Raw genomic sequence first — 111925 nt, forward strand, 5'->3', positions numbered from 1 at the left:
AAAACAAAAACCTAAATTGTTTTCTTACTTAGAAAAGATAATGCAAGGGAGTAATAAAGCTAATGAGGTAGCTTTTGATGGAAGTTTGTTAGCTCAAAGGAGACCTGAAATTTGGAAATTCCAAACAATCCTGACCACTCATGCATTTAAAAACTGGTATGTCATCATCAGCGACCTAAATAAAATTTGGCGGGGGTGCCTGGCTGGGTTGGTTGGAAGAACATGTGACTCTTGATCTGCGGGGGTTGTGAGTTCAAGCCCTACATTAGGGGTAGAGATCACTTAAAAATAAAATCTTTTTAAAAAATAACCAAAAAGAAGCCTTTTCAAAATGCACAATTGTGTCATAACATGGTAATTAAATATTTAAGAAAATCCAACCAAAGTTTTTTAAATTTAGTTTTAAGATTTTTTTATTTTTAAATAATCTCTATACCCAATGTGGGGCTTGAACTCACAACCCAAGATCAAGAGTTGTATGCTCTACCAACTGAGCCAGCCAGGCACCCTTCTTAATGATTATTTGTATTTTGATTTTTTAACTTCATGTTTCTTAAACAATTTCATTAACAGAAATTTCCGAAAAGATTCAACAGTAAATTTTTTAAAGATTTTATTTATTTATTTGACACAGAGAGAGAGAGCACAAGCAAGGGGAGCTGCAGACAGAGGGAGAGGGAGAAGCAGGCTCCCCGTTGAACAGGGACGCTGATGTGGGGCTCGATCCCAGGGCCCTGAAATCATGACCTGAGCCGAAGGAAGACACTAAATTGACTGAGCCACTCAGGTGCCCCAAGATTCAATAATATTAAGAAGACTTTTATGTTATCAGCCCCTGATCTTTAGTTGTTTTTAGGGGAAAAGATAATTTCCTTTTTTTTCATGTTGTTATTCAGTATTTCTCAAAGAATGACCATGGGTATGAGAATTACCTGAAACTGAAAATTGTAGATCTCTAAGTCAAATTCTCATATCAAATGCTGATTTCATCTCCGAGGTTTGGGTTCAAGAGTTTGCATTTTTAACAAATACCAAAGATGATTTTTCTCAGTAAAATTTGGGAACCAGTGGTGTAAGTGGTTTTTAGCTTCTCCAACAGACATGAAATTTTGAAGACTAAATGAAATGATGGCTAATTTGTGAATATTTTCTAATTGAATCCCAGCTACTTTAAACAAGTGAAAAATCTATTGTGAAAAATACAAAAACACTGCAAAATAAATTTCAAGTGACCTATTAGCATCATTAACAGTATAATTGCTTTTAAGAAAAACTTTAAAAACTGAAATTTAAAAAATCTATTTTCAAAATTACCAAAATAGCTTTTATAAAGTAATACTACATGCTATGGAATGAATTGTGTCACCCCCAAATTCATGTTAAAGTGTGATGGTGTTTGAGGAGGGAGCCTTTGGAAGGTATTAGGTTTAGAAGAAGTCTTGAGAGTAGGGCCCTCATGATGGTATTAGAGTCCTTATAATAGACACTGGGAGCTTACTCACTCTTTTTGTCTCTGTCTTGTGAGGACAAGGAAAGAAAGTCTGTAAGCCAAGAATAGAGCTCTCACTAGGACTTGACCATGCTGGCACCCTGAACTTGGACTTCGGGCCTCTAGAACTGTGAGAAAAACTATGGTATTTCTGTTATGACAGCCTTACCCAACTAAGGCACAACATAAATGTAAGCTTTTTTAAAATAATAATAATTTATCAATTCCTGTCCAAGCATGTATAGAATGTCTTCATATTAAAAATAGTTTTTATTAATCAATAAAATTTTATTAATAAAATTCATCAATAAAATTTTATTAATAAAATTAATTTGCAAAACTTGTCACTGATTTTGCTAATGACAAATCACACAGGAAAAACCACTTTCAGATCAATTGTTTGACTTTTTTAGCTGAATATTTCATGTTTTATTTCAGATTTTTAATTTCAAGTTTTGCTTATAGAGTTCTTTAATTCAATTGAAGACTATTTGGTTATTAGAAAGTTCTATGAATAGGAAACAAATGTATTATAACGGCTTAGTTTTACTTGTGAATGCTGATGTCTTAACATTTCATTCAGTCACCTATTTTTGCTAGTTTTGTTGTTACTTTAAGTAAAACCTTGCATGAAGCTTTCTTAATTTTGTCATATAGAATTCCCACATTTACTATATTCCAAGTGTCGTGAAAACAATTCATTTAAAATTTAGACCTGATTCTCAGAAGTTTGTAATCAAGACAAAAGACTTTTTTTTTTTTTTTTTTTTAACTCAGATCTGTGTGCCATCTCATTTATCAAAAATGGCTTGGGGTATCACTGAAGTACAAAAACCTACGAGTGCCTAATAGTCTAAATAACACAGAATAATCTGTCTTCAATAAGGCATTAAGGACACCTCTAAATGCAGGCGATCTGGGGGTCTAGCTGAGTCTAGCAGTTCACAACCTCTCCCGTGACACTTCAGTTCCTCTACCTAGAAAGTTAAGGCCTTGGGAATAATTGCTGATTAGGACAAAACCATCCCAAACCTGAAAAGATGATCTATGGAATAAATCCCTGCACTTAGTCCCAGTCACTGAAATGTTTGCAAAAGATTCTAGAGCTCGAAAAGAGCGCTCAGCAGGTAACACCCGAAGACGGTAAGCGACCCAAATCTGATCTCCTGCGGCTCTACAAACGGAGCTCAGAAACCGATGGCCACTGCGCATAGTGTTTTTCTCCCGCTGCAGCTGCAGGAGGTCATCCTTCCTCGTGGCAGCTCACGAGCAGCAGGGAGGCGAGTGTGAAACACACTCACTGACGCTTCCCCTCCTCCCTGCTCGCTCCTCCTTCCCAAGGAAAAATGCGTTTCCAGGCAACGGCGGGCCGCGGCGTCACTTCCTGCCATTTAAACTCGGGTCCCCACCCCTCGCGGCCCCTTCTCTCAGCTTCCACTCCCCCTCCCCTCGGCCGTGGGCTTCATTCACGCTCCCCAGGGCTTGGGGAGGGGGCGGAGGCCGGCGCGCCCAGCCTCCTCGAGACCAGTGGGCGCCGCGCGCGCACCTGTTGTTGCAGGAGCCCGCGCCCCTTGGCTCTGCTCTTGGCCGCCGGCGGCTGGAGCGGCCGCAGAAGAGCCGGCCCGGCAGGTGGCCGCGGGCGGGGGCGGACGAGCCGCTGGGCGCGGGGGCCGCACCGCCGCGGCGTGGGGACGCGATGGCGGCGGCGGAGCCCGCGAGCTCGGGCCAGCAGGCGCCGCAGGGGCAGGGCCAGGGCCAGCGGCCGCCGTCGCAGCCTTCCCAGGCGCAGCCTCCGCAGCAGCCACCGCTGCCTCAGCTCGGGGGCGGCGGGGGCGGTAGCAGCAGGCACGAGAAGAGCCTGGGGCTGCTCACCACCAAGTTCGTGTCGCTGCTGCAGGAGGCCAAGGACGGCGTCCTGGATCTCAAAGCGGTGAGCCCGGGAGGCGGGGATGGGGGCGGACTTCGTTGCCCGAGGCCCCCGAAGAACCCCACCCCCTTGAAGCGTGGGTCGGGCGGCGTGGCGTGGACGCGCCTCGCGGGGACCGGGCGACCCCAGAGCTAGGGCCATGTGGCCGGTGCCCAGGCCCAGGACTTCGGGATGGGGGAGGGACGAGGGACCAGGATGGCCCCGATCGGCCGCACAACCAATAGGGCCCGGCGCCGCGCCGGGCTCTCGACAAAGAGCCTAGGACTTGGAGCGCGCCCGCGTGGCTTCTGGCGCAGGAACCCGAGGGCGACCGAGGGTCCTTGCTGCTTCGCGTCCACCTGTGGCAGTGGCGCAGGAGGTCCCGGGGCACCTTGCCTGGAGACACCTGGGGATCGATTTTGCTGTTAGGAATGATGGTTTTAATAGGCTATTCTAGTTGAGAGCGTGTTCCCCTTGTTCGAAACAAAACAAAAAAACCCCGATGTTGCCACCGCTTCCGGATGAAACGGAAAAAAAGTGAACTTTACACACTCATTCCCCGATGAAATAATAATAGTAATAAAAACCCGCTCCCCTGCACAATTCTTTTCATCATCATGATGGGTGGGAGGGTGATATATGATTTTTTATTTAATATGGTATCTGATAGAGATTTCTAAAAGAGAGATTTGCCATCACACAGAAAGGGTGTTTCAGAACTTTGACTCAAGAAGCGCTTAGTAAACTGTTTTATGAGAAAGTATGCTTCGTCTTTTACTACAGTTTTCAAACAACAACATGCATCAAAACTGTTCAGTTAAACAAAATGACTTATCCGTTCCAGGCAGGATTTGGAAGGATTCCCCACAACAGGAGAATGTGATTACTTGAATTAAAATTCAATCAGTGCACCAAGTTTAAGTAAGAACCAAAGCTTTAAAAACAAAAAATTTTTAAAAGATTTTATCTACTTATTTGACAGAGACAGCAAGAGAGGGAACACAAGCAGGGGGAGTGACAGAGGGAGAAGCAGGCTTGCCGCCTAGCAGGAAGCCCATTGAGGGGCTTGATCTTGGGACCTTGAAATCACAACCTGAGTGGAAGGCAAATGCTTAACTGACTGAGCCACCCAGGCACCCACAAATAAAAATTACTGAGGAGTCGTTAATTGCCGCAGACCCCTCTGAGGCATTTCCCGGAAATCAGATTTTACACTGTTGATTGGTCCCAGCACCCACTGGAGTGCCAGAGGGACCCCCTTACTCATCTTTCAGAGTGTGGCCAAGATTAAGGTTGTGCCTAGAGTAAGGGAAACAGCATCTGAGCTGGAGAGCATTCTGTAGTACTCCCTGAAAGTAGAGAGGAAGCCCCTCCCCACTTGAAGGTATTCTACTATAGGCCCTCCTCTGAGTGTAGCCCACGGACTGCTGTTTGACTTTGAGTGCCCTTTCCTTACCCTAAGCACAGTAGGTGTTCATTAAGTGATTACGGAGTTGAATTCAAATGAGGCACGATGTGTGCATTTTGCATGTTGGCAAGTAGTTTCCACTGTCTTCTTTTTTATTTCTGGAATCCCCCCCCCCCTCAACTCTAGAAATTCCTTTTTCTTTCTACAGCCTTTTCCTCCCTCGCTTCCTTCCTTTCTTCCTCCCGTAAGTGCTTTATAGAATATATAAAGTATTTAGATTGTCAAGAACTAAAATGGATTCAGTTTAAAGAATTTCATAGGAAGTCGTGAAGTCATCAACGAAAGCCAGAGAGGTTACAAAACAGGGCTTGCAAACTGCTGTTCAAAATCTAGATATTGAGTTGTATCCTGAACTTAGCATGGAAATGTACTGTGGTTTCAGTGAAGGGAATCAGGGAAGTTTTGGGTTTTCCAGATACAGTTGAACTTGGGCTTTAACTTTGAGGGCTTCTTTCTCAGCTCACCAGGGAATATGATGGAACTTCGCCTTACTTGCCTTTAAATTCTTTGTCTTTCTCCTGTTTCATCTACAGCCATGTAAGTGTTCTCCAGAAGTCACAGAGAAAGTGAGTAGGAAGTGGAGTTTAATTTATCGTAATAGCACTGTTTCATTCATCCTGGAACTTTCCTAAAAGTTTCAGAGATTTCTGCAGTAACATTATGTCTCTTTATATTGATAATTTTTTTTATTCCTAAAGAGCACTGTGTCATTCTGTTTCACATATATATGAAAAAAATACATATTTATTTACATATACTTTTCATTTATTTACATAGATGTATAAAATCTTATTTATATAAAAATCTTACAGTGAGATCTTTCCATGGTGTTTCTTATTGTGAACCATGACATCTACTACTGAAAAATAAGAACATTAACACTGTGTCTTAGTGATGCATTTCTTCTTCATACTATACCTGAGAAAATTGCTTAATAAATCAAATAAATTCTAATAAAGCTGTTCGAGTATACTTTAACAATTAGGAGGGATTAGAAACACCTTGAAAGTGGTTTTTGAAACATATAATCTCTCCCTCCAATTCCCACACTATAGGGTTTTATTTATAAAAATGGGGTGCAGTAGTCACATTTTTTTATTCCATTGAGATGACACATTATCCCTTACTCCTCTCAATTTATGCTGCTAATAACTAGCATTTATTGAGAGTTTGTTTCAGACTTTTCACATATGTTAACTAATTTTATCATCTTAACAACTTGGAAATTTGGCCCTAACATCCGTTTCACAGATCAGAAAATTGATACATTGAGTAACTTGCCCAGTGTCACACAGTAGAAAGTGATTTGAAAGTAGACCATTTTTCTATTGTATATGCTTTACTGCCTTTTAGTATTCCTTAGAAAAACCAAAACTTCTCATTTAAGTTTTTCATCTGTATAAGAACATGGAATGTTTCTTCTAAAGAAAAAAAAAAAATGATTATTTTTATTCCTCTACCCATGGCAGAAGAGAGAGGTATTAAGCTCTTTTTTTTTTTTTTTTTTTAAGATTTTATTTATTTGAGAGAGAGAGAAAGAGAGAGCACACACATGCACACAGCAGAGGAAGGGGCAGAGGGAGAGGGAGAGAGAGAATCCCAAGCAGACTTCATGCTAAGCATAGAACCCAATTTGGGACTCAGTCTCACGACCCTGAGATCATGACCTGAGCTGAAATCAAGAGTCAGAATTCCAACCTACTGAGCCACCGAGGTGCTCTGAACTCCTCCTTTAAAAATGAGGGTATTGATGGCAAATTCCACATTATTTCAAAAATTAAACTAGGGTTCTACTTTTCCAGAAGTAAGAATTTAAGGAACTGTTAAGATAGTCATGACTATCTATATATTGTTTTGGAAATTCCTATTAAATATAATTTCTAACTGAGTTTCTATATTTTATTTGTCATTTTGATGCCACTCTGAATTTTAAAGCATGATTAAGATTGCATTATAATTGTTTATCTTACAACTTGCCTGCATGCCTAGGTTAAAATGATAAAGTATTTATGATGTTCCTTATCTCACAGGTCCCTGACTTGTACCCATTTATGATTAGCTAGTTAATACATGCCTTGGAAGAGATAATTAATCTAAGGCCTTTGTGACATAAAGCAAAGATTTGGTGTCACAGGATAAAGGCTGGATTAGCCTAAGAAAAAATACATGAGTAGGACAGGCAGAACTTTAGGGCATAAAAATTCTCAGGACAATTTAGGGCTTAAAAATTCTCAGGACAATTTCACTTTTGAGTGTATACCCCAAAGATTTAGAAACAAGGTCTTAAACAGATAATTGTATATCCCATATTCATAGCATTATTCATAAGAGCCAAAAGATAGAAGCAATACAAGTGTCTATCAACAGATGAGTAAGTTAACAAAATGTGATCTGTACCTACAAGGGAAGACTATGCAGCCTTAAAAAGGAAGGAAATTCTCATACATGCTACAACATAGATGAACCTTGAAGACGCGGTAGTTACAAAAAGATAAATAGTATGCTATTCCACTTACATGAAGTAACTAGAGTAGTCACATTCATAGAGACAAGATAGAAGAGTGATTGCCTGGGGCTAGGGAGAAGGGGAGAATGGGAAGTTGTTGTTTCATAGTTCAACATGTTAGGGCTGCACTGTGTCCTCTCAAAATCCATATGTTGAAGCCCTAAACCTCCATACTTCAGAACATGACTATATTTGGAGATAGGGCCTTTAAAGAGATGCTGTAGTTAAAATGAAGTCATTGGGATAGGCACTAATCCAATCGGACTGGTGTCCCTAGAAGGGAAATTTAGACACACAGATGCGAGGATACATCCCCCCAGAGAAAAACCCATGTGAGGACACAACGAAAGGGTGACCATCTGCCAGCCAAGGGGAGAGGCTTCTCAAGAAACCACACTTGCCAACACCTTGATCTTGGACTTCTAGCCTCCAAAACTGTAAGAAAATAAATTTCTGTTGTTTAAGCCACCCAGTCTGTGGTCTTTTGTTACGGCAGTCCCAGAAAACTAATAGAATGGGTATAGAATTTGCCAGATGAGGAGGGTTGCATGTCCGTGTGAATGTACTGAGTCATACGCTTAAAAATGGTTAAGATGATTAATTTTATGTCATGTGTATTTTACTAAAATTAAAGAAACATATAAAACAGCCACACGAGATACTATGACATAACTTAGAATGGCGAAGTAACCCAGAACACTAGTGATACTGAATGCTGGCGAGAATGTGGAACAACAGGAACTCTCATTCATTCCTGGTGGGAATGTACAATGGTATAGCCACATTGGAAGAGTGGCAGTTTTTAGAAAACTGAACATATTCTTACCGTATGATTCAGCAGTCACACTGCTTGGTATTTACCCAAATGAGCTGGGAACTTAGGTCTACCCTCACCTGAATGTGTGTAGCAGCTTTATTTGTAATTGCCAAAACTTGGAACACCCAAGACGTCCTTTGGTAGGTAAATGGATAAATAAACTGGCCCATTCAGAGAATGGAGTACTATTCAGTGCTTAAAAAAAAAAAAAAAAAAAAGCAACAAGCCCTGAAAGACATGGAAGAACTTTAAATGTTTATTACTGAGTGCAAGAAGCCGATATGAAAAGGCTACCTACTGTATCATTCTGAGTATATGGCATCCTGGAAAAGGCAAGACTGTGCAGACACTAAAAGCTCAGTGGTGGCCAGAAGTGAGAGGGCAGAGCACAGAGAATTCTTAGTGAATGTACTGTGTATGGCACTGTAATAGTGGACACATGTCATTACACATTTGTCAACACCCATAGAACATACAACACCAAGAATGCACCCTCATATAAACTATGGACCAACAGTGATAACGACATGTCAGTGTCGGCTCATCCATTTAAACCAATGTTCCACTCTGGGGAGGGATGCTGAGAGAGGGGGCAGCTCTGCATGTGTGGGAGCAGGGGTGTAGGGGAACTCTGGACTTCCTGCTCAGTTTTGCTATGAATCTAAAACTGCTCTAAAAGAATAAAATGATTCATATGCACATAGAAAGCTGATCTGGACGCATCCATTCCGGCATCTCATTATTCAACATGAATACAAGATGCTTGGCTAAGTGGAAAAAAATTCTCAGGAGACTAAAGCTCTACAACACTAATAAAACTTATTATTATTAGCTAGTACCAAATGACTGGCACTATGCCTGATGTTTACTTGTATGAACTCATTTAATGCTTAGAACAAACGTATAAAAGATTCTGTCATTTTGCTAATAGAAAAGTCAAGTGAAAGGAGGTGTCGTGATAGTCAATATCCCAGCCCCATGTTGGGCATAAAGCTTCCTTTAAAAAAAACAAAACAAAACAATTTTGGGTCATCTGGTTCACTCTGTCGGTGGAGCATGTGACTTGATCTCAGGGTTGTGAGTTCCAGACCCACATGGTGTAGAGCTTATTTTTTTTTTTTTTTTAAAGATTTTATTTATTTATTTGTCATAGAGAGAGAAGCGAGAGCAAGCACAGGCAGACAGAGTGGCAGGCAGAGGCAGAGGGAGAAGCAGGCTCCCCGCCAAGCAAGGAGCCCGATGTGGGACTCGATCCCAGGACGCTGGGATCATGACCTGAGCCGAAGGCAGCCGCTTAACCAACTGAGCCACCCAGGCGTCCCTAGAGCTTATTTTTTAAAAAAATATCCACAGTGAGTGACCTACAAGTCCAGGTAGCTTGATACCAGCAGTGATGCCTTGAACCACTATGCCGACATATAACTATGTTGTTTAAAGTTTAAAGGTAACTATTAGCAGGCCAGAAACACTCTGAACTGCTATCTCATTTTAAGGGGGGAAATAGCACAGCTTAAGTCCATGAAAAAGAACAAATGGTAACATGAAAGCATGACACACAAAATACATCAAATGAGTGATAATTGGAAACTGGGTTTTTCTGTATTACATACAGAGTATATGTAATACATGTGAATGTATTCAATTTCTTTTTCTTTTTAATAAAGTTTATTTTTATTATTACTTTTTTTTTCTTTTTTTTGAGAGAATGTGACAGTGGGTGGAGGGAAAGGGCAGAGGGAGAGGGAGAGAGAGAATCCCAAGCAGGCTCCATGTCCAGCATGGGGCCCGATGTGGGGCTTGATCTTAAGATCCTGAGACCGTGATTTGAGCAGAAATCAGGGTCAGATACTTAACTGACTGAAGCCACCCAGGTGCCCCTTTAATAAAGTCGTTTAGATGAAAAAGAATTCAGGCATCTGTTGCTAACAAGAAACTTGCCAATAAAGGTGTCAAGAAGTTTATGGTCTACCAGGCAAAAAAGAAAGAGAAAAGAACTTTGGAATGAAAGTATCAGTTTTCAGATAAAGTCTACTTTAGTATCAGGAGTAGTAAATGGTAGGGACACCTGGGTGGCTCCGTGGGTTAAAGCCTCTGCCTTTGGCACAGGTCGTGAATCCCGGGGTCCTGGGATCAAGCCCCGCATCGGGCTCTCTGCTCAGCGGGGAGCCTGCTTCCTCCTCTCTCTCTGCCTGCTTCTCTGCCTACTTGTGATCTGTCAAATAAATAAATAAAATCTTTAAAATAAAAAGTAGTAAATGGTATAAATTGGTGTTTTGGAGAATAATATCACAATTCAAGGATGTATTATAAAATTCAAGCTGACCGAAGGAATGAAAAGTTTGAATAGGATTGTCTGTTAATATGGATTAGGCATATATTTGGGTGTGTGAGTTGTATTGTGCTGTTTATTTAATATAGTAAATATATTTTCTAAAGATTTTATTTATTTGTTTGTCAGAGAGAGAGAGAGAGAGAGAGGGTAAGTAGGGAGAGCAGTAGGCAGAACAGACTCCTTCCCACTGAAGGAGCTTTATACGGGGCTCAATCCCAGGACCCTGAGATTATGACCTGAGCTGAAGGCAGACGCTTAAACGACTGAGCCATCTGGGTGTCCCTAAGACAGTAAATATTTTTTTTCTTTTTTAAAATCTTATTTATTTATTTGACAGAGAGTGACACAAGGAGAGAAGGAACACAAACATGGGGAGTGGGAGAGGGAGAAGCAGGCTTCTCACTGAGCGGGGAGCCAGATGTGGGGCTCAATCCTAGGACCCTGGTATCATGACCTGAGCTAAAGGCCCTCGCTTAATGACTGAGCCGCCCAAGTGCCCCAATAGTAAATATTTTTTATAAATACATTGTTTTTTAAGATTTTGCCAGTTAAAACTGGATTTTCCCAATTATTCTTTCTTTATACATTAAACTTAGTATGTTTGTGGAAGGGAGGATTTTTTTCTGATTGACTTTTTTAAAGTTAAAGTATAATTCTCGAGGTAACATACAAATGGTAGAAAGCTCGGAAATAAATTAATATATTCTAGAATAAAAACTACCCAGTATGCCGTCTCCCAAGAGAGCCACTATCTTCCATTTTCAATATGTCTTCAATTTGTTCCACCATTTTATAGCTGAGATCAAAAAATTTTTTTTAAAGATTTTATTTATTTATTTGACAAATCACAAGTAGATGGAGAGGCAGGCAGAGAGAGAGAGGGAAGCAGGCTCCCTGCTGAGCAGAGAGCCCGATGCAGGACTCGATCCCAAGACCCTGAGATCCTGACCTGAGCCGAAGGCAGCGGCTTAACCCACTGAGCCACGCAGGCGCCCCAAGATCAAATTTTATCTTTCCCAATTGTAAACATAATTTGTGATGGCCTTACAAGTTACATCCATCCCATTCGTCAGAATTAACCTTTCTCATAGACAGGTATATAAGTCATTTCTAGGTTTTTCCCCGTCTTGTCCAACAAAGATGAGTTAACCATTGTGTGCCTCAGCCCCTTGCTTTAGTAGACTGCAGCTTACGGCTGTAGAGGAAAGTCAGGGACATGGGCAGTGGCACACTTCTTACACTGTAAGTTGGGTTCGGAACCACCTACTGATCTGTGGGATTGGTCATGGCAGAGCCACGGAAGCAGGGAATAGTGGGAGCTGAATGGGGCACGAATGGACTCAGCAAGGCAGATGACATTGATGTATGGAAGAATTGTAGAATTTAAGGTCATGTTGCTCCTCTACTTAGAACAATATCCAAACACCTACAAGACCTTACCTCCTCTGGCCCTCCTTCCTCTGACGAGGTCCAGGCCCACTCTCCTGGCATGCTCACATGCCCTCTCTTCTCTGTCTTCAGGCGATGAGACACAAAGGCTTTTCCCCTCTGCTGGAGCACATTTCTACACAAATACACAGTCATTTGGCCATTTCTCTAAACCGTCTGGTCTCAGTTTAACTATTTTCTCATCTGAGATGCTGTAGTAGTGGAATAACCACCCCTGCCCCACCAATTAATGTCTCGAATTGCAGAAGATTCCAGACTTTGGTATCCGTTGGATTTAGCAACAGGTCCAGAAAACATTTTTGGCATTTGGACATTTTGAATTATTTCTGCTTAGGATAATCTGCACTGAAGAATTGCTAGATCAAGGGATAATAAACGTTTTTAAGGCCTTTGATGAACATTACCAAATTGCTTTACAAAAAGATAGTAATTTATACTCCCACTAGCAGCATGCAGTCATGACCGGCCACCTTACCACATCAAAAGCAGCATAGTGTAGTGGTTAAAAACATGCAGCCTGGGGTTATGTCCCAACTTTATGTTCAGTGGACTTGAGCAACTTACCAAGGCTCAGTTTCCTTTTGCAAAAGTGCAAACAACAATACCTACCTTATATAATTATTATAGAAATTGCTAAAGTGAGTTTAAAGCATTTAAACAGGGCCACCTGAGTTGCTCAGTCAATTGAGCGGCTGCCTTTGGCTCAGGTCATGATCCTAGGGTCCTGGGATCAAGCCCTGCATGGGGTCCTCTGCTCAGCGGGGCATCTGCTTCTCTGCTTCCCTCTGCCTTTAACTCCTGCTTGTGCGCTCTCTCTCTCCCTCTCTCAAGTAAATGAATAAAACCTTAAAATAAAATAAAATAACGCGTTTAAACAGTGCTTGGTACATAGTAAGTGCTATACCGGTGTTTGTTAGACAAATGATAGAGAGATAGGTGCTTATTAGATAAATAATAGATTAGATAAAGAAGAATAGTGCATATTTAGATGTTTTCATATTTTGTGAGTTTGGTAATGAATAACTATTTTTTTACCATATATATGTATATATACATATATATATACTAAAATGCTCACATTCTAAGGGTACAGTTCAATGGTTTTGACAAATGCTTCTACCTGTAACCACCACAGCCAGATGAAAATTTTCGCCCCAGTTTTAGTTCTCTGTGCCTCCCCCCAGGCAGTCAGAAGCTTCACCCCCGGCCCCACTAACCATTAGTCTGCTCTCTTGAATTAAAATGGTCTTTATAGGTCTTTTCATGTCAGTGAACTCACAGCATGTGCTCTGTTTAGTTTCTCTCACTCAGCATGATGTTTTGAGATTCACCTCTGTTGTTGCGTATAACGGTAGTTCATTCCTTTCTCTCCCAACATGGTATCTCATTTTATGGACGTACTGCACTTTGCTTATCCATTTCACCTGCCACTTCCAATTTTGGGCTGTCATGACTAGGTCCAAGTCTTTGTGTGGATATACTTTTTCATTGTTTTTGTTTGCATTCATTTGATTATTCCTTCCATAACTCATTAAAAGTTTGGAAAAATTTTTCAAGACTGTTAACGATTTTTTGGTGTAATTTCATTTTTTTGTCCATATTTTAATTTGTGTTCTTCATGTTTATATCAGTTTTAGTTATTGGGATAGTCAACTAATTTTTCATTTATTCCATTGAGTCAACATTTAGAAGTACCCTGTGAAGGAAATTTATGACATTTTGTTGTATATACATGTGTGTGTGTGTGTGTGTGTGTGTGTGTGTGTGTGTATGTGTATGTGTTTGAGAATGAGAGGCCTTGGTAAGTTTGAAGGATTTTAATCAGTTTTCTGAATAGGCTGTTGGTCACAGTTATGAAGGAAGCTAACATGAAAGTTGTATGTAACTCAGTCAGATTTGATATTCACTATAATCCCTTGAGATTTTTTTTAGATTTATTTAGAAGTCCACATCTGTCTCAAATATTCTTGAATATGACAAATTCTAGTGTCCTGAAAACCATTGTTGATTCCTTATGTAATGAGATTTTGTCCATAGCTGAGTTTTCTGATTAACTGAGAATTTATATCAATTAATAACATTCTTTTTTAAAAAAAATTTGTTGTTACAAGTCATTACATTTTTTTAAAGATTTAAATTTTTTTTTTTTAGATTTATGTATTTATTTGAGAGAAAGCGAGAGTGCATAAGTACACAGAAGGAGAGGGAGAGGCAGAAGTAGATTCGCTGCTGAGCCAGGAGCCCATTGCAGGGCTTGATCCCAGAATGGTGAGATCATGACCTGAGCTGAAGGCAGATGCTTAAATGACTGAGCCACCCAGACGCCCCTAAGATTTTAAATTTTTAAGTAATCTCTACACCCAGCGTGGGGCTTAAACTCAGCCCGGGATCAGGAGTCACATGCTCCGCTGCCTGAGCCAGACAGGCACCCCAATAACGTTTCTTATTAAAAAAAAAATTCATGACTTTTGTTTGAAAAAATTTCAGAATGCATTGCACAAGTCTATGTCTTCTTATACTGAAAACACTGTGAGGACTTTACTTTTTTGGTCACTGAAGATAGTCATGATGAATATTATTTTTTGTATTTTTTGGAGATGATAACCTCAAGCTATCTTTTAAAAAAATATTTTATTTATTTATTTGAGAGAGTGCATATGCATAATTAAGAGTGGGGGTGGGTGGGAGCAGAGGGAGAGGGAGAAGCAGGCTCCCTGCTGAGTGGGGAGCCCTACCTGGGGCTCCTTCCCAGGACCCAGGGATCAAGACCCTAGTCAAGAGCAGATCCTTAACTGACTGAACCACGCAGGCGCCCTGCCTCAAGGCTTTTCTCTGTTGGACTGCTGTCCTGTCCAGTGGTCTCAGCTTTGTCTGCTTGTGCGTTTTTTGTCCTTTATGTAGTTTCTTGTCTTTTGATTGCTCTGAGGTGCCTCTCTACTGTCCCAGATGGCACTTCAGTTCTCCCACAGACATTGAAATTAAATAGCCCACCTGTTAGGAATCCTATAAAAGAAGAAGTAAGTAGGATCCAAATGGAGTGAATGTTTTGAGTAAAGACACCTTTTTAAAAAAATCTATTTTTGCTCTTCAGAAGCCTTTTTTCCTACTTCATTGAGCTTGACTGTATTCCAAAGTGTTAAAGTTAATGACTTAGTGAGATAGGTAGAGGTGTTCTATTTTGTTCCATGATACACCTTCCAAGAACAAAATTTTCTTACTACTTTAGGGGAGAAATTGGATCAATAATGGTGATAATAGCTACCACAACTGTGATGTCTACCATGTGCCAGGCACTCTTCTAAGTGTTTCAGATCTACTCATTTAATCCTCACGATAACAGTATCTTAACAGTAATACAGATCAAGAAATTGAGGCACAGAGAGGCTAAATAACTTGCCCTGGGTCACAAAGTAAGTCAGGCCCATCCCAGAGACTATGCCTCTCACTTCTGTGCCGGTCACCCACCTGATGGCATAAAATATGCAGAGGCAAACCCAAGTGGTAGAAGAGCAGATAGATGCACATGATTTTGCTCTTGTTTTAAAAAGTTAGTACTTGTGAGAAGAGAATTTCCAAAGCAGTTGAAGACTTGAACAAGCAATCTAGAGGTTGTAATTTATAGATTTCAGTGTTTCAGTGGGCTTTTCCTACTTAAACAGATACTTTATCAAATATCTTCTTTTTTCTTTTGAATAATCTTTGTAAAACAATGAAACAAGTTTCTTTATAAAAGTTTATGGGTAGGGGGCTCTGGGGAGGGGGCCCCTGGGTGGCTCAGTCGTTAAGTGTCTGACTTTGGCTCAGGTCATGCTCCCAGGGTCCTGGGATTGAGTCCCGCATCGGGCTCCCTGCTTGGTGGGAAGCCTGCTTCTGCCTCCCCTTCTGCCCCCCTACCTGCTCATGCTCTCTCTCTTACTCTCAAATAAATAACTAAAATCTTTTTAAAAATAAATAAAAAATAAAACCTTATTCAGGATTTAAAAGGCTCAAGCCTCTAGTTATAAAATAAGATGTGGGAATACAGAGTATAACTGGGGAATATAGTTAATATGTAACAACTTTGTGTGGTGACAGTAGCTAGGCTTAACATGGTAATCACAACATATATAAATGTTAAATCGCTAAGTTGTACACCAGAAACTAGTAAGTTATTGTATGTCAACTATCCTGCAATAAAAACAAGTTAAAAATTAGAACAAATTTAAAACTTATGCATTTCAAAAATGTTGGTACATATATATCAATATCATATTTACAAATGGCAATTTGGGGTAGCAAAAGTACTGGAGATTTTTTTAAGAGGAATTTCTTTGGGGCTGTATACTGACTAGGAATTAAAACACTGTGTGCTTAGTGCTGCTTCTTGAGGGAGGCCTTGGTATCCATAAGGTTACTCCTTTATTTTTGGTATTTAATTTCCTTATTGATTTAATGTCCCCTGCAGCCCCATTGAAAGCACATAGCAGCTTCCTGCAGGAAATTTCTTTTTTGCCTCCACCTTAAGTAATCTCTCTTTTTTTCAACCTCTTATAACAATTTATCTCTACAGTATGGGACTGTTCCCATTTTTATACCGCACTCTCTAACACACAAGGTGTTACCCACAGCGTTAGACATGGGTACGTGTCTTTTGTTATGATTCTTTTGTTTTGTTATTCTTTTGTTATAAGTTCTAGTGGTGCTTAAATTGCTTATTAAGTGCAATTTTGTTAGCTTGGGAATTTTGACGGCACACCACACTTATTTAAAATCTTGAAATTCTAGAGCCCATTTGAAAATGTTTTGCCACAGACTTATTTCACGAATATATCATTACTGTCCAATTCCATTTGATTATCCATTAGCTTTATGAGTCTGTGTTCTATAAAATGAGGAGAATTATACCTACTTAACAAAATGGTGTGAGCATTAAATTAGATGATACTCTTTGGAAGATCCTATTACATAGTTATCCTGTTACTGGCTTATAAATGATTCTTCTGAGCTGTGATTTGAAATCAGACTTTCTGTAAGTTAATTACTTTTTTTTTTTTAAAGATTTTATTTATTTATTTGACAGAGAGAGATCACAAGTAGACAGAGAGGCAGGCAGAGAGAGAAGGAAGCAAGCTCCCTGCTGAGCAGAGAGCCCGATCCCAGGACCCTGAGATCATGACCTGAGCCGAAGGCAGCGGCTTAAACCACTAAGCCACCCAGGAGCCCCAAGTTAATTACCTTTAACTATATTTGAAATTAGCTAATAATCAGTCCAAACCTTATCATAAGGGAGATCAACAGAAAACACCACATGACACAGTTGAAAATGAATTCACTCAGTTTTAAAAAGTTTTTAAGATATTTTCTGGGCACCCTGGGGGCATCACTTGGGTTTTCACCTTATTATTGTCAGCATCCTATGATCTGCATGTGTGTGTACGTGTGTATACAACTAACCGACTTGATACAGTGTTTCCCTGGCACCTTTTCTACTTTTGGATTCTGGCCCCACTGACTGTAGTGTTGGTTTCTGAAGCACAGTAGCTGAAACACTGAGTACACATGTGTTAACAGTCAGGGTCCTGGAACAGAGTCAAGTACCTGGTTTGCAGATGGAGAACCTGAAAGACGGGATGTTTCCCATAGTCATTGTCGGTCTGTGAGCGCAATTGAATGCAACATCATGTTCCATCAGAAGAACACTGTTGAACAAATGGGCTGCAACTAATCTTAACTCAAACAAACCTACCGCATAATCTCCCTCCCTCCCCCAGAGTTGACACTGGGTCTTAGAGGACTCATTTGTTCAAGTGAAGGGGTGGGTCCACGAAATTCTTAGAGCCTTTATTAGCACTTTCATGCAATCTCTCTCAGTTCTCCGGAGTTATCTTGCCCACCTCTAAAAAAGCATCCCACGCTTTACTTTTGTTTGCAATTGGTGACATATTTTTAGAAAAGGGTTTACTGTTTGGAGGGGAGATGCATTTCTTACAGATGGTTGTTTATTTTCTCCCCAGTTGAGTTGGTTTCGTACGTATAGATGTTTCCTTTGTGTTTTATAGGTCAGATCTATAATAGCAAATGGAACCTTTTAAAGTAAATTTGATACATGCACAGGTGTGTTTATTCAGTAGCCATGTGGCAGCATGGGGTGACGATGTACCCATTTTACTCTCTGGCCTGCCCCTCATCAGTACCCAGGCTGTTCTCCAGGGCTGGAGAAAAGTGCACACTGATGCTCATGGGTCTCAGTTTAGATTCACGACGACTAACTGCAAGAGGACTAATATTGGGTCAGCATTCCTTCTACAGTATTTACTCTTACTCTCCTGGATGTATATTTCATCTTTCTTCTTTCTTCTAAATCATTAAACATACTCTCCCCTCTTCACTACCCACCGCCACCAACCTCCACTTTTGAGAACATAGAAAGCAGCCAGAAGGAAATGTCTAAACTCTCCCCCTCCTTTGTCTATTATCATACCTACATCCACCCAACACTCGGCTGGAATGCAGTTATTAATATGCCTTGTTGTTCTTATCTAAGGCTAATCATCAGTTCATCTGATTCACATTCTCTCTTGCCTATCTACCGTGGTCCCTTCTCTTTCCCACATGGTTAATTATCCCTCTTCTGTTACTGGACAGTTACTGGACGGTTTTTACCAGCATAACTTACGTGTTGAATTAGCTCCCATCTTTAAAAGAAAAGAGAAAGGAAGAGGAATAAAAACTTCCTGGAGGGACCCCATAACCCCCTACAGCCACTACCACATTCTTCTGTTCCTCTTTGCACTAGAACTCTTCAAAAGAGTTGTCTGCTGTAGCTTTCCTTCTACTCTTTGTTGGAATCTCTCCCTTAAAGCTTTGACTCCATTACTTGCCAAAGTCAAATCCATGATCAGGTCTCACTGCACATCTGACTCACCCTAATAGCAGTACCTGACCTGGTCATTCTTTCTTACACTCTTCCCTTGGTTTCCAAGACTTTGCACTTTCTAGTTCTCTTACTTCAGTGGCAAGTTGCCCCTTAATTCTCAGATCTTTAATACTGGTGTACCCTGGGGTCTGCCCTTAGACGTCTTCTCTTTCTATTCTTACCTCCTTAGGTGAATCCAGTGGGTTCCGTCCTGTGACCTAAAATGTCTATTTACTGGTGACTACTGAAATTGTATCTCTAGCTTGGACTTCTCTGCTAACCCACACACTCTCATGTCCGGTGGTCTTCTGAACTTCTCCCCTTGGAGATCAAATTATCCAAAGCCAAGTTCCTGATTTCTCGTGCCTCAAACCTGTTCTTCCACGGTCTTCCTCACCTACAGTTGCTCAACAACTGTGGAGTTGACTCTGCTGTCTAGATCTACTCCTTGCTATACCTTTGGAATATAACCTGAATCACACCATTTCTCAAACCTCCAAAGACACCCCTTCATTCCAAGGCACTACCGTCTCTTGAATGGATTATTGCCATTGCTTTCTCCCTAGCCTCTTTTTTTCTACCCAGAATAGCCAGAGAGAACATTGTAAAGCAGGGCATCAAATCAGCATGTGCTTAAAGCCCTCTGGTGGCTTTCCATTTCACAGGGAGTAAGAGCTGAAGTCTTTACAATGGCCTGCAACATCCCAGTGACCTGGCCCCTTGCTATCCATTGTTACCATCTTTAGCTGTCTGTCTCTCACTCCCCCTTCTTCCCTCCTGTCTTGTCTCCCTCCTTCCCACCCCCACCCCCCTCTTTTTCTCACTGTTCTCCCTCCCACTCACTGTTCTGACCATCCTGGTAAGCATATTCCCACTTCAGAGCCTTTGCACTCCTTCCCCCTCTTTGAGGGCAGGGACTTTGTTCTGTTACTACTCTATCCATAAGACACAGACAAGCCTGGCACATCATAGATGCTAAACAAATGAAGGATGATGGTGGTGAGGCAGTATATGAGTCTGTTGAGTATGAGGTCTTGAATTACTTCATGAAACTTTAAGAATTCACACAACTTTTTGAAGCACTACCTAAAATGTGATCGGTCTGTACATACACAAACTCTCATCCATGATCCGGGGTTTCAACCTGTGTTTGATGATGAGGCTGTTACTTTCCAGCATCGATGTGTTCATTATGTAGCAGACAGTTGTGCTAAGATTATCTAGTTTAATCCCCACAGTTCAGATGTGTTACTATTGCATTTTACAAAAAAGGAAATGGGGCTTCACGAGTCTGAGACCAGCTGAAGATAGGAAGTGGCGGTGCTGGGATTGGATCCCTGTGTGGCAAGCTCCAGAACCTAACATCCAAAATTGACAGGGCTGCTGAAATAAAACACCTGGGGAGGCTTTTTAAGTGAAAATGTTCTGCACATGGTGGTCATTTACGTGTTTATATACTTAAATAGAAAAGTATTTAAGAAATAACATTTAGTTTTGGAAATATAGGACTAAAATTTATAATGTTAAACAGTAATGAATTATAAATGAGATGATAAACCTTAAAAAATTTTTGATCTAAAAAGTGAGCCCTGATGGCTCTTTGGCTGAAGACCTTGGAGAGCTCTTGCAGTCTGGTTCACACAAAAAGTCCTAATACCCTAACTGGCGAGCTGTTGCTATGGTTCTGAAGGCTTCTGTGTGTGAGTACATAGATACGGATAACGTAGAGCTGGCTTGAAGTTCTCTGGGTCATTTCTCAAGAAGGCCTTTTCAGAGGGAAGTGAGAGATAAATCCTCAGCTTTAGATTTCTACAGTTAACTTGGCAGGAGATTATTGCTCTTTAGAAAAACAGCCTCAAACTCAAGCAAGTTTATGAAGGTCAGTAAAACAGGAAGGAAATTGCTAAGGACAAGGGAAGAGGAGATCAATGAAACCATGCCTAGTCCTACTTTTAATGTTCTGGTTTGTAGAAGAGATGGAACTGAACTAGTCAGAAATGGGGACTCAGAGCCTCGGTTTCTGGTTCTTCATTCTTTCTGCCACATCTTACTTATTTTCCTGGTCCACTGATTGAGGCATGAATCTCCTTCCTGAAGGCCTGAATGATTAATCGGACAGTGGTAACTTGGTATTTTGGAAGGACAATACATGAATTGATAGAATCAACATAAACAAACAAACAAACAAACAAATAAAAGGCCAAGTGACTGACAAGTCTTGGAGAGTCTACCCCGCTAGGCACTTAGGCACTACAAGTACAACATCATGTACAGTAACTATCATCTGTTCACCCGTTCTAACATGACTTTAGCCCTCAGATGTCCCACTTTTTTATGCTGGAAGAAATGCTAAGACAGAATCAGTCCTCATGCTAAACAGTATCTTTATAAGCTATAATGATTCTTGGTTATTTAAAGCAGAGTTTGCCTTCCTCCTTCTTTTCTGATTTATTGGAAACTAATCACTTAGGCTGTGAATTGTATCAGACAGAACCTATATGCATGAATAACTTATTTCAGCAGTATCAAAATCAATAGTCATTGGATTTGCTACAAAGCAGAACCTCTGTATTCCAATTTACAATATATTTTGCCACACCTCAAATAAATTCTGTATAAAAAAAGAATCAACATTAAATGCCTGTGAAGTTGGTTACACTTGCTCCTGTATAAAGAAGGTCCAGATTGTAAATAATATGCTGTCCCAGTCTGTGTGTGTGTGTGTGTGTGTGTGTGTGTGGCCTGTGTTTTTAAAGAATCAAGAAAGTAGTGATGCCTTGGGAGAGCTGGTAACCAATTACATGAAACTAAATTCTGTTCATTAATTTGGATAATGTGCAGAATTTTGTTAAGGACATAAATGTGTTTTTTCTTTACTACCATGACTCTTACCACACGACTCCATGTTCAAGATAGGTAATTGTCTAATTCACCCTGAAAAAGAGCTGTAGGTTAGACTCTTTTTTTTTTTTTTAAAGATTTTATTTATTTATTTGACAGAGAGAAATTACAAGTACACTGAGAGGCAGGCAGAGAGAGAGAGAGAAGGAAGCAGGCTCCCTGCTGAGCAGAGAGCCCGATGCGGGACTCGATCCCAGGACCCTGAGATCATGACCTGAGCCGAAGGCAGCGGCTTAACCCACTGAGCCACCCAGGCGCCCTGGATAGACTCTTTTTTAAGGTTCTGTCTATGCCATTGGAGAAAAGCTCAGAAATATGAGTGGTAACCAACTAGAGAAACAGTATAGCATTCCTGCACTTATTCATAACATGGTAGCATGGAATATTTTTGTTGACCTTACTTTTGAGTCAGACTACAAAGCTTTTGTATTATATTTGCTGGCACCACAACTTTGTGCTATAGATTTTTGATTTATTGTTGATTTTATACTTTGTGTCACTCTTCCATTTTCATTGTGAGATTAAAAAATGTAGATAATATATTTCGGTACTACAAGTGTATGTATAATTTAGAATCCCTCCCCTCACCCTGCCACATCTCTAGACTTAATTATTAACAGGTTGCTGAGATATAATTTTTCAAAGTTTCAAAAAACAATTAAGGCTGTTTTTAGACAAGACTGTCTATGAACAGAGAAATGAAATAGGAAGTGACATGGGTAGACAATTAGTACTCGCCCTCAGGACTAGTCCATAACGTGACATGAAGTATTCTTAATTGTGTTCTTTTATTTCTGTGGGCTTTATGTCATGACCCTTCATATATTTTTTCCTCCACTCTAACATCTGCTAGCTTTTAAATGGGATAATTTCTTTGGTATATGCAATGTTTGAGAGATGCTTTGAACATACCCACCTATTGTTCCCAAGCAACTGACCAGGTCAAATTTGGGATTGGGCTCTCATGCTGTGAACTTATTAATCAACCCTTTTTGGCTTTAAAATATGAATTGTCCCTTATCTCAATGTCCTTTGTCTCCCCCTCCCCCCCCCCCCCCCACCTTTTTAAAAACAGGCTGCAGATACTTTGGCTGTGAGACAAAAAAGAAGAATTTACGATATCACCAATGTCTTGGAGGGAATTGACCTGATTGAGAAAAAGTCAAAAAATAGCATACAATGGAAGTAAGTTTGTACTGGGTACAAACCAGTACCCTACTCTAAAACCTTTGTTTTTCTTCCTAACACTCCAGGAAATGTGCACTTTCTACTGTTTAGCTCTCCTAAATCTTCTCTCTTGGCCCTCTAGTCTCACCAGGCCTCTTGTCTTTCCCCGGACCCAGCTCTGGGCCTCTGCAAATGGCACTCCTCTATTGGCACACTCCCTTACTCTGTCCACTTTTTGATTTATACTCTGAACATTCAAATCTTGCTTTCTTCTTCAGGCTACTCATTTGGCATACAGTGCATACTGCATTGTATTATTAATCCCTCTCTGCCCAAGTGTTCAGGGGCTTAACTAATATCAACTTCTTAAGAACAGGAACTATGTCCTGTGTATAGAATATGTACCTTATATAGGGTAGTTGATTGAAATGCGTATTGTCATTTGTTAGCTGTTGTATGGTTGTATGTTCGAAAGTAAAAAATATTTTCTGTTCTGCAGATTTGTCCTCTTTGGCCTTAGTTTTTGGTTTTGTTTTGTTTTAAAGCCAGAGTCTCACCAAAATATTAAAAGGTCGCAATTTATTTTACCAGCATCTTGGTCTGTCATGGCACTTCCAGGTGGGACTGTTTAGCTTTAACATCCTCTTGATGCCAGTCACCAGCCTGTCCTTTCAGATGACAAACACCATTCTAGAACATATCGAGAACTTTTTTTGGACTTTATAAAAATTTTCATTTTTCTGTGTGGCAAAAATATTGAGAATTTTTGTAATTTGGTTGTTCTTGTCAATAAATTTTCTAAGCAAATATATTCAGAGGTATGATGTTTAGATTGTCTAAGGATTTTAATGCTTGCTTTTTTAGGAGATTATAAGGATTTTTTGTCTTGAAAAATTACTAATTAAGTCAGTGTTTATTACTATAAAAATTAAGTGATATTAACCTGGGCCTGATACTGGCTTTATTAATTCTTGTATGTTTTTAAGAGGTGTAGGTGCTGGCTGTAATACTAAAGAAGTCATAGACAGATTAAGATATCTTAAAGCTGAAATTGAAGATCTGGAACTGAAGGAAAGAGAACTTGATCAGCAGAAGTTGTGGCTACAGCAAAGCATCAAAAATGTGATGGACGACTCCATTAATAATAGATATCCTTTTAAATAAGTTACCCATAGGGGCGTAGAGTTTGTATTTCTGTATTATCCAGTCTGAAGATCAGTTACTTTATTGTAGTGTTTTGAAAAGTTTTGTAAGTGAACATAGCATTTTAATTTTACAAAGTCATTCTAGTAATTTATACTGATATTTGAAAAGTTTTTACCTCTTAAAGTACATATTACATCTGTTAACATTATTCATGTGTTGTATTGAGAAAAAAAGTTTATCCACTTTCAGTTTACCATTGATAGGATGCAATATGCTAGCTAAAGTGGGCTTAGGGGGGGTCTCTGAATATTAGAAGTCATTGTTAAATGCATAGGTATATTTAAATAATTATGCTCAGTGTTGTGAAGTAGCAAAAATTCAGTAACTCTCAAAGTTTTGAAAAATTAATTTTGGCTTGAAAATAAAATATCACGGGCCTGCAATCAATCCAGGAACCTTTCTGCCTAATATTAACTCAAAGATAGTACATGCTTGAGGTTGGGGACCAAGGCTTATGTGTTTATCATATTATGTGGGGGAAAAATTAGTGATATACTTCATGTGTTGCTTAAAAATCACTTTTCTTTCAAATACCAATGTTTCTCTTGATTTGTAAACTTGCCTCCACTCTTAGGGAATCTTTTAGTGGCATTTATCTTCTACCACCTCTCAGGAATTTTCGACTGATGTATGCAATTAATTTTTTTAAAGATTTTATTTTATTTATTTGACAGAGAGAGAGATAACAAGTAGGCAGAGAGGCAGGCAGAAAGAAAGGGGGAAGCAGGCTCCCTGCTGAACAGAGAACCCAATGTGGGGCTCGATCCCAGGACCCCAAGATCATGACCTGAGCCGAAGGCAGAGGCTTAACCCACTGAACCACCCAGGCACCCCTATACAATTAATTTTTTATGTGTTTTGTAATTTGTTGAATAAGTCCATGATCTCAATTGCTATTTCCTTTCTACGGATCAAAGCTCCTTAACAGTTTGATAACAATGGGATTTTCAAGCTGTGCCTGATGGAGCCCCAAGATACAGAAACCACTGAATTAGTTGATCTTGGACTTTGCTGCACTGCATTCCAAGAATCTGGCCATTCCCATTCCCTAAACCATGACCCAGGGAGATTCTCAGTTTGGTCACTCTCCACTGCTAATGGCATGCTTTTCCCTACCAATACCTTCCCCTACAGAAGCCGTCTGTCTCCATGAGCAATAGGCACTGTTTTCCAACCTTCTCTTAAAAGGCCCTCTCCCAGAAAATCGAAAGTGATTTCTTCTCGGAGGAAAGGATGGGCACTCCTCTTTGGACCTTTGTCTTTGCCTTTCCAAACTGAAGACCTTTTTTTTTTTTTTTTTTTTTAATCTTAGCATATGTGGCAGCACCTTTATGCATTTGGTCATGTTGTTTTGGCCTGGAAATTTATTATCTTAACTTAAATGCCTAGAGACCATGGTATACATATTGTTCCTTAACTCTTATGACAGTACATTTTCCTATGTAACTCACGAAGACATCTGTAATTGCTTTAATGGTAAGTACCATTAGTCAGTTTGTTCTAACATTCTTCCTCTGATCGACGTATTTAGAGTAGAGTGATTCAGCTTTCCCCAGGCACTCACCTGAGGTCATTATTTTCAGGAACTGTGGACATTTTGTGTCAGCCTACAGTGCTCTGTAGTTACAGGCTGCTTTTGTTTCTGTTCTCATGACAATAACTGCTTTTCAGTTTTTACTTCATTGACTGCATTGGTAGGTGTAAACTGTGTGGTGGAGGGGCAGCTAAGTCAGAGAGAGACTAAACAAGTCTCAAAGTCATAGATTTGTAGTGTCAGTGACCAAATTTGAACCAAACATGGTTCTTGTCACTGTTTACGAAACTGTGTGCAGCAAGTGTGCTGGTCACAAATGAACTCAAAGAAAGCATGAAGGCAGAGTTAGGTGAATCCATTGTATAACCAGCACAATTATTCCTAACCCTGTTCCATCCCCTGCTCCCTGTTTTCCCCTTGAAAGGACAATACAGTATATTAATAACTATAGCAGGAGGTAGGCTGTATTCCCATAATCATAACCCAAGTAAAATGAAATATTGTATACATATTTATATTTAGTTATGCATGGATTATTAAACAGTCTTGTATATTATGCACATAAAAAAGATCTACCAAGCAAGCACCTTGCCAAGTGGTATCTGGCTTTCCAAGACTATGTTCACACTATGTGTGGACTTACGGCTTTAGTCTGCCACCATATGTCCTGAGCTTGCTTGCCTTATTATTATTATTATTTGTTAAGATTTTATTTATTTGAGACAGAAGGGAGTACACCAGACATGAGTGGGGGAGGGGCAGAACAAGAGGGAGAAGCAGGCTCCCCACTAGGCAGGGAGTCCCATGTAGGGATTCGTCCCAGCACTCTGGGATCATGACCTGAGCCGAAGGCAGATGCTTAGCTGACTGAGCCACCCAGGCACCCCTGTCCTAAGCTTTCTAAGAAAGTTTGGGGAAAGTATTTTTTTAATCCTCAACTCCACACAGTCTGCTATTGAATTTAGCTTTAAAATTCAGTTCACTTTAGCTCAAGATTTCACAGTATGGTACATAATCTCTAGTACCGTTAGTCACTTAAGTAATTTAAAAATCTCAAGTAGACAATGTTATTTGCGGCTAACGGTTTCAAGGATTTCAGACCTTATACAAGACTGAATGAAAGCAAAATTCACTTGATCTGAATTTGTTAATGAGAATAACAAACACTGAGTATTTACCCTCTTCTAAGATCTACTACATGTATTACCCCATCCAATCCTCAGATCTATGCAGTAAATTGTATTTCCCCCATTTTGTAGAATTAGGAATCAAAGCCCAATGTCACCTAACCTGGGATTCAAACCCAAGCATTCTGACTCCAGAGCCCGTACTCTTGCCACTATATTCCAAGATCAATAGTATTTTCTAAAGTTTAAAACCATTCTTTTCACCAGGTGATACACTTTTGGCCATTCAGGCGCCTTCTGGGACACAGCTGGAGGTACCTATTCCAGAAATGGTATGTAGGATAAGTTTCCTTAAAATTGATCTACTGTCTCAAGAGGGACAAATGTTTTCTTATCAGCTGAAGAAGCTAACTGGGTGTGAACACTTTCAAATTACTGCTTTCAAGTTTCCTACCTGAAAGTATTGGTATCTGAATTTGGATGACTTTAGTAAGATTATAGAAGTGACTGAATTATTTAACATTTTGATTAAAAGCTTTATTAAGTTTGATTTTGATCTAGAAAATATCAAGGAATGAGCAATGATAAACAGTCACTATTCTTTAAAAAATCAGTTAAAATTACTGTATCTGTAACTGATATAACAATCCTGAGGAAAAAGTTCAACTTCAATATCAACAGTAACAGATTTGCTTTAAATTGGGTCTTTCCCAAAACATTTTCGAGTTGAGTCAGACATTTATTGACTCTGCTATATATAATTCTATGCTATAAAATAATTAGTCCCTAATAGCTTTATCTTAATTTTTAATGTTCCAAGGTAGTTGGAAATTTTAATATTTATTCATTTGTTTATACCCAATAACTTTAAAGGGTCAGAATGGACAAAAGAAATACCAGATCAATCTAAAGAGTCATTCAGGACCTATCCACGTGCTGCTTATAAATAAAGAGTCCAGTTCGTCTAAGCCTGTGGTTTTTCCTGTCCCCCCACCTGATGACCTCACACAGCCCTCCTCTCAGCCCTCCACTCCAGTGACTCCACAGAAATCCAACACAGCAACTCAGAATCTGCCTGAGCAACATGCCTCTGAAAGAAGCCAAAATCTTCAACAAACACCAGCCACAGACTTATCATCAGGTGGGTCTAGAGCCTTTGTTCTAAAAAGTCAGAAGGGAGACTATGAATACCGTATTAAACAAGTTGGTGAGATTTTTTGAATTTGTCAGCTCTGGTTACTCACTCGATTACCAAACCCAAGAAGCAAAATGGTAAGCTTAGTTAAGTATTTTGTGTCTCCTGCATGCCCAGCACTGGGACAGGTATTATGAGGAAAATTTAAAAACAGATCCTACCTTTAATTATACTACTATGGATTTGTTTCTTAGGTAACGTAGACATACAAGCTGATTGAGTATTCAGACACATACAATTGAATGCAGTATAATGTGCCCATGACTGTGTACAATTATAAACAGTGACCAAGGAAAACATAGTTAATGGGGCTATGCATGCAATTTTCCTTAGGATTCACATTTGGAATTAATTGAAATTTGTTCATTTTTCCCCATTTTCATTATTTACATATGTCAAGGTTTTTTGTTTTTTCTTATCAGAGGTTTACTTTGAAAGACCCTTTTCGCTCTTAGCCATTCTAGGATGAATGTCTGAAATGTGTTCTAATTACCTTTAAGAAAAATCAGATGGGTGTACAGTATAGTGATGCTTGCCTCCTTTCTTCATATCCCTTATTGTTATACTTTTTATTTGGAAAGCTTAGTTTTATAAGTTGAAAAAAGGTCTCAACCTTAATTTTGGGAATCTTGCCTTCCCAGGTTGTTTAATCTGAAATGAAAGTAACTAAAACTCTAAAAACTGGGCATCAGAAATAGGATAAACATCTAAACCATAAAAATTTCCTTGGGCACTTAATTTTTTCCACGGTTACGTGTCTAGGTATTTAGCAACTCCTTACTGATTCCAAATAAAAGGCCCATGGCAGGTATTCTCTCAATGGTTGCCGAACGAATGACTTAGTCATGCCAGTCTAGATGTAATAATGCAGATCATTAAGAACTACATTGTGTACAATCCCATGTTTATTTTTACCTTTGGCATTTGTCTCAGTGGCATGTGGTGTAAGTATTACTACTCTGGGAGTTCACAGTAGTTAAGAATGAGGCTACCTGCGTGGCTCAGTGGGTTAAGCCTCTACCTTCGGCTCAGGTCATGATTCCAGAGTCCTGGGATCGAGCCCCACATCAGGCTCTCTGCTCAGCAGGAAGCCTGCTTCCTCCCTCTCTCTCTGCCTGCTTCTCTGCCTACTTCTGATCTCTTGTCTGTCAAAAAAAATAAATAAAATCTTAAAAAAAAAAAAAAAGAATGAGGCTCTAAAGATCTAATTGGACATAGTATTTTTCAGCTTCTTGTCCTCCTTTACTTCCTCTGTACCTATTTCTATACTTTCAGGTATGGAATGAGGGTGCACAGTGCAAGTGTATTCCTTAAGAAGCTTACGATCTAATTATAATCTAATGGGGGATGTATAAAGACAGACACGTTTTACGTGGTTTAACACAATTAGTACACTGGCCTCCACAAAGCATTAAAAAATTTCTGTATATAGCTTTGTATTTGGAAATAGTAGAGAGAATAATTTGGGGACAGATTAGAGAGAACCTTAAATATCAGACTGAGTTGGGACTTTAGCCCATAAGCCAATGAGGATTTGTGAGCAGGGAAGTAGCATACTTAGAACTGTACACTGGTGAGCACAGGAAACACAGGGAAGATGCTTTTGGGAAGCAGAAGGATTAGAGGCAATGGAGATTGAAGATCTGATGTCTGCAGTTATGCAGCCAGGAGAGAACATTAAAGCTAAAATGGGTGGTAACAAGATTGGAAAGAGGATTTGAGAAACTCTGTTTACACAAAGTATGAAATAACTTTGATATGTGAGATCTGGAGATAAATTTAACAGGAGGAATGGAAAATTGAAGTTTTAAGGTTGGGTGGCTGGGAGAATTATACCACTGACTTTGTAAAACCGAGGAGTTGGTTTTGGGAGAATGATGATGAGTCCTTTGATCTACATCTTGAGTTTGGACATTTAAAAGTAATGCCAAGCATGGGGTGCCTGCGTGGCTCAGTGGGTTAAAACCTCTGCCTTCAGCTCAGGTCATGATCTCAGAGTCCTGGAATCGAGCCCCACATTGGGCTCTTTGTTCAGCGGGGAGCCTGTTTCACCCTCTCTCTGCCTACTTGTGGTCTCTGTCTGTCAAATAAATAAATAAAATCTTTGGGGAAAAAAAAGAAAAAGTAATGCCAAGCAGAGTTGGTACTCATGAAAAAGGCATCTTTCGATAAAGTTCTTTTATTTTAAAAATGTTAATCAAGGTGCTTTTTAAATTGTTTAAATATATGCATTTAAATATAACTGCCTTTTACTATTAAAATATATGAACAGAAATGTAACAAAACTTTATCACATTTCTGTTTCCAGCAGGTACTATTAGTGGAGATATCATTGATGAGTTAATGTCTTCTGATGGTAAGTAGTTTAAAATTTTACTATTTTACAGATCAGTGCTTTTCTAGAATTTATAAGTGGCCTAAGATTGAAAAGAAATGCAGAACCTATGTTTTTTAACTGCTTAACATACTATGATGATTTATGAAAAATTTCCCACTGAACAGTAAATTGTAGGCATCCTTCAGAATTTTAATTTTTCTGCATTTTGAGAAAAAAGGGCCCATACGGGGATACTTATTACCATCACCGACTAAATTTCTAGTTAGCACACTAGCCCTTCACACATCTAAAGAATTTGGCCAAGAAGAGTAAAATAACATATTGGTAGTCTCAAAACCCAGTTTTGAAAATACCCCACTAGGCCTAACTTCAGGCTACCAATGTGAAGTACCTGAACTATTACTAACATTAGCCAAATTGTCATCTAATCTGAAATAATTTTTTAAAACATTTTATTTATTTGACAGGCAGAGATCCCAAGTAGGCAGAAAGGCAGGCAGAGAGGGGTGGAAGCAGGCTCCCTGCAAAGCAGAGAGCCCGATGCGGGACTCAATCCCAGGACCCTGAGATCGTGACCTGAGCAGAAGGCAGAGGCTTTAACCCACTGAGCCTCCCAGGTGCCCCGAATCTGAAATAATTTTTTAAAAATCCTAAAAATACAAATTTTTTTTTTTTTTTGTAATTACTTTAATAGCTCTTTTAGCTTCACCTTTCTGTAAGTTCTTGGATTCAGTTCTGGTTCCTAACAAACATAGCCAAACCTAGGAAGCTGCAACTGCTAAATAATAAATGGTACATTAGCTATTTGAGATTAAATATTTCTTTCTTTTTTTTTTTTTAAAGATTTTATTTATTTATTTGACAGAGAGAGATCACAAGTAGGCAGAGAGGCAGGCAGAGAGAGAGAGAGAGGAGGAAGCAGGCTCCCTGCTGAGCAGAGAGCCAGATGTGGGACTCGATCCCAGGACCCTGAGATCATGACCTGAGCCGAAGGCAGCGGCTTAACCCACTGAGCCACCCAGGCGCCCCGAGATTAAATATTTCTGTAGGAACAGAACATCAGCAAATTCATTAAGTCCAGTTCCTACTTCTGTTTACAAAGTAGTAACTTATTTAGCAGATCAGAGGACAGTGTTTGACTGATTTTTTTTTTTTAAGATTTTATTTATTTGAGAAAGAGAATGAGCATGAATGGGGGGAGAGGCAAAGAGAGAGGGAGAAGCAGACTCCATGGTGATGAGCAGGGAGCTGGATGCAGGGCTGGATCTCAGGATCATGACCTGAGCTGAAGACAGATGCTTAACCCACTGAGCCACCTAGACACCCTGACCAATGTTTTTAAAGCACATATTTTAGTGTGACAAGTTCAACCAATACAAATTTTCTTTCTCATGCTATACTATGCATACCCATGCATGAATGATCTTTAAATGAGAATCTTTCAAATTACACACTAGATACAAGTTGTTAACTTCATTATTACTTTTTGTTATATACTGTAAAATAGTCTTATATGTAATTTAATTTGGATAGATGTACGTGGGAGTATTTTGTTAAACATAATTAGCCATATGTAAGAACCGTGTTTAACACCGAATTTGTTTTGCTTGCAGTGTTTCCTCTCTTACGGCTTTCTCCTACCCCCGCAGATGACTACAACTTTAATTTAGATGATAATGAAGGAGTCTGTGATCTGTTTGATGTCCAGATACTAAATTATTAGATTCCATGGAAACTTGGGACTGTTATCTACCTCTAACTGTAACATTTTAGACTTCTTAATAACCTAAGTATTTAAAATAATGAATGTAACATCTTTTTAGTTCACTGATTCTGAAGTGTTCTCTAATACTTTCTTTTTTACTTCACAAAACTTCAACCATAAAATCAAAGGGCTCTTTCAACCACAAAAACAAAGGCTTTTTTCAGGGGAAAAGGTGATTTAATATCCACAAATCCCTTCCATCCTCACGTAATTAGATGCTGGGATTTCAGCTTTTCTTCCAATTCTGAATCCTTCTTGTTTTTCCTCTTATGAGAGGAAGGTTAAAATAGATTTAAGGCCATCAAAAGCAAAAAAAGTTGGCCAAAGGCTCATCACTTGTTTGTCTTGTATTTTTTTACTGCCACGAAACTGTCCGTATTTTTGTGTGTCCTCCTATCCAAACACACATTCACTGCCACTTATAAAGTGAAGGATGTAAAGTAGGATTATATTAACTGTTTCAGTGAACAGATTTTGTGAAGTGCCTTCTGTTTTAGCACTTTAAGTTTATCACATTTTGTTGACTTCTGACATTCCACTTTCCTAGATTATAGGAAAGATCTGTTTTATGTAGTTTGTTTTAAAAATGTGCCAATGCCTGTACATTAACAAGATTTTTAAAAATAAAACTGTATAAAACATTTAATTTATTGGTCTTTTTGGGGTATTTGATGTATCTCCAGTGTATTACAACTGAGCCATTAATCTTGTCGCTTCATCAACATTAACTGGTTCGTTTTCATGACACTGCTGAGGAATCTGAAGGGAAAAAAACACTGTATTTTAAAATGTAGATAAGAGTAGTGAACAAAAATGACTTGTATATAATTATTATCTGACTTAATTTCTTCTAGTCATAGGAAGTAAAACAATAAATTCTCATATTCAGACTCAATGCTTTAGTCTGAATATGACTCAATATGCTGTATATACTATAAGGCCAAGAGTAGCAGAAAGCCAAATACTAAAAACTGCATTCAACTTACTGGCTTTACAAAGTTGGGAGTTTAACTTATTAACAATAACAAAAAGGAACTGATTTCTACTCACCAGCTGTTTCTGCAAAGGTTCAAGGGAAAGGCCTTTTGAGAAATGTGCAAGTTCCTTTTGTATATCTACAAAAGCTTTATTCACTCTGGTAACTTTTTCATTATTCACAATGTTTATCTTTTAAAAAAGAAAAAAGGCATTAATTTACAATCTTATAACCATTAATGATAAAATATATCCAACTTTACTTTAACCTTGTTAAACCTAAAAATTCAACAATCCTACTCATTTGTGGGGAAAATTCACACAAAAATTCTCATGGTTTTATTGGGAAATTTTAGACAAAAGGTTGTGTTTTTAAAAATAAGAATTATGTGGTCATACCTCATATGTAGAATTGGTATAGGCACACTAAATACATGACCACAGTCCTTCTAGGACTGTGGTACCTAGGTACCTAGGTACAGTTCTTCTAGGACTATGGTACCATCATCTCTCATTGCAAAACGAGAAACCCAATCAGATCAAATGACTTACTCTCCTTGATCATTCTTTTTTTTTTTTTTTTTTTTTTTTTTTTAAAGATTTTATTTATTTATTTGACAGAGAGAAATTACAAGTACACTGAGAGGCAGGCAGAGAGAGAGAGAAGGAAGCAGGCTCCTTGCTGAGCAGAGAGCCCGATGCGGGACTCGATCCCAGGACCCTGAGATCATGACCTGAGCCGAAGGCAGCGGCTTAACCCACTGAGCCACCCAGGTGCCCCTCCTTGATCATTCTATCTCTGAATCCTTCCTTGACATTCTTGCTTTATTGGAAATCCCTTCCGGTCTCGTGAGGACATTTTCCTTTGCAGCACTCCTCCTTTAAATCTAAGAGGAGGGGTCATATTCTTGTTCTTTGCTGCTGTTCCCAAACCATTTCTCCTTTAAAACTCAGCTCTTCAATTTCAGGGTTCTTTTTCACTACCTACCTCATCCATTCACTCACATGAATTACTTCCGGCTACATCATTACTTGTAACTTCACACATCCTGTTTCTCTAGTTCACTTAGTTTGCTAACATTAACAGTTCTTGAGTCTTACTGAAACTGTCTCCCACCAATGTCACTATTTTTCTTTTACATTTTCATATCCTTTTTCCTTTAGCCACCAGAGATTCCATGACCGTTATTTGATCAATCCCTTCCTAATACTCTCTTAGCTTTCCTTCTCCTCTTTCCCTTAATCAAACCTGCTTGGCAACCTAGTTAAAGTCAACTGACAGCTTTTTCTGAGCCTAAAACTTAGGAAATTGTGACTAACTGGCTGGCTTCACTTTAAGTTCATGAACACAAACTTTAATTTTCCATTTATATAGTACCTGGCAATCTTACAACCTCCACTTAGGAAGTTAGGCCACTTTCTGAGAAAACTATTAGATTATTTCTGCAACCAGCCTGCCTATCCAGATTTCCCTCTCTTAGATTTCTCCCTTAGCATACATAAAGGTTCTAGTACTTCTATTCAAACAAAATGATCTCCTATCAAATACACAAAGTTTTCCCCTAGCTTGGGATCTTTGTATTTGCTTCTCTCTACCTAGAATATGCTGCTCCCAACACTTAACAGAACTTTAGATTACTTGGTCCTTATCATCTGGATCTTGGCTTCAATGTCAACCTGTATCATATCACCTAGCTTTATTTTCTTTATAGCATTTACTAAGTCATAAAAATTCTTGATCAAAAAGCGTAATTTAGATAGTTCATGAAAACTGAAAGATGAAATGTTACATTTCTATCACTATTATGACAACTACTAGGCCCTAGAAAGCTGACTCCACCTACTACTACTTTGAAGAATTTTCTTAAAGAATCTACTTAATCTCAATGAAATTTCCCATTTCCCAAATATTTTGAAAAAACAAAACAAAACACAAAAAATAAAACTCCTTTCTTTTCAAATTTTGCATTTTAAGAAAGAAAATATCTATCTTATTTTATAGGTTTTTGTTTGAGTTATAGATATCTTCAGGGAGATAAGAATCACACTGAGGAGAAAAAGAATGAGTGCTGACCAGCATTTTCTGTCTTGCTTCTGTTAAGAGGTTCTTGAATATATTTGAGTTCAGAGATAAGAACTGTTTCCCATACCATGGTTTTTGTTTCTATGCTCTGATAAAGCTTTTAAAACTTATTTTGATAATCTTTAAAAAAACAAAACAAACCAGAAACTGTTCTTTGGAGCCTCATGCATTTGCAATTAAAGTGCCTTTTTTTTTTTCATACATCCACATCAAGAAAGGGAGGTAACTTTTTTTTCACTCTTTTTTAAATAAATGTTTAAAATCATCTTTCCTTTGTGAGAAAGGCTAAGAACCGGTTTTAAATAATAGCATTCAGTTTTCCAGTGGCTTTACAACTATGCTTTGCTTGTAAACAATAAAGTCAGAGTGCTTAGCTAATACTTACCTTCTTAAGGTTAGTGGTAACTGGTTTTGCTTTGTTTTTAGACTTAAAGTTTTTTTGGCTGGCTATATGAAATACATTCCTGGACTTCTGCCCTCTTAGTTTGTTCTTAGCCATTGTCTAGGTAAAAAAAGAAAAGTAGCTCAATTAAGTTGCCCACATTTATGAACTATAAATCAACTTAAGTTTTTATAGTAAAGATACCAATTTAGTCTAAAAAACTCCATTTTATTCCTGATTTTTTTTAAAGTTCCTGCATGTATTAAATTATTTCCATATCTTTAGTCACTACTAGGTTTTCTGCTGTTTGAGTGCAGAGTATGTATCTAATTCTTTTATCTGTAATACCTTGCCCACAGGAAGTACCACGTTAATTTCTGCTGGCTGAATTTGTTAATACTATCAACACAATCGCCTTCTCGGGTCTTTGCAGCATCTGACAATGTTAACTATCACCATCCATCCTGCTAGTTGACATACTACTTTACCATTCTGGTTCCTATCATCCTGCTTTAGGATGGACTCCTGTCTGCTTTCTCCTTTTTCACTCCTTTTCACTTGCCTCACTTTCTCTCCTATGTACACTTCTTCAAAATGAGTCCTTAATCCTAACTTCCTACCTTAAATTACCTTCACAACTTCCATATCACCTTTATGTGAATGGCTCTTGTCTTGAAACTTTACATACTTTCTTTGCTCTGTAGCTAAACACTCACTGCGTCTGTAAATCCTACCTTAAAAACATGTCTTAAATCTGCTTTAACAATGAATATGAGGAAAATTTAAAAATATATATTAAGATTTGTTGAGCTTATAATGTGTATAACCACTATGTGAACATTTTATATGCTTTAATTTACTCTGCACAACATTTTGTGGGGTGTACTATTATCCCCATTCTACAAATAAAACTGATGCAAAGAGGTTAATTTGCCCAATGTCACACTGTCATTAATCAAGAAGTGACAGGATTCAAAGCCGGAAAGACTAGATCCAGAGTTAAAATTATGTGATATGGCTTCTCATGTATAAATAAACATCATGCAGTACTGACTAGTTCAGGACTGGATTACTGCTGTAGTCCCTAAGTCTACTTGGTTAGACCACATAGAATGGCAGACTATACCAATGGACCAAATTCATCAGGCACCTGCCTCTAAGTAAAGTTGTAAAACACAGCTATGTCCATTTGATTATTTATTGTTTGTGGCTACCTCCCTGCTACAACTGTGGTCCACAAAGCCCAATATTTATTTATTTATTTCACAAATATCTGGCCCATTCAGAAAGACTGTCAACCCCTGGCTTAAGTCAAGTGCATTCAAGTCTATGCCTTGTGCTATGTGATGAACCATCCCAATATTAAAAACTTTGACTCTAACAATGCATTAGGGGCAGGGTGGTTTGTCCTGGTATATTACTGCCGGAACCCCAAACCTAAGATAAATATGTCAAACATAACCTGCCACCTCTCTGTACACCCATCCCACTCTACTCATGCTCTCCAAAGATACTTTGCATATTCCTTTTTTCTTTCCTTTGCTCAACTTGTATCTCTCCACTGAAATGTATATCCTCCTTCAGTGTCTAGCTTCAGTAAACTACTCAGAGACAACAATGCTTACAAACACCAATGGTACTCCTACCTAAAACAAACAAACATGAGCACAGTAGGAAATTCCTGATTACTACAGAGGAATTAGAAAATACACATCATATCCCTGCAATTAAATAATCTAAGATCCTTCCAACAGTAACCCAAATCCCGTCATTTATGTAGTATTCATTAATAACAATTTAGAATGTGCCAGGTGTGGTATAAAAGTGACAGATAGACAAAAAGTGATATATATATATACATGTATGTGATACAAACCCAGACACATGATTCGTCTTGCCAGAGGAAGCATACAATTGGGACACAAGAGGGATAAGTCCACCAGAGTTGGGGACTTGAGAAAGGTTCGTGGAGTAGGGAATACCTTGGGGGCTTGCGGGAATATTGAAATTCTGAGAGCAACGTGAAAACTGGGTGACAAGAGACACAACGAAAAACTGGTACCCTGACAAGGGCTTAAGGCTCAAAACGCACCAGGGTTTCAGGCCTCGGCCCGCAGGCCCGCTGCCCACTAGGATTGCTTGAGGCCGACCGCGACCGAGCCCAGCCTTCGGGCCTCCCTGACACGAGACCCACCAGCCCTGTCCTGAGCCCCGAAAACTACACGCCAGCCTGCCAAATAGTTTATTAACCTCTCACCGTACCTTCAATATCCTCGTGCGACAACTCACGCTCCGGGTGACGCCATCTACACCCACAGGATCTTCCGGAAGTTCCGGGGAGGAAAGGAGCCAATCAAAATTCTTCCCACAGGCCGTAGTTCCGCCCACCGGGTGAAGCCCCACCCACCGAGCGGAGTCCCACCCACAGAGCTCGGACCTGACTACACGAAGCCCCGCCCGCCAAACGTATTTCCGCTCCCAAGCGGGTTCCCACCCTCGTAACGTAGCCCCGCCCACAGGACTAACTCTCTAAGTATCTTTTAAACGTAGGGAAGCCCTCCTCCTCCCTGCCTAGGGCGAAGTTCCACCCACCCTGGGAAAACCCGCCCCAAGAGAGCATCCCTTACTTTAGGCAGGATTGAGGACCAAAACTGGGCTCCGGCGAGCTAAGGGCGTTGGAGATGCGGCCAAGTCTGGATTTCCCGGGTGGATAGGATGTGTACAGAAAGCACTGAGGCGTTTCTGAGGTTCCGAGCCGAGAAGTCCGTCGCCCCGTGGGCCCTCAGCCGCAGATTCCCGGCTGGATCTGCCCACGCTCCCAGGAGGTGGCGCTGCGCGCCTCTGGTTGGCGTCGGGGTAGTCCAGGGCGTGCGGAGAACCTTGTGGCTGGGAGGGATGAGTAGCTATGTCCGAAGAGAACGTTTGTAATGAACGAGAAGATGGCATGCTTTTCCCTTTTCCTTCAAAAAGAGTATTGCTAACAGTACAGCCCAGGCACAAGAAAATATAAAAAGAAAACAAGTGTCAGGGAACGAGGAGAAACTGAGAAACTTTTTTTTTTTTTTTTTTTTTTTTGCCTTCTGGTTGTGAATTTGTATTTCTCAATGAAGACATTTTGAGTTTTTCTAGAAAATTGACTCAATTCCACCAAGAGGAGTTCTACATTAAAGTAACAGTTTTCATGCATTTCTGAACTTATTTTGATGAGTTCATAGGAAAGCCAGATTTTAAACAAATGTAGAAGTATTTACATATATCCGTTTATTATAAGAATTTAGTATACATTATAAGTATCAAAATAAGGCCGTAATACCACTCCCTTTTTCAAGGAAGACACTACCAAGGCTCATATTTGAAGCTGCTGGCTGGTGTCTACAAAACTAGTAGTGGACAAAACCAAACTAGGATCTGTGTGGGTTGGCCCTGGCTCAAATTTTCTTTCCTCCAAATCAGCCACTGGCCTCCTTATAGGAAGATGAGGCACTTTTACAGTAAATCGTGTAATTGTGTTTATGTCTATCACAAAAAAGTAGGGCCTATATGGAGGAAAGAGGAATAATTTCCCGGCAACGTATGTTTGTTCCAATTTTGTATTCTAAGATTGACTTTTTAAAAACACCTTAAAATGCTGGTATAAAATGCCCATAATGTTTGGGGCAAAACCAAAATAAAGCTGAAGCTACAGAAAATCATCATCAGATCCTTTTACTGGGCCTGAGTCATCCACAAATATTGAAGCAAATAAGGCAGGTAGAAGTATGGTTCCTTGAATGTGAAGTTATTGATGCATATATGGAAGACAAAGAAATAGATGGAATGACATTATAGTATTCACAAAAATTTATGGGCCTGTTTTTTTTTTTTTTTGTTGTTGTTGTTTTGAAATGGTTAAATAAAGACATATACACCAAAGAAATAGCATGGTTATATAGGCAAATGCAGACGTATTATCTGAAGTGTGAGTGAGGCGTCATAGATTTCTGGTTTACCTTTCTCACCAACAGTAGTGTAATTATGAAAAAGTTACTTTATTTCTTTGTGCTTCCCTTTCCCATATGTACATGACCATTCAGAGGATATGTTCACCCCAGAGAACATCCATTTTCTGCTCAGAATCCTTTCCAGGGAACAATTCTTCTCCCATTAAGTGTTTGGTTGAGCTGATAATTACAGTCCTCCTCTAAAGATTTTTCAGCTAGAGCTGGTAAAGAATGCTATCTCCTGCATTTAGTGTCTATAAAAGAGAACAGACCTGAACAATAGAATGCTGGACCCTGATGATGTGATTTGAGTCTTTAGATTCAGCCATAGATGGGAGAAAGATCTATCCTTAAGACTTTTCAGTTACCTAAGCAAAAACATTGTTTTATTGGCTTAAATTGTCTTGAGTTAATATTTAAAAAATCATTTGTACATGAAAGAGTCTTTACTCTTGTCCAACCTACTTCACAGGAGTGTTGTGCAGAGTTCATAAAATACAAAGTATGAGAGCATAAGATATTACTAGGACAAAAGAAAGGGTTGCATTAATTTTCTGAAAGTCATTTACTTATGAACCAAATAAATCATATATAAAGAAAAAATAACTTCAAGTCTTCTAATCTTTAAAAATACATGCAAATACATTTCCAGTTTTTCTAACAACCTTAAAGATCAATTAAATCATAAGTAGAGAAAACATTTTTGAGAAACCATAGTTTTCCTGTTGACACTCAGCAATGCAGAGTTCTGTAACAGATCTGGTCCTCAAAGAATGATCTTGAAAGCAGTTCAACAAGTAAACAGGGATAGTTAGGGAGAAGAGAAAAATGAGAGCACAATATATAATTGCAAACCATTCATAACAAATCTCATAGCCCTTTATTGGAATAAAACCAGGCTTGTATAGATGATACTTCATGATAAACTTATTTCACTGATTCAACTTTATTCTCCCCACTGCTCAGTTTCATTCAGTCACAATAGTTTGACACTTTAAAAAATAAGTCTATTTTGTAGAATGTTTCATAACTGGGAGTTTTTCTGTTTCCTCATGATTTGATTCGGGATATACTTTTGGGAAAGAAGGTAGACAGAAATACCACAAAAGTGATGCTGTGGTCTCATTGCATCCTGTCAGGTGGTTTGTAATTTAGATTTCTCTCATTCTGATAACATTGTGATGTTAACTTTGGTTGCTTAAGATTTTTTTGCCAAGTTTCTCCACTATAGACTTACTCCTTTCCCCCTTTAAATCAACGAGTATCTTATGAGGAGCAATTTGAAGCTATGCCAAGATCCCACTCCTCATCAAACTTCCATGCTGATATTGGTACTTGATGTATCTTGGGTAATTTAATTATTACTGTGTGGATTCCCAAATTGTAATTTTTATATCTCTGTCTTCCTTGTATACTCATCAGTTGACTTTCCATTGTAAGTAAAAACTTTGTTCTCCATCCATTTATTTATTTATTTATATTAGTACAGGTCCATGGGTTGCTATTTTATTCAATGGATTACAGCCTTTTCTTATCGTAATTTATTTGATGTTCACATTGCCCGAGATTTGGCCCATGAGCGCTCCTTCACATATATCCCTTTGACTTGTCCCCATCCTTCTCTGACCACCTTCTTACTTTTTGGCATAGCCAAGCACTCCAGGTTCATCTGGACCTATACATCCCACGTTCCAGAATCAGTCATTTCTCCACGGATCCCTGGTTCCTTTTAGTGCATATAATATTTAGAAGCCAAGCTATGAAATGCTGCTGCTTCTAGGCCTCAGCGGGTAGATCTATGCAATAGATGCATGTTTATATACTATTTGCCTGTCTAACTCTCTGTACACGTTCACACACCTCACCAACTGTATTTATTTCTACATGGAAAACCATGAGTTTATGTTAGTATCTCCAATTTGAACTGAGTACTATAGGATTTATTTTTCTTTCCTGCCTTTTCATATTTGTAATTTATTTCTCCATCAGTGAGAAACCTGGCTCCCTATATATAGTATTCTATGTATATTATTCTCAATATAGGTACTAAACCCTCATTTGGTTTATCCTCCTGTTAGTAACCAGTCTTCTTTCGCTGTTGCCTCCTCTCCCACCCCAGCTTCACGAAAGTGCCCCCCTCAGCCCCACTGGGCTCACACCATCCATTGTGTCTTCCACTCTGGCTGCTGCTACCTGCAGGGATCGTGCTCTTACCCTGCTTGGGCTCGGACTTTCCCGAAGATGCTGCCATCTCCCCTCCCTTATTAAGACCTAATGTCTTTTAGACTTAATTTTGAGGGAAGGAGGGAAGGCTGTGATGAAGGAAGGAAAGAAAGGAGGAGGGAAGAAGGAGAAAGGGAAGAAGGGAGGGAGGAAGGAAGAGTGAAAGAGGGAAAGAAGAAGGGGGAAAAAAGCAGAGAGGAAAGTTTGGGTTTTTATTCTATAGAAAATAAAGGACTCCCCTTCCCTACACACACACACACACACACACACACACACACACACAGTATGGCTCTTTATAGGGAGCTATTTTAATTGGCAGCATGAAAGTATTTTGGAAGAAGGAATGGTGGCAGTGAGGGGGCAGGGGTCCAGGAAATAAATAACAGAGAGCCTGGGACGCCGGTGCACCTGCTATGACTCCCCTGAGTATCAGTGCATGAAGAACAGTCAATAAAAATGATATACATTTTGCCTTGCTGCCTAGGTTCTTGAAGTGTAAAAGCTACCTTCCAATGAATCTGCATTTCTTGTGAGGGGCCAATTAGATCATGAAAATTTTCCTGGTTGATTATGGAAATAGGGATTCTTTTTCCCTCTAACCCCTCAGTGACAGAAGCATCTAATTTTAGACTAAGAATAAACATATCTGTAACACAGTCTATATAAGAAAGTGGAACAGAACAGGCAGGACCCTCCACCTTTCTAACTAGGTCAAATTCCTGAAAATATCTGGACGGTTAGAATCAAGAAATGAAAAGAGATCATTAACCCTTTTGGGGGAAGAAAAAATGACTCACTTCTGCAGGTTATTATAAAGCTGCAGGAGGAAACTCACAGGCTTTAGTGTTTTACTATGTATTTTCTATAATTCAAACAACGTATTACTTGTATGCATGTTTGTCTCTTGATTTTCCATGTACTCTTCAAGGGCCAGTTTTTATTTATTTATTTTCTTAAAGATTTTATTTATTTATTTGACAGAGAGTGAGACAGTGAGAAAGGGAACACAAGCAGGGGTAGTGGGAGAGGGAGAAGCAGGGTTCCTGCTGAGCAGGGAGCCTGACATGGACCTGGGTCCAGGCCGAAGGCAGACGCCTAACAACTGAGACTCCCAGGCGACCCTATGGGGCCAGCTTATTACTCAGTCACCAATCCCATGTAGTATTTTGTATTTCCAATGCATGGGAGGAATGGTATAAACATTTGCTAAATGAAATAAAAGTCCCTGAAGTGTAAAAAAGCAAGCAAGGTATTGCAGCCAATATACTAGAAATGACTTAAAGCTCTATCACCTTTACCATGACTAAAAATACCCAGAAGAACACTTCTTTTTATCTTTTTATAGCACTGTTCCTCAGGAATGCTAGGTGCTCAACGAATGTGTTTAATTATCCAGAGTAATCTCCTGGCCAAGTGCCTAGAAACCCTGAAACTAAACTAATTATAGTCATAAAGGAGGGCTTGTATATGAAATATTTGAAAGTTAAGAATGTTCAAATACATAGTGCAAAAGCAATAAAAATATACAAAGGGTACATGAAGTGCTTTCACATTTTTTTATGATGCTTGGTTAAAATCCAAGTAATGGTTAAAAATTGCAGGAATTGTGGCATATTTAGCAAGTACATGTTTAAAACTCAGAAAATTGGCAAAGATAAAGAAGGCAGCGTGCTGTTTAATTACAATTTGACACTCTGAATTTCGGCAGTATTTAAAAGTAAAGAGTGAAAGGATGCTGTGCTTTGTAATTACCAAGTTTAGTTGATAATGCAAATACTCAAGCTGTCTAAAGCTCAAAAATAATTTTGTTTTTCAGTTTAAATTGTAGTGTTCAGAGTCTGTGAAGACTAAAGTCAATAGTTTTTTACTTTTTTCTTTGTGTTTTATAGCAAACCTGATGTGCTGAAATCCTACTAAAAATTACATGGACATCTATATTTTAACAAGCAAGAAATACTGAGGACTCAAAGTTCTCACAAACATTTGGCTCCTTAAAGACTTGATTTTCTTTTGGATTAGAAAAGTCATGAAGGGTCATTGTAGAAATGGAAAATTCAGAAAAGTGTAAAGAAGAAAACAAACAAAAAAACCCAGCAATGATTACATTCTGATTTTACTCTCCATTACCTTCCTCTCCTTTGGATTATCAGAATAGCTTTCTAATTGGTTCTCCCGCTTTAATCTCTATGCAAACCCAGTGGCCAGAGGAATCCTGCCAAAATGTTAATCAAATCATGTCATTCCTCAACTCAAAATCCCCATAGTTGCCCACGTCATTCAGAATAAAGACCAGAGTGCTTACTACAGCCTTTAAAGCCATATGTGACTGCCCCTTGCCGCCACTGCTTTCCTCCTGTTCTGTAATCCATGCCAGGTGTGTTCCTCCTTCTGGACCATTCTACCTTGAGCACTCTCTTCCTAAATATCTACCAGGCTCCTTTCTCACCGTTTTTCAGACCTCCGCTCGATGTCTTCTCAGTGGGGGCTTCTATAAAGTTCCAGGTCTTCCTACATTCCTTCTCTGCTATCACACTATTGTCCCATATGATAATATATTTATTCATTTTGTTTTTTTATCTGTCTCCTCCTGCTAGAATGTCAGCTCCATACAGGCAGAGCCTTCTATCTGGTTTTGTTTGTTTGCTGCTGTATTAGTTCTCTCATACATAACAAGTCACCACAAAATTCAGTCACTCACAACAACAGTCCTTGGTTACGATCTCATAATTTTAGTGTGTATGGAATTTGGGAGGGGTTTGGCTTGATGGTTCTGGCTCAGGGTCTTTCCTGAGGTTCAGCTGGGTGTTGGCTGGGCCTGCAGTCATCTGAATGCTTGACTGGGTCTGAGGGATCTACTTGCAAGGCAACTCACTCCTGTGGCTGTAGGTTGGTGCCGGTTAGTGCCAGGATGCCTGAAATCCTCTCCAGGAGACCTCTCCGTAGGGTTGTTGGGGTATTCTTACAGTGTGGAAGCTGGCTACAGTCAGGCTGAGTGATCCAAGACAGCAAGTGGGAAACTGCAATGTCTTTTATGACTTAGACTCAGAAACCATACACTATGACTTCCACTCTGTTTTATTTTCATATATGCCTGTCCTATTCATTCATTCATTCATTCATTCATTCATTCATTTTAGGCAGGGAGGGTCAGAGGCAGAGAGAATCTTAAGCAGACGCCATGCTAAGTGCAGAGCCTGACTTGAGGCTCGATCTCATGACCCTGAGATCAGGACCCTTCACTCATGACCTGAACTGAAACCAAGAGTCAGACGCTTAACCAACTACACCACCCAGGGACCTCAAAACTGCCTAGCATATAAAAGTAATCTCATAAATATTTTGAACAATGAATAAGTTCTATGACTCAGATTTTCAAAAATATATTTCTTTGCAGCTTTTTTTCCTAAGCAGTTATGCTGTGTTGTTTATTAAAAATTGTAATTCTTTCCAGGTAAAAATTTATAATCTATAAATATAAGCTTATATACTTATTAATAAGTACATTGAAAAATATATTTATGTCTTTCTAAAATTATGTCTTTTTGATATATAATAAATTATTTCAACTCTCTTATGATTGACATTATGTTATAAATACATTATAATAAACATATTTGTGCATAAAACTTTGAGAGGATCTCCTAATATTTTCTTGGGGAGCCTGCCTAGGAATAAAACCTAAGGTTATAAATACTTAAAATACTTGATTTAAATTACCAAATTGTTTTCAGAAAGACCGTATATTTTACAATTCTACCAAGAGTGTATGAGCTTTCCAAATTCACCACATCCTTATTGAGATGGAGTCTTGCTACTTTTTAAGAAGCTGAGATTTTGATTAGGAAGAAATAGCAGGAAGGCCTTTTGAAAATTACTCATCTTTGGAATCTTGTTTCATATTTACAGTTTAATTTTCTGTTTTTTTCCTTTGTCATATCAACTGGTTGTTTAGAGATTAAAATAGACAAAATTTGGAGGGGAAGGGAAAAGAAGAAAAGCAAGAATCAGTATGACTATTAAGTTTTGACTTGCACAATTGGGTGGGTGGTGGTGCCGTTTAATTAAGACAGAGAGAAAACTGTGGGAAGGAAACTGAGATGGGGAGGAAAGAATTGATTCCATTTCAGACCTTAAATTGCAGCAGTTGGATGCAGTTCAGTGGATCTAACGCTATGCTGCCCAATACAGTAGCCACTCACCACATGTGACTATCAGTCACTTGTAATGGGCTAGCCTGAACTGAGATATTCTGTAAGAGTGAAATACACATCAGATTACAAGACTTAGTAAGACAAAAAATGCGAAAGGTTTACATCTTTGTGTTAGTTAAGTTTCAACGAGGAGACAAATATCATGCAACAATTTTTTAAAAAGATTTATTTATTTATTTAAGAGAGAGAGAGAGAGAGAGAGAGCATGAGATGGGGGAAGGTCAGAAGGAGAAGCAGACTCCCCACTGAGCAGGGAGCCCGATGTGGACTCGATCCTGGGACTCCAGGATCATGACCTGAGCCAAAGGCAGTTGCTTAACCAGCTGAGCCACCCAGGTGCCCCACATACAATAATTTTTAACAGGAAAAGTTGACATAAGGAATTAACTATACCAAGGAATAAGATGTAAGAGAACTATAAAGAATATCCACAGGCTAAGGGGGAGTTTCCAAGGAAGGACAAACGTGGAAGTTGTCCTCCCCTCCAAGGTTGGGATTCAGATCACTGGAGAGGTGTGGTAGTAGTCCACTGGATGGATGGCAGAGAAGTTCATGGGATGCCCCAGGGCAGAGTTGGTCCATAGCTGCCAGGCAAGCAGGAGATACTCCTCTAGGGTTCAGTGGGCCAAGTCTGGCATGCAAGGGTGCAGAGGGACTTGGGAGTGGGAACCATGTCTCTGCAGGGTGGTACATAACCTAGAGGGCAATGTCTGTGTCAGAAGCACCAGGGTGCAGGCTGCCTGAGGCTTGTGGGTAGGTGTGCAGAGGACTGAAGCATCTGCTTGCCAACAGGGTGGCAGGAGAGCTGAGATGTGTGGTGTTTGCTTCAGGAGTTCTGAGGAGAGGGTTACTGGGTTGGGGCTGGGACTGTGAACTTGCTGAGGGACTGCACAGTCTTGGCATGAGGCTGGGCCACAGCGCCCCTGCATGTCCACTCACACCTCTCTCTGTCAGAAGGCCAGTGGGAGCAAGAAGAAAACAAAAATGCAGTACACAAGAACCAGGGAAACAGTCCCTTTCTGTGATGTCCCTCTACTGAAAAAAGGTTAGCATTGTGCTTGGCTTGGCTTTTTTGAGTTTTCAGCTTGCCAGCTCATCCTGTAAATCTCAGGACTTGTCAGTCTCCATAACTGTGTGAGCCAATCCCTTACACAAAATCTCTTTTACACACACACACACACACACACACACACACACACACACACACACTGTGTGATTCTGTTTTTCTGGAGAAACGTTACTAATACAGTTGGGTATAAAAGAACCCAAGGAACGAACACCAGACAGTATGGATGGGCAGCAAATGGGAGCTATGTGTATGTTCAGGGAGTGATTTTACTTCTAAAAAGAGGAAATTCTAGAATAAATTAGTATGCTAATGGCAATGATCAAGAGGAAGCAGAGTTGGTCACATAGGTTATAAAGGGTATAATGGTATATGTTACGAGGGAGTGGAAAGTTGCTAGGTAGGGCTAGTACTTCAAATCTTTGTAGTAAAATGGTGGTATCCAGCAGAGAACTTCTTGGAGCAGGGGATCTACCAAACCTTGCTTGATGGTGAGGTGAGGATTTGGGTATTGCTCTTGAGAGAACACACTGCCCTTCCCTAGAGGACAGAAGGGGGTAGGTGAACCTTATAAGTGCTGATGACAGGATGCCTGTTAGCACCCCTCATTCTATCTGTCATTATATTTCAAAGAGTTGACAGCAATAGAGTGAAACTGACTTCTTTCCAAATTAGCCATTCCAAACTAATAACAATTAATTAAATTCTTGTCTGACAATACAGGACAAAATATTTGGCTCCAGTTTCTTGAAGTTATTATCTGGAAAGTGATTCGAGAAGTGATTCACTGAAGCTACCTTTTCAATTCTGGTCTGAGTATTCCCATCTTTTTTTTTTTTTTTTTTTAAAGATTTTATTTATTTATTTGACAGAGAGAAATCACAAGTAGATGGAGAGGCAGGCAGAGAGAGAGAGAGAGTGAAGCAGGCTCCCTGCTGAGCAGAGAGCCCGATGTGGGCCTCGATCCCAGGACCCTGAGATCATGACCTGAGCCGAAGGCAGCGGCTTAACCCACTGAGCCACCCAGGCGCCCTGAGTATTCCCATCTTGACATGAAACCTGCGTCACTTGGGCAAGTCCCTTTAGCCCCTTTAGGAAATTGCCTTATACAATCCTAACCTTAGAATAACCTTAAGATAACCTTAGGAATGGGACATTAAAGAAATCAAAACCCCCACATAGTATCAGCTCCATAAAACCAACACTCTCCAAAGATATCAAATGATAAGACATTCTTGTGGTTAATAAGTCCCAGCTGTGCAAATCACAGGACTTGAATGAAAGAAATGGGCACAGAGTGGAACACCTTGGACTTGGGACTCTGTAAATTGGGGCTATGTCCTGAAACAGGCTATGTCCTGTGCCCTGCTTCTCTAGGTAACTGAGGAACTTTGTTCTTCTCAGTTTACTGCTTGAAAAGCCAGATGATAATAGCCACTTGGGTTCACAATCAGTTTCTAGAAAGATTCCCTGAAAAAACGTGCATCTCAGAGGAAGAGTCTGTATATATTTATTTGTGCCCTCATAGAACAATACTAATTCATACTTTGGTATTTTCTCAATATGTTACCATCCTTAATTAAATATTTTTATGGCTAGAGTTATCTCTTACAAGTGCTGTTCGTAACATAGAGTGATCACTGAAGAAATGATCTGACTTAAGCATGCTTTGTTGCAAAGATACTTGAACTGGATCTAATTGAATCAAGAGTGAAGTGGAGATTATGGCCACATGTTTGGTCAGGAATCTTGGGTTCCCTGGTCAGTGTTAATCTTCCTCTATGTGTTAACACTTCATAGTTATGAACCTGGAGACAAAGGTTCTTTGTTAAGGAGAAAACCCACACCTAGTTATAAAAGGTTATTTAGCAAGCTAGTGGGTCATTAATCGGAGGAAATACAAGGTTTCTGTCACCCCAGATTTTTTTTTTTGAAAAATTTAAAACCTACCAAAAAAAAAAAAAATGTAAGAGTTGTAACATGAGGACATCCTTCAGCAAAATTCACCAATTATCGACTGGGGCATCTGAGAGTCAAGCTTAGACAGGAAGGTACCTCGGCCCTATTGCTTTGACATTCATCTCCTAAAGTATTGCCCGTACCATCTCCACACCTATGAAAATTAACATCAATTCACTAATATCACCTGTATGTGGTCTGTGTTTACAATTCTTTAACTGTCCCCAATGCAGGGATTGTGTCTTTCTTTCCAACCTAGGACCCAGTTGAGGGTAACACATTACGTTTGTTTGTGACATGTATTTTGTCTCTTAATCCCAGGCTGAATGAATATCCTAATCCCTAATAGCATTTCACCTAGAAGTTTTAGCACTCGTTACTGATCCTTACCTGAACCAGATATTACACCAGTCTTGCAAAATTGATGGTTTTATAATTCTACCACTTTATCTGTATTTAGTAGCTTGCATTCTCTCATAAAGAAGCATTTTCTCTCTCTTTCAGTATCACTATGGACTCGTGGATATTTTGGGGAATGGAAGTCACAGTCTATTACTACTATTATTTTTTTTTGATGGCCAAATTGTCCCAAATTTAGCAATGGACCTCCTACATGCTACCTCCTCTGTGTGTGTGTGTGTGTGTGTGTGTGTGTTTGTGTGTTTTACATGACTTCATTAGTATTTTGTGAGTTTATTTTGCTAATTTTTAAAAAAGATTTTATTTATGTATTTAACAGAGACCCAGTGAGAGGAGGAACTTAAGCAGGAGAAGTGGGGGAGGGAGAAACAGGCTTCCTGCCAAGCAGGGAGCCCGATGTGGGATTTGATCCCAGGACCCTGGGATCATGACCTGAGCCGAAGGCAGAGGCTTTAACTTACTGAGCCACCCATGTGTCCCTAATTTGCTAATTTAAAAAAAAAAGTTATTTATTAGAGTAATTTTGGGTTCACAACAAATTGAGAGGAAGGTACAGACAGAGCCCATAAAATCTCCAACATGCTTAGCCTCCTTCATTATCAACTTGTTCCTCCAGAGGCAATATTTATTTCAAATGATGAACTTAAATCCTTATCACCCACAGTTCGTAGTATACCTTAGGGTTCACTCTTGGTGTTTTATATCCTGTGGCTTTGGAAAAATGTATAATGACATGTATGAATCAATGTAATATCATATGGAGTATTTTTTTAGAAAAGGAGGGAGTGTGGTAAGGAGAAGAAGGAGAGAGAGAGGGAGAGAGAATCTTAAGCAGGCACCATGCCCAGCACAGAGCCTGATGCAGGGCTCCATCTCACATCCCTGAGATCATGACCTGAGCTGAAATCCAGTGTTGGACACTTGACCGACTGAGCCACCCAGGTGCTCCTCATACAGAGTATTTTTATTGCCCTAAAATTCTTCTGTGTTGTCTACTCAGCACCACCCACCCCCCTCTTGGCAACCACTGATCTTTGTACTGTCTCCATAGTTTTGCCATTTTCAGTGTGTCATATAGTTGGGATCATACAGTACGTAGTCTTCAGATTGGCTTCTTTCATTTACCAGTATGACATTGAAGTTTTTCTATGTCTTTCTTTCCATGGCTTGATAGCTCATTTCTTATTAGTGTTAAATAATATTCAGTTGTCTGGATGCACTATAGTTTAATTATCCATTCACCTACTGAAGGACATCTTGGTTGCTTTCAAGTTCTGGCAATTAAAAATAAAGCTGCTATAATCATCCATGTGCAGATTTTTATGTGGCTTTTATGTGCAGATTTTTATAACTTTTCACTTGGATAAATACTGAGTACTGTGATAGCTGGATCGTATGGTAGGAGTGTGTTGAGTTTTGTAAGAAATTGCCAAACTGTCTTCTAAAGTGACTGCACCATTCTGCATTCCCATGATGAATGAATGGAAGTTCCTATACTTCCACAGCCTTGCCAACAATTGATGTTGCCAGTGTTATGGATTTTCACCATTCTCATAGGTATGTAGTAGTATCTCATTATTGTCCTAATTTGTATTTTCCTGGTGACATATGATGTGGAGCATCTTTCATGTGCTTATTTGCAATATCTATATCTTCTTTGGTAAGATGTCTGTTAAGGTCTTTGGAACATTTTTTCATCAGGTTGTTGTCTTACTGTGGAGTTTTCAAGAATTTTTGTGTATTTTGGAGCACAGTACTTTAATATATTTTTGCCTATAAATATATACATATATGTATTTTGTCTTTTGTAGTGAAAGTGAAATATAGGTAAAACTTTGAAAGTTTGGCCACTATTATGCCAGCATAAATGAACCAATTGTGCCAGAGAAAATGGAAGAGAAAGCTTGTGCTTTCCCTTAGGTATAAGAGGAGCATAAATTTGATTGTACTTATAGCTCTATAAAAATTTTTTCCCATTGCATTCTAACCTCATTAAGATTTATAGAAGCAGAAGGAAGTGCAGGCTGCACTATGGGGTATTTAGGTCAGGTCTAAAGAAGAATTATTCAAATTGATCTTTATTTAGTGGTCCCTAAACAGTACAGTGGTTACCAAAAGAGGTACCCTCCTGGGACTTGCAATTACCACATTAAGCAGCTGCTGTGTGGATGGCGAGAGAAAGTGGATGATGATCATTGAAGAGCCACTCTTACATCTCTTATGGAGGGCTCATATGACCATGGAGAAGTTCTTTGCATTAGTCTGTCCATAAATAACACTGCATAGTTCGGTCTGAAATTTCAAATTGACTCCACTCAAACCCTTCTGCAGCTGGAACAGTAATTATAATCCTGGCAGGTCTCAGAGTTCTCTTTGTTTTTCACTCTGAGCCCAGAACACCCACTACTCTAGGACAGAAATTCAAGGCTCTGGAGTCAGTTCAGCTCTGCTTTCAGCCCTACGACAGCAAGCCTACCATGCATCCAAGACAAGACAGAATGAACACCCTCCTCTCAGTGGGGACAAAAGGGCAGCAGAACTTCTGGGCCAAGAATCAATAATCAGGTTGGTACCCTCACTCCTCAAGCCACAGCCTGCAGCGTGAGAGACAGGAAGGGAACAGGATGAATGGGCCGCGGAGCCAGGCTGGGGAAGGGAAGGGACAGCCGACCCTTTTTAGTAGGAACTCTCGGGACCTATTAGCAGCGTGACCAACTTGGGCAGGTTACATAGCTTCTCTTAAGCCTCTGGGGCAATTATAATATCTTCCTCAAAGGAATGTTGAGGATCTAATGGCAAAATGGGGGTAAATGTCTTGGTTCAGACACTGGCCTATGATAAGCCTTTAATGAATAACAACTAAATTATTTCTGTGGCTGTTGCCGTCGTCATTATTGTGTTGTACTTGTAACCACCACCACCCCACCACCGCCACCATCAACGACCTTGTCTCCATGAGCAGCCCCGCCTTGCCCAGCCCGACAGCTTCAGGCTCAGGTGATTCATTCATTCCCAGGATAGCCCTCTAAGCGACCCTTTCCCCGGGTGACTACTTCTCAGGAGGCAGAAAATCCCCTCTGGAAACCCTTCTCTCTTTCTGTGCCTCTTCCCCTCTGCCTCTCTATCAAGCCCACTCTCGCTCTCTGGAGTTCAAACTCCTGCCCCTGGACCCAGCTCAGCGCCGCCGCCCCGGGTCCGCCGTCAGAGGTGCGGCCGCCTTCCTGCACGCCGCTGCCCCCTGGCGGACGAGGTCGTTAGCGCCCTGGCCCCGGGGTTTCAGCGCTCCGTTTCTGCCCGGCGGCGGCAGGCGGACCCTCCCTAGGCTGGCCGCCGCCTCCGCCAGCTCGCGCGCTTGCCCCGCTCGCTCCCTCCTCTCTCGCTGCCCTGCCACATCTTCCTCTGCCTCCCACCCGAGGGACCATGTCGCGGCTCAGCTGGGGATACGGCGAGCACAACGGTGAGCGCCTTCTGCAGGTCCGAGGGAGGGCTTTGCTCGGGGGGCGGCTGTGGGGGACAGAGCACCCACTGCTGGTCCCGCACTTGCGAGAAACTTTTTGGTTCCTCTTTAAATGGGGCGGCTTTCCCCAAAGCTGAATGCAGGAAGTGGAGGGAAGGCTTAGTCTTGTGTAGACAGGAAAAGCGTCTTTTGGCGGGTGTTGATGGTGGGGGTGAGGGTTGGCGTGCGTTACCCCCGTGAAGATTCCCCGGACCCCGAAATCTTCGTCACGCGTCCATTCACTTTCCTTTGAAAAGCCGAGCGCTTTCCCTAGTAACTACTTCTCAGTAAAAGGCACGGAGATTAGAAGTCTGGTGACATACTTTAATGAATTGAGGACAAGTTCGCTTTCAGTTTTTTAATTATTCACCTAGAGGAAACAAATCATGCAAAACATTTGAAGCTATACTTAAGAAATTTTAATAATTGAATTGCAACCCTGGAGATTGAAGTTGCCTTCTTGGCCACCAAAATACCGCAATTTTCTTAAAATTGTTACTATAAAATATTGCCATGGCAATTTGGTACTATTAGCTTTAGGAAGACTTAGGTTCTTTCTGAAAAAAAAAATGAAGTTATACTTCAGGCTACTTCTTCACCCTTTCTCCCTCTCCCACACTCTTTTTGCAGAGACAGGATCATTCAAATTTTAGCATGTTGGTGAACATGTATTAATTGATGGGAGTGACAGTTATAATAAAATGTATACTTTTTCCTTCTATATACTATATCATCAATATAACCATTATTTGAGGGGCACCTGGGTGACTCACTGGGTTAAGCCTTCAGCTCTGGTCCTGATCTCAGGGTCCTGGGATTAAGCTCCCGCATGGGGTGGGGGGGGGTGTCTTTGCTCAGTAGGGAGCCTGAAGCCCTCCCCACTGCCTACTTGTGATCTCTCACTCTCTGTCAAATAAATAAAATCCTAAAAAAATTATTTGAAATAATTTTTCAATTATTTGAAATAACTGCAAAATGACACCAAGAAAGCCTGATGGTGAATCACTGTCAAAATTAGATCTGTGAATAATAATAATAATACTTCCTTGGATTAACATGTATATTATTGGACAGTACCATACAGTCAAATTTTATAGAAAGTTTATTTTCACAAAGAAACAGAAAAGCTTCATTTGTCATTGTAGCCTTTTTGAGGTTATGATTGACTTGCCAGTTTAAAAATGGCAGCAGGTGAAATTTAGAACTTTAATAATAAAAGGTGTAATTTAGGTGAATTTTTTTTTGACTAAAACTAGAATTATAATCTCATACTTTTGCTACTTTTCAATTTATGTTTGGGGGAAAAAACACAAAACAAATTTCTTTTAATTTCCCTCTTTGCTGAAATGGTTTTAATTTTTGTTATTTAATGGTTACTGGGTATCGACAGTACCCTCATGATAGTTAGGAAGAAAAAGAGTGTTTTCAATCAGTGAGTATTGGTTACTCTTTAATATGTTTATATATTAGAAAATAGTGGCTCCAATGGAGCTCATCTTCAGAAATTTAAAAAATTTATCTCTGAAAAGCCACTACCAAGGAGTGATTTTATATTTCTGCTAAGAATTATAGGGTCATTTCCAGCTTTTAGATGCAATAACTTTCTAAGGACCATACCTGTAAGTAGATCAACTGTGACAAAATCCTACTGGAAAAATGTTGAACCTGACCGGGCAAGTTTGGTTGCTTGTTTTCTGTTTACACTGATAGAAGCAGTGAATTAGCAGTTGAAAGCAAACTTAAACTGGGTGTAGTAGCAATGATAAAACGGAGTTGAGGCATTGGGAAGGGGGGACCACCTTCGCCAAAAACTTAACAGTTCTTGCATTAACCTGTGATAGTTTCATTGGTTCACGTTAGGGAATGTGACACTGAAAACTACATGTCTTGAATCAGGGGTGCCTGGGTGGCTCAGTGGGTTAAGCCTCGCCTTCCGCTCAGGTCATGATCTCAGGGTGCTGGGATCCAGCCCCGCATTGGGCTCTCTGCTCAGCGGGGAGCCTGCTTCCTCCTCTCTCTCTGCCTGCCTCTCTGCCTACTTGTGATTTCTCTGTCCAATAAATAAATAAATAAAATCTTAAAACAAAAAAAGTTCTTGAATCAGTGGAAGAATCACTATATATCTCTACTTAAGAACTATGTTTAAATGGGTTTAAAGTTGGATGGAAAAATTTTTAAAAAGGTGGTTAAACTATGGCGGTTAATAGATGATATTGAATAATTTATGCAAAATGGGATTATTTTTATATTATTTTGGGTTGCCTCTGCTTTTAACATATTCTTGTTATAAAGGATTGGCAATAGGAGAGTAAAGGAATTAGGAAGAGAAAGAAAAAAGTCAACAACATTTTGTGATATATGCATCACATATTCAAAATCTAATTCTTAACAGGTTAAACCATACTTGGTGACAGTGAGATAGGAAAACTTTTTCACTTAAAGCAAGGACTAGATTGCACAGAGAAAGTACTAGAAAGGTAAACTGGAGTACTTAATAAATCAGGAAACGTAATGCTTTTTCTGTAATAAGTTGTAGGCAAGGGCTTTTGATGTTCAAGTTGCTTTGAAGTCCAAAGTGTCACTTCATAAGAGAAGAGTTTTTAAGTTGTGTGTATAGTTACATAGTCATGCTCTGACTTTTTATACCTGAAGCATATGTGAAGAAAAGAGCATAAGCTTTCTCCTTTGCCAAATTGAAGAGTAATATGGAGCATTAGGTTTGGAGATTGAAGCTGGTGATAATTGTGATGTATTTGCATTTCTTGAAATGTCATTCTAAATCTTACCTTTAAAAAATATTTGTTGTAGGGCACCTGGGTGATTCAGTTGGTTGGGCGATTTCCTTTGGCTCAGGTCATGATCCCAGTGTCTTGGGATCAAGCCCCATGTCTGGCTCCCTGCTCAGTGAGAAGCCTGCTTCTCCCTTTTTGCCCCTCCCCTACTCATATTTTCTCTCTTTCTCTTTCTCCAATAAAAAAATAAAACCTTTAAAAAAATGTTGTTGTTGTCAGTAACAAATGTTTAATTGTCATGCTGTGTCATTTTAATAAGTACTTGAACGTTAGAGAAATCTAGTGAAACAGGGAGAAGCTTGGTCAGTAGCCCTGTGCTCTGCCGCCCTGGTGGTTATTGCGTGAATTGCAGGCATACTAGACAAGAAGAGCCTCTAAACTATAAAGTGACTACTCATGTCTGAAATGAGTTAGAGGTTACTTGAAGCTGCAATCTTGCTCTTGATTTGGGGAGGCAGAGCTTGAATCAAGTCTCCCAGATAAATGAAGAGTGTAGGCAAGGGAACTGCCCGCTTATTGGTTCATGTCAGTTTACCAAGTATGTCTGGCTTGGGAACTAGATGCAATTTTGACTTTTGAGTAGAGGATCAGGATGACAATTGTCCCTTGTGTAGGAATTCAAATGTAACACTGGCAAAATAACCTCAGAAGGCCCTTCGAAATGTAGAAAGAAAGAAAGAAATTGTTACCTGACTCCCCTGAAGATAATCAACAATATTACATTTCCTTATGTGGTGCAGCTATTTTATTTGGATTATGCTGTATAAAAAATTTATATATTTCCTTAGTGTTCCTGTTGCACATAAGAGGCAACTGAGTGAGGCTTGGGTGACACCTGAGGACAACAGTGAGCGATAGAAGAAAGAAATAGGAATAGAACTGAACCCTTTTTTTTGCTACACAGCTTTCTCAGTTCCATTAATTCTTTCATCCCATGAACTTGTTGACCACTGGAGCTACGGCAGATCATTCTTGGAGCTGAAACTGAAAGTCATTGTTTTCAGTGATGAATTGTGCTGTTGTTTGTAGTTTGGTAGAAAGGTACCTTTGGAAAGTATTTTTTTTCCCCTAAAGATTTACTTATTTTAGAGAGAGAGAGTGAGAGAGAGCACACATGTGTGCAGAGGGTGGAAAGAGGCAGCGGGAGAGGATCTTAAGCAGACTCCCTGCTGAGTGGGGAGCCTAACAGAATGGGGCTCAATCTCATGACCCATGAGATCATGAGCCAAACCAAGAGTGGGATGCTTAACTGAATGAACCACCCAGGCATCCCTAGAAAGTACTTTTTAAAACGTACATGCTTTTTGTCCATAAGGGTTAATTGCAAATGAATTAAGGCAAACCAGGAGGTTTTCATACCCATAATAAAAGCAACTAGTCTTATTTAAAAAAAATTAGATATAAATGCCCTGAAGATGATGATCTAATTTGTTTTTCCTTCAACTGGAGCACAGTGCACTTGTTTGGTAAAGGAAGTAACTTAATTAGTTCTTTTCTTTTGCCTCTATATATTTAAGGTCCTATTCATTGGAATAAATTTTTCCCTATTGCTGATGGGGATCAGCAATCACCGATTGAAATTAAAACCAAAGAAGTGAAATATGACTCTTCCCTGCGACCTCTTAGTATCAAGTATGATGCAAACTCAGCCAAAATCATCAGTAATAGTGGCCATTCCTTCAGCGTTGACTTCGATGACACAGAGGACAAATCAGGTTGGTTCTTTTTTTTTTATTTTGGTGGGAGACGAGGGTGTTGGATGATTATGATTTCTTATCTTTCATATTTAAAATACCTATGGATTGTGTGTTTCTTATCAGTACTTTACTAGAGCTTGTAATAAAAGTTTTATTAGACTGTTTCATAGGATAATGTCTTTCACACTGTGAATAAGTCATGGACCAACTGAATAAAATTTTAGTTTACTTGTTAATTTGATAATTAGATGAAGTAGAAAAAGAGAATTTCCCTAAAATGAACATTTAATCCTTCTTCAAGCATTATCAACTCCCAAGGAATGGATGATATCCAGTTTAAAGTTTGGATGAGAGAGAAATTAGAGAGAATCAAATTTTGTAATACTTCTTAAGGCTTCTGACAAATTATTTTTTAGTTTAATATTAGGATAATGCTGTATTTGGTCTATTAATGAAAAATATATTTAAATTATAAAAATTCTAAATTGGAAGAAGATTTATTCATTAAGTGATATTTAGGTTAGTAATAATATTCTGTATTTATGTGATACTATATCATTAGCAAAAATTATAAGCCCACAAAATTTCTCATATATGTCAAATTCATAGAAGATATATTTTCATCAATGCATTGAGGAAAAATGCACAAAGAAAGATTAAGACGTATTTTTAACTTGCAGGGGGGGAGAGGGGAACTCGCTTTTTATATACTATATTCAACTGTCTTCAAGCCCTCAGTTTTATGAAACTGTATTAATAGATATGGTTGATGGGTACATTGTAAATAGTCCAAGCTTCCTGAGTATAAAGTTTATACCATCCATAATCATAGTTTGTTACTGCATATATCTCAAGCATAAAAACTTGAGACTATCCACTCCTAGTTTTAGAGTAAGAAGTGATTAATTGTCCTTCATCTAAAGCTTTAAGCTTTTTTTTTTTTTAAAGATTTATTTATTTTAGAGAGAGGGAGCGAGAACTCATGAGTGGGGGGAGGGGCAGAAGGCGAGGGAGAGAATCTCAAGGAGACTCCCTGCTGAGCGTGGGGATTGATTTTGCAACCTTGACATTATGACCTCAGTTGAAACCAAGAGTCAGATGCTTAACCAACTGAGCCACCCAGATACCGCAAAGTTTTTTTTATTTATAAATGTGAGCTGCCTTAGTCATAAAAAATTCCTGCTCTAATTTATTTGATGATGACTAAGGTTTACTCTCTCCCTCTCTTTTCCTTCCTCTCCCTCCTTCTCTCTTCCTCTTTCTCCCTGTCTCTTTCCCTCTTCCTCCTGTTTTCCCTCTACTTTGGGTTAACCCAGGGGAATCAGTTTGTTTGTGTTTCCAGATTTGACACTGTGTCTGTGATTGGTAATGTGTGCCCTCTCCCCAATGTGAAGGTTTCTCTCTTATCTAGATCACAGTGAAATTACCAGGGTTAATTGGAAATGTCTGTGAAGTACTCAGTACCCTCTGAGACAGAAACTACATAAATATGGGTCACGATTCTCATTCTTTTATCTCAAGATAAAAGAATGTTTCATGGTTATTCTGGGTATTAAATCAGTGAAAAAGTAGAAACCACTATAATTAAAATAAATTGTTAGCTTTTCTTTTTCTTTGGTAAACTACAAAAACACAAAGATACTTTCTGTAGCAAACCACTTTGATTTGAAGAAAACAGTTTCCATTTTGTAAAGAAGACATTCTTGACCAAAATTAACTCTGAATCCCACCAATAAAGAAACCAGACATGAAACCTTCCTCATGGTCCTTGTAGGGCTTCTTTGTCTGGGAAGTTGCATTCCATGTGGTTAACCTCCAGTGCGTCACCCATTAGAATTTTAATAGTCCTTTATAAAGGACTTTATAAATTTAACTTTATAAAGGCGGCAGGGGCGCCTGGGTGGCTCAGTTGGTTAGTGTCTGCCTTTGGCTCAGATCCTGATGCCAGAATTCTGGGATCAGGTCCCGCATTAGGCTCCTTGTTCAGCAGGGAGGCTGCTTCTCTCTCTCCCTCTGCCTGCCCCTCTGCCTGCTTGTGTGCTTTCTTTCCCTATGTCAATAAATAAATAAAATCTTAAAAAAAGGTAAAAAGGGGGCAGGAGGATATGAAATTCTGGGGGAAGAAGGCCTGTTGGCTGTGGTAGAGGAGAAATAATAATCTGGTAAGGAAAGACAAGGGCATTTTCACCGTAGCTTCTGGGCTTTCCGTACTCAGACAGGATCTCAGCTCTGGGAATCTCACCTGACTGGCCCCACAAGTCTCCCGGTGGCACCTCAGACTTGTCCTATCACAGAACTTCCCACATTGCGTTGTAACTGCTGGTTGGTTCTCTTCCCACTCAGCTGAAGACTCCCTGTGGGCAATAGCTTTGTCTTATTCATCTGTCTAGTATGGTGCCGTGCACACAATAGGTACTCAGTAAATGTGTGTTTCAGTTAACATTTTTTTTTTTTTGGTATGATGTTTCATGGAGGACAAAGAAAATTGATAAGGCATTATGGTACAGGACACGTTAGTCTACATAGGTGAAGTCCCAATAAAATTACAAACCACCAGAAGACAATTAATACTTACCATTTGACACCTAAGTATTAGTGGATTATTCGTTGTTTGAATATTTAATTTTTAAAAGCTGTTGTACTATTTATTTATTTATTTATTTTTATTTATTTATTTTTTAAAAATATTTTATTTATTTATTTGACAGAGAGAGAGATCACAAGTAGGCAGAGAGAGAGGAGGGAAGCAGGCTCCCTGCTGAGCAGAGAGCCCGATGCGGGACTCGATTCCAGGACCCTGAGATCATGACCTGAGCCGAAGGCAGCGGCTTAACCCACTGAGCCACCCAGGCGCCCCTATTTATTTATTTTTAAAAATATTTTATTTATTCATTTGACAGAGAGAGAGATCACAAGTAGGCAGGGAGGCAGGCAGAGAGAGGAGGAAGCAGGCCCTCCGCGGAGCAAAGGGCCCAATGCGGGGCTCGATCCCAAGACCCTGGGATCATGACCTGAGCCGAAGGCAAGGGCTTTAACCCACTGAGCCACCCAGACGCCCCCTAATTTTTTATTTTAATAAATGAGAGTTCCTGGCATATAGTAAGCACTTAACAATATTAATAACTACTAATAATAACACAGAACACATAACAGGTCTGTATCCTTACCATATACAAGATATGTTGTGCTGAAATTTTTTAAAGATATCAAAAGGAAGCTGATTTCTCATTAAGAAAGGCCTCCTAGGAATACCAGTGATTTGATGAGTCCAGTGTTTATTCTTTAATTTTCACCTCTAGAAATTATTAATTTCTCAGTTCAGTCTAGTTATCAACGTCTAGTTACGTTGTTCTAGGTAACTACGTGAAATCAACCAAATTCACAAGATCTGAAGTTATACGTTAGAAAAGAAAAGAAAAGAAAACAAAACAAAACAGAAAAACATCTGGGGGAAAGATATCTTAGTTGTGTGATCCCTCCCAGAAGCCCAGATCTGCAGGAAACGGAATTGCTGATTTGTGACAATGTAGACATTACAAAGCTTTAGTGTAATGATGTTTCCCTTCACTAGATTGTAAGTTCCTTGAGGGTAGGGATGACCTTACTCAGCATCCCATACTTAATTAGCCTTGAACATAGTCGCAGGCCTGTAAGTAAGCTCTTTAGAATCATTGAATGAATGAGCAATGAGAGAGTAACGTGGTGTGCATATGCTCAGAGCAAAAGAAGCCAGATTGAATGAAGACTTTCCTGGTTCCATAAAGAATTCAGGCCCCGGGGACCGGAAACATTTATGGCCTTGGTCTCTCTCTCACAGTACAATCCTGACAGTTTTGTGCTGTTTAGTTCCTTTTTTCCTAGATGCAAGCAAAATACAGATGTGCTGTTCACGTAGCTTTACTTCATAGAATTGTTTAGTGATTAGGCTATGACTTTCATTAGAGTCAGAGTCATAAGAACATGTTCTTTAGCAATTCCTAGGTCACTTACTCAGGACCCACTTTATAAACCAAAGTCTATGGAGAAGTGCTTCTACAGATGAGGTCTTTTTCCTATTCTATGTTAGTGGTTTTTACTGATGCAGACACTGTCCTAGGCACTGAAGATGCAAAAAGAACAAGAGAGATTCTGCCTTAAGAGAGTTGGTATTTTGGTGGAATAGGCAGTAAATACATGCATAGACAAGTGTGTTAATTATTAATTTTTTTTTCTGATTTTGTTGCAAGCCTTGCCTATCATTTAAGACCACTGACAACAGTGTAGTTTCATGAAATAAGTAGGGTTAGCAAATTTCTAACAAAGTAAATTCAAGGGAGTAACATATACATTTCTAGTTTCACAACATTGTTGGTCTTTGCAGCATATAACAAATGACAAGGACCCTTTTACTAAGATATTAAAAATTTCCCAAACTTTTATGGCATTTAACTCAGGTTTCTTAATCTCTGTAGACCTCTCATATGAGTATTCTATTTGGAATAGACTTAAGAAAAATTCTGAATGAAAGAATAAGTGGACATGTATACCAAGGGTGATTTTGGAGAAATGATTATTCGTTTTCACATATAAGATGGAGACAATAATATTTATTTACTCATCTCAGTTGCAGAGGAAGATGAATGATTTGACCCTTGAAAACACGAAGTCATTCTCCTTAAAAATAATTCTTGTTGCCCGTATTGATTTCATACTATAGTTTCATTATTTTCTTACAGACTATCTCAAAGTCAGTGATAAATTAACCTTAATATTTTGACTCACTTTTCCCCAACCCGTGTTTCTCCAAAAGAGCTCTGCTTCAAGAGAATGTCTTCCTTCATAAGTAGACATTTGCTGATTATGGTCCCAGTTTGGATATTGTAGATGAAACACTCACATGTGGAGTAAGATATGTAGAGTGTAAGGCAATCTTTGTTGTTTAACTAGCAGAGCTATGCTAATCTGGCTTTAAACCCTGGATTCTGAGTAGGCTTTCCAGAGATCAGCCAGGATCCTTGGATGTGTCCCTAACCCTGTGTGTTTTTGGTATCACTTTCTTTCTCTTGAGCCAGGTTGTTTGCATCTTCTCCCAAAGTTAATTCCACATTGATGACTCTAATCTGCTTTTTATCTGTGAGGGAATGGCTTTTTGTTTCAGCTCGGATCTTATTATGCTACAGTAAGTGGGGAAAAAAGGACAATAGAATTGTTGATTTCTTTGGCAATTATCACAGGCTGTCACTCATATGTGAAATTAAAGAAACAAGGCAGATGAACATAGTGGAAGGGAAGAAAAAATAAGATGGAAACGGAGAAAGAGGCAAACCATAAAAGACTCTTAACTACGGAGAACAAGCTGGAGGGGAGGCGGGTGGGGGGAATGAGCTAAACGGATGATGGGCGTTAAGGAGGGCACTGGAAGTAATGACCACTGGGTGTCATAGGTAAGTGGTGAATCACTGAATCCCAATACCACACTATATGTTAACTGCAATTAAAATAAAGAAAAAAGAAAAAATTTTAAAAAATGATTTCTTTTTATTTGGAATGCCATTGTATCCATGCTGAATGGAGTCACTTAGGCAAATGTGCCTTTTAAATTAATTCATCTGTGAATCATCTTTGACTGCCTGTTTAAAGACAGATCAAATATTTTATTCATTCATTCATCAAATATTTATCATGCATCTGCTCTGTGATAGTTACCGTGCTTAGGTGATGGGTCCAGCAGGGACCCAGTCAGAGTTTCTGCCCTCATGATCACTCTTAGTGGGAGACTCAAAGCAGTAAAACTACTCTGTTTATAACAGTGCAACTAACAAAAGAGCAAGTCCTCGAGTCTGATATAAATGCTTCTCTTTTATTTTTCAGAGGTCTTTGGAAATAGCTATCTTTATTGTAAAGAAATCTGGATCCAAATAGTCTAAAGAAACCTCCAGTCATTCAACATCCTCCCAAATTTTATTGCACATGTTCAGTATTTTTCCTTGGTAATTTTGATAATTATAGAAGTTAAGGAGCATCAGTCCAATCTCCTAATTAAAAATAGACAAACGATCACAAATAGAGACGAAAAAGCTGAGGCCCACAGAGGCTTAAGTGAGTTTTGGAAGATCACATAATTCAGTAGCTGATCTGGGACTATTCCCAGGTTTGCTGATCGCAACCACACTAACTCTTCATCACTGATGTTCAACTTCGCCTGAGTCAAGTTGAGTAAGGAAGAAATGAGTTCAGTTGTACTGGTTAATACAGATAACAGTCTCGATCATTTCTCTCCCACGAGGGGTGTGCTTTAGACAAATGTATTTTCCCTTTTCCCCCTTGCTGTGTGTAGAAAACTGCACGTGATACACCTTAACATCTTTTGCTTCTGTAGGCTCCCTGTGGAATGTGGGACTTGAACTCAGGACCCTGAGATCAAGAGTCACATGCTCTACTGGCTGAGCTATCCAGGAACCCTGTAACATCTTTTGTTTCTTATCTAATTAAGATGGGTCATTTCTGACAATTTTGAGATATCTCTAATTCTGTACCTCTGTTTCCCTATCTGAAATCTCTGAAGAGGAGGGTCATTTAAATCAAACTATTATTAAGGCTGCGGCTCACAAGCTAACACTTCTGTCAGGTGTTGATGGGAGATTAGTAATGCGTATAGTATACTGAATACCCAATTCTTTCTTATCCCCCCATATCTTTTAAACATGCCCAATAAAAATTAATTAGGAGGAGACAGTTTAGAGCTATGTTTTCTCTTAAGAAGGTTTCTGTATACTTAAGATATGACTCTGTTGCCAAAAAAAGAGTTAATTTTGCCCTGTATTCCAGGTTTCCCTGGGAAGTTAGAATTCAAGTACAGAAGATGGGCTTCTTGGCCAATTTTTTGTAGTCCTCCTAAAAACAATAGAATAGTAATATAGCTAACATGTCCAGTATGCTGGTTGTGTACCAGGCATGATAAGTTCTTTGTATTGAACTTTTCTTCTATTTTCAAAACAGCATTAGGAGGAGGGAGCTTTAGTATCTTGAGGTGACAGACATGAAAGGGATAGCTTTGAAGTTAGAGTTGATACAAGATCACAGAGTAAGAGCAGTCTTCTCAGTGCTGGAACCTGTTCTCTAACCATTGCTTCTGGGCTACTTCCCCAAGTTCAAGGTGGCCCTCTTGACATATCACATCCTTATTCAGAGAGGCTGACATCCTCCAATAAACAGACTCATTCTTTACTTTAGGAACTCCTAATTTCTTCTACTTTCTAAACCACTGTGATTTCCCAGATGTCCCATAAAAATCTGTATCGTGGACTCTCCAACCTTTTAAAATGTTTGTATTCATTCCTCGTATACCTAAATTGTATGCCTGTCTGCAAACTGAATGACACATTTGTAAAAAAAAAAAAAATTCCTTGGTGGACATGGACTTGTTGAATAATTCAGGGAGATGATGTGGATTATAGCGGCATGTATGAATATTTTCTTCTTGCTAACAATTTGAAATATATTGGCGTTTAGTTCTGCGTGGGGGTCCTCTCTCTGGAAGCTACCGCTTGCGACAGTTTCACCTTCACTGGGGGTCTGCTGATGATCATGGCTCTGAACACGTGGTGGATGGAGTGAGATATGCTGCAGAGGTAAGCCATCGGACACATATTCATGACTCAGTGGTTTCCTAGGTGGTGGGATATAAGGAACCCAGCTGACAACTCTCTTGACTGCAAATTGATCCTGAGCCAATTTGGAATCAGTGTCTGATATTGCTTTATTCCATCAATAGGAGAGTTTATCAGTATGAGAGCTATAAACATGGTCCTTCTGAGCCTTACACCAACTCTGGGAGATTAGGGTTATTGTGCTCCTTCTAGAAATGAGTAAACAGTCGGTTTGGAGAGATTAATAATTTACCCAACTAGGAAGCAGTTGAGATGGTTTTAAACTCACGTCTGTCTGAAACCAACTTATAAACTCTTTCTAGAATATCTGTTGTGTTTCCTGAAAGTCCAGGGAGAAGGCAGAGAAAGAGACATTTGATTTGGGTTCAACTGTGTACTTATTTGGTCCAGACACAGGAGTATACTAATATCATATTTTGTAGAAGTGATATTAAGTGGCGAAGTTCCTTACAGGGAAAAGAAACAAAGACACGAACTCTTCTAAACTCTACCGTACAAAGACAGGAACTCTTTTAAACTCAACCGTACCTCTATATTTACAGGTATAAAAGGGAATCTCTGTTAATTATTGAAGTCATAATGCAATAAAGCATTCATTGACTTTTTTTTAAATTGGGAAGTTATTCCTTTGTAATCACATTCATTAATACTACTCTACTTTTTCTAATCCTCTGTTAAATGACAAAGCATAATATACTTTAAGTTTTAATACTGTTAAATATTGCTAACACCCACCTTTTCTATGAGATGAGAGTGAATTATTGTGTGATGCAACCAAAGCTTTTTAAGTGACAGTAATTTGGCTTATGAGTTGTCTAGGTGAAACAGAGCATTACCAGGCAAGTAAAGTTTTTCTTCATTTTCTCATGTACTAAGCTGTGGAGTTGAGACACTCCTTTATAGTTTTGCTGTTGAGAGAAATCCAGCCAAGAGAGCTTTCCAGTTTTGCTCTTCCATTAACACATACATCTATTCTTTGAGCCTATCAACGAAAACATCTATTTGTCTACTTAAAACACTTGTTTGAGGCCAATTGCTTAGGATATGGGACCTGCTCTGTTTTCAGGAGGGAATAAATTGTATATCCAAAGTGTTCCATGGCACTGGATAAAAGATGCCAAGAATATAGAAAGTGGGACTCCTTAATCTGTGTGGTGCCTCAGTTTATATTATCTGCTGAATAGTTTTCATGTTGCTTTCTAAAGTTTTATGTTCTGAATTGAACACGTTATTCTAAATCTGAAAGTTTCTGTGGGGATTGAGCTGGCTTTGGATTACTGCTTTGTAATTTTTCTAAGCAACTAAAAAAACTTAGTCACATTGGTTTATAGTTATACTTCCTCGTGTCATAAACTTGAAAGTATACTTTCGAGAGGTTTTATCTGAGCTGGCAGGTTGTTTCTTGAAAAGGGCAGTCCTATCCTGAAATTTTCCAGTGGCTCAGAGTCCTGCCTACAGAACAAGATATCTTCGTAGACTTTCCTTCTTGAAACAGATAAAGCTTTGACTAGAGTTTCATATATTCTTTAATATGTGTTTAAGGCTGTTTTTTATTTTATTTGTTTATTTGTTCATGAATCATTCACTCTTTAAGAAGTCATTGTGACCCCACCATGTCGCCCATCTTTGTCCAGCTTACTCGTGCTGGAAGGAAGTAAGGATGAGCCAGGGAATGTTTTCCTGGGAAGAGGCCCTCAACCCTAAACCTGAAGGATGAGCAGGAGTGAGCCAGGCAAAGGGCAGAGACAGCAGGGGCCCTGCCTAGACTCAAGTGTGAGGACTTGTGTGGGTAGTCACATACTGGAAGAACAGAATGACCAGTGGAATTAGCACACAAAGAATGAAGTGGAGAGATGCCAGAGGTAAAGTTGGAAAGGCTGGAGAGCCTGATTTTACAAAGATCAATCATGGTAAGGCTTGTGAACTTAATTCTAAATGGGTGGGAAGCCATTAACTCACTTTGAATTGTGAAGTGATCATATTTGCATTTAAAAAATATTCATGCTACAGTTTGAGCATGAATTGGGTTGAAACAGGAGTGGATAAGGAGAGTCTGTGAGGAGGAGGCTTTGTGGGACGTTCCGGATAATAGATGATGACTCAGTTAATTGGAGTGCTGGTGGCCAGTGCAGCTTTGGTGGGATTTGTTGATTGATTAGGTTTGAGAGAGAGGGAGAGGAGAGGGTCCTTGTTTCTGGTGGGAGATAAGAATGCTGATGGAGAATGAGGAAGTCTGGGTCAGACCTCAGGATTGATGGGGTGTTGGAAGCAGACAATAAACACATAAGTAAATGGTATATGGTAAATTCTTTGTTAGGAACAATACTATGGGATCTGGTAGTATGATTAAAAAGTTAGGAAAACTCACCATGAGACAATCTATACAGCTTCTCATCAAATCTATACAGCTTAACAGCAAATACAGATGACCTCATGCAGAAATGAAGTTGGCACATTTAGGAAGTGAAAGGCTTTGGCTCCTGGGATTGGAATTAATGAGAGGAGGTTATAGGCTGTGTCCTAGAGAAGCAGGCAAGGACCATGTCTTATTGGGCTTTGTAGGGCATGGTAAGAAGTTTGGAATTTATCTTTGATGTATTGAGATAAAGACAATAGAAGGCTTTGGGCAGGGGAATGTCCTGTTCTACTTTATATTTTATAAAGTATAACTTGCTCCTGTGTGGAAAAGATGTCAGGCAAATGTTAAAATGGGGAGACAAGTTAGAAGTTTATGGAAGTATTTCAAATGAGCAAGGGTGGTGGTTTGGTCTATGGAAGTGGTGGAGGTAAAGGGGAGTCCGGGATATGTTTGGGAAAGAAAATCCATGGGACTTGCCAATGAAAAGGGTAGCAAGATTGAAGAAAGAAGAAAGAGGAATCTAGAAACATTCTTAAGACTTTGGCTTGTGCAAACACGAGGATCTTTCTGCCACTTACTCAGATGAACAAGTACAGGAAGGAGCAAGTTGCAGAGAGAAGCTGACTTTCTCTTGCGCACACATCAAGTTTGAGGTGTCCATTAGACCTTCTAGGCTCACATTCAAGAAGGCCATTAGGTACAGACTTGGAGTTTAAGGAAGACGTCCAGGCTGGAGATGGAGATATTTGGGAATCACATTTGATTTCAGGTTAAAAAGAATCCCTTTGTGCTCAGCTGTAGAAATGATTCTTAATTAGTTTTTCCCACCACTTTTGTACCTAATTTCATGACTGTCATCGAGTTGTACCCACTTGAAAAAAAAAAAGAAGAAAAGAAATGAAAGGAAGAAAACATTTAGACTGTACCATATAAAAATTTAACTTTGAGTCTAATCTCATGACCTGTGACATTAACAGAGAGATTAAAGTGTTCTAAATCATGGAAAAACCTTACCCTAAGAGTTGTGTGTCTATAAAAAGTAGGCTAATAATCCACTCCCTATTTAAAACTTCATCTGATTACAGTTTGTACAGATTATATAAGCATATTAAATATGTAGTTGATAGTAAAACTATAATTTTAATATTAATGGTGATTTTTGGTAGGTTAAATATAATTTACATATCAATAGTATGCAGTTAAAATGCTAAAGTTGAATAATAGTATAATTTAGAAATTATTGGGTACCTGGGTGGCTCAGTGGTTGAGGGTCAGACTCTTGATTTTGGCTCAGGTCATGATCTCAGGGTCCTCAGCACGGAGTGTCCTTGAGATTTTCTCTCCCTCTCTCTGCCCCTCCCTGTGCTCCTGGTCTCTCATGAATAAATAAATAAATAAATAAATAAATAAATAGAATCTAAAAAAAAAAGATTATTTCCAATAGGGAAGAATCTTCTCATTTCCAGTTTTGTTGTGGCTATGAGTTCTTGCGATTGGCTTAAATCACTGAAGCTGTCATTGTTGGTCTGGAAATGTGAATTTGTTATTTGTCTGAGTTTTAATTCAAATACAAATGGTGGGGCATCTGGGTGGCTTAGTTGGTTAAGTGGTTGCCTTCAGGTCAAGTCCTGACCCCAGGGTCCTGGTGCTGAGCCCCAAGTTGGGGGAGGAGGTGTCTATACTCAGCAGGGAGTCTGCTTCTCCCTCTGTCAAATAAATAAATAAAATCTTAAAAAGAAACTCCCAAACGCTGCAAAAACAAATATGAATGCTAATACAGGTTGTATCAGTCCCTCTGAAGCTGTTGGTGCTAATTAGGCAAGGTGTGTGGGAGAGAGAAAGACTTGGAAAAAAAAAAAGATTTTTCTTGCTCTAGTTTCCCATAATCTAAATAGCTGTTGTTTTTTATTTTTTATTTTTTTTAAACAATTTTATGTATTTGAAAGAGTGATTGGGAGCACAAGTGGGGTGAGGGGCAGAGGGAAAAGCAGTCTCCCTGCTGAGCAGGGAACCCAACACTGGTCTCGATCCCAGGACCCCAAGATAATGACCTGAGCTGAAGGTAGATGTTTAGCTGACTGAACCCACCCAGGCACCTGTAAATAATTGCTGTTTTTTAACCAAGAAAATATATATAGATTCATCTCTCTTTAGTTACATATTCCTTTTCTAATCAGTTGTGAACCTAAAGACATCATTTCACTTCTTTTTCTTTCTTTGGTGTCATCTCTTACAACGTGAGCTGATGGGTTGGCACAGAGCCATTTAAAACAATTGTAATGTTCTTTTCAGCCCCTCCCTTAGAGTGGAATGTCTTGTGGGCCAAATGAATTCTGTTTCATCATCCAGTGTCTTCCGGGTTTCGTTCCTCCTCCAGCTATCTCACACCAACTTAGAACATGGTACTGCAGGGATCCACCTTTGTATTTTCCATCTGTATATCCCACAGTCTTCCTTGATTGTTTATGGGTGGTGGAGTGTTTCATAGTTTTGTAGCTCACTGGTTGTGATAATTCTTATTTATCCAGAAATTCCCCCATATTAGTTGCCTATGAAATAGGAAGTTGTATTTAAAGCATGGGATTAAAACCATGACTTTGAACATACTCAGTTCTCTCTTTTAAGAGACAGCTAGAAAGGTGACTTGTGCATGAAGCCCTTCATCTGTGTTTCCCCCTGAGGTGCCCGAAGGATTCACTGAAAGGAGATTGTATCTGAGGTCAGTCCTTAGTACAGGGGTTCTTGGACAGCATGGCATGCTCCTGATTATGGCCAAATTGTTTGAGTGTGGCACATTGCCCTTTGGTGTCTATTGTAGTGTGTTCTTCCCCTTAATCAGGAATGAAGATCTCCCCGGGGTGGTTTTCTGCCTTATTGTTATTCTTTCACAGTTGTTTGTGTGTTTGGGACACGGTACTGTGTACAGTCGCAGAACTTTTAGGACCCCTTTGGATTTTGCAGAACGCCACTTGCAAGAGGGCAGAGTTATGAAGTAGGTGTATTTTCTATTTTCTAGAGTTCCAGGTCCTCCAACTCCTTCCCTTTCCCCTTCTTTCCTTTCTCCCCCCTCAGTAGCACCAACTGCCTCTCATTTTCATCCTCAGATGTGCCTGGTTCCTAATTCCTGTTCCTAGACAAAGTCTCTTTGTCCCCGTTAAAACTTGCTATCAGCAAAGGATTGGAACATAATTCTAGAAGGTAACACATGTGTGAATACTGCTTAAGATAGTTCTGTTAAGGAGAATTTGCTTTTTCCAGTCATAAAAAGTCTTCGGGTATGGAGATGAACATCTGACTAGGCAGTTTCAAGAACAATCAGTACTGTCCTTAGCAGCAGGATTGTTACTACAAACCATCAGTTGACTTCTCCCCCCTCCTGTGAGCCTAAGCTTGTTTCCTGGACTCTGCTACCAGCCGAGATCTGACCCAAGGCTGCTCTGTTGCATTTCCACCCGTGGGAGGAGCCTTAAGTCACTCAGGAGCAATGGTTGGAGATTGCTTGGACCAGAGGGGCTTGGCAGGATGCTCCAGAATGTTCTAACTAGTGCTGTAGACCTTCCTATAGTATACCACAGACTCCAAGTGGCCATGGTACTTGTCTTTGGCTTTTAGACAAAAGCAAAAAGGAAGATTCTGTGAAGAAGACATTATACACATGTGTGCACAAACCCAGGATATCTATATAAATATTTCATTTTCATTTATGTTTTTAAAGATTTAAAAAAATTTTTTTGAATTGTGTCCCTTTCAGCTCCATGTTGTTCATTGGAATTCAGACAAATACCCCAGCTTTGTTGAGGCAGCTCATGAGCCAGATGGACTAGCTGTGTTGGGAGTATTTTTACAGGTGAGAATCTACCAATTTCATTTTAAATAATTCCTCAGCCATGTTGGATAAAGAGTTTCAGTCATGGAAAATGTAACCTTACCATTTTTAATAGTAAACTCCTTCTAAGTTTAATGTTTTCCTTTGGAAATTATATTAAACATTTATGTTTTAGTTTATGATTTATCTAACAGCCCAGAACTACCTTAGAAGTATTGTCTTACATCTTCTCTTATTGTCCATTGATCATTTTTATGTGAACAGAAACAGCTGCAGCTGCAGCCACAACAATAGTAGCAGGAGTAACAACTGAGATTCGAGAAGGAAATCTTTATTCTAGTCTCTTCCTGATGACACAGTATTTAGAGATACAGGACCGAGTGAAGTTCAAATTCCTCAATCTTGAAGCACCAGTTTTACCACAGCGGTCTGTTGTCTCAAACACACTGATCAGTTTTTAAAAACTGTTGTTGTCTTTTCCTTTGTCTCATATTCACACGTGGTGAAGCAAGTGTCCTTGTTATGATCCCCGTGGGTGGGTTGGGCCGTTCAGCTCCCACTGTGACCGCATTCTTGCAGGGCCGGCGCTTTTGCTCTGCCACTGACTCTGTGCAGTGTTGTAACCCCTTGGGGCTGGGCTGGCACTGGGAGAAATACAGGGCAGAACAGAGGGTGGGATGAATGGCAGCAGCTGGCTTCTTCCCTTTGGCGGCCAAGTCCGCTGGTGGCAGTGGAATGCGAGTGAGGCAAGAGATTATGTTTTAATCCTGAAGGATTTAAAAGCTTAGTTAGATTCAGGACATCCATAATAATGAAGAGAGGTACATATATTTTTCTGATGATGATTTCTACTCATTGATAATATATCATGTTGGTTCAGGAACTTAAATCATTTTAGGTGGTAAGTGGGAGATTTTTTTCTTTTCTTTTATTTATTTGAGAGAGAGAGAGAGAGAGAGAGCGCACATGCAGGGGAAGGAGCAGAGGGAGAAGCAGGCTCCCCGCTGAGCAAAGAGCCCCATGTGGGACTGGATCCCAGGACCCTGGGATTATGAACTGAGCCAAAGGCAGATGCTTAATGGACTGAGCCACCCAGGTGTTGCTGGAGATATTTTCTTTTAATGCTTTGATGTCTCAAGAGTCAGTTTGGTTCTAGGATCTGAAGGTCACATCTGGTTGAATAGTATTATGTTAGAGTTTCCTAAGGGAGTTTTCTCTTAAGTTAACCTGTATCTTAAACATTCACAAAGCTGAAAAACTATGTAGCTATTAATACTAGTTTTGGAATCAAGCTTAAAATTCAGCCAAGGAACCTGTAACATTACCTTGTTCAGATTCTTCTAGCATGATAAAGTCAGCAGGTGAAAGGCAGCTTCATTATAGAACAATCTCTGTTTGTTCTGGGCTGGCGTAGGTTTTTTTTTTTTTTTTTTTTAAATTCAAAACCAATTATTGAAATGGAGTGAACCAGACCTGTTCTGCTACAGTAACCATTTCTTCTGAAATTTTGTGCTTTCAGATTGGTGAACATAATTCTCAACTGCAAAAGATTACAGACATTTTGGATTCTATTAAAGAAAAGGTAAAATGAAATATTATTTGCTAATGACTAATATATTTGTTGTTCTCTCCTGAAGTTTTTTACTTTCTTTTAATAACTTAGACATATGTTCACATGGAACATATGCTATCTGCTTTGAAGCAGGTTTGGAATACACTTGATCAATAGAGCAGAATCAACCTATTACCATTTGTCTTTTGAAAATTATGAGGGGGGGTCTTAAATTACCTAAAATCATTACTAACAAAACTATGCATGATTAGTTTCTGGTATTGGAGTGTTGCATAATCAGCATCTAAAACTTGCAACACATTTTAAACAAATCTTGTGTTCTTAAATAAATCTAGGGAATGTGCTACTTCATCTAAAATATTTAGGTTAAGACAGAAACCTTTTTTTTAAGATACAAAGGCAGATACTAAATAATTCCACAAATTAAAGAATTCTAGCACAATGGTCTTTCATTGGATTTTTTTTGGGGGGGGGAGGGCAGTGTCAAACTCTCCCATTTTAATTTGTGGGAATTCTCTTTTCTCTACTAGGGTAAACAAACTCGATTCACAAATTTTGACCCATTATCTCTGCTTCCTCCATCCTGGGACTACTGGACATATCCCGGTTCCCTCACTGTCCCACCTCTTCTTGAGAGTGTCACATGGATTGTTTTAAAACAACCTATAAATATCAGCTCTCAACAGGTATGTCGCTTCTTCAAGGTAGATCCTGATTTACCAGAGGAGAACTGGATCAAAACTTAAAAAAAAATCCTGCCCTTAATTTCTGGGACATGATGACGGCTGTGTTTTCCCTTCATTAATCAGATAGGTAGTTGGACTGGGTAAAACTCATGTCCCTTTCTTATTTGACCTTCTGTGATTAGATGATTGCTCTCCCTGTTCTTTGAAATGTAACGTGCATACAGACACTGAGGAAGGTGACTTTAAAGGCTATACTTGTTTTCTTTTATGGGCTGAGATATAAGCAGGCTGGTAGATAAACAGGGAAATTAGGAGAAAGGCTATTCTTAAAAGGGGACTTTCTTCTTTTTGACCTCAGTCCTGAGACCTGTTCCTCCTACAGATGATGTCGCAGTCAGAAAGTGAGCAGTGTGGGGCACCTGGGTGGCTCTGCCTTCGGCTCAGGTCGTGATCGCAGGGTCCTGGGATTGAGCCCCGCATCGGGCTCTCTGCTCAGTGGGGAGCCTGTTTCCCCTCTCTCTCTGCCTGCCTCTCTGCCTACTTGTGATCTCTGTCTGTCAAATAAATAAATAAATAAAATCTTCAAAAAAAAAAAAAAAAAGAAAGAAAGAAAGTGAGCAGTGACACAGCAATGGGTTTCTTGGCTTTTGCGGACAGAACTTTTGTGGGTCTGCTTGAGGGGCTGTAAGCATTTCCTGAGATGCTGTTGGGTGCCTACCTGTGCTGTTCTAGTGAAGACAATGCTTCACTTGTTTTTCTGATAAACGTACGGAGTCCCCACGAGAAGCCATGCCATCTGCAGACTCGGACTGGCTTGGATGCCCAGAAACTCGGCCTGGGTCTATGACCCATGTGACTGACCTACCAGACAGGTGGATGTGATGTTTTCTGTGGATGTTGTGCTGAGTGGGTTTTCTTTGCTTTTTGTTTTCCTTTTTAAATTACTTGCCGCACCATCTTAGCAAGAACACAGGCTGGTAACTTTTGCAGGTAATCTGTTCTGGGCTTGCCCACCTGCCTAGCTGTTTCTGTTTGACCCCCAAAGACTAGAGCTCGTTCACCTTTGCCAAGGTCATGTTAGGTAACATTTTTCCTTGGCGTGTTGAACACATCCAACTTATGTTGGCCTTATCTTTAGGATTAAAGCCAAATAATAATCTGGAACATATTGATCAAAACATTTTGTAAAAGTGTGGATTGAAGTTCAGAGCTTGACAGACATGGAAATTCCTGTGACTTTTCCCCTCATGAATAAGGTGCCTCGTGTCATAAGAAAAAGGACCTGTCACTGATCCAGTGGCTTTTCTAACAGAGTAAATTTTTCTTTCCTCCATGTGTTAAACTGTTCACTTTTACATTCCTTTCTTAAATTTGAACAGGGTAAGGGCAACAATTAATAAATTATATCATCAAGGTGGTAATAATAAGAGTTCATGTTTTTCCTCATATTTCAAGGATATTTTTATCTCTTAAAACCAGTTGGAAATTAACTTTTTAAAATCCACTTGCCATTTAGAATAGAATATATCAAAATATATAATTTAGTTCCTTAAAATACTTAAAGCTCTTAATCAAAAATGACTCTAAGTTTAGGAATTATGCCTGCCTAGCTGTGGTTTCACTACTGTATCTAATTTGAGGCTCAGTTAATTAAAAATAATTATTAATGTGGTTTTTATAAGGTAGAGTATAAAAAATAATAACTATACTTTAGAGCTTTAGTTTGATAATTCACTGAGATCTACTTAAATTCACTTACATCTACTCTAGCATGAATAGTTTTAGACATTTTCATTTTTAAAAAATATTTTATTTATTTGAGACAGAGAGAGAGAATGAAAGAGCACAGTAGGGGGCGGGGCAGAGACAGAGGGAGAACCAGACTCCCTGCTGAGCAGGGACCTGGACATGGCCCATCTCAGAACCCCAAAATCATGACTTAAGTTGGAGGCAGACTCTTAACCATCTGAGCCATCTAGACAGGTGCTCCAGACATTTTCATTTTTAATCAGATGGAAATGATTATCTGAATAATAATTCAAATTATTTTAATATGATATTATGGTGATTTTAAGAGTTAAAGAATGAAGCAAAAGATATTTCAGAAGTCCAATCCCAGTTTAACCATGAGAAAAACATCAGATAAAGCCCAGCTGAGGGAGGTTCTGCAAAATAGCCGGTCAGTGCTCCTCAAAACTGTCGAGGTTATCAAAAGCAAGGTAAATCTGAGAAATTGTCGTCATCAAGAAATGCTCAAGGAAATATGATTACTGAATGCAATGTTCTTTCCTGGTTGGATCTGGAACAGGAAAATACATTAGGTAAAAACAAAGGAAATCTTAATAAAGAATGGACTTCAATTAGTGAGAATATATTAACACTGGTTCACCAATTGTGAATAATGTACCACCCTAATGTAAGAGATTGGTAATAGGGCACATGGAGTGTGGGGCTTATGAGAACTATTTGTACTGTCTTAGCAATAATCCTGTAAATCTAGAACTATTCTAAAATAATAAGGTTATTAAGAAAATCTAAAACATGAGAGGGTTGAGATGATTATTCAGTGTTTATCTCTTTTATATAAAGTGAAATGAACGTGTCTTTCGAGTATACCACGTAATTAAGAATTAATTTCTGAAAGATAATTTCTGATCCCAATTTTGGCTTCTCTTTATTTTTGAAGTCCCTGAAACACATTGTTTTGTGTATTTTCCAATTCTACTATATAATGTCACTAGCTATGAAGATTAAATTCTTTTTTTAGTTAGTTAGTGCCAATTTTTTTTCCTAGGTTTTTTTCCACTGCTATTTCTTGCCCAGTCACTGTTTGACCAGAAGGGCAAACACATGGTTTTCATTTTCTTTTATTTGATTCAAGCCCATTTTAGTTCCCAGAGTCATTTATTGGAATGCTTAATTTAGCTGCCAGACCAGTAAACAGATATGCTGTTTTCAGATAGTTTTGATAATAGATCTGTCATCCTCTTTGGCAGGCTAGCTGTTCTGCTAAGTTTCTTTGGGTTATCCTAAATTATCTAAATTGGCTCTCTGCTGAATTCAGTGTGTGAAATACTTGGTTTTAATTCTATGCTCTTTTGAAAAAAAAAATTCTCTTGGTCTTTTGTTATGAGATTGCCATACGGTAAAATTAATGAGTTTAATGTGCAGTTGATGGTTTCTGTTATCGTATATTCCCATGCAGCAACCACTGGATCAAGATATAAAATAGATCCCTGTGCCAGAATATTTCCTTATGCTTCTTTGCATTCTACCTCCTTCCTCACCCATGGCCCTGGGCAGTCTCTGAGATGCTGTCACAAGGATTCTGCCTTTTCTAGAATTTTATTTAAATGGAATCATATAGTATGTAGATTTTTGCGTTTGACTTCTTTTACTTAGCATAATGTTTTCGAGTTTCACTGATAATTTTTGTTACTGAGGAATATTCTATATCCCTAGAATATTCATATTCTATGATATATGACCTTACTTTAAATTTATTCATATTCCATGATATACCACCTTTTAAAAAAATCTATTTACCAATTGATGGATATTTGGGTTGCTTCCAGTTTGGGGCTATTCTGAATAACAGCTGTACATTTTTGTAAGTTAGGGATAATTGACACGTACAATTTTGTGTGGGCACATATTTTCATGTTCTATGGCCATAGCTAGCACTTACATGTTTAATTGTATAAGGTACGGCCATATTGTCCTTTAATGTGGCTGTTCCATCTTCCATTGTTACCAGCAATAACATTAGAACAGGTATTTCTGCTTACTGGGGTTGCTCTTATCTTGCCCATCTGTACCCCTTGGAGATTTCTAAGTTCCTCCACATCCTTATCAGCACTTGGTGTTGTCAGTCTTTTGAATTTTGGCCATTCTCGTGGGTAAATGTGATTTTTCAAATTTGCATTTGTCTGGTGAGTAGTAATGCTGAGCTTTTTTTCAGGTGTTTGTTGGCTGTGCGCATATCTTCTTTTGTGAAATATCTGTTGAAATCATTTTTTCCTTTTTAAAAATTGGGTGTTTGTGTTTTTTTTTTTTTGACAAGTGTTCGTGTTTTTATTATTGAATTGCAAAGGTTCTGTATACAATAAGGATAACACCCTTTTTAAAATACATGTTTTGCCGAAGTTTTCTCCTAGTCTATTGGTTGCCTTTTTTTAAAACTGTCTTTTGAAGAGCAAAAGTCCTTAACTTTGATGTAGTCCATTTTTATCAGTTTATCGCTTATAGTTTGTGCTTTTGGTGTCCTGTTTTAAGAAATCTTGCCTAACTATAAGCCACAGATTTTTTTTTTCATACTCTAAGTAATGGTTGTAGCTCTCACATTTCATGATGATTTATGAGTTAAATTTTAGGTATGCTGTGCCCCATTTTCTCTTTCCTTTCCTTCTGATATTTCAATTACACATATATTTAACCTTTTAATAACATCTAACAGATCCCCAAGATGCTATTTTAAAAGATATTTTTAATTTAAATCCAATTTAATTAACATGTGGCATATTATCAGTTTCAGAAGTAGAGTCAGTGTTTCGTCAGTTGCATGTAACCCAGAGCTCATCACACCACGTGCCCTCCTTAATGCCCATCACCCGCTTACCCCATCCTCCCACGACCCTCCCCTCTGGCAACCCTCAGTTTGTTTCCTATAGTTAAGAGTCTCTTATGGTTTTTCTCCCTCTCTCATTTCACCAAGACTAATTTTTAGATAATTTTTTAAAATCTCTGTTCTTCACTATGGGCAATTTCTATAGATCTATATTTAAGTTCATTTGCTCTTTCCTCTGTCATGTCAATTTGACTGTTAAGTCTACCAGGTAAATTTTTGTTTTAGCAATTCTCTATTTTAGTTCTACATTTTCTATTTTCTTCCTTTTTATTATATTTATTTTTCTGCTGAGACTTCCCACTATTCTGCATTAAAGATGCTTTGTTTAATATACAAACCTCAGTTAGTTAAAGTAGTCATTAAAAACAAACAAACAAACCAACAAACCCTGTGTGTGCCTGAGTGGCTCAGTTGGTTACGCATCTTGCCTTTCAGCTCAGGTCATGATCTCGGGGGTCCTGGAATCAAGTCCCGCATCAGGCTCCCTGCTCAGCAGGGAGTCTGCTTCCTTCTCTTCCTCTGCTCCTTCCTGCTGCTTGTGCTCTCTTGCTTTCACACATACTTGCACTCTCTCACACATAAATAAATAAAATCTTTATTAAAAAAAACAAGGGGCGCCAGGGTGGCTCAGTGGGTTAAGCCTCTGCCTTCGGCTCAGGTCATGATCCCAGGGGCCTGGGATCGAGTCCCGCATTGGGCTCTCTGCTCAGCAGGGAGCCTGCTTCTCCTTATCTCTCTCTCTGTCTGTCTCTCTGCCTATTTGTAATCTCTCTCTCTGTCAAATAAATAAATAAAAAATCTTAAAAAAACAAAACAAAACAAAAAAACAAAACAAAACCCAAAACCAAACAAAAAAACCTTGTAAGTTCCTAATTTGGTTCATCTTGGGTCAGACTGTTGATGTTTCTTTTTTTGAGAATGTGTTCCATTTTCTTGCTTCTTTGTTAAGTAATTTTTTATTACTTAACAAAGAAGTGGTAGAGATTCTGGATTTGGTTATTTTTTTCTGATGAATATTATTTCCCTTGTGTGAGTAGGTTGTGTTTGTTTGTTTGTTTGTTTGTTTTTCCAGCACTTATTTTCTTTCTTGTGCAGCAGCTCTGGTCTCAGTACAGCCGTGTATGGTTCTTGGGTATAGAGTTTGAGGATCCTCTCTCTGCCTCTGCTGCAACTTTGTGCACCTTGCAGACTCTACTCAGCTCAGGTGAAAAGCTGGGAGAGATAGAAACTCACTTGTAGAGCTCCCATCTGCCCTTCATGTGAGCACAAACTACCCACTTGAGTCCCCCTGCTTCTCTTTACTCTCTAGGACCTGTGAATTGTCGCTTTTTTGTATTTATGTCTGGGTTTTAGAGTTTTCTACAGGGAGGCTGTCTGTAGGATCTTAGTCCAACAGATTTGAAAGCAATACCTAGTGTCCTTTTAAAATAGTAAAATGCTATATTATGTAATTAAAGATAATGATCTAGGAATACTCTTCTTAACTTCTGCATCTTTAGACTAACTGGGAAATGGGGAAAGAATTCATTCACTGGAACATTAATTTTGACTTACATTTTTAAAAAACTAAAGTTCTAAATTATAGGCGAGTGCAAGTCAATTCTGGAGTTGTTTAATAATTGCTAACTCTTGCAAGGCATAATGCAAAAGATACAAAGAAGTGTTAAAAATGTCCCTTGTCCTCAAGTAGTTTATAATCTAACAGACAAGATAAAATAAATGCGTAAAAAACAGTAACACAGTAGCTGTGCTTGATATGTAAGAGAAATAAGGTGTAACGGAAGTTCAACAGGGGAGAGACTATTTTATTGGAGAAATCAGGAAAAGACTTCTTGAAAGCGCTGATATCTGGGCTAGGAAAAGGGCGATGACGGGTTGGAGGTAGTAAAGGAAAAGGAGCAGTTTCAAGAAAGGACACTGTAACTAAAGGCAAGAAAAAGAGGTGCAGAAATTGTGGGTGCCTTTGTACCTAAGTTTCTCAGACTCTATTGTATACAACAATCACCTGGGGAAGCTTATCAAAAATGTGAATCCTTGGGCGTTATCAGAAATTCTCACACAGAATGTCTGGGGATAAGGATCGGTAACCTGAAGTTTTAAGAATCTCCCCAAAGTCTCTTCATTCAGGTACTCTGGGATCGCCCTTGACAAAACGGGCTCCGAGTGTCTCTGATTAGAGACAATCTAGTCAGTTGGCCCCCGCTGGTTCCAGAAGCCAGGCTAACTAGTTTTGGAAGCCTTATTAGAGTTAGACATATTACCTATTTTAGAGATCGATTTTGAAGTGTTTATACCTAAAAAGACACGATATTCAGGATTTGTTTCAAAGTAATCCAGGGTGAGCCTGAGGGGAGGCGGGAAGAGGAGAGTGTGGATGCAGTGAAGGTGCCTGCGTGTTCTTGACGGTGAAGCTGGGTGCTGAGTGTGTGGTGGCTTACGTGGCTGCTCTTTCTAGCTTTATGTGTGTTTGAAAGTTTCCATAATAAAAGGTTAATGAAAAGAGATTAGGGGAAAATAGAAATAAAAAATAGAGATGCAATATAGTGCTGTGTTTAGTGTAGGACTTACTTGCCAGATGGCTTCTTTACTGAAACTTCTTAGCTGTCCCTCAGGTGCTTCATCTTTAAAATGGGGATACGAGGTGTGTGTGAGGGGACTTGGTCCCATACCTGGCCCACCATGTTCTGGAAGGGACATTTTACTTTTATTATCCAGCTTTGGGAGGGAGTGGAGGACTATTAGACTTTTAAGCTCTAGAGTGGCATAAGCAAAGCGATTTACAAAACATTAGACAAAGTATTTCTGCTTACTAGGGTTGCTCTATAAGGATGTTAAATTTTCAGTATTAGAGCCAAGAAAACCAGCAAAACAGATCACACCCTCCTCAGCCTTCAGGCTCATCTGGGGAGACTCCTGCCAGGACTCGTGTAGATGCTATCAGCCCTCGTGACAGAGTGGTAGATTTTTCTGTCTGCAAGAAGCCCAGGGGCCCAGAGAGCGGCGAGACTGGTAAGGGCCAGCCAGCGGTGTGCAAGTTGGTGGTTAGTGCGGTGGTGAAGGACGCCAGAGCCGAGAGAAGCAGATCTGAGCAGGGACTGGCGGACGCAATGCTACCTAGCCTGACTGAGTGATCCAGAGGGAGATCCAGAGCCAGAGAGGGAAGGAGTTTGGTGAGACATCAGGATTGGCTCAATGAATCTCACCAAAATGTACAGGCCAGGTCAGAGAAAGAACTAGAGAAATTCCTGTGAGGTTAAGGTGTTACGGAGGTAGGGAGCCATGACCAACTTGCAGAGGACTCAAAGGAGGGTGGGGGGTGGGTGCCTGGGTGGCTCAGTTGGTTAAGCATCTGCCTTTGGCTCAGGTCACAGTCCTGAGGTCCTGGGGATCCCTGCCCCTTTCCCTGCTCCTTCTCTCTCTCTCTCTCCCCTGCCCCTACCCCTGCTCTCCCTTTCTCTTTCTCAAATAAATAAATAAAATCTTAAGAAAAAAAAAAGCCAACCTCTTCAGAGGAATGGGCAGCATCACTGGGAGGCCAGCTGTGCTTGCTGAGGCCAGCAAGCTGGTGCCCTGATTCAGGCCTTGGGATTCCTGCATGGCCATTGGGAGAGGCCATTTTGGACAGACCTGATCCCCATGATCTGCAGAAGGCTGAGTGTTTTCCCTGTGGCTCTAGAGGTTAGATTTTATTTACCTCCACTGCTTGGCTTTCCCAGAGAATTATTCAAGTCTCATCTGGCTCTAGCTATAATCCGGTCTAATGAAATATGAATAATAGTAGGTTGTAAATATTTGTCTTATCTTGCCCATCTATACCCCTCGAAGTATCACCTGTGGAAAGACATGGCTGCTTTATATGATGCATGAACCTGTCTCTGTGGAGTGTGCTGACAGACCGTTGCCTGCTAGTTATGGAGGACCTCCATCACCTCTGCCTCCCCTACTGGCTAGTACTGTACAAGAAATATTTTAGTCTTCAACTAAATGGTGATGATGGAAACGTAATAGATGTGTCCTAGTGTGAATTTTTTAAAAAGACTTATTTATTTACATGAGAGAGAGAGAGAGCACAAACAGGGGAGGGGTAGAGGGAGAAGCAGACTCTCCAATGAGCAGGAGCCTGATGCGGGACTTGATCCCAGGGTCCTGGGATCATGACCTGAGGTGAAAAGGCAGATGCTTAACCAACTGAGCCACCCAGGTATCCCTATCTTAGTGTGAATTTGCTTGATTCTGCAATTAAATGACTAGCATAGATTAGAGAATGGAGACTAGTTTTTAAAGATTTTTTTTTTTTTTTTTGGTTGGAGAAAGAGCAGAAGCAGGGGAAGCAGCAGACAGAGGGAGAAGCTCCTTACTGAGCTGGGAGTCCAATGCAGGAATTTTATTCTCAATAATTTAATAATTTGTCTTTGCTCAAGTGAAATAGGAAAAGAAACACCAGAAACATAGTTGAGTTAATTGGTAATACATTTTTGGTGAACATTTACCCAGTCTTCATTTTACTACTGTAGACTGGTGCTAAATCTTGATAAATAGTATTAACTCACCAAGGAATTGTTAAATAATTTATATAACATGCCTAGAGTAGAGAACTTCAGCAATTAAAAATAGTAGTGTAGATTTATGTTTATTGACATACAAAGATATATAGGATATCTATTAAGTAAAAAAATAAGGTTTCAAAAGAGCATGATAGTTGAGCCATTTTTATAAGAAAAATTGTGTGTGCATTCACATGTTTGTATACACAAAAACATCTGGAAGAGTGTACTCCATAAGGTTAACTGTGATTATATCTTGTGATGTAATCACCAGTAATTTTTATTTTCTTCTTGATGCTTTGTGTGTTGTATGAGTTTGTAAGACAAGTCAGCATTTTTTTTTTTTGTAATAAGAAAATTTAAGCCCTTTGGATGAGAAATATGCCTATATCGCTAGAATTGTATTTAAACATTATCAGAGGTTGAACAATCCAAGCGTTTACCATAGTTAGCTGTTCAAGGCTCAAGTATGGTGAGAGCAAAATCATTGCTTAACGAAAACAGTACTTGAAAGCTCAATATTCTATAGGATGAACACCACAAGGTTGCCATGAAAATTGAGGTTCTGTGGTACTGGAGTACTAGTACGTGTTTGGTGTGATTGCACTATTACCTATTGAGAACATAGAACCCAATGCTTCACTTTATTGATGAGGTAACTGAAGACCAGCACCCAAGGCATTCCAACTGGTGCCAGACTGAGGACTGGGACTTATCTCTGGAAGCCAGTACAGTGTGACTTTTCCATGGTCCCGTTTTGCCTTTGTAGGTGACATTCTCTGAATCCTAGACATGTCCTCTTTGAACCACATTCTGTTTCCTCATATTACCTCTGTCCTCAGATGAAGAGTGCTTATGTACTTCATTTTTTGAACCCACAGGTATTTGTATAGTGGTGAGAACTTAGCAGAAGTGGTGTTTTCTTATATATATGACTCATAATTTAGAACAGTTTTATGGTAATATATTTTAGTTCCTGGTAGAGGAAAGGTTCTATGTTTCATAACTTTCAGTGGAGGGCAGTTCGGCAACCTTGGTGTGACCTTCTGTGCTGAAGCCAACACTGTTCTTTTCTTTAACAGCTGGCCACATTCCGCACTCTCCTCTGCACGGCGGAGGGCGAGGCGGCGGCTTTTTTGTTGAGCAATCACCGCCCACCACAGCCTCTGAAGGGCCGAAAAGTAAGAGCCTCTTTCCATTAAAAATTGTCACCAGCTGACCACCCCGAACAGGTCTGTGAAGAGAAGACAAAACACAAAAATCCCCCCAAACAGCTCTTTCCTAGAATTCTTATTGATTGGTACCATTTTGCTCTGAGCTTCAGCACCACAAGGAAGATCAGATCTCTGTAATCAAGCTAACTCAACTCATCCATCTCAGACTTGCACTCATGGGTATTCAAACAGTAAGCACTGGTTGATGTGTGTTGAGATCCACAACATGCATCTACTTCAACCTGCGTGAAAACATGGCAGGCGTTGCAAAACCTCCGAGTCCATTAAAAATATTCCCTTGCCCTAGAGTTTGAATCAGCCATATCTCTCAGTAATGTTTGGTCAAACAATTAAAATCTTCTCCAGAATGATAAGATTGTGATATCTTTTTCTACATGAGCAAGTCTGCTTAATGTCTTGGTATCATTCCAATTCATAAAAAGTTGATAATATTTCCTTTTAAAATGAATTTTTTTCTCATTACGCTGTTGATCCCCATTGCACGGTACCTTTAATTAGATGAACAAGAGTGTGGTGGGGGGTGGGATATAATCCTCACTGGGTCTACTCCACAGCTCAAAATCAACCCATCCAGTTTTGTTGGGAATCCCTCAGGATATCAGTGACTGTATAAACGTCAATGAATTATGCCCTATATCACATTCATGCGGTAATGTTAATGATAAACAGATTAATAATTGACTAAATGCATTGGTTTGAAACTAACAGATTGGAAGGTACCTGGCAAGCGGAGAAGCCCAAGGGCCTGATGGATAGGTTGCTTACTTTTTCCCCATGTTTTGTCAACAGAACAGGGATCAATCCTGTGTAGGTCACTGTTCTGCCAAGTGGTGGAAAATATTTACTCGGGTCTCATATAAATATACAATCCATCCATAAACCCTCCAACCCATTTCCCTGGCAAAGCCCATCTCGCCTTTTATGCACGTCCCTCAATTGCAAAAGTAATTTTATAAGCTGGCTCTTGGTAATTCATTTTAACCTATAGTCCCTAGTGTATTTCTGTTTGTTTTTGGTGAAGGGGGTGGTGAACGTCCTTTTGCTCTCTCTGGTGCAAGTGGCGTGACACTATTAACCACATATAAGACTTGAACACATGGTACACTTCTGTCATCTGAGAGAAGTTTAGCCGAGTTTCCTTGATTTTTGTTAATTTGTATCAGACACTATTCCTCCTCTGGATGTAGATTTTGATAATTCAAATTATTCTGCCATAGTCTTCTTGATAGGATAACTGAGTATCAGTAAATTGTGTAATAATGCTGGACTCAGTTGCAGAAGATAAACTCCTGAAGTCTAATGCTGGTACCTTGGCCGTTTTTGTTTTCCCTCACAGCGTCTAGCTTAAGCCTTGCAGGAGATGGCCATCTAGTAATTATTTAATGAACTGAATGTTTTAAAATGTTTTTATTTGATATCTTTGGCGATTATCTTTCTGCTTGTGATTAAATGCACTCTCAGTAAAATAAAGTAAATAAATTTATGTCTTAAAAAATGCTTTTTTTTAAGTGCAAGTAAAATAAATTTATCTCTTAAAAATGCTTTCTTCTTAAAGGTATAATTATTGAATCTACTTGTGTAACCAGATGTTTTAACGGTTTTAAAAATACCAGTGTTGAATGGAAGGGTGTTTCTTTAGTTTGGGAAAGCATGTTGTGAACTATCCTGGTGGGAGAAAGAAGTCTGTTTTCTCAGAGAAAGTACATTGTTCTTTTGGAAGGGTTGTGTAATGAGGATTGTAATTACTTTGTGTGAGAGTTATTACTTTGTAATTTATGGTTTCTGCTACAGTATTGCATTGGTCTGTGCTACAAATTGGACTTAAGTAGACTAAAAACATCTACACAGCACCGATTCTCTTGAAGACTGTTAATTTATCTATCTCATAAGGGCGAAAGGTCTAGGTGTATGCTGCAGTTGTGATCTCTTAAAAAGATTAAAGAGTATAAATACTAGTATAGATCTCTCTTGTTTCCCACACATGTATTGGATTTATGTTCATTAAACATTTTGTATTTTAAGTTGGATTCAATCACAATAAAGAAAATGAGACAAACTTTGAACTGTATCAGGGACCCCCGTATATACAAGACACAGAATGAGATTATATTTTTACACTTTTTTATATAGAAAATAATCCCAAACTCACAGAAAAAATGTAAACATAGTATATATTTTTATGAATTATTTGAGAGTAAGTCACCAACTGCTTTTGCTCTATCATCGCACAAACTTTAGTATATATTTTCTATGAGTGAGGACATTGTCCTACATAACTACAATATACTAAAACAACCATAAGAAGTAAAAGGCATCCAAATCATCAAGAAAGGAGTTAAACTTTCACTATTTGCAGATGACACCAAAAGACTCTATGTAGAAAACCCAAAAGACTCCACCAAAAAATTCATTAAAGTCACAGGAAACAAGATCAATGTACAGAAATCCATTGCATTTTTATACACCAGTGATGAACGAGCAGAAAGAGAAATCAAGAAATTGATGCCATTTACAATCACACCAAGAACCATAAGATAGCTAGGAATAAGCCTAAGCAAAGAGGTAAAAGAGCTATACTCCTAAAACTATAAAATACCTATGGGAAGAAATTGAAAATGACACAAAGAAATGGAAAAACATTCCATGCTAACAGATTGGAAGAACAAATATTGTTAAAATGCCTATACTACCCAAAGCAATCTACACATTTACAGCAATCCCTACTGAAATCCCACCAGCATTCTTCACAGACTAGAATAAATAACCCTAGCATTTTATGGAAACACAAAAGACCTTGAATAGCCAAAGCAATCTTGAAAGAGAAAAACAATGCTGAAGGCATCGTGTTTGCAGACTTCAACTTATATCATAAAGCTGTAGTGATTAAGACAGTATGGTACTTACACAAAAAGAGATAAAAGGAACAGAATAGAAGACCCAGAAACAAACCCACAACTATGTGGTCAACTAATCTTTGACAAAACAGGAAAGATATCCAATGGGAATAGGACAGTCTCTTCAATAAATGCTATTTGGAAAAATGGACAGCAACATGCAGAATTAAACTGGACCACATTATTACATCATATTCCAAAATAAATTCAGAATGGATGAAAGACCTAAATGTGAGACAGGAAAGCATCAGAATCTTGGAGGAGAACATAGGCATATTGACATAGAACATAGAACATTGACCTGGGGTGTAACAACTTCTTACTAGACACATCTCCTGAGGCTAGGGAAACAAAAGCAAAAATGAACTGTTGACACCAAATCAAAACAAAACACTTCTGCACAGCAAAGAAAACAATCAATAAAACCAAAAGACCACTATCAAATGGGAGAAGATATCTGAAAATGATGTCTGATAAAGAGTTAGTATCCAAAATCTATAAAGAATTTATCAAACTCAACACCCCAAAAACAAACAAGCCAGTAAAGAAATAGGCAGAACACAGGAATAGATATTTTTCCAAAGAAGACATCCAGAGGGCCAACAGACACATGAAAAAATGCACTGCATTGCTCATCATCAGGGAAATACAAATCAAAACCACAATGAGCTAACATTTCACACTAGTCAGAATGGCTAAAAACAACAACACAGGAAACAAGAGGTGTTAGCAAGGAATTGGAGAAAGCAAAACTCTCTTACACTGTTGGTGGGAATGCAAACTGGTGCAGCCACTCTGGAAAATGGTATGGAAGTTCCTTAAAAAGTTAAAAATAGAACTACCCTATGAAAGAGCAATTGCACTGCTAAGTATTTATCCAAAAGATTAAAAAATACTAATTCAAAAGGATATGTGCACCCTGATATTTATAGCATTATCAACAATAGTCAATATGGAAAGAGCTCAAATGTCCACTGACTGATGAATGGTTAAAAAAATAGGTGGTATATATACACAATGAACTATTACTCGGCCATCAAAAAAAATGAAATCTTGCCATTTGCTATGACATGGAGCGAGAGAGTATTATGCTAAGGGAAATAAATCAGTCAGAGAAAGACAAATACCATATGATTTTACTCATGTGGAGTTTAAGAACAAAACAGATGAACATATGGGGGGGGGGGAAGGCAAACCATAAAACAGACTCTTAACTATAGAGAACAAACTGAGGGTTGCTGGAAGGGAGGAAGGTGGGGGGGGTGTTAAATGGCTGATGGGGATTAGGTGTGTTAAATGGTTGATGAGCACTGGGTGTTGTATATAATTGTTGAATCACTAAATCCTGCACTTGAAACTAATATTACTCTGTAGGTTAACAAACTGCAATTGAAATAAAAACTTGAAGAAAAAACAAAGCAAAACAAAACAAAAAAAACCCGTAAGATTAACATTGCATTATTATTACCACCTAATCCATTTGAGAATAGCTTGTTCATGCTGTCATGTTTCCTTCAGTTGGGCACCATCCTTTAGTCTTTTGGTTTCCATTACCTTGACATTTTTGAAGATTATAAGCCAATTATTTTATAGAATGCCCCCCCCCTCCCCATTTAGGTTTGTTCAAGGTTTCCTTGTGAGTAGAGTCAGGTTATGTACCATTGGCAGGAATATCACAAAAGCAATACTGGATGCTGAGCTCTTCTCGTTCCATCATATTAAGCAACCGATTTTGATTTTTCCTCTTACAGAGACTATTCACTTCTATCACTTGATTAAGACAGTGTCGGGGTGCCTGGGTGGCTCAGTGGGTTAAGACAGTGTCTGCTAAGCTTCTCCATTGCAAAATTACTCCTTTAGCCTTTGTAAATTAACAAATAGTTGTGTGAGGATTTGCCATGAGACTATGTAAAAACCTAGTTCCTCATTAAATCTTTAATTAATTTTTTTCTAGCATGGACTTAGCAATTCCTAATTTATTCAATGGGCTATAATCTGTTACCATTATTGCTATTATTACAATACCTCATTTATCAACTTTTTTAAAAAAGATTTTATTTATTTATTCGACAGACAAAGATCACAAGTAGGCAGAGAGGCAGGCAGAGAGAGGAGGAAGCAGGCTCCCTGTGGAGCAGAGAGCCTGATGCGGGGCTCCATCCCAGGACCCTGGGATCATGACCTGAGCCGAAAGCAGAAGATTTAACCCACTGAGCCACCCAGGTGCCCCATCATTTATCAGCTCTTATTCACGATTTTTTTTTTTTTTAATTTGGTCAGTAGGAGCACTCTCAGGATGACTTCTGTGTCCTTTTGACATGTCCCTGTTTCCTGACTTTCTGACAGCAGTTTGATGTTCCTGGTTCATCTCAGTCTTTCCATACCCCAGGCTTGAGATCTACCATTTCTTCAAGAAATCCTGGCTTCTTTAAGTGGAGAATAGTATTGAGAAAACCAGTCTGGATACTAGATGATTTCATTTTTGTTGGAGTGTTACTACTCCTAGATCCTTTACATGGACAGAAGTTGGGAATGTGCACACACACATACACAAACATAGTGTGTATATACAGGTTCAACACCTATATTTCTATATTTATCGATATCACACTCATATGTCCAATTTCAATACAACACTTCAGGGTTCAGTCTAGTTCTTCGTTTCCATATATTTTTTTAAAAAGATTTATTTATTTATTTTAGGGAGAGAGAGGGAAAGCACAAGTTGGGGGGAGGGGTGGAAGGAGAGAATCCTCAAGCAGACCCTGTGCTGAGCTCAGGGAATGACGTGGGGCTTGATCGCAAGAGCCTGAGATCACAACCTGAGCTGAAACCAAGAGTCAGCTGCTTAACTGACTGAGCCCTCTAGGTGCCCCATCCTATTTCCATATCTGTAATTCCCTTTTCCAAAACTAAGAAACCAGACTTCCATTATCCTTAACACTTTACTTATCTGGCCAGTTCTTCTGCATGTAACCAGTATCCCATCACCGCCTCCAGCCTCTCACCCCCACATTGCTTGGATACCCTTCTCACTCAGCTTGGGCTGTAAGATCCTGTGCTGGGCTGTCTTGACTCCTGAAGAGAAGGGAAGGGAAGAACCTGGAAGGGGAGGAAACAGGAAGGAAAGAAAGAGGAAGAACAAGATACATCTTGAAATACTCACTGGGCTGTTCATAAGGAACTCCTTTATTTCTAACACAAGTTATTGAAAATGTAGCTTTACCTATACACATTTCACCATAAGTGGCAATGGAATAGAATAGTTAGTAAAAAAAAAAATTTAATACTTCAGAGTGGGGCTGCCAAAAATGTAAGCCAAGAAATAGTGGTCTTATTACAGAGGCTGGGAAAGCATCCTGGGCCTTGGATAACTACAACTTGCTCTCGATTCAAATCCTACTGAAGAAGATTAAATTTTTTATATTAAGATTTCAACACCCATCAAAATGCATAATCCTCTCAGAGGATAATTGTTTAAGTTGCCACCAGTCATTTGCACTTGAAGGTAACTGACTTTGGATGAGATAGTTTTTGGTGGGAATAGAGTCTGTGACAGAAGGAATGTTAACGTGATACAAGACAGCCAATTACCTGAGTGTTAGGATAATCAAGGTGAATTCCAACTACTTCACAATTTTGGCTACAGGTCTCATACTTACTTATACCCTGACACCTCACCCCACAATTGATGTGTAGCAAACCTATTGTGAATAGAATGCATTAGTTGATGTATCATGGCATTAGTGCATGTCGATGGGCATCCCTGTGAATTAAATGGACAAAAACAATTTACAGTTAACCATGAGGAAACTAGGATGATTAAGACATGGCTCTGGGGCGCCTGGGTGGCTCAGTGGGTTAAAGCCTCTGCCTTCGGCTAAGGTCATGATCCCAGGGTCCTGGGATCGAGCCCCACATCGGGCTCTCTGCTCAGCGGGGAGCCTGCTTCCTCCTCTCTCTGCCTGCCTCTCTGCCTACTTGTGGTCTCTGTCTGTCAAATAAATAAAGAAAATCTTTAAAAAAAAAATTAAAAAAAAAAAGACATGGCTCCTTCTCTTATCTCAAAATCTAAAATGAGTAGAAAAATAAATTGCAACATATGAAATGTTATTAAGTATTTTAAGTTCAGCTATCTGTAGAGTGATAAGGAAACATGGAGAAGATGGAAAAATTAATTCCGGATAAATTAATAAAGGCATGAAGATTTGCAAGTGTGATATTTTGGAAACTGGATTATCTAGTTCTCTGTGTAGATTTGCATTTGGCACTAGGGGGTGGGGAGATATTATCAGTGAAGACTCTTCTGTCTGAGAACAATAGGAACTCTAACACTACAGGGCTAAAGCAGTAATGTGAAGCTGGGGCTAAGATCAGGCCTCAATATCCCTCCCTCTTGGCTGTCTCTACCTCTGTGGGCTCCGTTAGCAGTCAGGCTGTCCCTTCGTAATGGAGGGTTGGAAGCCTGCACCTCTGTACCTAAACCACCTGTAAATCACACCAAGAGTAAAGGAGACCTTCTTTCTTCAAAAACGTCAGAAAATGTTCTGGATTTCATTCCCATTTGCCTAGATTGAGTCATGTGCTCATCCTTAATTAAGACATCATGGCCAGCAGACAGAACGTCGGTTTGGGGAAGCAGGAGACATTGGCCCCTTCCCAAGCCACACAGGCTAAGAACAGAGGAGGATTGGCTCCAGCAAAGGAAACTGGGATCTAGTACCTGAGAAAGGGAGAAAAGATTCTGGGTGGCAAAACCAATAAATGTCTAGTCTGTACTGAATGAATGGCTGAAGAGAAGTCTAAAAGAGTAAAGCTCACGAGCTCATTGAGACCTTTCAGGAAATCACCATTATCCACCTAAAAGAGAGTGAAATTTCTCAAGCCAAATGCAAGGTCTACATTTGAATAAGGGCACAAGATTTTTTAAAAAGTTGTCCTGCTAGTGCTTTGATACAGTGATAAATCAATACTTTCCCACAGAAGTGAGGAAGGATGGGGATTGGCAGAGCGAAGGAGCCAACCTGGAACTGGCAAACCTTGCAGTTTCAGGGAGGAGGAGCTCCCTGTGGATCCAATTCAGTCGGTGTTCCACATAGGGCTCACAGGTGGCCGTGGGATTCGGATCATTGTGGTCTGTTTGTTGCTGGCTTCTCTCCAGTTCCAAGGGGGCAGAGAGGTCTCTGTTAGCTGTTGTCCTCATCTCTCTCAGCCTTCTCTTTCTAGCAACCAATGTGGATGGATCATGCCTACGATTCACAGTGCCTTGGTCTTTACAGGTGACTCAGGAAGTATTTGTTGAAAGCATTAATAAAGGAACATATGAGGGGCACCTGGATGGCTCATTCCATTACGCAGCCAACTTTTAGTTTCGGCTCAACTCATGAGCTTGTGGTCGTGTTATCAAGCCCTACGTGGGGCTCCACGCTCAGCAAGCGGTCTGCTTGAGACTCACTTTCCCCGCTCTGTCCTTGCCCTGTCTAAAAGAAATAAACAAATCTTTAAAAATAAATAAATAAATACAAACATGCATAAATAAAACATGAATGAGTATAAGTACTCTGATTACATGTAAAATTAGCACATCTTGGAATCCATTCTTTGATGAAATAACAAGTGTCCTTAGGTTACTCAAGCGGTTTGTTCCCTCAGGAAATGTTAGTTAGTTAGTTAGTTGTGAAAGTAATGCAAGACAAAAGGGGGTAGAGGTATATATTATAGTTGTTGCATTGTGATTAAATGGGCACGCCCTCCCTCAGGAGGGTCTCCAAACACATCATGCCCTTCCTTGTTAGGGCCACGGTCCTTTCTTTCCTCTTCTTTCCATCTTCTAGTGCCGTCATCTGGACAACCAGATAATTTTCTTCCATAACCTGTGCTATGGACCAGTGAGGTTCAAAATGCTTTGCAGACCCCCATGACCCCTAAGACACTTCTAGGAGGTCAGTGAAGTCAAAATTATTTTATAATAGTACCAAAATATAATGGGGCAACTGGGTGGCTCAGATGGGATCTTGGGGCTGTGGGATTGAGCCCTTTGTCTGTCGGGCTCCTTGATGGGCATAGAGCCTGCCTGGGGTTCTCTCTCTCATGCTGTGCCTGTCCGCCATTGCCTTGTCCATGGCTTTGACATTTGCACTGATGGTTAAAATTGCTTGTTTCTTAGCATGATTGAGGCTGTGGCAGTAATGGTGACCATAGTCATTTTTTTTCTGTACCACCACGTACAGTTTTAAAATGCCAATTTTTCTTAAGAATGTCCTTGTTGTTAAGTAAAAATTATTAATTATACACATATTATTGAAAGTTAGGTTAACATTAATAGTCACTCTCAATTCCCGAGTACACATTCTTTTACTATTTGGTGTAACATAATGGAAAATTTGCGAGAACTTTTGCTGCAGTTTTCTTTCGGGAAAGCATTTATGCAAAGGTTTGAGCTGCAAATTGAGTTAGACATCCTTTTTTTTTTTCTTTTCTCTTTTAAGTAAGCTCTATGCCTAATGTGGGGCTTGAACCCATAACCAAGAGACCAAGACTTACTGAGCCAGCCAAGAGCCCAACACTCTTTTCATTGAGCATCATTTCTACTTAAAAGAGCAACTGACAAACTGGATACTCAGACTTGGATAAATGGCAAATATTTTCTTGGAAATGAGCAAAGTGAGCTTCTCATTTCAAGAAAAACAACTAAAGGCATTTGTTGGCAATCATAAAATTAGAACTTTAAAGGGAAAATTAGGATTTTGATAAACATATCTGCTCTTTAAGCATGCCAGCTTCTCAATGCTTAAAGATACTTTTGGTGAGAGCAGTGGTAATTTTTTTTAAATGTGATGTTTTTTTGATATTGTATAATAAATTGTGCCAACACTTTGAAGATATGCATAACTTGGTGAACCAATATTTTCTAAATAAACAGTGCATGATTTTACAAATTCATGCACAGATAAAATATCTATTTGCAATGCAAGATAGACCCATATATTTTAGTAGAATAAAGCATGAAGAGTTTATTCATACAGTCTACTTTTATGTAATTTTTAAGAAAATATTTTAAGAAGATATTGTTAAATTTTGGTGTTTTACTAAAGAAGAATATCCACAATTATCCAAAAAGGCTTTTAATATACTCCTCCATTTTTTCTTTCTTTCTTTCTTCCTTCCTTCCTTCCTTTCTTTTCTTTCTTTAAGATTAATTTATTTATTTGAGAGACGGAGAAAGAACAAGTGGGGTTGGGGGCAGAGGGAGAAAGAAGTAGGCTCTCTACTGAGCAGGGACCCGGATGCGGAGCTCAATCCCAGGCCCCTGGGAACATGACCTGAGCCAAAGGCAGACGCTTAACCAACTGAGCCACCCAGGCGCCTCAACTCTTCCATTTTCCAGCTACGAATCTGTGTGAAGCTGGATTTCCTTCAAGTAGTTCAAACATAACAGCTTATCATGACAGATTAAATGTAGAAACAGATATAAGAATCCAGCTGTCTTCTATTTAGCCAGATATTAGAGAGATTTACAAAACTGCAAGTGGCACTCACTACATTTTTTGTTTTATAAAACATTATTTTCATAAAATCTGTGATGTTCACTTATTATTCATTATATGAATCCATCATCTTGAAATGAATAAATAAACACTTTTTAAGAAAGATTTTATTTATTTATTTGACAGACAGAGATCACAAGTTGGCAGAGAGGCAGGTGGGGAGTGGGGTGGGGGGGAACAGGCTCCTTACTGAGCAGAGAGCCTGATGCCGGGCTCCATCCCAGGACCATGGGACATGACCTGAGCTGAAGGCAGAGGCTTTAACCCACTGGGCCACCCTGGGGCCCCAATAAATACTTCATAATTTCTCACTTTTACTTCTAATACAGTGACTATCAATAGCTATAAGCCATAGTAACAAAAGTTGTTTGGGGTCTTCAGTAACTTTCAAGAGTAAAGGATCCCAAGACCAAAAGGATTTAGAGTTGACCCCGTGGACAATGCCATGATCGGGATCCCATCCTAAATAAAAAAGTAAGTAAGAAAGTTGTGATCAGATCTAGTAAACAATAGTTAAGTTCTATTAATGCTAAAATAAAACCAGATATGGATATGCATACATATTACTGAGATGTAAAAAGGTAAATTCTAGTCACACAGTCTCACATTATTTGACATGGGATTATTCATGCTACTTCAGGTACTTCCAGAGGTCCTCCTTACTGCTCAACATCAGATCTAAGGCCAAGCAACTTGCACTCATTCCTGTTTAGGTGCTGAAGGAACAATGTGATTTCCTCTAAGTTTGGGTCACTTCTTGAATTCAAGTCCAAATGACTTACTGTAGTCACCTGAAGTCCCGATTTCATAGTTCCGTGGGTTCTGCTGATGGAAATTTCCTACCTACTCCTGCTGTCATTCCTCCTGCCGTAAGCCCTCAGTTTTGAACAATTTCCGCTCAGCCCTTTGTCTTTTCCCTTTTGTGTATTATGGGATGGTTCTGACCATGAACTCCAGGATTCTTTATCCTTTCCCAGTTTCATCTTTTAGATTGATGGAACTTTCCCTTCCCCTAATCCCTTCTCTTCTACCCTTAGGGTATTACCTCCCCAGGGCCCTGCCTTCCAGTTCTTGCTTCTTCTCTTGGAAAAGAGCAATAATTTATCTTGGCACATGAGTTACAATGCAGCTTTCTTGCCAGGTCATAGCAGTGCAAGAGGGTATACATGGCTACATGTAGGCCAGATGGCTACTTTCTAAGGAGTCTCCTAAGTTCATATACCTTAATAAAGTTCTCCAGGTCTGGAGCCACGCCTTCAAAGTTAGAAGTCTACTTTGTTACTGCAATGAATTCCCTTTTCAGGTGCAGACTCATAATAAGTGAGGTCACAAATTTGACAGTATAAAGCAACAAAGTCAAGTTATCAATTTAGAGTGTTGTCTGCATCTCATACGAGTTGAAACACTCAGAGCACATGATTATAGTCAAAGAACATCTATTGAATTCCACTAGGAAGGTCACCACACAGAGAACACCAAATTGTGTTTGCTCAGCAAGTATGGAATTCGGGACAAAGAAGATAAATAGAAGTACAAGTCTTTTATCAGCAGACCTGGAATAGTTTTAACACAACCAGCTCACTAAAAGGGGTGATTTTCAAAGTGAGACGATAAAAAGGGAATTTTGTTGGCTGTATCTCCTAGCCATTATTTCCAAAATATGGATAATTTTGTCAGGAGGACTAAAATACTCGATCTGTTGGCAAATGGTTTCTCAACATTGGGTCATGTTTGGATAAACCCTATTATTATATACCTTTGTAGTTTTCATTTTCTAATTTTTGTGTGTGTGTGTGACAAATCAACCTTTTCCCTAGTTGGTACATCCTTTCTTTCATCGTGTCAGCATTCACCCAGTAAGAGTTTCAGATCTGAGGGTCATTCTGCCCTTTAAGAAGAGTCTTAAAATGTCTGTTCTTATCCATAATGTACAGATTACAAAGCCCAATACTTAGAGCTCTTTAGCTGATATACAGATTTTTTTTTTTTAATTTATTTGACAGAGATCCCAAGTAGGCAGAGAGTCCGACAGAGAGAGAGAGAGGAGGAAGCAGTCTCCTCCTGCGGGGAAAAGCCTGATGCGGGCTCAAGCCCAGGACCCTGAGACCATGACCGGAGCCGAAGGCAGAGACTTTAACCCGCTGAGCCACCCAGGTGCCCCTGATATACAGAATTTTAAACTTCCTTTCCTTATTCTCAAGTTTTTGTTGGAAAGGTCCCAGAAAAACTCCCCAAGGACTGGAAATGGTATTTTCTACTCAATGAACGGATAAAAAAGAACACAAAGAAAGCGAGACAGCGTACCTACAAGAATTCAATATGGCCCTATAGTTTCTTTGTTTCATCCTGTTTCTTTTCATGGGAATTTTCTTTTAGGGAAACTTTGGCTTTTGATGTAGGTAGGTGCACTGTTTTCTCAGCCAGCTGGGACGAGAAGCAGAAGAGCGAAATCAGGGATGCAGATAGTGGCACTGGCTGTGAGAAATACGAGTCAGACCCATCACTAATCCATGACGAAGCAGCGGTCGTGCAGTGATAAAAACTTCTGAAGACAATTTTCAGGGTTGTTACATAATGAAAATCTTTGGGATGCATGAAACTCCTGGAGCCCTGATCCCCAGGGGTCTCCCGAATATCATGTCCCTCACAGAGCCCCTTTCTCTTGGCACAGCGACTCTTCTGGCTTGGGTTTCTCCATCTGTTCCTTGGACATCCTGAGATCAAGCAGTGAAAAAACAGTTCTTAAATCCACATCTATTTGCTCCTTTTATTTGTTGTGTGGTTGATATACTTTCTGTGTTTTTCCCTGTAGAAACTGGAGCTTGGACAAACACAAGCTTGAAGTGCTCCTTCCTTAAACAATGGAGGGTTCTGTGTGCTTTGCAGCTACACAGAGGCACAGTTTAAGCTGAATTTGCTCACTGGTCACAGGAGTGTGAAATTTGAGCCCCAGTTATTCTTTTACTTAAAGGATTCTATTAAGAAAACACAGAGCCAAACCTGACTTTCTAGCCAATATTTAGGAAGAAAGGAAATGAGAGCTGTCTTTATTTTCCTTACAATTAGGATACATTTCATTCCTATCCAACCAAGAACTCCTTGTCATATACAGTGAAAATGTATCTTTCTTAAAAATCAGTAAGATTGAGAAGGTTTAAATATTGAAATATTTTTAATAAAGGAACTCTCTCATATCTATTAATTGCTGATGTCCAATTACAGATTAATTCTTTAATTAGTCCCTATAACTGATGTTTATTATAAATGTGTCATTTTATCACCAGGTCAGACAGTATCTTTCAAATGTCTTGGCAAAATTTAATCACATGCTATTGTTCTATAATAACTTCATTTAGGAAAGTTATATGCAAATATTCTCTAATTAAGTCATAAATCAAAGCCAACAAAATATCTTCTTCTCTCCTACCTTTCTTAATTCTCCTTTAGTCTTGGCGTCACAGAATCAGAGAAATAGGGGCCCCTGGGTGGCTCAGTGGGTTAAAACCTCTGACTTTGGCTCCGGTCATGATCCCAGGGTCCTGGGATTGGGCCCCACATGGGGCTCTCTGCTCCGCAGGGAGCCTGCTTCCTCCTGTCTCTCTGCCTGCCTCTCTGCCTACTTGTGATCTCTGTCTGTCAAATGAATAAATAAAATATTAAAAAAAAGAATCAGAAATACTAAGTTCTTAGTTATGAATTTAATTATTTACTTGACATGAATATACTGGATAGTTACACATACATTCATACATAGATACATATACACATTCACACCTACACAGGCATGTACATGTATGTGTTTCTATCTCTTCACTTTTCTTCTGAGACATCCTTCCTAGTTTCTTCCCTCCTCTCCAGGTGCTTTTTTCACCTTCTCTTTGGGTGATTTTTTTCTAGTCCTATGACTTAAAACAACATTTAAATATACTGATGATACCCATATTTATATCTCCAGCCCCAACTTCTCCCTGAAAGTCTAATACATCCAACTGCCTAGAAGACGACTCCATGGGATTCCTGACACATCTCACAACGAACATTTCCACACAGATCCCTCGAGTCCACGTGCCTTCCTGTGTTTTTCCCTGCAACCCCCACTCTCCCAGGGCTTCATCTCATCTCTCTCCCTCTCTCTCTCTTTTTCTTTTTTAAAAATTTAATTATTTATTTGACAGAGAGAGACAGAGAGAGAGGGAACATAAGCAGGGGGAGTGGGAGAGGGAGTGGGAGAGGGTGAAGCAGGCTTCCCACGGAGCAGGGAGCCCGATGGATGTGAGACTCCATCCCAGGACGCCTGGGATCATGACCTGAGCCCAAGGCAGACGCCCAGCGAGTGAGCCACCCAGAAGCCCCTTCCCATCTCATCCCTTATATGGCACCACCAGTTACTCACAACAGAATCATCTCACTCCTCTCTTGAAACCATGTTAACGTGTTAGCAAGTGCTACAGACTCTGCTCTTAAAATACGGCTCCCCACTGGTGTCCTGGCTCTGGTCTTGCCCCCACAGTCTTCCCCATACAGCGGCCAGAGTGAGTCTTTGAAGAGTAGCTCTGAGGGCTTCATTGCCTTGAGCTCCACACTTCAGTGACTTCCTCACGCTCTGGATAACAGCCAAAGCCTGACGATGGCTCAGAGGGCTCCTGTGATCTGTGCCGGCTGCTGCCTTTGTCCCCTGCTCTCCTCCAGTGTCCCACCCCTTGCACTCCTGGGCAGACGCTGGCTATTTTGCCAACGGGCCTTTTCAAGCCTTCACATTTGAGATTCTCTTCACCTGGAATGGCCTTCCCTGATCTCTTCACAGATCACTTCCTTAATCATTCCGGTGTCACCTCCTCAAAGAGGCTTTCCCTGACCCTACTCTCTGAATTAGCCCTCTGTTACTCTCTTTCTCCTTACCTTGCTTGGCTGTTTTTGTCACTGCACTGAACCTACCATAATGGTATTTATTTCTAATGTCATCCATCCGCTGTTCTTTCTAGAATGTGCCCTTCCTAAGAACAGGGTTTTTATTTTGTTAGCCAGTGTTTCCAGCATCTAAATATTGATGCTAGACATGCTAGACATCTATAAATATATATTTATAATTAATATGGCACATGCTAGACATCTGTAAATATTTATTCAGTGAACAAATGAATATATTTTCATGCATATTTAAAACAACACAGTTTGAAAAGTTAAAATTTTTTTTAAAAAATTAAAAAATAAAATAGTACAGTTCATCAAAGTTTACTTCTGGAAGATAAATATGTTCTGGAGATCAAATTCACAGTCTAGTGATGAAAAGACAACAGGGCTGTATTTTACAACTTAAAGCTGCTTAAAGCTTAGACCTTAACTGTTCTCACCGCAAAAAAAGTAATGATAATTATGTAATGTGAGAGTGGCGTTAGCATATCTAAGGTGGGAATCATACTGCAATATATAAATGTATTAAGTCAACACATTGTACATTTCAAACCTTATACAATGTTACATCAGTTATATCTCAATAAGAAAAATAAATAAAATAACAGAGATTCACAATATAAAATTTGTTTTTCTGGATTAGTTTCGTGCTTCTGTAGAAAGCCAGGTGTAAAATTACATGTCAGTTTTGTTACTCTATATAATGTGCGTTCTTTCTTAGAGATTTTTTAAAAAAGATTTTATTTAGTTATTTGAGAGAGAGAGAGAGCCCTGGAGAGAGCTTGAGCTGGGGGAAGGGCAGAGGGAGAGGGACAAGCCGACTCCCCACTGAGTGGGGAGCCCAAATCCCAGACCCTGAGGTCATGACCTGAACTCAAGACAGCTGTTTAGCTCCCTAACCGACTGAGCCACCCAGGCACCCCAGAAAACTTTAAAAAATATATTGCAGTCTTCAAGATGTGAGTTGATGCAGCAACATACATATTAACAGACTATTTTCAGGAGTGCTTTAGTAATTCAAAAGGCTTCTAAAAGTTTTCACGCAGTGTTCAAAGGTATACATTTCCTGTCAAGTAGTTGATTCACTCAAAGACGCTCACTCAGTTTAATAGATGCCATATTTCCAAACTCAGGTGGGCGCTTTGCCCCGGACTCCGCATCTTCCAGAGCGCTGCCTGAGTGAGACACGAAGAGGAAGGAAGCACAGGAGAGAATGGTGAGAAGGGAAACGATGTTCTTGCAGTCAATGGTGTTTGAAAGGGAGAATACACAGAAGAAGAATGAGAGCATTTTTACAGGTATTAAAGAAAATCTAAACTAAAAAATTTATGTGAGGATAATCTCTGTAGTGGGTGAAATAGGAAGTTGGACAGCCATGAGTTGTTCCTCCTGTTAACCACCAGGTGGTGCTGCTGGAAAAGAAAAGCCGTTTTACCTTCCAGGGAGTGGACGGGCCAGCGCCAGATCTGGCACCACCGGTCTTTGAAACGCATAATCATTGCTTTACTCTCTTCTGCTAGTGCCGGATTCCAGTACTTTCCAAAGACTCCCACTCCTCCTTTACTTCTACATGTTTCCAGGGAGTGTCTCATTGGTGCTCATGAATAAGACAGGTCGACTCATGCTGTCATTTCTTCTATTCTTACACTTTTCTCTCCTCCCCCAGGAGCATCTTCTGGCCACCAATCCCTCCGGGGGCATCTCTGCCACCTGCTCTGGATGTTGCTTAATCCTCTGGGCACCATACAGATTCCACTGGGCCCTGTATGTGCCGCTGCCAGGGGAGCGAAGGCTGAGGAAGTATTCACTAATAGTAAACGTTTTTGTATGCGCCCTCTGTTGTATACCTCTATTTAGCACAAAACCAGGGAAAGTGGTGGAAGCAAATTTGGATGTAAATATCCTGGAGTCAAGTTTGCTTTAATGCTGGGTCACCCTTCTCTTCTATAAATATGTCATCCTTTCCTATGTTTTCTTTTTTTAAGATTTTATTTATTTATTTGACAGACAGAGATCACAAGTAGGCAGAGAGGCAGGCAAGAGAGAAAAGGTGGGAGAAGCAGGCTCCCTGCTGAGCAGAGTCTGATGCAGGACTGATCCCATGACCCTTAGATCACGATCCAAGCCAAAGACAGAGGCTTTAACCCACTGAGCCAGCCAGGTACCCCTTTCCTATGTTTTCAGATGGGGTAGAGTCCCATCTGTGAATGTTGTTCTCCTTCTTTGCAAAGGAAATGGACTAGATTGAGGTCTTAAGCAATGCTTACGCTCTGTCAGTAGATGTGGAGGCCTTATTTATTAAAAGCTTTCTTATCAGAAACTTTCTTACAAAGGTCTCTTTGTCTTTTTTACCACACCCTCCTTCTCTTTCACTTGCCTCATTCTTAATGAGATTCACAGTGGCCTTTGGAAACAAGCTTGTATTCTTTCTTCAATCCTCATTAAAGTCTAGGTTTTCTATTGGGTCAGGACTACACTGCTGCCTTCAAGGGTGGGAGATTTCACTAAAGACAGTCTACTGCCTTGCGCAGTTTGGCTTTCTTCCCTTAGATCACCTGTATAACCTTCCATCACCCACATACTTCCATTCCTCAGAGGCTATTCCCAAAATAAGGGGAATCCAAAAACACATTTTATTAAAAAAAAAAAAAAAAGTCATGGGAGCATGAACAGGATTTTTCTAGCTTTAGGATTCTAGAGAAATCAGGTTACTGCTTTCTTGTATAAGAACAAAGTAGGGGCGCCTGGATCGCTGAGTGGGTTAAGCGTCTGCCTTAGGCTCAGGTCGTGATCCCAGGGTTCAGGGATTGAGTCCCACAGTGCTGGGATGGAGCCCCATATTGGACTCCTTGCTCAGCGGGGCACCTTGCTTGCTCCCCCCGCTTGTGTTCTTTCTCTCTCTGTGTCAAATAAATAAATAAAATCTAAAGAAAAATTTAAAAAGTAATTTTTTTCTTTGTCTTCCCTCAAAGATAAATATTTTTTTTCTTTTTGAGAAGCCTTGGGGTTTCTGGTCCTACCCTCTTGCAACTGAATCATCAAGGTCAAATCTGAGCACTTTTTTCCTGCATGTTTTTAGATTGGTGGTGAAGGGCAGTGACCATGAAGGAAGGAAGGAGGGTGAAGTGCCCTGGCTTGTGAGCATGGGCAAGTGTCTTCACTTCTCCAGGCCTTACTTTTCTAATCCATGCACATGTGCACACGTGCACATGCAGAGCTAGCATCAAAATAAACATTTTTGTGCGTCTTAGATGAGATTAGGCACTTAGAGGAATTATGAGAGGTCCTGGCATACGTAATAAGTCTTATTGTTTGCATGAGCATAATCTGTCAATGTATGAGATACAAGTATGAACCATCGAGCACTGCCAAATTCAGACACTAGATGTTGCTGCTAATGTACGGTACTTTTCATATGAAAGTTTTTAAAAAAGTTCTAAAGAAAAAAGGGGCAGGGTTGGGAGGGGGATCCAGAGATTGCTTTCTTGAAAACATAAGCTGGAAGCATTTTTAAAATACCATATCAAAAGTGAGTAGCTTTACAAAAATTGTTAGGCTTTAATCAACATATTTAGACACCAAGTAACGCAGTAGGGTCTGCTGATTAACTGATTGAAATTAATACAAAAATAAATGCTACTTCTGTATTTAAGAAGCTGCTACGCTGATTGAAGGCTGAAACAACAGAATCAGCCTTAGAAATTAGAGGCTTGGATGAGGAGGGTAGAGAGGGGACGTTAGCCAACAGCATCCTACTGACCTTATTTTTATATGGCAGAAGACATTTATGTAGATGCAGATCTTTCCTGCCCACTAAAGATTTGGTCAATGTACTTAAATATTGGAATCTTTTAAAAGTAGCTTCTCTGATCTGTGCGTGGACAGAGCATCAGAGTACATGAAAATATACAGCCCGAAGTAAATTCAGTATATATGCAAGAAGAATGGCACTTGAGGTGTGCTGATTTTGTGAATCACATTATAGATTCCAGAAGGAAAGAGCTATTTTTACCAAGTATGTAAGAAGTGGAGGCATAGGGACCTACACACAGTCCTCGCCACTGTTTTCTGGGATTTTTCCACAGCTGTGGGGAGCCTTAGCTCAGGGGCAGCCGTCTAGAGCCAGTGTGGGTGGGCATTTACTGTGCTGTGCCAAAATCAAGCCGATAGACTAAATCTAAATTTTTCTCCTTTTCCCTCAAAAATGTTTACAACTGGGTTGCTGGAAGGACAGTATTACCACGGACAGCTAAAATTTGTATAAAACTTGTTCTGAGCACTGTGTACAACTCATCTGAGGCTCGCAGTCACCCCACAACACAAATACTGTAACGATTCCCATCTCACAGATGGGAATGTTGAGGAAGGCTGAGCTAATTGCTTAAAGCATTAGTGCTAATCTTGACTTTGATAAATGCCTTTCCACTAAGGAGAGGTGTAAGTTCCTAAAACAACCTTCAACAGTAAGGCCTATTATATTCATCTATACACCATCTTTCCAATCTTCCTAATTACTCACATTTATACAATTATATGTGCAGAGGTGTGGATAGTGTGGGTGTTTTGCACTCCTCCCGCTCAATGTTACTTTATACACATTGTCTCAAATATTTTGTTTATGTGGCTACACACTTATTTGTAGTGATGACGGAAAGGATGCCACAGTGGTTTTCATGTTGCTTCCCAGTGCCCTGTGAAGTTTTCAGAGGTGGTTTGGGTGTAGGGGCACAAACAAGCAGGCCTCCAGCCTACTTCTATTTCCTGCCTCACCTCAACTTCCTAGAGTAGTTGCTCTTTAAAATATTTTATTTTATTTTATTATTTTTAAAATAATTTTTATTTATTTATTTGATGGAGAGAGAGAGAGAGCACAAGCAGGAGGAGCAGCAGATAGAGAGAGAATAGTAGGTTCCCTGCTGACAAAGGAGCCAGATGTGGGGCTGGATCTCAGGACCCAGGATCCTGACCTGAGCCAAAGGCAGATGCTTAACCAACTGAGCCACCCAGGCGCCCCATAAACTATTTTAAATCCATTGACATTTTTAGCTTATATCCATGAGCTAAAATATATACATATACATATATACTAGCTCAGGCCATATCCTAGTTCACTCATGTTCTCACTTCCACACCAATAACAACTCTGACCATTTCAACTTTTAGGGATTACAAAAAAGAATCTTTATTTAGTATATCTTGGTCTTACAAAAACCAAGGAAATGTTTCAGTGAAGACGGGGTCTCACTGTCTTGTCTAAGTAAAGTTTAAGTATCACAGATTATACCAGGATTTATAAATCCACTATTGTTGAACACTTAGGCTAGTTCCATTGCTTCTTAGTGTTGTACCGATATGAACATCTTCGTACATACCCTACTAATCCCCCTTTTTGTTTCCTTACTTTAAATTTCCTGGAGTTGATTTAGGCCCAAAGGGCATGGAGGTTATAATCATTTCACACAGCATTGCCAAGCGACCCTGCAGGAGCCAATAATTTCCAGTGCCAAGGGTAATGTGAGCATACTTGCCCTTTGTCCTCAAACCACAAGTGACTGTTTGGGAAAAAAATAAAACAACAACAACAAATACCAAACAAAACCCAAAACAAACTGCGAGTTAAATGTGGTTGAGCTGGATTGGCAGCACTGAATTTCTTCTCACTGAGAAAACGGTGTTACTCTGAATTCCTATCCTGTTGAAGCAGAATTTACTTCATCCACAGAAGATTATGCAAGGACTGTGGAAAAGGTAAGAGGCCAGGGTTCTCCTGGAATTTGAGGGGCCCTGGCTTGGAGAACTGGACCTCTCCAGAAGAGATCTTACCTCTGAAAGTCAGATTGGGAATTTAATTGGGGCTGCTCATTCATAAAGTTCAATTAAGAAAATGTAATATATTCAACACATGCAAAGAGTGGCTTTAGAAAACCACTTATTAAAGACAAGAAAAATAAAGACAAGAAAAAAAATCACTCGTGTTCTCACTTCCACACCAATAATAACTCTGACCACTTTGTCTTTTAGGGATTGCAAAAATGAATCTTCAGTATAACTTCGTCTTATAAAGTTTTGATAATTTGTTTTACTTTTTATCCATTGAATAATGTGGCAGAAAATAAAGGGAATCAGATAAGCTGGGGGGGGGTGTCACTCGATGCTTGTAAATCACAGAGTTGCAAAAAAAAAAAAATCACAGAGTTGCAGCAATTTACAATGTACTTTAGAGTATAAAGGGTAGCGTTTGTTTTCCATCCAGAAGCAAGCATTTATTTTCCTTGTTCAAACATATAAACCCTCCAAACGGCATTTCTGCCTGCAAGCTCAGCAAAGAGGTCTAGGAGCAAGTGTGCCATGGCCTCAGCTCCAAATAACATCAGGCATTTCAAAGTGGTGGCAAATGGTTGAAGAATGTCACACTCTGCCCGATGCTGCTAAAATGTCTTCTCATAAAGCAGAGATAATTCAGTTTATGGTGTCACACAGATGCCAACATTAAGGTTGGAGCAAACAAAGACAAAATCCTTATTAAGTGTGTGTTTAAAGAGATGCCAGGATCTCTAAACTCTCAAAACTTTTGCCACAGAAAAGTTCATTTTAAGGTTGGCTTTATGAGCTGTGGTAGGGACTGGATGGATGAGACATAGAACACCTGAGCTCCCCCATTCAGACACAGATCCATGAATCTGGAAATGGTGTGTGTGCTGTGAGAGTCTCTGGAGGCTGGAACCCTTCCTCGTGTCCATTGTCCTAGTTCAGGCCATAACCACCCCCACCCCCACCCCAGCTTTCTTGCTTTCAGTCCAGCTGCCTCCCTGCTGTACTAATCATCTGTCCAAGATACAGTGGTGTTCTTTTCTGGCCATACACCTTGTTGGGGATTATGTGGCCAACAGAGTAGAGCCCCAGCATTCAAGAGCTCCTGCATTCAAGACCTTGTGCTCTCGGCCTTGACCCCCTTTCCAGTGCCATTTCCTGCTGCTCACTGGCTGGTCCCGCCCTGTTCTAGTCTCTCCACACATCCTGGCCATTCTCCAAACAAGCTCTGTTCTTATCCACCTTTGGTCTTGCTCACACTTTCTTCATTTCCATTAAAGTCTTTGCTCTATCTCTTTGCTCTTTAATAGCCTGCACAAATGTAACCTCTTCTCTGAATACTTCTTTGACCATCTCTTTCTCTTTGCTGGGCATGACGAAGGGCTTTTCAACTCTGCTCTCATGTATTTTGTTCACAGCACTGCCCACCTTATAATACAGTTCTTTGTTTTTGCCTCTTTCACACCTGGCAGACTGCTGCTGTATTTCATGTATTTTTAATTTTAAAGAAATTTCATTAAAATGTATTTGACATATAATACTATGTAAATTTACGATGTAAATCACGTTAGTCTGATACATTTAAGGGTTGTGACATGATTGCTGATGTAGTGAAAATTTGTACATCTATCATTTCACATAATTGTTATTTCTTTTGTATGGTGGGGATAATTAAGATGTAACCTCTTTGTAGGTTGTATAATTATGAAACAATATTATTTGCTATATTCACTCTACTATGCATTAGATCTCTAGGACTTATTTTCTTTTCCCTTTTTTTAAAAAAAGATTTTATTTATTTATTTGACAGAGAGAGCGAGATCACAAGTAGGCAGGGAGGCAGGCAGAGAGAGAGGGGGAAGCAGACTCCTTCCTGAGCAGAGGGCCCTATATGGGGCTCGATCCCATGACCCTGAGATCATGACCCAAGTTGAAGGCAGAGGCTTAACCCACTGAGCCACCCAGATGCCCTCTCCCCTCTCCCTTTTTAAAATTGTATTTATTTATTTGTGACAGAGAGAGAGAGAGAGCGCGAGCACACAAGCCAGGGGAGTGGCAGGCAGAGGGAGAGGGAGAAGCAGGCTCCCCACTGAGCAAAGATTCTGATGAAGGACTCAATCCCAGGACCCTGGGATCAAGATCTGAACTGAAGGTAGATGCTTAACTGACTGAGCCACCCAGGTGCCCCTCCACAGCTTATTTTCTTTTAATGTATCCATTTCATGTTTTTATGCCCAGAGATAACACAGTTTCAGAAACACAATTGTGCTTGTTAAATAACTTTGAACAAATTCATCTGTTTGTAAATAGGCTCAGTCACTGGTAAATTAATAAAAAAGCAAGTGATGGTTGTTTACCAATATGTATTATTTATTTATTCAGCCATCTTCTACCAGGTCCCTACTATGTGCCAGACCTTGTGGTGGGCACTAGTACCCACTGAATAAGACATTGTTCCTGATCCAAAGGGGACCACAGTCTTGTGAGGGAGATAAATATATAAGGTAATTTATGTTCATTTATTTAATTGGTAAAATAGAAAAATGTTCTTACATTTCAGTGTGTTTTCCATTATGACATTAGAGTGGATATTGGCATTTTAAGAGTGTAAGTAGCAAAAAAAAAAAAAAAAAAAAAAAAAAAAGAGTGTAAGTAACAAGACTACATAAATTATATCTAATTTCTGGTCTGTTCTCCTCAGAAAAGGTATGTTTAAGAATGATTCCTTTCTTTGCCAACAAAGGTACAATCCTGGGTATTTCTGCTGGATGTAATGGGGGTTTTGATTCTCCCTTTGATTCCCACTGTGGACTATCCTGTCAGGGAGAAGAGCTGTGGTGTTAGAAATACAGAGAGAGAGGCTACTTCCTGCACTTCCAGACCCTGTTGAGACTCTGCTGTCCTAGGAATCCATAGCACTAGCAACAAAGCAAAGGTGTCTACAGAAACCTCCTTAGCCTTCCTCTGTAAAGAGAAGAGAAAGAGTTTAACAAGATAACCAGAAGAAAGTCTTGCATCCATCTTTAAATTTCAATATACACCTGCCTCATAGGCTTGGAGTGAGGATGTACTGTGGCTTTCCTCTAGTCTGGACAAGTGAGACATTAATGAACTATGACATGGAAAGGGGACCACCTGAGATAGTCAACTAGCATTTTACAAAGGTCAACTTTTTTAGATTCCATCTACAAGTGAGATCATATAGTATTGTCTTTCTGTCTGGACTCTTTTACTTAATATAATATCTCCTAGGTTCATCTGCATTGTCACAAAGACAGGATTCCCTTCCTTTTTATAGGTAAATAATATTCCATTGTATAAATTGTAGACCACATTTTCTTTATGTATTCATCATCCAAACATCGATGAATGTTTAGGGTGTTTCCACCATCCTGACTGTTATGATTAATGTTGCAATGAACGTGGAAGTGCAGGTATCTCTTTGAGATACTTGTTCATTTCCTTTGGATATATATACCCAAGAGTGGGATTGCTGGATCATATGGTGGTTCTATTTTTAGTTTTGGGGGAAAGTTCTATACTGTTTTCCATAGTGGCTTCACCACTTTACCTTCTCACCAATAATGCACAATTTACATTCCCCTTAATAGTGTTCCAAACCCTCACCAACTCTTGTGAACCTCTTGTCTTCTCGAAGACAATAGTCATCCTAACAGGTGCAATGTGATATCTCATTGTACTTTTGTCTTGCATTTCCCTGAAGATTAACACCTTTTCATATGTATGTTGGCCATTTGTATGTCTGTGAGCTGAAAAGATGGAGGAAAGGGGCCATGAGCCAAGGAATGGCTCTAGAAGCTGGAAAAGTTAGAGACAGATTTACTCTTAGAGCTACCAAAAAGGGAACTTATCCTGCTAATAATTTGATTTTAGCTCTATGAGAACCATGTAGAATTTCTGACCCAGAGAACTAAAAGACAATAAATTTGCTTTATGTTAAGCCACTAAATTTGTGGTAGTTTGTTATAGAAGCAATAGAAAACTAATACAGGAATGCATTGTGACAATAAATATGAATACCTGACAAGAAGAGTTGAGTCTGACTCACAGAAGAAGGATGTAATGAGCAGCCATTGTTGTTCTTTATGGCAGCCATCTTTTGGCATGTGGCTTCCATTCAGTAGTGTGGCTCAGTTGGAGGGAATTAATGGCTTTGTTGGAAGAAAGAGAAAATAAAATCTTAGCTCCTGTCTAGGGAATCTGGAAAACATCATATACATTCTCATGAGTTGAATTTCTTTATTCCTATTTCACCTAAGAAAAACTGCAGGTAGGAAGTTAAGAGAAACTAGAGGTCAGATGTTAAATGATATATTCAATAAATGGAGGAAGAAGGATCATGAAGCTTCTCACTCATCCTCAAAACAGATGTGTTGCACCATAAAGACTGAGTCATTCTTTTTTGGGTCTTATTCCATATTCTTGAGTATTGAAGCACAATAAAGATTTCCTCCAAAAGTTGGGTTTTCTTTCCACATATAGAGCAAAACTGGCTAGGTATTATTTCCCTCAAGTGTTTCTGAATATATTTTTATTTTATTTTTAAATTAACATATAATGTATTATTTGTTTCAGGGCTCCAGATCTGTAATTCATCAGTCTTACACAATTCACAGCACTCACCATAGTACCCATCCACCCCCTAATGTCCATCACCCAGCCACCCTATCCCTCCCACCCTCTGTCCCTCCCTCCAGCAACCCTCAGTTTGTTTCTTGAGATTAAGAGTCTCTCTCTGGTTTCATCTTGTTTCATTTTCCCCTCCTTTCCCCTATGGTCCTCTGTCTTGTTTCTCAAATTCCTCAAATCAGTGAGATCATAGATAATTGTCTTTCTCTGATTGACTTACTTTACTCAGCATAATACCCTCTAGTTCCATCTATGTCATTGCAAATGGCAAGATTTCATTTCTTTTGATGGCTGCATAGTATTCCATTGTATATATACACCACATCTTCTTTATCCATTCATCTGTGGATGGACATCTATGCTCTTTCCATAGTTTGGCTATTGTGGACACTGATGCTATAATATTTTTAATATGAAGGATCTGCTGTTATCTCAGCTTCTGGGTAGCTGATTTTTGCTTAGCTTCGCTGAGAATGGCTTTCACCCTGTCCCAGCAGGAACCATCTCTGATGGAAACCATCAGTATCAGCTGTTGTTTCATTCAAATAATGTAAGTTTAGCAGCTACATACGGGAATGCGCACCCTTGTAAGTAAATATAGTCAACATGGAGCACAGTGCAGGTAAGGAATTTTTCTATACTACCAGGAACTATATCTAGGAAAAAGGAAAATAAGTCCCTGAAACATAATGCCAAAAACTATAAAATATATTTCATGTTTATTTGTGCCTTCTTCTTAACTATAGTAATTCAGATGCAGAGAGGGAGAATTTTTAGAAAAGAAGTTTAAAAAAGAACAGTTTTATGGAGCTCTCATTCATATACCATACAATTTACCCATTTAAAGTGTACAACTCAATGGTTTTTGGCACATTGCATTATTGATTTTTTTTAAAACTATGATAAAACATATACATATATAAATCATGATAAAATTTTAAACCATTTTTAAGAGTACAATTCAGTGGCACTAATTCCATTTACAGTGTTATGCAACCATCACCACTATCTATTTCCAAAAGATTTTCATCACCCCAAACAGAAACTCTGTAACCATTAAGCAATAGCTCCCCATTCCTCCCTCCTCTCAGTCTCTGGTAACCTCTAATCTACTTTTTGTTTTTAACAATTTGCCTATTTTAGAGAGGTCCTATAGTGAAATCATACAATATGTGTCCTTTTATGTCTGACTTGTTTACTTAGCATAACATTTTCAAAGTTATCCGTGTTGCAGCATGTATCAGACCTTCATTCCCTTTTATGGCTGAACACTATTTCACTACAGGGATACACCACATCTGGTTGACTCACTTATCTGTTGATGGATATTTGGGTTATTTCTACCTTTTGGTTATTGTGACTAATGTTAATGAACACTGGCACGTAGGTATCTGTTGAGTCCCTGATTTCAATTCTTTTTTTTTTTTTTTTTTTAATTTTTTTTTTTTTAAAGATTTTATTTATTTATTTGTGAGAGAGAGAGAGAGCAAGAGCGAGCACAGGCAGAATGCCAGGCAGAGGCAGAGGGAGAAGCAGGCTCCCTGCTGAGCAAGGAGCCCGATGTAGGACTCGATCCCAGGACTCTGGGATCATGACCTGAGCCGAAGGCAGCTGCTTAACCAACTGAGCCACCCAGGCGTCCCACCTGATTTCAATTCTTTGGGTATATACATAGTTGTGGATTTTTGGATCCTATGGTAGTTTTTTGTTCAACTTTTTGAAGGATGCCAAACCATTTTCCATAGTGGCTGTAGCATTTTACATTCCCACCAGCCATGTTCAGTGGGTTCCAATTTTTCTACATCCTCACCAATACCATCCTGGTAGGTATAATGTGATATCTCATTATGGTTTTGTGTAAATAAATTTTTAAAAAATTTTAAAAAGGACTAGAGATGCTTGGGTGGCTCAGTCAGTTAAGCATTTGCCTTTGGCCCAGGTCCTGATCTCCGGGTCCTGGGATCCAGCCCCAGCATCAGGCTCCCTGCTCAAAGGGAGAGTCTGCTTCTCTGTCTTCCTCTGTCCCTCCCTTATTTCATGCTCTTTCTGTCACTCTCAAATAAATAATCTTAAGAAAATAACCTTAAGAGGATTAAAAGTCAAATCCTTCCTGCCCATTAATTCCCCACAGTGTTGTGCATATTAAATCATTTTTAGGTGTTTCCTACCATTCTCCAAGTCACTCCCAGAACATCAGTGCTCTAGTTCTTGCCCTTTCTTAGTAGGAGCCAGGT

General features: G+C 39.4%; 3 protein-coding genes across 5 annotated transcripts; 2 read left to right on the top strand and 1 right to left on the bottom strand.

Moving 5' to 3' along the window:
• The first annotated feature begins 3185 nt into the window (after positions 1-3185).
• Positions 3186-32741, top strand: E2F5 (E2F transcription factor 5). 2 transcript variants are annotated; one of them, XM_059394806.1, is made up of 8 exons: positions 3186-3419; positions 22839-22948; positions 23917-24078; positions 25569-25612; positions 27065-27129; positions 27671-27938; positions 30301-30348; positions 31944-32741. In XM_059394806.1, the coding sequence occupies exons 1-8, from the start codon at positions 3186-3188 to the stop codon at positions 32051-32053; spliced, it is 1041 nt and encodes a 346-aa protein (XP_059250789.1). In that variant the 3' UTR covers positions 32054-32741. The 2 variants fall into 2 exon arrangements, with proteins under 2 accessions (XP_059250789.1, XP_059250790.1); XM_059394807.1 differs by having other exon boundaries at positions 30304-30348.
• On the bottom strand, positions 32723-37894 carry RBIS (ribosomal biogenesis factor). Of its 2 annotated transcripts, none has more exons than XM_059394809.1 (4): positions 37798-37894; positions 35539-35655; positions 33146-33262; positions 32723-32854 (listed from the first exon to the last, which is right to left on the bottom strand). In XM_059394809.1, exons 2-4 carry the CDS (start codon positions 35650-35652, stop codon positions 32783-32785), a joined length of 303 nt encoding a protein of 100 aa, XP_059250792.1. In that variant the 5' UTR covers positions 35653-35655; positions 37798-37894; the 3' UTR covers positions 32723-32782. The 2 variants fall into 2 exon arrangements, with proteins under 2 accessions (XP_059250792.1, XP_059250791.1); XM_059394808.1 differs by having other exon boundaries at positions 32723-32871.
• Positions 37895-52559: 14665 nt separating this feature from the next.
• Positions 52560-85899, top strand: LOC132013180 (carbonic anhydrase 13). The gene is made up of 7 exons (XM_059392908.1): positions 52560-52851; positions 57200-57397; positions 64871-64989; positions 71139-71234; positions 72733-72795; positions 73317-73472; positions 83726-85899. Exons 1-7 carry the CDS (start codon positions 52815-52817, stop codon positions 83843-83845), a joined length of 789 nt encoding a protein of 262 aa, XP_059248891.1. The 5' UTR covers positions 52560-52814; the 3' UTR covers positions 83846-85899.
• The last annotated feature ends 26026 nt before the right edge of the window (positions 85900-111925 follow it).

Source organism: Mustela nigripes, chromosome 3 (genome assembly GCF_022355385.1).
Source record: "Mustela nigripes isolate SB6536 chromosome 3, MUSNIG.SB6536, whole genome shotgun sequence".
Lineage (NCBI taxonomy): Eukaryota > Metazoa > Chordata > Mammalia > Carnivora > Mustelidae > Mustela > Mustela nigripes.

Bases quoted from the DNA above. Each gene is read 5' to 3' on its own strand.
- RBIS (XM_059394808.1), bottom strand. From the start codon at position 35,652: ATGGCTAAGAACAAACTAAGAGGGCAGAAGTCCAGGAATGTATTTCAT. The intron at 33,263-35,538 runs GTAAGTATTAGC...CTTTTTTAAAAG, and splicing joins TTACCACTAACCTTAAGAAG to ATAAACATTGTGAATAATGA. The intron at 32,872-33,145 runs GTGAGTAGAAAT...TTTAAAATACAG, and splicing joins AACCTTTGCAGAAACAGCTG to TGTTTTTTTCCCTTCAGATT.
- E2F5 (XM_059394806.1), top strand. From the start codon at position 3,186: ATGGCGGCGGCGGAGCCCGCGAGCTCGGGCCAGCAGGCGCCGCAGGGG. The intron at 27,130-27,670 runs GTATGTAGGATA...ATAACTTTAAAG, and splicing joins AGGTACCTATTCCAGAAATG to GGTCAGAATGGACAAAAGAA. The intron at 30,349-31,943 runs GTAAGTAGTTTA...TTTTGCTTGCAG, and splicing joins TGAGTTAATGTCTTCTGATG to TGTTTCCTCTCTTACGGCTT.
- LOC132013180 (XM_059392908.1), top strand. From the start codon at position 52,815: ATGTCGCGGCTCAGCTGGGGATACGGCGAGCACAACG. The intron at 64,990-71,138 runs GTAAGCCATCGG...TGTCCCTTTCAG, and splicing joins GAGTGAGATATGCTGCAGAG to CTCCATGTTGTTCATTGGAA. The intron at 71,235-72,732 runs GTGAGAATCTAC...TTGTGCTTTCAG, and splicing joins TGTTGGGAGTATTTTTACAG to ATTGGTGAACATAATTCTCA.